Here is a 121,896-nt window from a genome sequence, read left to right as displayed (position 1 = left end):
AAATATGGATCTTTTATGACATTTTGAGGAGTGTCTCTGTGGTTTGCATGTTCCACATTTTATAATGTGTCATGCTGCGTGGGACTCACACTGGTCCGGTCTAGTCTTGAATCAGTCTCGCCCTGCCTTGGTCATGATTTGGTCTCGGTTTATGTGGTTTTGAATACAACACTGTCAAGAGGTAACTTTGGGATTTGGGGGCGCTGTTGACCACAAAACTCAATCAGTGTATCTTTGAAACACTACAAGCGGGTTGCACAAACAGCTACCGTATTGTTATAGGGAGTAAATATCAGGACTGCCTTCATGCTTCCAGTACTTCACTTTGTCTAAAGTAAAATAACTACACAAGAAAGTTCTTTTAGAAGGAAAACTGCCTTGAAGTCGTGCTGTGATGTGATGTTTCCTCAACCCACTATCTGATATTTAATGAACATAAAAAGTAATCCCACATGATAAACACGCTCCAGGAGACAGTTATCTTAGTACATATTTATTGGAAATGCAGTCAAAATAAAAATCCATTTTTTGAGAGAAGACATGTTTGACAGTTCATCTTTGTCATAGAGAAAGACACATATAAGTGACATAAGTTAGTTTAGCTTATACATGTGACATGCAATAAATAATAGCTCATTACAGTCTGACCTAACCTACATTTGCTTCCATTTGTACACAGCGGAACAGCGACGGTGTAAACTGATATCCTCTTTTGAAATGCACAAAGGCTAGTGTAGAGAGTGGACTATCAATTGGTAATACGAAAATAGAACCAGGTAGCATTTCATACTTGAAAAGTAAAAGGACAGACAGACAGCAAGCACAACTGTGTACTTCTTTTTTGTGCGTCAAGCCTCCTTGAAATGCAGAACTTCATCTAAGTGGCAGGCATTAATTCTTTCGCTTTGTTTTATTTCTTTTGTGACGGAAATAAACCTCTTCAACAAACCACAGGACAGGACTTTGTGCATGTGTGGCACAGACTGACAGGGCATGCAAGTTATCTCTGTGCAAATACTGAAAAAAGGAGCAATATTTTTACAAAACATCATAAGAAAGAGGAGCGACTGAAACAGGCCCCGAGAACAGATCTGAGTGTAAGACCGATGTCTGGCTGGAAAGCACTGTGGACGACTGGAAAAAGTAGCTGCATGGAAGTAGTAATGTGGACTGTTACGTTTGCTGCCTCAGCGTCTGTCTCCCGCTCTCAGTAAACCCAGTGACCCCGCGAATGAAACCTGCCACTTACATCCATTTAGTCCTCTGGATTGCAATGGATGATTTGAGGACACTTTTGGGGCCTCCGGCTTGCTATCACGCCTAATAAATGATCCACAATGATAAAATTACCACTCATTTTTTATTCAAAGGCAACAATGTCTTCATCGAACTCAGTAGGTAATGAATGTAGCTTTGTAAACATGTGGAAATTACCTAACATACACAACTATTTACATATACAAAATGAGTGGCAAGTCTACTTATGGTTATTCTGATCTCTCTCCATCTCTCTTTCTCATCATTCAAAAGCCCTTAAAGAAGCCTTCAGCCACCGTGGCTTCTTTAAAAGTCACCGTCAGAGAGTTGATAGTCACGTCTGTAGAAATCACCTTCCCGGGATGTTCTGCTGCAGCGAGAGCAGCCTGACTGCCTGGTGTCGTCGTGGTAACACTCTGATTGTCGTCACTCACCTCTTCCTCCTTCGTCGCCTCAGTAGTGGCACAGTCACCTGCCGCCTGAACGCTCACTATCACCGAGGTCGTGTTGTTGCTCTGACAAACGCTTCTCTCTAATGTGGGACACTCCGACCCTGACTCCAAGTCCTCCTCAACTCTGTCCCAATCTGAACCGTCGCCCACGGAAACCGCATCTTCCAGCACGGCCTCAGGCACAGAGGCATTGTCTTTTGATTGGTCGCACGCGATCGTTTGGTTCTGTCTCATTTCAATCCATGTTTGTGTGCCTACCGTTGTCAGGTCGGCGTCCACCTTCTCCTCCACCTCCATCTCTATGTCCTGCCGCTCCAGCAGGGGTGGGGAGCTGCACTCTGACTGACCTTAAAGAAATAAAAAGAGACATTTTGTTCATTTTCTGAGGTCAATGGTCATGACCAAGGTACTGAATTTGTACGTGATTAACTTGACAAACCAACCGTATAAACTGTCTTCACGTCTCTCCTCATTGGTGCTTTCAGACTCCTGCTTGTCTTCTTCGCTGGTGACGCCCCAGTCCTCCTCAACGGGCTCCTCCCTCTTCCTGAGCGGAAGGATGGTTTTGTGTGAGGGTCCCTCTGACCCCCGTTTCGACACCCTCTGCTTGCTCTTCCTCCTGGCGAGGCGACGGTACAGGCTGCCCCGCTCGCCCTGGTCCACATCTGTACTCATGGAGCGGGTGAGGGAGAGACGCAGTCGAGGTGGGGGCTTCTGCGAGATCTTGTTGGCACTGCGGAGGTCCATGGCAAAGAGGTTCTGGGGCAGAGCAAAGGTGACAAGTTAACACATGGATCATTACTGTGTTCGTTGGGAAATGTAGTCTTAAAATATACATCTTGTGATATTCTATATTTTTCTTATGGTCAACCAATCCCATGAAAAGACCAAAACCAATAATTAATTGATCCTACTAAGTACTGACTGTGTGTAAAAGCCTTATTATAGCCTAGTCCTCTGTGCCATAGAGCTCGACCTTGGTCCAAAAAGTCTATAGCCATGCTAGCGGCTCAGTGTGACTGTACTTAGGCACACCTGTCCTTTGAGCTAAATGTTAACATCAGCATGCTAATTGCTTTAAAAAACATGAATGAACCACACTGTTGCACTGGGTGACATGTTCCTTCATTAAGATGAACATGGGCACTGTAGTTTATTTTGAGTCATCCCACATATACCATCCCGCTACTGTAAAATACTAGCTCAGAAAATGTGTATTCATCCACCGCTAAAAATAGTCCACAGCAAGTTCACTATTTACTCCTGCTTTAATTTAATAACTTTTTGCTCAACTTCTCGCTCCAAAACACAACATGTATTTTAACTGCATTGCATTCTGGTTTATTGAGGCTATCATTAGTGCTGAACAGTGGCGGAAGACGTATTCATATATTTTACTTAAATAAAAGTAGCGATACTACAATTCAAAATCTTACTTAAAGTGAAAGTACAAAAGTATTGGCATCAAAATATACTTGAAGTACCAAAAGTGAAAGTACACATTGTGCAGAATGGCCCATTTCAGAATATGATTTATTATATGATCAGATTATCATTATTGATGGATTAACACTTTAATGTTGCAGCTGGTAAAGGTGGAGCTTATTTGAATTACTTTATATATTGTTGGATAGTTTAACCTATAATAATACATCATAATATAAATCTGTGAAGTAACTAGTAACTAAAGCTATCAAATACATGTATTGGAGTAAAAAGTACAATATGTGCCTCCAAGATGTAGTGGAGTAAGTATAAAGTAAGTATACCCGCAGCACGAGCCTCCTGGGTCTGAGACCTTTCCTTCGATAGGCCAGAGCTCTGATCTTCTCCTGACTGGGAGAGAGAGAGAGAGAGAGGCGGGAGAAGAGGACAGAGACAAAGTGATAAAGAGAAACAGACTGTGAGCGAGAGAACAAAAAAAGAAAACACAAATAAAAGTGCTTTGCAAGCATAAAGAGGAAGCTCTCCAAGATTACTCACTGCTCTTCGTAGGCCAGGACCAGGCGCGGATCCAAAATATTGTCCTCTGGTTCCCAAGTACTGTACCTGCCAACACAAATACACATTCAAATAAGTCTATCTATCTATCTATCTATCTATCTATCTATCTATCTATCTATCTATCTTCACAGGACACATTCAAATGAGTCTATCTATCCATCTATCTATCTATCTATCTTCACAGGACATGGTGTGCTCAGGTATCAAGAAGCATATTTTGAAAAGGCTACTGAGTTTATATTGAAGGGATGAGATCACAGGATGATGACTCAAGGCTTACTCACTTTGGGGACCATCCCTGCCATTTCAGTAGATACTCCACATTACCCTGAGGAGGAGAGACAGGAGAGAGAGAGAGAGGAGGGGCTTTTAGAGGAGACACATTCACACAACCTGTATATTAAATAATCTGGTCCAGCAGTGTGATGCAGAAAGAAACAAGCAGCTGTTCTGTTCTGTTCTGTGTGAGTGTGAGAGAGAATAAAAAGGATGACTGTCACTTTAAAGTGTGGAGAGAGAGAGAGAGAGAGAGAGAGGGAAAAGGGAGGAGGGTCATGGACATTCTTCTCCCTTTCAAATGGTGTTTTTCTGGTGGATGACGTCAATGACAGCGGGGCTGGGCGGCCTCCAAACAGCAGCTTTTCTCTCTCAGCATCGCGGTGACGTGACCGCACATGGCTTCACCAGCCGGTCTCAACAATACACGGGGCTCTATCTTGAACATCACACCGGTGGCTGTGATAGGTGGGGCCACACGGGGAACATGTAAACAACGTGGTGTTGCGCAACGTTCAACCTGCTAGTCTCATCATCAGTGAAAAATAACTCTATCACTCAGTGTGTGGAGTTTTTATTTTTGAGGACATAGTGTACAGTGTCACCATTTTTTTTTTTATATCACTCTAAACTTTATAACAGCATATTATCCCACTATTACATAAAGATGATGTCGCACTGCACTTATTCATTTGTTTACATCACAGAGTACACTGTGTGCACATGCTGCGTCAATATATTATTTTTTTTATTTGATAGCCTATAATCTGTTATGAATCCACATCTTCTCCACTGTAAAAAAAATCAATGGATCACCATTACGCAGCGTTTGGTGACATTACGCAGCAGTTTCACATCGATACTCAGCCGCTCGCTGGCGTAACTCAAATCAACTGCGCAGCTCCACACACACACACAAACACACGCACACAAACACAGCCCGTATGCCCGTTTTCAGGATACACACCCCCTTTTCCATCTTACTACAGCTGCGTAGGCTCCCTCAACAAACCACGCTTCAGTGCTGCAGCAGCATCTCCAGCGGCTGCACAGAACAGGAGCGTTCCAGAACGCAAACTCTGCAGCGATGTGAAACAATGTTTCAACTTTGTGCGCAGTTGATTAAAAAAAAGGAGAGAGATTAGTCTTTGAACGTGTCTTTTTACGCACACTGTAGGGAAAGTGCGTAGCCTAGTTTGTGTTGTGCATGAGGAACAGCGGAGGGTACACGCTGTTCGTTAGGATAGAAACAACACAGGGGATATAAGTCAAGTTATATAGAAGTCTTACCTTTCTCACTCTCTTCTTTGTTATTGACTCCACAGCGAACACTTGGTCTCCCACTGATGACAGCTCCATCTCTGAGCGCTGCTCCACACGCTCCCAAACAAACTGGTTCTGTTATTGTATTGAAATAAAAAATAGACTCCTTATAAAGAGGACTAGGGGGTAAAAATAAAATAAAAAATAAAAGTCCTCTTTAGTGTGGCTGTGGCCCCCCCCCGGTGTGGACACTGAGCTCTGAGCGCTGAGTCTCTGCGCTTCCTCCTCACTCCAAACTCCAGCTGCCTGCCTGCCTCACTTTTTAAAATCTGCGACACATCAACAACACGGCACAGGACAACGCGCTCCTTTAAGTCGAGCGCGCCGCCTTTCCATTGCGTAGGGCCGAGCCCCCAGTGTGCGTACCCGCGCCCGCGAGGACGCGCACGCAAATTGGAGCATAGTGCAGAGGAGGGACAGAGGAAGAGGAGGAGGAGGAGGAGGGGGGAGAGTCAAAGCGACAAGGTTATTATGAGAAAGGAAAGTTACTGGGGAGTAGAAACATGAGGGATTTCACTTACATTTCATCATTAAAAAAAATACCACTCATTTTTATTTCATGGCTGACCTTTCAAAACCTTACTTTTTTATGTTTTATGTATGTTTTATTTCATTCCTTGTAAAACTTTAATATATTCTTGCTACTTTAAAGAAATATTTTGGGGAATACGCGTAATTCTAATTAATGAGAGTTAGCCTAGATGAGAAGCTCGATACCATTCTCACATCTGTATGAAAAATCCAGGCTATTGGTGCCTTCAAATGAAACTTGTGAGCTATATTATATATATATATATATATAATTACGAAGAAAAACAATATACGACTAAAATTACAATATATTAACTTATTATGTACCCGAAAAATGAACTTTCATCAACTTCCATGGCCTCCGCCATTTCTGGCGTCAACAAACACGTCACAACTTGTGAACTCGGAACTTTCAGAAACTTTCCACTTGAAGGAAAATTTCCACACAACCCCATTTGTAGACATCATATTTCTTGGCTGGGAGCAGTTGCCACGCAACTAGTGGAGACTTCAGGAAGTTACCAGGAAATAGTCAGACATACAGCCTAGGCTGCGTCTGAAATTGCATACTATGCACTACATACTCCAATATGTGTACTACCGTTCAACATGCTTTTGAGTGAATAAACAGTAGTATTTTCAGACGCACGGAGCAGTAATTTACGTCGTCACTTGCTGAGGGTCTCCTTGTCTTTGGAGATGTGTAACCATGGTAACCCGTGCCAACCTCATGTGACCAAAACGACGGTTTGAAAGTCTGAATTCATTTAAAATATATTACGTCTAGCAAAGTGAAATCTTATACTTACAGTTAAAGTAAAGCGTTATTAACGTCTGTTATGGACGTTATCATTACTACCGCATTGCATTGTGGGATATTTATGCCACCATGGTGTTCAGTGTTGCATACTGTAATATCCGCGTACTATTGGTTTCATACTATGGTTTCGGATATACCAAAGAATAGTGAGCTTTAACGGTGCTGGTGGGTGGATTTTGTTTACCCATTTTCCGGTCTTTATGCTAAGATAAGCTTACCAGCTATAGCCTTAACTCTCCGCCACAAAGCAAATATGCTTATTTCCCAAAATGTAAAACTATTCCTTTCAGATATTAACAAACAGAACAACATGTCAATCCAATCATAGCTTCAAAATAGGACAACTAGGTTTGATATAAAGGCTTTCTGCTCTTTCACAGGTGAAATACAGTCAAACGAAGTTGTGCAGTTAAAACGACTGAACTCCAGCCTCAGCATGCAGCATGTGAGCGCGTGTATTTTTATGTAACAGTAGAAAAGGCAGGAAAGATCAGAATCTGCAATGGAAATGAAAGCCTTGCTTCACTCTGGTGGAGATGTTCACCCCTCCAGCCGCGTTTGATCCAAATATGGAACTAAACAGCTAAACACTGACTGGAAATCTTAATTTTACATCCTGAATGCTAAGCAACATCTCTGCAGAGCGGAGAGCTGAAAATAAGATTGAGCGCAACACAGATGAAAAAGATCTCAGTGATGATAATGACCGTTGATATGTTGCAGCCAACATTTATTACCATTAGAGAGGACTGATTCTTAAAATCTATGTGAAGTGGTTTGGTCACAGCCACTGGTCACACCCATCTGACTTCATACCTGAACGTGTACTCGTCCAGCCCCCCAGGTGGGGACAGCTCATAAAGGTAAAGTGACTGCTGTGGAAAAAAGGCCCAGAGCCAATTTCCTATTATCTTTCATTGAGGCTGGTGTAGATCAGTTTACAGTAGGACTCTCTGTAACTACACGCACACACACACACACACACACATAGTCCCTCCACACGGTCCATGGTCTCTCTGCACCTGGAACACTTGCATCACTTACGGACATTGGGTGTCATGGCAACAGTTTCTACGGCGACCGCGGGAAAAGCTGGATGATGATGATGAGACAGCAGGAAGAGTTGATGAACAGCTCAAGGCTAAAGAGTGATCCACCTATACTGACCCAACTTTGACCTCCTAATCCAGAGATAATGTAAACAACCCTACTAAAAAATTCCTATAATAATCCAACAATGTTCTTATATATATACATATATCATCTGTGGTATTACAGTAAATAGAGTAGATTCATTTTATAGTGATTATGGGCTTTAGAATAAAAAATATATACTGTATATCTTTAGGTGTCTATAACTGTCCTGGTGAGGTTTGATATAATTAGAGTGGCGACTAATCATTATTTTCATTATCAATTAATCTTCCAATTATTTTCTCAATTATTTGATAATCGTTTGGTATATAAAATATCAGAAAATAGTGAAAAATAGCCCCTCACATGTTCCAAAAGCCCAAGTTATCCTATTGAAATTGTTCTTGCAACAGTCAAAAACCCAAAGGCAATCAGTTTATTAAGCACTTATTACAGAAACCCAGAAATATTAACAAATGTTAACATGTGGGACGTTGCAATCAGCAATTTTCTTTAATCATTTTTGCTTAAAAAATACTTAAAAATGAATAACTGATCAAAATAGTTGCAGATTCATTTTCTGACAATTGTTTCAGCTTTTATTTAAATCATCATGTTTCATCTCTTATGATGTTGTAATATTCTTTAAATAAAAGCCTAGGACATTCAATAGTTTATTGACCTCACTAGTGTTTACTCCAGTGATTTAGTGTGTCACTTCCAGAAAGTAGTTGGATTTGTAGAGACAGATAAATTGATGTAGCAGAGACCAAGACGTTCTGGCTTTTAATCCCTAGAATGAGTCATTCTCCAAAAACTATAAATCCTTCATTTCCCATAATGCAACTGCAATTCATGAGATCCTCCCTGCCTTGTAAACACCCACGTCTTTTAAACTTCACATCTCCAGTTTGTAACACAGTTTCTGTTAAAAAAAACGTTTTGTCTCAATCAAACCGAGATAACCCTGATGACATCACTATGACACCATCAGGGTTACTTTGTCAGACTTTAGACAAGCTCCCTTCAGAGGCACAGAAGACATTATACAAATGTTGTTTTTTTTATATTCTTCATGACGAGTAAACTGAACTCGTTAAATATTATTGGTGGACTGCCCCTTTAAAGGGACTGTTTGTAACTTCTTACACTTATAAATCACCCGGGTCGGTGTCCCATGCGTGCACGCATATGCGCGCTCGCGTGTGGCTACGCTGTTCAGAATCAGACTCCATCACAAACTACACAGAAGCACCTAAACTGCAAAGTTATATCTAGTAAAGCTCATCTTACAAAACAGTGTTGGCCGCGGTCGGAGGACGCAGGGGAGACCGTAGCTTTGGTCTCCAGGGCCGGAGTCTCTGCTGATTTCTGCTCCTCTGCTCCTCTGCCTGCCTGCTTGCCATCACTCAGCTCGCTCCACTCTCATGTGCATGCACGCACAATACACACTGCAGAAGACTTCGTAGCTCTGAGAATATCTAGTGAATGTACAGTGGACGTTTGTGCAGAAATAACTGCTGCAGCTCCTCCAGACCAACAGAGGTTTCCCGTGTCTTGTGAAGTGACGAGGCTCCGCAGCGAGAAACGTTATCGTCTCCGACCGGGTGCCGGTGTCTCCCTCTGACCGTGCGTGGTCGAGAGGCTGAAGCAGGAAAAGCCAACATTAGGATCAGCATTGATTCATGGAGAGACCTTCGTCTGGTCAGCTAACATTACTGCCAAGCAGGTGAAATATAGAGTGATATTGTGGTTTTAGCTGACGTGTGTCGCCTCACTGTTTAGAGCGATGCTCGTTCATGTCTATTTAGAGCGAGCAAGCGCGACCCCGACGCTGACTTTCGTTGACTTAACGGCCACAGATGTCGCTGTGAACAAGCATTTCTGATTCTTACAAACAGTCCCTTTAAGTTGATGCTATAATGCTCCTTTAATATTCTTGCAAGAGTTTCGTGGTATTTACAGGAGTTTAGTGATTGAGTTATTGAGCACTGTGGTGTAATATCCTTACAGGGATTGAGTTTGCACGGTGATCCTGCATGATGTTATAGATCTTATAAGAGACTTGTGCTGATCTCATAGTGCTTTAAGGTGTTAGTAAGTAGCCTCCTCCTGCAGCGACCAGCGTTATGGTATCACTTTAAAAATGTAATAAGGGATGAAAACAGCGCTTTTTCCCGTAAGGAGGAGGATATCGCAGCAATTCAGAAAAAAAACCAACAGTGCTATCACATGACTTGTTATCTGCCCGGATACTACAGTGTGCAGAGTTGGGAGCTGAGGATGGAGCGGTAAAAACAACACGGCAGGACGGATCACAGCCTAGCTCTCCCACCCACATGTGATGACTCACGCATGACTCACCAAACGTGACGGTAAAATCACCGCCACTTCTCTGGAATAACAACAGAGAGAGAAAAAACACACAGTAGGGTCACTTACAGACCGACTCATACCGGGAATACATGCGTTTCTCATTTACTCCCCTTTTGTCCTGGGGGGTGTACTTCATCTGGATCGCCTGGTAGTACAGGGGGAAGCACTTCTGGGAACATAGATATATAAAAAAGAACATTCACATTTCACTGCAGTGAAACACGAAGCTGCACGACTCCAACTTTATCTGACAGAGAACATGAAGGATCACTAGATATCTTTTTATGCAACACACCTATTAACATTCAACATTTTGTATCAGTTACCACACAATGTGCATGTCTGCAGGTAAAACAGCCAGGACCAGTACTTTATAGTATTCTACTTAATACTCCACTACATGTCAGATGGAAGTATTGTACTTTATACTCCATTACATGTCAGAGGGAAGTGTTGTACTTTATACTCCACTACATGTCAGAGGGAATTACTTTATACTCCATTACATGTCAGAGGGAAGTATTGTACTTTATACTCCACTACATGTCAGAGGGAAGTATTGTACTTTATACTCCACTACATGTCAGAGGGAAGTGTTGTACTTTATACTCCACTACATGTCAGAGGGAATTACTTTATACTCCATTACATGTCAGAGGGAAGTATTGTACTTTATATTCCACTATTGTACTTAATACTCCACTACATGTCAGATGGAAGTATTGTACTTTATATTCCACTATTGTACTTAATACTCCACTACATGTCAGAGGAAAGTATTGTACTTTATATTCCACTATCAGAGGGAAGTATTGTACTTTATACTCCACTATTGTACTTAATACTCCACTACATGTCAGAGGGAAGTGTTGTACTTTATACTCCACTACATGTCAGAAGGAAGTACTTTATACTCCACTACATGTCAGAGGGAAGTACTTTATACTCCACTACATATCAGAGGGAAGTATTGTACTTTATACTCCATTACATGTCAGAGGGAAGTACTTTATACTCCACTACATATCAGAGGGAAGTATTGTGCTTTATACTCCACTACATGTCAGAGGGAATTACTTTATACTCCATTACATGTCAGAGGGAATTACTTTATACTCCACTACATGTCAGAGGGAAGTATTGTACTTTATACTCCAATACATGTCAGAGGGAAGTACTGTACTTTATACTCCAATACATGTCAGAGGGAAGTACTTTATACTCCACTACATGTCAGAGGAAAGTGTTGTACTTTATACTACACTACATGTCAGAAGAAAGTACTGTACTTTATACTCCAATACATGTCAGAGGGAAGTACTTTATATTCCACTACATGTCAGAGGGAAGTATTGTACTTTATACTCCACTACATGTCAGAGGGAAGTACTTTATATTCCACTACATGTCAGAAGGAAGTACTTTATACTCCATTACATGTCAGAGGGAAGTACTTTATACTCCACTACATGTCAGAGGGAAGTATTGTGCTTTATACTCCACTACATGTCAGAGGGAAGTACTTTATATTCCACTACATGTCAGAGGGAAGTATTGTACTTTATACTCCACTACATGTCAGAAAGAAGTATTGTACTTTATACTCCACTACATGTCAGAGGGAAGTACTTTATATTCCACTACATGTCAGAGGGAAGTATTGTACTTTATACTCCAATACATGTCAGAAGGAAGTACTTTATACTCCATTACATGTCAGAGGGAATTACTTTATACTCCATTACATGTCAGAGGGAAGTACTTTATACTCCACTACATGTCAGAGGAAAGTATTGTACTTTATACTCCACTACATGTCAGAGGGAAGTATTGTACTTTATACTCCACTACATGTCAGAGGGAAGTATTGTACTTTATACTCCAATACATGTCAGAGGAAAGTATTGTACTTTATACTCCAATACATGTCAGAAGGAAGTACTTTATATTCCACTACATGTCAGAGGGAAGTATTATACTTTATACTCCACTACATGTCAGAAGGAAGTATTGTGCTTTATATTCCACTACATGTCAGAGGAAAGTATTGTGCTTTATATTCCACTACATGTCAGAGAGAAGTATTGTACTTTATACTCCACTACATGTCAGAGGGAAGTATTGTACTTTATACTCCACTACATGTCAGAGGAAAGTATTGTACTTAATACTCCACTATCAGTTGGAAGTATTGTACTTTATACTCCACTACAGTTATTTGACAGCTGTAGTTACTGGTTACTTTACAGATTACAATTTTACATACAAAACATTTGATTATCATATAAAAAATATGTTATAAGTTTCCCATCAGTAGTTGAAATTGGCATCAATTTGACCAGCTAGTGCAGTAAAATGCTACTTAATAGCAATCATCCAATTACATAATGTACAATAATAATACAACTCTCACTGGGACAATTTTTCTGCATAACAAATACCACTAATCAGAGTTGTGGACTTGCGTCACATGACCTGCACCCAAGTCACAAATTTGGTGACATTAGACTTGACAAAATAAAAACACTTGCAACTCGTCTTGGACTTTAAAGCTGCAGTGGGTAGAAATGGAGCAAATATGATTCAAAAGAGTTATTTTTATAAAATGGTCACTATATCCTGATAGTAATGCATGACACAGGTAATCTGCAAAAAAATCATGTGCCTCTGTGTCCTCCGGTGCTCCTAATGGCATCTGCAAGATTTCACAGACCGGAGGAAAACAACCAATCAGAGCCGAGCTGGAGCCTTGTCGTCTCTGAGCAGCTGTCAATCACTCACAAACTCTAATCAAACGGTCAAACTAGGCAGCGCTGATCAAATATGAATCAATATTCTGCTACTGTAATGTACTGTAAAGTTTGTGACGCGGCAGCCATGTTGAGATCTGTTGAGGCAATACCAAGCATCACCCACCAGCCGGAGCACATCCTATAGGAACGCTCAATATTAATGCTCTCTGTGAAATGATCTGTGATCGTCCAAAGTCTCCCGTCACGGGCTAGATTTTTTTTAAAGCCTGAAAACAGAGCCATGAGGAGGAGCAGAAGTCTAGCTCTTGAACGCTTGAATTACAATATGCTGAAGGGTTATTATGGAATTTTTGCCCAATGATGCCAAAAACATTCTGCCTACTGCAGGTTTAATTACCCAGATCCACTTGACCATGAAGAACAAACATTTTGTTACTGAGCGCCGGTTGGAAAAAATGATACCAAGGATAATTTTGTCCGAGTACAAAAACTATGCTGCGGTCAACAAAAAAATTAATTGCAGTATGCAATACGTGCGTGTCTAAAATTACAGACAGAGACACATGGCATTACATTTGGTGAAGAGCGCATTATGACTTGTTTAGGACTCAAAGCTCAAAGTTTAGGACTTGAGACTTACTTGTGACCTGCTAAACAATGACGTGGTCCCTCCTCTGCTACTAATGCTTTTGTACTTTCTTTGAGTACAATTTTGAATGCTGGACTTTTACTTGTAATGAAGTATTTCTAGTGTGTTGTGGTATTACTACTTTCTACTGTGCAGTTTTTCTCATTCGCTTTGGCTCAATTCTCAAATGAGAATATTTTTTTCCAAAACAATAAGTTCAAATTTCTAAACAATTATAGTTTGTTGTCCACAACAGATTTTAATTTCTCATTCATTCAAGCAAATTGCACATGTTTTGGCACACATGTACAAGTACAATTGTCTACAATTTGCACGATAAACATTTGTGCATGGCTTGCAATCAGATCACAGCTGATGAGTTGATTCTCAGTGAAAATTGTCACAACTTATAAATATTCTTTCATCGTCAAAATCTGTCAGACATACAGATGTATATTCCATAATTTTTCATAAGATTGGATGGTCATTTTGAGGCAATTTTCTGTTCACTGTATACAACTTCACATGAAAGAACAAAGGTGAATTTTCTGTTTACTGTAAATAACACATTGCCACACAGTTGTACTGTATACATACAAATGTGCATATCGTGTTTCTGTGTACCACAGTATTGTTCAGTATTGACTTCTCACAGTAACTACTGACCTGTAGTTAAAATGTTAATATAAAAAGCTCATACACAATAACATTCAGTTAGAGCAGGGGTCTGCAACCTGCAGCTCCGGAGCCACATGTGGCTCTTTAGCTCCTCTCCAGTGGCTCCCTGTGGATTTTTAAAAATGGAATTGAATAACTGTTTTTTCTTTATATTTTTATTTTTATTTATCATTGTTGTAGGTCCATGGTACGACGGTACGACCGAATAATTAGGGCCACATAAAAATGAATTAAAAATAAATAAATCTGAGATTTCGAGAATAAAGTCGTGATATTACAAAAATAAAGTCATAGGTTTATGAGAAAAATGTCGTAATATTATAAAGTAGTAATTTTATGTTTTATTTTCTTTTTTTCTCGTTATGACTTTATTCTCGTAATATTACAACTTTTCTTTCTCGGAAAATTATGACTTTATTCTGGAAATCTCAGATTTGTTTCCCTCAATGTGGCCCTAATACTCCATCGTACATTTGCACTTTGTCCCTCACTGCATTAGACTTATATACTATATACTTAGACTATAAACTGTGTTACCTTCATCACAATGCTCAAATGTTCTGTGGCTCCAAACAGATTTATTTATTTATTTCTTTTGCCTAAAATGTCTCTTTTGATTGTAAAGGTTGCTGACCCCTGAGTTAGACAAAACTGACCTTCTGGTATAGTAGCCTACAGTAAGCAGTCAGTGTCAACAAACTCTGATTTGCATATAAGAAATATCACCAGGGTTGAGTGTCATGGTGAAAACACATGTCAACATTTTGACCAGTCCTACTCACACAGTATCTGATGGCACTGTCCAGCCTAGGAGCCAGATGGTGTATCAGGATAATTGATACTGACATGTGTAAGTAGGAACCAATGTTAGCCGGGTCAAGTGTTCCGCCCGGATGCATAAACAGTTTTTGACGGCTGAGGCTGCGTGTTGCTGCAGGCGTTACTTGTATATTGTTTGTTTATTGCTTTTGGAGTAAACGTGTAGTGGAGTTGAGGGATAAAGTTCATGTTAAAGCAAACAGAGAGTTGAAGCATAAAGTGTCAATCAGCGCATCACTCAGGTGAGTCCGGTGAGAAACCTCAGTGGCTCAAAGCTGATTGGCTTCACCTCTCCAGACAATCTACTGACACAATAACGAGGTTAAGAAGCATGAATGAAGTGTTCAGGGTGAGTTACTACCTTTTGCAAACATTTGATGGAGTTGTGATGTCCCATGAAACAGTTTAGAGAAACTTTGAAGTTCTACTGGAATTTTTTTTTTTTTTTTTAATGTTCAACACAATATATGAGAGAATATTTTCTAATCAATGTCAATATCATTGTCGCAAAGTTTTACATTCATAAATGCAAATTTGCAAGAGTTAAATGTTTTTACTTAAGTTACTATTATTTTATTAATATTAACCCCGGCATGTTTTGTGTTTTATGTAATTTTTTCATTTGTTTTATTTTAATAATTATGTATTGTTTACCTTTGTATTGATTTAATTGTTCTTTGTATTGTTTACAAATCTCTTTAGAGAAAGTTAAGACGGTTTCAAGAAATGAGCCAAAGCGACTGAGAAAAACTGTAAGGATCCAAGTACTTCTTCCTCCACTGGTCAGGAAAATAACTATGATTGTATAACCACTTTTTGTTCCATTTTGCACAAACTAAACAACTTAATTAATGATGTAATGTGGCGTAACAGTTCTGAAAATGTTAAGCAAAATACATACGGGATAAAGGTTTTATATTATATACTCTATGTTTATTATGTACAGATGCAAGAAAGACATTTTGATAGGTTGAAAACTAAAGATAAAACCCAAACCAGTGGAACCAAGACAGTATATATTCATAACATCAACCTCTGTCATGACTGTAGAGATATAAATAACCATGGGTCGATATTATACATTCATGTTTATTAGCATTCATCAATAATAAAATAGAAATCTTTCGTAATGACAATTCCTCAGACTACAGAGGGAGAGAACAGGTTTTTTTTGCACTTGTGATATTTAGAGTGTAAAAACATATGCAGTTTCTTCAAACAACGACCTTGAAGAATCAACAAATGTAAAACACCTGGCAACTGTTTAAGATACGTAGTGATGGTAACAGTGACGAAAAACAAAAGTAAACATATTAATACACACTATGGATCACACTCATAACTAGAGACCATCTTGGGATCACACCAGCCACGATGCTGAATAGCACTTCCTACCCCCCCTCCTACATCCAGCGCCCTTGCTCGGACCGCACCCGTCTTCGAACTCTGCCTCATTTTAATCTCAACTACACACCTGTTAAGTTTCTTGACTGCGTTGATGAAATCTGTCCACAGACAGAAATATAAACACCTGGCAAAGAACCCAAAGCCACTTCTGTGGTCGTTCCCGCTACAGTAGGTGTCTCCAGGACCACACTTTGCCGTGATGACACACACACAGACTCACAAGGTGAAAACCACACACACGCCGTCGCGGCTGGTAATTATGAAGAAACTGCGTGCAAATACGCTTTCTTTGAAATACACATTTATTGGTTAAAGACAGCAGTGCTTGTGTGACAGAATCACCCTCCTTAAAGTGATCTCAGTCAAGCCTGTCAGGATTGTGAATACAGATAAACACAATAGACGGGGCATTAATTTGATCTAAGGCCAGCTGAGCAAATCTCCCATTAACCTTTGAGCACTTTCAGGTTACTGCGGTTACAAACACCGACAAGTTTTGAAAGTGGTTCAACTCAGACAGACAGAGTTTAAAGCGTATAAACTGGGAAACACAGCTTCACATTTACTGTACCGACACAAGTGTGGTATCAATCGTCTCATCTAAATCTTAGCAAGAGAACAAATAAGCGTATTTCCTAAAATGTTGATACTAAAAGTTAACTGGACTCCAAAGTGACCCCTTACTTTCCTCCCGGGGACCAGAAAAAAGAGCCATCTTGAACGAGCACACTGCAGATCTGAGGAGACCTGAGACGTTAGAGCTGGATGAGAACAGAAAGAAAAGGTCCAGTTTCTGTTGACGCAAAATGTCTTTGACATTCCCCTATTTTATAACAGAGTTGCCATTGTGCTGCACAACTGTTGCCGGTAATTTCTGATCTCATTTGAGTCTTAGTCATTACATGACTTCAGTCTCGTGCCCAAACCTGTTTGTGCCCTCTTGGAAGTGTTTTCAAAATGTGACTTCACAGGAAGGTGTACAGGCTCTTGGTTCAATTCTCCCAGAAGATGAGGTCCACCCCCTGCGAAGAGGTACTTTTTGGAGTCGCTGCATATTTGAGAAATAAAACCTGACGTCACACTTTGAAGTCATACACTTCAGTAATGCCACATAGCGTCTTTAAGCAGCGATCACCGCTGGGGACAGGTGACTCGGGTGTGTCCCGGCTGGTGGCAGATGCCGCAGGTACGAGGTTTTCTAGCAGCTGGAGGTTTGTTAGCGTTGGCGTCTCCCGTGATCCTCCTTCCCTTCTTCCCTTCGTTTCCGCCACCATTAAATCCACCGCCAAACCCACCTGACACGGGGAACAGAGAGCAAACACAACATGAGATAGGAGGTAGGAGGTCACTGCATAAAGAGCAGAAGCTGTTTCTGTGTACGCCGGGACTGACAGCGCCGTGTCAGCCTGGTAAGTGGATGCCTCAAGGTCTCAGTGGGAGTGTTAGTGAGTCGTGACAGCTTTTTCTTTATCATTAAATAAAGATGTAGAGGATGAGGAGGATGCTCTCTCACTCTCTCTCTCTCTCTCTCTGTCTCTCTGTCTCTCTGGTGTTTGATCTGAGTGTACATCTTTTCTGCTTTGCTTCTGTTAGGATGTTTTAAATAAACGTGGTGTGTTTTTACAAAGCACACAGAAAAGCATTCGCTGACTCCAGGCTCATGGTGTAAATGATTTGACAGCCAGATTAATGCAGTCAGACATTTAACTGTGAGAAATCAAATGAAACACACTGCAGATGTCTGTAACGTATTGTATATATGTGAATGTATTAATGAAACAGAGTTTGCTTGTGATGCAAAGAGAAAGAGAAAGAGAAAGAGAAAGAGAAAGAGAAAGAGAAAGAGACAGAGAAAGTAGACGGTGAAGTGTAATGACTTGACGAGTACCACAGACCGAAACCAAAAAACATTTGAAGATGGATGTTCTAAAAGTCCCCTGTTGGTCAGCACAGCAGATGGTAACAATGCCGAAACTTTCATTTTTGTGCTTTTAAAAAGCAAAAATATTCCTTCATTGTAACAAAGGTGTTTTAGTTGTCTATTTTTAATACAGTCAGGATGAGTAGAACTTTTTGATTTGATCAAAATGTCATTAGTTTTGCAGGAACATAGTGATTAACCAAAGTAAGGGGTACTCCGATCAGGATTTTTGGGGATTTTTGTGATCGGCCGAAACGATAACAAGGTCTATTTGAAGCCGACAACATGTGCAACATATTCCACTCTCTCTCTTAGAGACATTCTCTCTCATCAGCACCTTTTATACGGAGATCCCCCAGTACTGCTGTAAAGACCCTCATCATATTTTAGATGTGTAACACAACAGCGTTGGCGTCTAGAGAGAGTGTGTGTGTGTGTGTGTGTGTGTGTAGTCCAGCCATGCCGGCTGCCCTTTTACACAGACGTTAATTCGGCTCTGTGACTACCTCAACTGACGGCTTAGAGGCCGTGTAAAATGCCCACCATTCCGTGTCCGTACCTTTTATACAGAACAGCGAGGCGGAATAACGGCGCAACAGTCCCGCCTTGAACAGGCAGTGTAAAAGGCTTTAGAGACACAAATTACAACTCCGGTGAATCCATTTTGGCGCCGCTAAGAGAAATTGTCTCGCGTGTTTTGCAACATCTGATCGGCTTTTCTGATCGGCCTTTATAGCGAGCACAGATCAACATATTTTGAACGAATATTGGCAGATAGCGACCCGATATTGAGATTTCGACCTGATGATGGCGCTAGATGAGAGTTGAGTTATTTTATTTCATCTCGAAGGGCGAATGAATGTCTGTAACAAACTTCATGGCAATCCTTCTGATAGATTTCTCTCTAATAGAGATGTTTCAGTCTGGACCAAAGTGGTGGACCGCCTGACTGACAGTACCATGTTTAGGCTCCACTGCTAGCATAGTTAAAAATGTCTCATGCAATGGATATTCATTTCAGGCCTCAGGTTAATAACGCAGTGTTAAAAGCAGTGTTAAAAGCAGTGTTAAAAGCAGTGTTACATTTTGATTAGTGTGTGTGTGTGTGTGTGTGTGTGTGAGCCATGCCTGGTGGAGGAGCGTTCTCATCGGCCCATTGGAAGAAGCCACACTGCTGCTCTCTTGGTTTCCCGCAGGTGTGGAACATCCGGCCCTTGTTTGGACCGTCCTTCTGCACCGTGAGCGTCACCGCCGTCTCGTTACAGTTACACATCGTCTGTCCCACGTGTCCTCCTGCGCCCCCTTCCTGTCCTCTGCCTCCTCCGGGGGTGTTCCTGAACCCCAGAGAGGGCCTCGGCGGCGCTTGCAGCGGAGGCCCTCGACCGTGTGGCTCCCCCTCCTGCTGACTTGGCTGATCCGCCCACAGGAAGAAGTTGCAGCTCCCGGCGTTGCACTTGTAGAACTGACGCCCTTGGTTGGGACCGTCTTTGCGCACGGTCAGGAGGAGTGCATCCTGACCACAGTTACACACAATGACATCATTGTTGGGATCACCACCGCCACCTGCTGGAGGTCGTGGCTGCGGGGTCCAGGAGGGGACGGGAGGAAGGGAAGGTCGAGGATTTGAACTTGGCGCTCTGGGTGGCTCTGGTCTGGGGTGTCTTGGAGCCGGTGGACGAAGATCCTCTCCTCTTCCTCCCCCACCTCCCCCACCTCCTCCACCTCCTCCCCCTGCTCGGAGGTACTTCAGGTCCAACACCTCTCTAAGCGTCTCGTCACATCCACCGATGCAGCCCGTGAATTCTAAAGGCATCATGGGAGGGAGGCTGCCCCTGCGGAACTTGAACTTTAACCTGAAGAACGTCGGACACACAGGAGATGAATGTTAAAGAAGTCAACCTCAGTATACACACATGGTGTGATGATGGGTCCAAATCCACCAGTTATTACAGGGCTGTAACTGTTTGTTTATAGAGTGCTGCAGGGATGATGTCTTTTAATATGGCCAACCAGGAAGTCAGCATCGTCCTGGTTCCCTCGACTAAAAGCCAATGAGATTTTTCCATTGGGTTTTGGATTATTGCAGAAAATAAGCTCTGTGGCAAACAAACGTTTGTGATACTTACACGTTTTGTTCTGTAAAATAATCTTCACAAATGAACACCATTTTTATGAATTTTGAAGAGTGAATGAAATCACCAGAAGTAAAAAGCTAACGTTAGGCTGTAAACAAATTACACCACAGTCTGTTAAGCGTGAGTTTACACAACGAGGCCGTAACGGCGGACGTGTCGGTGTGATGACGTTTAGTAGTCTCATTTAGCCACTGTTGTTAGCAACCGCCTTTTTTAAGACACGTAAAAGCTTCAAAATTCACAAGTATGATATTTACGGACGTATTTTATATCGTAGAACAAAATGTTAAAATCTCTTCAGCTTGTGTAAACCACAGACCTTATTTCAGGCATCTAATTAAAAACCCATTCAAAAAACCCATTGACTTCCAGACGAGGGAACCAGAAGTGCTAAAATGCGAACTCATTTCCAGGTTTTAGGACTCAATCCTGCAGCGCACTATAAACAAGACAGAGGAGAAATCAAGATTTTATATTCAAATAGACCCTGAATATTTTCAGGTAGAGCCAGTATACTTGCAACTACTATTACTAAAACACTGATACTGGCTTGTCATAGATATCTGATACTTTATCATACATATACTGGTATCAGGAAAAATAAGTACGGCACATAAATCAGAAAAAGGCACACACACCGTTTTTAAAATAGTAAGTAAACGTGGACTTTTAAATAAAGAGAGGTTTGGTGGTGGTCAAGTTTGAGTGAGAAAATAATTCATTAAATTTGAAAGATGAGGTTTTCAAATCAAATTTGAGTCATAGCGATGAAAAACGATCCACAGTTTATTCCTCACTGACTGCTGTCATGCTCTCTGTGTGAAGCATTTTGAAGTGAACGCATCTATCCGTCTATTAAAATAGAAATATATCATTACTCAACACACAGTACTAACTTAACACTGTGTGTGTACTGATTAAAAGCAGTTTCTCAAAAAAGGTGGTTGAAGGAACCTGCTTTTCAAAATGCGTGCATGTGCACAACAAAAGTTTGAATAATACAGCCAGTTGCTGTAGTTTATCGCTGCACACATCTGCTGTTAACGGTTATCCAACACGCTGAAACTGCAGGGAGAGATCTGATTAAAAAAACTGTGATATTGTCTTAGAGTAAGTGCTGTAGTTCAACTTTGAGCTCTGTACCAGATTGGTTGCTATGGAAACAGATGCTGGTGTGGAGCACTTTGGCTCGATGCTAGTGAGCGTGCCCTATATTTGTTCTGAGCTGAGGCACGTGCTCATGGGGTTAACGCCCACTTGCGTAAACAAGAATTTAGACAAGTTTCCTGCACTGCTGAAGCCACGGAGAGCTTCATCTGCGCGTGTTGTTGTTGTTTGCACAGCGAGGAGCGCCTACATACACTTCTTATTAATCTAAGAAATGGAAGTTGTGTGTTTGAGGAAAAATAAGATACTTGGTGTTGAAGTGACCACTGAAAATAGTATGTGTTTTCAATGTTTAATATGTGTGGGTCTGAATTGTGCTGAGAGGAATTTAACACACAGTATGTATAACAGAGTGGACAGTGAAACCAGCAGGGCAGCAACAACCATGCAATCTGAATTATTTATTCATCAGGTTAATATGACAACCAGGAGCTGTAGAAAGGAGCCTTTGTTGGGTTAATTAAGTGATGGTCAACTATGTAGGACTCTAAAATTGAAATGCCTTGGTTGTATAATTGAATTCCTCCTCTGCTTTAAAACTTCCTCAAAAGGCTCTGTTACTTCCTCAAAAGGCTCTGTAACTTCCTCAAAAGGCTCTGTAACAAACAGATTGTCGATTGTCTGCAAGGTTATTTGCTTAAAGGGGCACTTCAGCAATTTAGTGTTGCACTTCTATTATATTTATTTGCAATTCAATAGAGACCATCACTTCCAGTGACTATCACCTGTAGGTCACTTAAACCATTTTCCCCCAAAAATTAGCTCGTATATGCAGGTTTTTTAAAAAATGTGAAAACCCGCTAAAATTAGGTGGACTCCTTTCCTATTCCGAGTATGCCGGTGCCGTTGCACTGGCCTTTCTGTGTTTATGCTGTCTCATGTTTGATGTCACGGACGCGCCGGCCCAGACCGGAAGCAGGGTTAGTAAACAGTGAAAGTGCTACGGTGGTTACTTCTTTTTTTTTTTTTTTTTAAAGTTATTTTTTTTGGGGGCATTTTTCCATTTTTATGACAAGACAGTGGATAGAGTCTTGAAAGGGGGGAGAGAGAGAGTGGATGCGGAAAGGGCCACAGGCCGGATTCGAACCCGGGCCGCCGCGGTCAGGACCAAGCCTTAATACATGGACGCCCGCTCTACCAACTGAGCTAACCCAGGCGCCCACTTCTTTTTTTTTTTTTTTTTATATCTATTACTTATTCAGTTTCTCTTTCAAACTTTCAAACCAGAGTTGGTGATTGTTGGAACAGTGGAAAGACTCACGAAGACGATTTTGATGAGTTTCATTTTGTTTCTGTTGAGTTTGAATGAAGTCGATCAGCGAGGTAAAATGAAAGTCTGGTGGCTTTGAGGAAATCACATTAATCGTATGTTTTGTATGTTAATAAATTATAATAATTGTCCAAATAAAATTGATTTTATTTATTATATATTCACTTCAATGCGCGTCACATAGCATCGCACCAGAAAAGGGGACCAAAATGAGCGCGTCCACCGGGATGTCATGTTTCCATCACTGCCGATAAATAAAATCCCCGTGACTACTGCAGCGTTATTTGTCCTGGGAATGAATGCCAGTTGTAACTTTTCCCACTGAAGACAAAAAACAGATGTTAGTGGGCTTTTTGTCCAGAAAAGGGGAAAGGGGCTATAGGGTCTTCTGACCAGGGCTTCTTACTGGTTGTCGCTTTAGCTCGACTGAAAACAAAAGGTGACCGTGCTTTTTAAGTGGTGGCCCCGACACTGTGGAATGGTCCTCCTATAGGCATTGGATCTGCGTGTCTGATGATGCCTTTAAAAAACAGCTAAAGACCCACTTATTTGAACTCTTCTTTGTCTTGCCTTGTGCTGTCCAGTGTTTGTAATTTAGTGTGTTTTTAAGGTCTGTTGTTTATGATTTATTGCTTCTTTCTTTTACTGTTTTGATGGTCTTATTTTTAATAGTTTTTTATTCTTGTGAAGCACTTTGTGATCTTGTTCTATGCAAGGTGCTTTATTAAATAAACTTTACTTACTTACCATACAGATAAACATTGTTACATACAGATGAGCAATGGAACAGATGTCATACATATACTGTATGGCTTCTAGCTGAAGCTAATATGCCGCCCCCATCCCTGATTAGGCTTTTAAATCTAGATTAGAACAGCCAAACAAAGGGCCGTTTATTCAAACTTCCATCCAGCGTCACAGAAAATATTACACATCTGTTTTCACAGGTTGAGTGGTACTCCTGATGATGAGTAAATTGAACTTCATGTGTAAAATCTGTCGAGTATCCAAATTAATTCATCTGATTTGCAAAATATCTGAAGAAAACATAATATGCCAAGCAGTTAGGGTGATGAATCTGTATGAAAAATGTTAAATGTGAGCTATTGGCAGTCTAAACTCATCTTGATCATAAACTATTTAAAGGGGTTTGATGTCGAGCGAACAGCTCTGTGAAATTAAATTAAATTAAACACGGTCAGTATAAAATGAATACTTACATGTGAACAGGGCGCGGCTGACAGGTGTGACAAACGCTGTCATCTCTGCTCACCTCCAGCACCGTGTCGGGGAACCACACTGCCGTCTTACAGGCCGGGTAACCCGTGCAGGACAGGAACTTACTGCAGGAGGACAGGAAGAGAGGATAATGAGTTACTGTAATCTTGTTCTAGCCCATTTACAGCAAAGCAAACCATACTACTGTTAGATTGCTTTCCTACCTTCCAGGCAAACTTTTGTTTTTGATTTGACAATCCTAACTTGAAACTCACCTGTTTCCCTCCCTCTTCTTCTTCAGCACCATGTCCCGCCCGCAGTTAGGACACTTCCTGACCGGCAGCGGCATCTCCATGTCCTGCTGCTCTGCTTCAGCGATCTCCTGAGCTGCACCCAGATATGGCGACAGCGCTTCATCTAACCTGAGGCAACGACAGAAAATGACTTTTCACCTGGGTCACAACAACCAACAGCCTGCAATGACTACAGGACAGGTGTTAACCGATCCGTCATTGTAAAATACAACACGATTCTGCTCATTTGGGTGCAGGTGGTGCATCAGAAATACATAAATCTCCTCCAAAGGTAACTAACTTCTTTGCCTTCCTGACAGACTCGATGAAGACGGTCTTGTACTTCTGGATGTGGTTCTGCAGCACGCTCCGTTTGTCCTTCCTGCCCTCCGATACCAGCTTGAGGTCCGCCTCCAATTCAGCACGCAGGTTTGGTTTGGACATCTCATAACCCATAGAGTTGTAACCTAAACACACACACATTTTGATAAGTAACATATTTGAGTGACAAGGATTGTTGTTTATTGTGGTATGCAGTGTGTTTGTGTGTGCATACCTTCCACCAGTCCCATGCCGAGCTCTCCAGGCAGAAACCTCTGGTCAGCTGTCAAGCCCACGTACCTGCGACTCTTTATGGTCTCGATGTGATCTGCGTGGGTTGCATCGGTGCCTGTAGTATGTACACAGTTCATGCAGTACAGTTTACGTCAGACAATTCTATGTTGATTCAACAAAAGGGTCACGAAGTTGTTGCCAGGTTTGCTTTATGTAAGCTTTTATCTGTTTTAACTGAAAATGGTATGCAGACAATGTTGTAAATCAATGAGCAGGGGTGCTTTATTCTATCTTTTGTTGATTTATCAGGTATTTAACTCAATAAATGAGCCCAAAGCAGACCGTCCCATTTGATTTTCTCAGTTCAATTTTCCAGAATATTTAATTGAGAAGTTTTAGTAACAATTACTAAATCACAATTTATATTGATATTGTAAAAAAATATATATACTTTATTGACTATTGTGAATAGGGTTGTACTGAATAGTTCGAAGCTTCGTTCATAACGTTGACATTTAAATTATAAATCAACATTCAAATGCGGCACAGCTTTTTTTTTTTGCATGTCTGTTTATTTTGTTTAAACTGGTATTTCTGCACAGTTGCAGATAAAGATGAGGCTACTCTAATCAGTGTTCGCCCAATTTCACACAATCATTAATATCTGCTCTCGTGTTTCACCTAGTTTGGGGCTTAGCCTCTCCACACACGCGGAGGAGAGACGGATGTAGTGAAGATAACGTTGTTACAAACAGGTGTAACCGGTAACAGTATTAGACAATTTGTAGAATTAGATTCCATTGGTGTCTGCGTAGGATTGTTTCCGACTCGTGTGATCAAACATTTCCAATAACTCCAAGCGTTGTAAAGTCAAAATTTACAAATTCACAACATGTTTTTTTTTAATCTTTTTTATGTTGCTGTTTAGCCTTTCAAAAACATTTTCACTGCAGTCATAAACTTTTTGCTCTCCCACTTGTTGCACACAAAGGTAGGCATGCACTGATGAGTTATATTAATTAAAGAAAGTTGATTTAGTACTAAAAAAAAAACAACTAACTAATTTAATGTGATGAATCACTTTATTCAAACTGAGGACTTTATTCAAGGATTTGTTTTTTGCGTGACGATGACAGACATTCAAAGCTTCATTCAAAAACCTTTGAATGTAAAAAAAATGACATTCGGTACAGCCCTAGTTGTGGATATGAACAAATTAAAACCTTTTGTGGGATTCATCAATATTTTGTGAGTGGCTGGAAGTACACACATTAAAAAAAAAAAAAGTCTCATGTCTGTGTGTGTGTGTGTGTGTGTGTGTGTGTGTGTGTGTGTTTGCACTGTACCGATGCCATGCTTCTCCATCAGTGATATGAGGTCGGCTTCAGTGAGCAGCTGCGGAGGACTCGTCTGTCCGTCCACCATCTCGATAGCAGAGGGCTGGAACTGGGAGCCTTGCTCATACACTGGAATCACCTAGCACGTACAGAGAAAGGTTTACTGGAGCTATCACACACGACAGTCTCTATAAAAGTAAGGTATTTATATATATATATATATATATATTTTATATATAAGCAATGTAGCTTAGATTGAATTTTCTCTGAGTTTAGTAGTTTAGAACCCTTTAGATGAGACCGCCAATCATTTGACCTTTTATACAGTACAATCATTTCTATTAATTGTGCTCAGATAAACAAAAAACATTGGAATAGTGATTTCACACACTCGTAGTCTGTTATCAACACACACACACACACACACACACACACCATACCTTGGCGCTCCACCTGTCATACGGGTAAACGTCCAAGTAGTTCCTAGCAATGATCATGAGTCCCGAGGTGGAGAAAATCTCCTGGGCGATGACAATGTCCACCACAGTCTCCTGCCCCAAAGCATCTTGGGATACACAAGCCAGGAAGTGCCGGACAATGAACTCGTACACACGTCCTTCGTTGCCCTGAACACAGAAGAAACAGAAATGATCCGTGAAACCTTTGAGACAATTGTTTCCATCATATTGTTGAAAAAGTTGAGGGTAGGGATGATGCGATATGCTGGTATTGACGATAACCATGATATTTAAAAATTCAATAGTGATATCATGTTAATAGTACATATGATAATATTGTATAAATAATCCATCACCTCTTAAATCGCTTTATATATATAGTTATGATTACAGTTATGATTGGTCACAATCATTCAGATTAGGAGAGGAAAAAAAAAAGGTACATTTGTACAAACTGAGCTCCAGTTTTTTGCAGACTTACCTGCAGTGCATTGGAGAACTTGGTGGGGTGTATGGGGGGGTGGGCTTGGTCAGATTTCTTGCCCTGTCGTGGGTTGGGACCCCCGGGCTGGTCCATCACCCGCTGGGCGAACGTCCCCCAGACCGGGCTTTGTGTCTGCTGCTCCACCAGGGGGCCGAGAGGCAAGTTTTCGGGAAAAATGTTGGTCTCCGTACGCGGGTAGCTGATATACCTGAGCAGAATAAAAAAACAGACAATGCTGGTAAACTCATCTATTAAAACACCTGAGAGACACCTCCTCCCTGCCAGATGGTGTCTTTCCATGTACAAAAATAGGCATGACTTTGAGGAAGTTTAACAACCTGGTAAACAAAAAATGCATTTGACTGTTTCACTGACACCACAATGCCTCTAGTAAGGTGGCTTCACACATGCTTTCTGACTGAAACAAGTACAAATGAAATATGAAAACTACTATGGGATGATAAACTGATGACGTCATTCAGCATATGGTCGGACCAAGACAATACTTTGCATTATGCATGTACATTATCTAACATGCACTCACCCTTGGGTATAGAGCTTTTCTGCAATTTTCATGGTCTCTTTGGCGCTTATTCTTAGCTTCCGAGAAGCAAGTTTCTCCATTTCCTGTTGTTCAGATAAAGGTAGAGGGTTGTTCAGAGTGGGACAAAGCAGCGGAGGGTGTTTCCACACAAGGACACTACTGTACGTGCTGAAAGAACATACATTTTTTTTAATATAAACAGATGTGTTTTGAGAAGGCAGCGTATGTACAGTGTATGTGCATGGCTGTTTTACTTTACGTTCTTACCACAGTGTCCAAAGGCAGCGGTCTCCACTTGCTCTTGGGCTTGCTGGTTACTGAGGTGACTGTTGCTATGGGATCCTGGAAATGAGTGAAAGGATATTCTTGTGTGTACCTTTCTGCATGTGGCTTTTAGCCCTTTTCATTCAGACAGATCGACAACACTAATTTAACACTACACTACACTACACACAACACAACACTGCTTTGTGTCCTCCAGTTGCAGGAGGAGGAGAGGTTACACGTGTGGATGTACTTACACCAAAGAGTAGACACACACTTCCGCACCCACACAGTTGGTACAGTTCCACGGTGTCTTTCTAACTGGGCAACATCAGCTATCAGTGTGTTTTTGCTTTTATATTAATCAATCAACCACAATATGTGTGTTGCTTTGCTGGTGATATGTTTTAGCATGAATACATTTTGCACCTGTTACGCAGAAGCAAAATAGTTTTGTTGGGTGTTTTGCTTTTATTTAATAGCAACAGTTATTGCAATAGCGCAGGGTTTGACATGTAACAAAGGAACCTGGGGGGGATGTTGCAGGTATACAGTATGGTATATCTCCTACCCACTAGGCCACTGGACGCCCCCCGCCTCACACCCATTTTTGGGATGCAGGATCGGGATTTGGGATGACTGAGCATCTGACTGAGCTGGCCCAAGTTTATAAAAGATACACATACAAACAGGCACATACCTCCATGCAGATCTGGTAGAGCACCAGGCAAGCTGTGTGGTTGAAGAGACGGTTTCTTTTCCAACTGAACTCTACAGTGTCCTCCTCCACCTCGTGCAGCACTGAGACATAGAACAGAAGGGATGAAGAGGAGTGAGTATCACTTGAAAACCTGAACACTACCGATCTGTGTGTCTGTGCACGGATGAGTTTGTACCTTTGATTTTGTAGAAAGTCTCAGGTATGAAAGCTTGGATGGCTTTGAAGCGCTCCACCACAAAGCCCAGAGTGGGAAACTGACAGCTGCCGTATGAGATCAGCTGATTGGCCAGAGACTCTGGAAAGATCTTCTGCAGGCGAAGCGTCTGGAATCGAGTGAAGGACGCACCTGGAGAGAGGAAGGGATCATATGTGACATTTCTTCAGATAAACAGAGCCAGTAGTGTTGTAACCCATAATTGTGATTATGCAGTATGAACCATTATCTGTTGAGCCATCCCATAATGACAGAATCTACCTTACCTATTCGCAAGTCCAGCTCCTGACGGACATCGACAGCATCGCTGACATTAGCATCCGGCGCCAGTAGAGTCTCACAAGCTCTCCGGATGGAGTTGGGGGTGATCTCAGAAAACTTTGCCCGAAAGACTTGTATATTGGGTTTCACTTAAAAGCATACATAAAAGGAATACACACACACACAAACACACACAATCACACACACAGACACACACACACACACACCATTATCAGGAGCGATTTGCGGACAAACATACACAAAACCCACAGTTTTTCAACGGATTAATCAAGTGAGATATGACGTGTTTAGAGGGACTGGTGGGCGTATTTTGTTTGTTGTTTTTGGACAGAGCCAGGCTAGCTGCTTCCAGTCTTTGTGCTAAGCTAAGCTAAGCTAAACCTATTCTCGCTCCAGCTTCATATTTACCATACATGCATGAGTATGGTATCAATCTTCTCATCTAACTCTCTGCAATAAGCGTATTTTCCCAAAATGTCAACCTATTCCTTTGAAAAGGAGTTAAGAGGCGCGCTCACTTGCCGCCACAACGACAAAAACAACACACATATTAACATCATACCTGCTTTGCAGACATCTATGACTTCAAAGCCAATGTTTTCTCCTTCTCTGTCACAATCAGTCCAGATGATTAAGGCCTGGCACTGCCTCACCTCTTTCTCCAGTGTCCGCTAGCGAGACAGAGAGGGACGGAGAAAAGAAAGAGAAAGGAAAGAAAGACGATTAGATGAAGAGGGAGGGAATCTTTCATGTCTATTTCTAGTATCCATATTCATCATTATTTCCCCTGAATGGAAATTTTGGCCTCCTACTGCAGAAAGAGGAAAAGGCAAACAAAAGAAAGTACATCATCTGCTGCTGACTAGCACAACAAAATGGTACATCCTGGTTTTATAAATAAATATAGAGTAATTCTGCAACCGCACAAGTTATTGGAGCAAAAGGAAAACTGGTATTTGGTTGTGAAAACAAACAAACATAATGTGGCTACAGAAAGAGTGACAGATCCCATAGATCTATTTAAATACAAAGTAAAGATTTGTTTTTGTATATTTTTGTGACTCATGGGAGGACAGTGCAATACCTCAATCAATACAATATGTGCAATATAAAAAATAAATGCATGTGCAATATTTTTATAGTACCCAACTCTGCTTCTATATTTATCTCACTGCCTCTTATACAGTACACAGTATATGTTCTTAATATGCCTTTGCACAAAGTATTTCCCTTTATTATTGTCATATAACTTATTCTTTTTAATGGTGCTTCCCAGCAAAAAGTCTTTCACACGATTGTATTTTTATAACCGGCGGGACAATAAACATCTTGAACAGTATATAAGCATACCTTGATTTGTTTCATGTTATCTGGACAGTACTTCTCTACCTCAGCATCGAATAACAGCACAGGATTGCAACTGTGCCTTTGTAGAGAAAAGACACAAATACAATCAGTTGTTATGACACTGTGTGATGCTCAACATACTGAAAAAAAACAATCCAGTTTCAACTTACCATTTCTGGTACTGTGCTTTAAACTCCATACCCAGTAAATGGCCTGACACTGATGTCATTGAGACTGTCACATTCTGGAGCGGGATGGAGATATTAAAGAAACCAGAAAGATCAGAGACAATGTTAAAAACAACAGAACAGACAAACAACATGCATGTTCTAATTATTTCACTGTATTCACTCACCTGACCAAAGAGATGATATTCATACTCATAGATTTTATTAAACTTCGACATCCCCTCCCTCTGAAATGGAAAAGAAGACAATCAGAACTGGAACATTTATCATTTGTATTTATATACTGTGATTTTGGGAGATATGGGTACACTGCCAGGTTATGGAAGAGGTTTCTTAAAGGGACTGTTTGTAACTTCTTACACGTATAAATCACCCGGATCAGTGTCCCATGCGTGCTCGCATATGCGCGCCCGCGTGTGGCTACGCTGTTCAGACAAGACTCCAACACAAACTACACGGAAGCACCAAAACCGCAAAGTTATATCTAGTGAAGCCAGTCTTGCAAAACAGTTTTGGCCGCGGTCGGAGGACGCGGGGGAGACCGTAGCTTTGGTCTCCAGGGCCGGAGTCTCTGCTGTACTCTGCTCCTCTGCTCCTCTGCCTGCCTGCTTGCCTTCACTCAGCTCGCTCCACCTCACGTGCATGGCGGACACTACACACTGCAGAAGAGTAGGTAGCTCTGAGAATATCTAGTGAATGTACAGTGGATGTTTGTGCAGAAATAAATGCTGCAGCTCCTCCAGACCAACAGAGGTTTCCCGTGTCTTGTGAAGTGACGGGGCTCCGCAGAGAGAAACGTTATCGTCTCCGACTAAAACTCCGGTGTCTCCCCTGTTCCTTCTGACCACGGTCGGGAGGCTGAAGCAGGAAAAGCCAACACTACGATCAGCAGTGATTCATGGAGAGACCTTCGTCTGGTCAGCTAACATTACTGCCAAGCAGGTGAAATATAGAGTGAGATTGGGGTTTTAGCTGACGTGTGTCGCCTCACTGATTTGAGCGATGCTCGTTCATGTCTATTTAGAGCGAGACTTTAGTTGACTTAACGGCCACAGGTGTCGCTGTTAACAAGCATTTCTGATTCTTACAAACAGTCCCTTTAATATGGATGTTGACCTTTCAGATTATATTTATGTAATGATCAATTACCTTGATTTGTCAGGTTTGTTATTCACTGGATTCACACACATTCACATCACATCTGGTTTATATTCACCCATAAACTGCTTCTTTACTTATTTTCATGACAAAGTTGCTATCTCATAATAAGTATCAATAACTAACGTTATGTACATTTACATCAGCTGACTACTACTAGTCTGTGTTGGTGAGTAGAGACATGACTGACCCTCCTGGACCTGCCTCCGGACATGATCTCTGAGATGCCTTTGGCCGCATCGTTCTTCTCGGCCACGCAGAGGACCCGCTGGATCTGAGCCCGGTTCCGGTTCATGTCTGCCTGCTGCTGCTGCTGCGGTGTGTCCGGGAACAGGTCACTCTGCGCCGCACAGAAACAACTCCTCAGCTGGACCCCGAGCCGCTGTAGTCCCGATCGAAGAAGCGCAGATCTCCCGAGGAGGTTCACTACCAGCATGCCTGTCCGCTCCTCCAGACAGCCTCACTGCTGCTGGCGCTCCACCGGGTTAGCATGGTAGCTAACGGAGCTCGCTACAGCTAACGCCATGGTAACCGCTAGCCATGGTAACCGCTAACCAGAACTTCTACAAACAGCTACTAAAGTGGTTATCTGTTGACAATCTTCACCCCCAATGAATTAAATAGAGACAAAGTGAGATAAAATTAATTTCAGCACATTAAAAAGTGCTATTTAAAAACTCTGCGACCTCTGGACTGTTAGCTTTGTTTACAAATACCGCGCTCGCCTGTCAAATACTGCCGTAAACAAGGTCGTAACACTAACGTAACACTGTCGTAAAATCCAGCAACACCACCAAAACGTGTAAATAAAGCAGGTTTATAATAATAATAATAATAATAATAGTACAATAAGTGCATTCAAATTGACTATTGTTTACATGTCTAGGGTATTATTATAAATAATATTTTTATAAAAACAATTACAGTGTAAATATTAATGCCATATTACATCAATGTTAAACAGAAAATCCACCCTAAAACAGAATTTGCTATTTTGTTATTTCAACATCTGCAAGCCAAGACTGTAACTACCATGTGGAGGGTGCTGAGATTGTGTCCAGCGTATTTTTCATGAAAATGTTGGGTTTTTAAGAGCTTTTGTTTCTAAATTCTACATTTAAATACATAGCCTACACATTTCTTTGTAATGTTAGGCATTGTGTTTTTAGATCCTACATTTAAATTTGACAACTTTCTAGCCAAATAAATAAATAGATAGATAGATAGATAGATAGATAGATAGATAGTAACTTTATTGATCCCGAGGGAAATTCAAGTTTCCAGCATCACAGTTCTATAGTGCAAAACATGTTAGTAAAAAGGCAGTAAAAAAGTTAGTAGTGCAAAATACAAAGTAGAAAAAAATGTATACCAGATATAAAAATACAAGGAGATGAAGAAAACTGTTAAAACTGAATATAGTGCAGGGTAACTCCAGATTAAACAGATTAAACAGAATAAACAGTTCAGTATTACTCCACCAAAATATTATTCCTGACAGCATGAAGGAGTCCCAATGTTAAGAAATAAAACTGTCACGTTTCATTTTACAGGTCCACAATTTCCTAATAATTTTGTAGGAAATAATCTAACACTAAGTTGTTAAAATAAAAACAGAGACTAAGTATTAAGCTTTAGATTATTGAGTTTATAAACTGTTTTTTTTTTTTTTATTTCTAGAGGAATTTCAGGACACAAATCCATTTAAATAAAACTTGCAGAAAATACAACAGAACAGCTACTAAAATAAACAATATGTAAAAAAAAATCCAAATAATACAGAAGGCTGAGATGTTTGGGGAATGACTCAGTATTTCTAAAATCCTGGTTATGACCCTGATCAAACATTGAAAAATGTCATCCTGTTCAGGATTATTGGAGAGAGATTCATGATGCCTTACAAGATATTTTCAGATGGCATGTTCCCATGGAGTGCGAGGCACTTTATTTTTTGGATTTATGCCTCAAGAATGGTTGAAAAGAGACAAATATTTGTTAAATATATTGCTGGTAGCTGGTACGAAGGCTCTTACGAGGAAGTGGTTATCACAGGAGAGCCCAACTCTAAATGCATGGATGGACATTACAATGGATATTTACAAAATGGAGAGGATAACAGCATGTTAACCAAAAACTGGAATTATTTGTGTCACGCTGGGACATCTGGGTCAACTGTGTAACACCCCACATGCCAGATTTTATTTTTACAAATCTATGATTGTATGATAATGAGAAGATCACTCCCTATTTGTTCATACTGTAGTGTTTGTTTTTATGTGTATAACAAATCTTAAAAAATATGGCACTTTAGACAGACATTGTTGGGTTTTGTATGTATACAAGATCTTTAAATTATGTCATGTATGTTTGTTGCAGAGTGTCAATAAAAAGAAAAGGAAAAAAAAGAAAAATGTCATCCTCAACTGGGGCACTGTAGTACCTTCAGTCATCATAGACTAAATATGTAAAATGTGTGTTTTAGGGTGTAATTCCTCCAGATGGGGAGGCGGACTGGTCACCTGACGAGACTACAACCAGCTGGGTAAACATGGCGTCTGTCTCAGGATGTGGACATTACATGTAGCGCTGCTGGTGTGTTAACGGTGTCTGTGTCGCTCCACGGTCCAGAGCACAGAGAGGAGCTGCAGAGGACGCATGAAGACATGAAGGAGAGGAGGACAGAGGCGCCTCACTGATGCTGCTTCATGGTTTTTAATCTGTGCACAGCATGAATGGTCTGATGTCTGCACGCAGCCTCTGATAGGCGCAAGATAATTGCTTTTGTTAACAGAGACACTGAATGTATATCTGTCGAGGTGTCGGTTTTTATCTTATCTGACAAATATCAAGGCTCTTGTTCTGTGGACTCTCTCCTGCAGGGGTGCAGCTACATTTTGGGCCCACTCTGCTTTGGGATCCCCTTTAAAATGATATAATCATCTTATATTTGTGTGTGTGGACTCTCTCCATCTCTCCATCTCTCCATCAACCTTACTAACCTATGTGCAACAAGATGGTCAATCTGACAGCACTTTCTGTGGTTGCCCTGCACCGCTGTGCTCTGACAGCTGGTCTATGACTTGTGCTGCACTGTGTGTTGTGTATCTCATGCCTTGCTCAACAACACCACTATGATAGGCTCACCTGACGTGGTGGCTTTCACTAAAGAGGACGAGTATGGGCAGAACGCTCCCGACCCCTGGGCTCTCCCAGAGGAGTTCTCTGTCCCTCTCCATCCGCTGGCTGACTCCAACCCCTGGGCCAAAACCTCCTATGCCAAGTTCACCAAAGACTTCATCCTCATCTCTGAGTTCTCTGAGCAGGTGGGCCCTCAGCCGCTCCTCACCATCCCCGATGACCCCAAAATCTGCGGCACCTTCGATCTCAACTACTTCTCCCTTCGCATCATGTCGGTGGACTACCAGGCCTCCTTTGTGGGACATCCACCTGGCAGCGGCTACCCAAGGCTCAGCTTTGTGGAGGACTCCAGGGTGGTGCTGGGCGACTCGAAGGAGGGGGCGTTCGCCTACGTCCATCACCTTACTCTTTACGACCTGGAAGCGAGGGGTTTTGTGCGACCCTTCTGTATGGCGTACGTCTCGGCAGACGAGAGGAAAATCATGCTGCAGTTTCAGGAGCTGTCCCTCCGCTTCTCACAGGCCTCTGAGTGTCTGAAGGCCGGGAACAGGAGAGCGTTCGCCAAGGAACTCCAGAGGAAGCTCCGAGACCTGGAGTAAGAACTTTAATACAACCTTTATCTGATATCCTCTCAAATCTTTTGTTTAGTCATTTAGGTAAAGAGTGAACAGAATAATCTTTGGAAAAATGGTAGTGGCATGGCTGGATTAATCAGTTAGGGGGCCCTGGGCAAGACCCCTCACCCCCACCCCTACCTCACACCTACTGCCCTCTATGTATGAGGGGTGTAAGAAAATATTGATACACGAGTATCGCAATATTATGTTGTGAGATACTGTATCGATTCTCCAAAACACTATCGATTTTTTAATCAACCTCTTAAAAATCCAATGGCCCGCCATCAGACCTGACCGCTATTCAATCTTTTGGCTAGAGTGAAGTTAATGGCATCATATAAAACTAGAAAACCTAAGGAATCCATTGGTACCAGCCATGTCATACTAACTTATTGCGAAAGAGGCTAAATAATGCTTCAAAGTTACGCTACATTTTGGTAAGGAAAAACTGGCATGGCGATTTTCACAGGGGTCCCTTGACCTTTGACCTCAAAGTATGTGAATGAAAATGGGTTCTATGGGTACCAACGAGTCTCCCCTTTACAGACTTTATGATAATCACATGCAGTATGGGGCAAAAACCATGTAATTTTTTGCATGCAGTATCATTTGTTGTTTTTGCCTATTATAAAATTATGTATTTCTGGTATGTTCTTTATGCGATTACAGTTTTCCTAAAATTAAATTAAAAAAAATCACAATATATCGCCATGCTTACAGTATCGTAATATATCGCAATATATTGAATTGTTAGCCCTGTATCATGATACGTATTGTATAGCCAGATTCTTGCCAATGCACAGCCCTCTCTGTGTACTGTCCATGTACCTAGTTTGCTTTAAGTAGAGCGCTCACAGAAGACTGCACGTGGCTGGACACCAGTAATCAACCAGGGCTCCTATACTGGAATAATACCACCAGTCTTCATGGTTCTGTGTGTAAATTAGTTTGCAGTAATTTGATTAAACACGCTTTATCTAGCATTATGCATCATGTGATGTGAGCACATTATAAACTAAAGGGGAAATTCCGTCGGTATGTTTTTCTGATTATCAGAAAGCTTACAGACAAGGTTATCCACAAATTCAATACTTTTGGTCCAGAATACCTAAATATGCAGATTAGGTGAATTTCTTTTTTTTGGTCCTTAAACCTTAATTTAAAAAAAAAAAAAAGGCAAAAACTCTGGTTAATTAAACCACGTTTTAATACTCTCTCATATAGGTTAGCATGTGGGAAACATTTGTTAAAATTGAAAGGGGTGAGGTCAGAAAGTGATTGCTTTCTGACCTGAAATAATGAAGCTTTTGACACAGGCTCCTTCCACCAGACAGGCTTCCAAAATTGGCTAATAATGGTGCAGTCTCAGGAGCTCTCCGTCCTGCTCACAATGACAACATAACATGCTGACGATTAGCAGTTATAATGTTTACCATGTTCACCATTTAAGCTGATTGCAGCTGTGTGCACCACTATTGCGCAAGCAAAATTTCCCCTGGGGACAATAAAGTATATCTTATCTTATATCTTAAATGAAAAGTCCCCTGACTTTTCATTTAAGATAAGATAAGCCGAAGATATTAGAATTCATCCTAAGACATTTCGCGTGAAACCACAAATGTGATTTTATCACGGTGGCAGTGGAGGAGTCTTTAGGTCATTAAACATTAGGGTACATCCCCTGGGGACCATGGATATTTGTACCAAATTTCATAATAATCCATTAAATTGCTGTCAGGATATTTCTCTAAACGCCAGAAATGTCAACCTCCCGGTTACGCAAGAGGAATAGTCAGTAGGATTTGTCCCCAGAGGAAGCATTTTACGCTAATCCATCGTAAAGTTGTTGAGATATTTCAGTCTGGATCTAAGTGGTCAACCAACCAACCAACCAACCAACATTACCATCTGTAGTGTTTTCTAGCATGGCTAAAAACACAACTGGCTACTGAACCCCAACCCTAATTTTACAGTTCATGATGTTGGAGGTTTTCAATGTTTCTTGTGTAGTGGTTTCTCACTTTTCCCTTTCCCTGTATGAACACATGTGAACCAGTACCTGTGTTTTCTCCCCATCAGGTACACCCACTCTGTGCTGCAGAGGGAGGAGGGCCTGCAGAGAGAGGCGGGGCCTCAGTCCATGTACTCCGCTCATGCTGTGGAGAAGGCCAACGAGCTCGCAAATGTGGAAAAGAGCATCTACGAACACAGAGACCTGCTGAGACAGATCAGCACCTACCATCACCGTCCACGCCGAGATCCTCAAGCCATCACCTGCCAGAAGTGCGTCACCGAGTGCTTGAGCGAGTGTGAGCAGCTGTTAGAGAAATACGCCAAGCTCGCCAACCCGTTCAGTTACACTGACAAACGGAAGAAGGGGGTGGAAGGGCAGGTCGATGGGGAAGGATGTGGAGATGAAGCGGACGAGGAGGAAGATGAGGGCGTTAAACGCAGGCCGTCCTACACGCCGCAGCTGATCAAAGCGAAGTCTGCAAAGTGTTTCGACAAGCGCCTGAAGACCCTGCGAGAGCTGTGCGACAATACTTTCTACGAGGCCACCGTGGAGCTCCTGAAGGAGACGGAGAGGAGTTTCCGGGGGGACTTGTGTTACTTGCACACACGGCGCCTGGACAGGGCTCTGCGCAGGAAACAGAGAGTTACCAACTTCCTGTTCGAGGAGGACCTCGGTGATGAAGATGAGGATGAAAGGGGAACACTAAGACCATTCTGTGCTGTGAACCATGCTGTAGATAACTATACAGTCTTAAATCCACCTCCTATTGTGCTCGGACCAGAACCTCTAGAGCTAGATGCTCTGGAGCCTCCAGATCCTCTAGACCCAGCCTCTGGGACCAGCCATACCCAAGAGAGTGCGCTCGGGATTGTGGAGAGCCATCTGGAGTCCTCCCCCTCAGACCAGACTCTGGAGACCCAGGAGAGCTCGGAGGAGACCAAAGGAAGCTTTAGCAGCGATAAGAGCGGGATGGGTCTGGCAGAGAGGCAGCAGAATCTGGCAAGTATGAAGTCAGAAGCTCCTGATTTTGACTTGACCCCTGACCCTGACCCTGACCCTGACAATAACACTGACCTGGAGAGGGAGAGCAGCAGTGAAGAGATGGAGACCACGGCTGGGGACGATGACGGAGACGACACACCTGTGTCCTTGCTGGAGGTGGTGTCTGAGCTGGAGGATGTGACTGATAGGGCTTGTGAGATGGAGTCTGACTTGTTGGTTCCTTTGGACACGGCATGCTGTATGGCCCAAGAGGGTTTCCTTTATGAGGCTTCTGCCCCAGAGGCGGCACCACGTCTTGGCCAAAGCTCCCACCCGCAACCCTGTCAAACCCTTGTGGTCAACCAGGAGCCCCAGGCTCTACTTCCACTCCAGGACGACTACACGGTGGGTTCTCCATGCTCAGAAAGCCCCGCAGCTGGGCTGGAGCTGCCTATGGGGCTCCTCGCAGATGCAGTGTCCCGTACCTCAGCGGAGGATGGGTCTGACTGTACCATGAGCGCTTCTACAGGGTCTGATCGGGCGGCTTCACCTCTTGGCTACGGGGGGGTGGTGACCCTACGTCAGAGGAAGAAGGCCGGACAAGCAGCCTTGAGGTTTGTGCGACAGTACCCCTTCGCCATACAGGCTCTGTGGTGTCTGCTGAGTGGCAGGACCCTGGTGGTGCTCGGGACGGATGAGGGAAGAGTCCGCCGACTGGTTGCTGCTCTGGCCCTCTTTGTGCCTGGTCCTGGAAAGTGTGGAGAGAGGGTTCAAGCCTGGCTGTCCTGCCCTTTCACCCTGACTGACCTGCAGAGGTGGAAACTCGTCGGATTGCAAAGGTATTTCCAATTTGCATTTATATTTAAAGGAACAGTGTGTAGCATTTAAGGGGATCTCTTGGCAGAAATGGAATATATATTAAAAAGTATATTTTCTTTAGTGTATAATCACCTGAAAATAAGAAGCGTTGTGTTTTCGTTACCTTAGAATGAGCCGGGTCCTCTTCACCGAGTCTGCCATGTTGCACCTCAATGTTTCAACAGTAGCCCAGAACGGACAAACCAAACTCTTTCAACTTTTCCTGCTTGGGCCAGAGTCGTTGACGTAACTTGCTCCCGTCGCCACCGCTCTCTCTCTCTTGCTTCATCACTCAATTCCCCCCCCCCCCCCCCCACCCCAAACACACACACACACACACTCTACGCACTGACTCTGCTCCAAATGGCTCTAGAGAGGGCCATTTGTGTTTCCATGTTGGCCACACGGGAGAGGCTTCAGTTGGTTGCAACCCCTAGGTACCGCCAGATCCTACAAACTGGACTTTTAAAGCATTTCACTTTTTGGTGAGGTTGCAGATTGCAACCAACTAAAACTTCCCCCGTGTGCCAAGCGTGTAGGAAAACTACAGTGGCCAACGTGAAAATGCGAATGGCCCCATCTAGAGCCAATGACGACGTTTACATGCACACCAATATTCCGCTATTCCGAATATGACAATATTATGAATTTGATATGGGTCATTTAAACAGCATATACTGTTTGGATTTTCTGAATTAGGACTTAGAGAAATGGAGCATTTTTCTGATTAAGATACCAGCGTTTTTACGGCAGTTTGTGACACATGGCCTCTTGCCTGTTTATGGCCAACTCTGTGCATTGAACACAAACCAACTAGCCAACAGATTGCAGAGATGCATGCCCAAAAGAAAAGCCCACATTTCTGGTCGGAAGGAGAAACACACCTCATTTTAAACATCATGAAAGACTTGGATATCAACAGATTTGGATATGCGTAAATATCACAACGCCGACCTTTTTCAAGAAGGTGGTTGAAGGAATGAAAGAGGGAGGCTGTGTTCACACAGTCAAACAAGTCCACCACCGGTTACGTTAATCGGAGTATGCACGACTGCATGTAAACGGGAATATTAGGGAAATGTTAATTTTCATTAGGGCTACTGTAGAAACATGGCAGCGGACTCCATGAAGAGGACCCGCCCCTTATGTAGATATTAACGGCTCATTCTAAGGTAACAAAAACACACCGACTCCTAATTTCAGGTGATAATACACTAAAGAAAACCTACTTATTAATATTATATTCCATTTCTACCAATAGATCCCCCTAAATGTTACACACTGTTCCTTTAAGAGAGTGTGAAGTTTGATGTCGGCATATACCTTTTTGTAGTTGGTATTGCACCTTACTCTACTATTACTCATCTGGTCTGACTCAGTCCTTGATGACTCACACAAGCAACCATTCAACCATTAACCTCCAGCCTCACATCTTGTCCTTGAGGTTCTTTTTTCATTTCTACTCATCTTTCTTACGACAGCATGGGCCCCAAAGCATCACAATATTTTACATTTAGAGAGGAAGCCATAGCGTCATGAACTCATGTCTTTGTTGAGACAGTTAAAGGCGCTGAGAGATTCCGGAGGAGGGAGTCCGTGGGATCTGATCAGAGCACCTCTGGGTGTATTTATCACATTGGTACAGTAGATGCACTTAGCTGTGTCGTGACACCTTGTGGCATATCAAACTGGATTTTCTTCATCTTTACACTCCTACCTTATTAATATAGGGCATATGTGCAGACAAATCTGTGTATTAATACAATATATTAGTTATTTAGTTGTTGTACAATGACTACACAAATAGTCTAAGCCAAGCATTTCAATCGAAAAAAAGGACTCTGGTGCTCGGAAACACTACCGCTCTTGTCCACAGGGACCACCAAAATCAACACAAAATGAAAGTTCCTCGTAATAGCTATGACTAAATACAACGTAATGTGTCCGCGAAGATTGTGACATCGATTTCAATGTGACTTAAGTAGTAATGTTACCTTTGAACTGATGTAGCATAACTAAGTATAACAGGAGAGAGGAAAGTTGACCGAAGTTCTGCCTGGTTCAAAGCTTGCTCAGTTGTTATTGGAGCACAGAGCGAAAAGGGGCGGGACATAGGAAGGGTCAATTGCTAATTATACAGGGTCAATTGGACATGCAGATATGGCGGGAGCCATGGTATCGACCACCCACACGCCACCCACATTGAGCAGCTGTCAGTCATGACCTCTCACCCCCCTTTTTATAGCATGAAATAACTAATTAAAACCAAACTTATCAGAAAAATGAACACTTGAACATCAACGTGATACGAACTATCTAAAATGACAGAAACCATCTTTGGGAGAAATGTATTTAATGTGTACTTTAACCTCTTAGTTTGGTCCATGTCCCATCTGCTAGCACGAAGGGGGCGGGGTTTATGACCTATACTGCAGCCAGCCACCAGGGGGCGATCCAGATGTTTTGGCTTCACTTTTGGGGAGCTGTCATGTCGTCCATCTTTATATACAGTTCTATGGTGCTGAGCATGTTAATCCTCATTTAAAAAAATATGAATTCTAACACAGACATGGCGAATAACATCCATAAGGAATGATTATACTGTATATATGTGTTTGTATAAGCTGCCTTTACAAAGTAACGAATACCAGTATGTGTCTGTCTGTCCCCCACAGAGTAGCGTCCCCTGTGGGTTCCAGCATGCTCTACTCGCTGTCCCGCTACAGCCGCTACATCTCCATCCTGGATGCCGACCAGAAGACCTTGCGCTGTCCGCCGTATCGTGGCATACTCCTCGCCAACATAGCCGACCACCGCACCTACGTCCGCCGAGGCTCCACTTACTTCCTTCACTTGCAGAGCACGCTCTGTGAACTGGTGGCCAAGGCCTTCCTGTTCACCTTCACCCACCACCTCCACCTGCCGGTCAGCTCCACGGAGGGGCCCGAGGTGGTGGAGGGCAGACGCCTCTGCTTCCTGCAGGAGCAGCTGGGGCTGGGAGAGGAGGACAGCCAGATACTGCTCTACCTCAGCCAGCTCATCACTCAGCAGTACCTGCGGCCCGCCACCGGGGGCAGCGCAGCAGCAACTTGTTTTAATTTTAACTACACCACCAGCGTTTTATACAAAATCTGATGCTGGGACGAGGATTCCCACATACGTTTTAGCAAAAATCATCTTCGACCCTTTGGTTTTTAACGGAACAAAGGTTGATCTTAATAAGGTCTACGGCCATTTTAGTTTGAGGACAAACTGCACTGGTTATTATTGTTTTATTTGTGTAATCTCTCTTTGCCTTGCTGTCTTTTTCCTCTGGTCTTTCTCTTTCCTCTGTGTGCAGGAAAAAAGGAGACAGAGTGAGTTGTGAATGTCAGTGAGCGGTTCACTTTGCCTGTGTTCGGTCCAGAGCACGTTGACACTCCCAAACACACATGAAGGTCGGTTCCACTTATTGTCCTTTGAGTCATTTGTGTGTGTTACACTGCGCTGGCTTGTTTAAGGTCAGTCTCCACCGCACCTCACCACACACAAACACACACACACACACACACACACGCACACTCACACACGTACACGCTTAAGTCGATTTTAGGGGCGCATAGTTCAACATCCCCGTTAGAGGACGCCACATTCTGAATGGTTTAGAGAGATGCTGGCCAGTGGAATATATTACTGGGAGTGCCCAGATTATTAAAATCACTTGACATTTTAGTTTAAAGCATACAGAATTTTAACCTTTTAGATTGGGGACAAATCATTTTAATGTCACTTATGGGGTCTTCAGCTGTACACAAATACACCGTCTGTGTGTCGTAAGTGCTGGTCTGACCTCAGCCAGCTCGCTAACAGGTTAAACTATAAGCTCCATCTGTGTTAACACCCACCGATCACCGAGCAGTTTGTCAGCTATGATATCATCGCAGCTATATATAAACATGTTTTCCGACAAACTCCCATATGCTGACATTTTCTGCTTGTGGAGAACAGACGTCTCTCTGAATCTGTCCGTGAAACCTTATTAGCACCGCGCAGGCTTGTTACAGCTGGTTTTGTGACATGCCTCTCTTCTTTAAAACTACCACATAACTTCCAAAAGCCCAACTGTTTTTTTTTTTATATTTCTTTTGTGAATCAATTTTAACACACATTCCTATAGTTTTGTTCCAAATAGAGACACGATGATGGATTGTTGCTGAGTAGCTTTGACATTTCATGGAGTAAACATTCCCAGCTTTCAGGTTTGCGATGCATGAGGAAGCGTGTTTTGCTGTGTGAATTATAGATCCAGTGGGCCCCCACGTGATACTTGCATGCCCAGAAATAACGTCACCACAATACATACTCACCACAATACATACTCACCCGTGTACGGGCCAACGGCAGCCAAAAGCTGCCACTATTAAGTGCTGGCGAGCATTTTCATGGCTGTTACTCACACAGTCAGGAACATTTTTAAAAGCTACTTAACCCTAAATGTATTGAATTTCACTGTTGTCTTAAAGTTGTGTGAGGGTGTCGTGGTGTCAGCATGAGACTGTCTTGTGCCAGGGTGAATCACCGTGTTGATAATATTTCTGTTTCGTTGTATTCGGATGAACTGAGTCGGGAGAGGATGCTGAAGAGTTTGAGGGGATGTGGCTGAGACGGTGGTGTTGTGTTGGTAAAGATTTTATTATGGGGAACAAAATGATTTCCTGTGCCATGAAAAGCAAAACTCTAAGCTTGACACTTGAATTAGGACAGCTGCCTATTATTTATTTTCTTGTGAACAACCCTTGCTGAATGTGAAATATGAACAAAACTGTTCTGTATTTATTACTTGGATTATGACCATCATGCTGAGTACGCCCCGATTTTCTCTCTGGTGGATGCTGGAGGTACGAAATATTTTAGGTTCTGTCACATCGGCCAGTGGTACGACACTGAAGAAGCGTCTTTTGATAGTATTTTAGATTTTACTGTTCCTAATTCTGTGGCGTCAGTGATGGAGCTGTAAATCTGTATCTAGAACGGTAACTGTACTTGTGTGACTGCATGGTCAGAGTTTTAATGTGAAAGGTCAAACAATGTAGGATCATGGCTGCACTTTTTTTTTTTTATGGAATATTCTTTTAACTAATGGCAACCTCACATTTTTAATTCCACCTAACGTATTATTTCAGTTTGATATTTCTTTTTTTGCCTTGTCTTTTTATTTTTTATGAATAACGCATTTTACTGCAAAGATGTTACATTTTTTTTAGGTTTTGTCCCTCTAATGCAAAAAGGTGAATGTAACCTGAATAAGCCATACCACAGTGTGCTTAACATGTCGTCACTCAGTGTCCTTATGTTGCCATATCATGTCCACCACCTTTTGTGTCTCATCACGAGGGGGGTGTCGTGCTCACTTCGGCCCCGTGAGACGCCGTCGTCGCCAGTGATTTTAATAAAGCACGTTGTGAATGTCTTGACGCTTTTATGTAAATGTTGATGATATTCTTTTGTTCCATTAAATTATTTGAATCCATTTAATTTTTTTTGCGTGGATGCCTGGGTAACGCAGGAGTTATAGGTGATCATGGTGAATTTCAATGTGGGATACTGGAGGAAGATCCTACAGATCATCATTAAACGTCAAACACTCCCAACAGACTCGTGTCTGCGTGACTTGCTTTAGCGATGACGGATGTGTGAGCATTTGAGGTGTCGTGAATAATAAATGCTCATCTGTGAAATCAACTAATTGCCCTGCTGGAGCAGCAGGAGGAGAAGGTGGTGGAAGTAATATACAAGAGCAGGGTTGCAACAACAGTGCTCGCTTTTTACAATAGAGCCAATGTGTGGAACTCATAATGCAAACAGGTGGGCTTTTCCAACTTTAATGATAAAAACTGAAACTACCCGATTGTAATATAGATAGACCTCAGATGAGATGACAGCACTGAAGAGTATATGCAGTTCCCCATTAGAACAACTCGTCCTATGCTATTACAACCATATACTACTTGTTGTCTTGAGTAGCTACCGTGGTTTTGGTTGTTGGTTGTGGCAACATTGATAATGATAAATTATAAATACACTGAATAAGAATCTGCTTTGGGATGTGAGTTATATTGTCTTTATATGATACAGTCAAATTAGAATTACCGCCCTGCGGCTGTATGCCTCCGCTAACCAGTCAAGTTGCAGTTTACATCTACAGTATGTCTGTCCAAAATGTCATCACTTCATCATTTTATCCTGTTAAATTGTCATAGTTAACATATGAATTCTTGAGTTATGGCTAAAAACGTGTTTTGTGAGGTGACTGTGAGGTGACCTTTGACCACCAAATTCTAAGCAGTTCGTCCTCAAATCCGAGTGGATGTTTGTGCCAAATTTGAAGACATTTGCTCAAAGTGTTCCTGAGATAACACCTTCACAAGATTGGGATGGACGTAAGGTCACAGTAACCTTGACCTTTAACCCCCAAAATCCAATCAGTCCAAGTGGATGTTTGTGCAAAATTTTAAGAAATTCCTTCCTTGTTCTTGAGATATCGCGTTCATGGCCACGGCCACGGCCGTCACCAGCGCTGAGGCACAAAAACATAAAAACAGGGTCAACGAGAGCGACTTGTTTCTTAACCTAGAATAGTGAACCATAATATTTAAGAAAAGGAGACGATGAGAGTAACGATTGAATTTGGGAATATTGATCTTGTTTTCCTCTGAAATTCAATGGAATTGTGCTTTTTTTTTCATGTAGCCAAAGCTCAGACATACAAAGGCAAATATTTTAGTCAAAACATACCAATGTCATTATTTTAGCCTTTTCCCCAAACACCTAAATCTCATTTTATGATAAGGAACTGAGCATGCACAGAGGTCACCTTTCTGTATCAAAACAGATATACAGACACATAAATGAAAGATAGACATTTGACTTCATGCATAGTTAGAAACTACTCTTCAACCTTCTAGAGAGTTATGCTCTAGAACGGCTCGTCGGGATAATAATATGAGGGTGAACAAAATGCCAGCTAACCACGGTGCGGCCTAAATCTCACTGTATGATGTTTTTCTCACAATAAATCCCTTTACAATGGCAAAAATTAAGATAAAAAATAACATTTAAATGTCTGAGTTTGAATGCAACAGGCCAGCGCAAACAGAGTTTTATGTAACAACCTCGTAACTCTACAGTCCATAATGGTCTTTTTTTTTAATTCATTAGAACTCACACTTAACCTGCATCATAAAATAAAAAAAGTAAGAGCAAGTAAATCAGAATTGTTTTATTTAAAATTACACTACAAGAAAAATGATGAAGAAAAAGTTTTAAGGTTTAAAACAACATTTCCGAACAAAACTCACTTTCCCTCCCAGCCCTTTTCAAATGAAATGAAAAGCATTAGATTTTAAAATGACCTTCACAGTGGGTTTGACTAGCAGGAATGATAGGTCTGATCCAGAAACGGCTAACCTCAACTTCCTACTTTGAGCATTTGGAGTTGAGGGCTTTAGTTAGGTTTATAAAAAAAGAAAAAAAAAAAACACACAGAGAAAAACAGATGTATTTAATACAATATGGCCCCTCTCAGTGTATTCTCCTTTGCTCCCCTGTTTTCAAAAGTACCAAACACTGACCCCCCTATAACTGAGGATGATGGTGAAGATATCAGTGATTTGTTTCTGACTGAAATAAAGACAACGTTGCTTTGGGGTTATGATAATGCACAGATGGAAGCTGGGTGAGCCCTGTTGCCCAACGGAAAATAGACCGGATGTCCAAAAACTGCACTTAGCCAGAACATCCTCTGCATCCACAGTGGGTGCATTCAATGATCCTTCCCTGCAGAGAAGAAGAAACAAAAAAACAGCTGGATTCAGATCACAAAGACACACAGGGAAAGAACAGGCCATCTTATGAGCCATAATGTCACCATTTAGGAAGGTAACTGGATAACTGTCACTTTATTTAGGACAATTCCCATTTCTAAATCTTAAATCCTATTTCTTAAAATATTACTACAATAACTGGCACTCGCTGATGCTAGAGGTTTCTAACATTTAGAACCTGTTCAAATATTTGCAGTTGATTTTTATGTCTTGAAATGAAGGGATAATGCAAATTTAAATCATTCTGGTGAACATAGTATGCTCAACATAGTAACCATACATACTAAACATCAGCATTGTCATTGTGAACGTTAAGCGTGCTGATGGAAGTGTTTAGCTCATAGTTTTTTTTCCCTTGGGAGAGGGTTCCTCGTAGGTGTCGCACAAAGCATGTCAGTGATTAATGAACATCGACACAGTGACTAGTGAGCCCTGTGGCATCACTGTGGCATTACTTTATCACAAGTTTGTACTGTCTGCACTCATGTCGGTACAGACATCAGCAGGAATAATGTAAAACAGAGGGGGCAACCGTAGCCTTAACACATATTTAATACAATAAGCTCTCACTGGGATTGTTGATGATTAAAATAAACAACTTTAGTGAGAATCACAAAAATTCTGTCAGACTTACGACTTCCAGCTTGCTCTTGGGGACTCTGCAGATGCAGTTGGTTCCAAAGTTGGTGTCTCGGGTTTGGATGCAACGCAGGCAGCACAGGTTCTCGTAGCCCTGCTTCTTCCACTTGGCAATCAGGTTCTTGTCTGCATAGCCTTCTTTTATACAATACTCATACAGCTCTGTCAGGAGAACACACAGAAAGACAAACACTGGTTTGGCATCTAGTATGATTCGTATAAACTATGATTGGGTTTCAAATGTTTGGTCATGTGCAAATACAAAAATAATACAAAAAAAGAAAATTGCTTTTTGCAAGGGGCAAAAGTACTCAACAAACATCTTGAATAAAGTCTTAGGGATTCTTGAAATGTTCTCAAGCAATTGTTACTTATATATGTGGAAATGAGGAAGTCATAACAAACTTGTGCAAAGATCAAATTAATTCAAACATGTTTTCCTGAGATACCAAATATGTCATGCTGAAATTTAAGGAAGGATTATAAATGCTGAAGTAGACAGAAGAGGATAAGAAAAGAGGAAATGGGAAACATTAGATGTGAAGTAGTTGGTGGAGGGGAAACTCGGTCTGACCTCTGCTGATGGCTTTCCTTTTGTAGAAGAGGTCGTAGATGTATCGACTCCGCTGATGATGCAGCCTGAAAATTGGCCAAAGGGACTCCACCTTCCGCTTTCCCTCGTGAGGCTCTGTTTCAGCTGGGACACAGAGGAAAATCAGGAAAGTTAGCTTTGGTAAGCAGGAATTAATATCAGTGGTGCACCTGCTTGGTTAATTAAAACGCCTCTCTGGGCCAGGTGGGAATAGCACTAAATATGTAATGCATACTATAGAATATATACATCTGCTACTATAACAGCCTCCACTCCTATGAGAATACTTAGGTGTTGGATGTGGTTAAGGTCAGCGCTCTGTGCTTCTGCTTGGGGGCATTTTCCCCAGCCTTACCCAGCCTTCTACAAAAGGATTTCTTTAGTCAACTAAGATTTCTTTAGTCAATTAGTCGACTAATCGGTCGTTTTGGTCCTAGTCGACTAAGATTTCTTTAGTCGACTAAGATTTCTTTAGTCGACTAAGATTTCTTTAGTCGATTAAGATTTCTTTAGTCATTTAGTCGACTAATTGGTCGTTTTGGTCCTAGTCTACTAAGATTTCTTTAGTCAATTAGTCGACTAATTGGTCGTTTTGGTCCTAGTCAATTAAGATTTCTTTAGTCAACTACGATTTCTTTAGTCAATTAGTCGACTAATCGGTCGTTTTGGTCCTAGTCTACTAAGATTTCTTTAGTCGACTAAGATTTCTTTAGTCGACTAAGATTTCTCTGGTCAATTAGTCGACTAATTGGTCGTTTTGGTCCTAGTCTACTAAGATCTCTTTAGTTAACTAAGATCTCTTTAGTCAATTAGTCGACTAATCGGTCGTTTTGGTCCTAGTCTACTAAGATTTCTTTAGTCAACTAAGATTTCTTTAGTCAATTAGTTGACTAATTGGTCGTTTTGGTCCTAGTCGATTAAGATTTCTTTAGTCAATTAGTCGACTAATCGGTCGTTTTGGTCCTAGTCTACTAAGATTTCTTTAGTCAACTAAGATTTCTTTAGTCAATTAGTTGACTAATTGGTCGTTTTGGTCCTAGTCGATTAAGATTTCTTTAGTCAATTAGTCGACTAATCGGTCGTTTTGGTCCTAGTCGACTAAGATTTCTTTAGTCGATTAAGATTTCTTTAGTCATTTAGTCGACTAATTGGTCATTTTGGTCCTAGTCTACTAAGATTTCTTTAGTCAATTAGTCGACTAATCGGTCATTTTGGTCCTAGTCGACTAAGATTTCTTTAGTCGACTAAGATTTCTTTAGTCGATTAAGATTTCTTTAGTCATTTAGTCGACTAATTGGTCGTTTTGGTCCTAGTCTACTAAGATTTCTTTAGTCAATTAGTCGACTAATCGGTCGTTTTGGTCCTAGTCTACTAAGATTTCTTTAGTCAACTAAGATTTCTTTAGTCAATTAGTTGACTAATTGGTCGTTTTGGTCCTAGTCGATTAAGATTTCTTTAGTCAACTAAGATTTCTTTAGTCAATTAGTCGACTAATTGGTCGTTTTGGTCCTAGTCTACTAAGATTTCTTTAGTCAATTAGTCGACTAATTGGTCGTTTTGGTCCTAGTCTACTAAGATCTCTTTAGTCAACTAAGATCTCTTTAGTCAATTAGTCGACTAATTGGTCGTTTTGGTCCTAGTCTACTAAGATCTCTTTAGTCAACTAAGATCTCTTTAGTCAATTAGTCGACTAATTGGTCGTTTTGGTCCTAGTCTACTAAGATCTCTTTAGTCAACTAAGATCTCTTTAGTCAATTAGTCGACTAATCGGTCGTTTTGGTCCTAGTCTACTAAGATTTCTTTAGTCAACTAAGATTTCTTTAGTCAATTAGTTGACTAATTGGTCGTTTTGGTCCTAGTCGATTAAGATTTCTTTAGTCAACTAAGATTTCTTTAGTCAATTAGTCGACTAATTGGTCGTTTTGGTCCTAGTCGATTAAGATTTCTTTAGTCAACTAAGATCTCTTTAGTCAATTAGTCGACTAATCGGTCGTTTTGGTCCTAGTCTACTAAGATTTCTTTAGTCAATTAGTTGACTAATTGGTCGTTTTGGTCCTGGTCGATTAAGATTTCTTTAGTCAACTAAGATTTCTTTAGTCAATTAGTCGACTAATTGGTCGTTTTGGTCCTAGTCTACTAAGATTTCTTTAGTCAACTAAGATTTCTTTAGTCAATTAGTCGACTAATTGGTCGTTTTGGTCCTAGTCTACTAAGATTTCTTTAGTCAACTAAGATTTCTTTAGTCAATTAGTCGACTAATCGGTCGTTTTGGTCCTAGTCTACTAAGATTTCTTTAGTCAACTAAGATTTCTTTAGTCAATTAATCGACTAATTGGTCGTTTTGGTCCTAGTCTACTAAGATTTCTTTAGTCGACTAAGATTTCTTTAGTCTACTAAGATTTCTTTAGTCATTTAGTCGACTAAGATTTCTTTAGTCGACTAAGATTTCTTTAGTCAATTAGTCGACTAATTGGTCGTTTTGGTCTTGAATTTCCCTCGGGATCAATAAAGTTACTATCTATCAAACTGTTACCACAAAGTTGGAAGCAGACTTCTGTCTTAAGTACGACTGTATACATTAACATTAAGGTTTCCCTTAATTAGACGTCATATGATCACACATGTTGAGACATCTGGCCTGTCAGAAGACAGAATCAACAATAGTATCTCACTGAACTAACCGCTTGACCTGTAGCTGTTCTCTTGATTCTTTGATTGTTGACCCCACCCAGCGTTAATGAGTGGTAAAATAAAACAAAGATCCATCCACATTGAGAGAGAAGTGGAGGTGAAGGCTGATCTTCCCCCCACAGCCTGCGTGCTGTGCTGCAGCTCGACGGCCAGGTGTTTGTGAGGAGCATCTGAACAACATGAATAATCTTCTACCAGCTCACCTTCTCTCATCTTCTGATCCAGCTCGTCCAGAGTGGGCTCAATGAGCTCCCAGCCGTCTGGAGGAGGCTTCCGACTCCTCTTTACTTTCGGCATTTTGCTCTGTTTTATACAAAATACAGAACAAAAAGCTCTCCGTGTTTTCGTTTTGTATTGCGAACTCGTCTCAGGCGCTTCAATTTGACGTCACCAGGGGTCCATTTCTTCTTCTTCTTCTTCTCTCAGTTTCTGGCGGATCGCAACCAGCTTTAAGCTGCATACCGCCTCCTACTGGACAAGACTGTGTAGCATCATGTCAGCAAAATGTACAAACATGTACAGCAAAATGTACAAACAACATGGCTCATAGATCATTGCATTAAAGTAAAAGGACAAGGTGCATTCAGAACAAGAACAAATAAAATATGTAAATGAAAATAATAATAAATTAAATGAAGGGCTATAGGGCTGTACCTGTAATTCATATTCTTCTATTGTGTTAAGAAGTTTAAATGTTTTTCATGACTTTAAGGGCTTTTATGTAAAAAAGAAACTCAGAATGAAACACATTAAACCTATAGGTTTCACTTTCATATACTTGGATTTGTGCAAATAAAATTTTCCAAGAATGAGAATGTTCTTCACCAGAAAGTTATCTTTGTTATTGTCCATGACAAGTCCATAAACAACATGTCATTTTACACATTACTTCTACTCTTAAATTCTACCCACCAATCCTGTGTCTCTTAATAACATTAATAACATTAATAGAACATTAATAATATTATTAATAGTTGCCTTCCTGGTGCCTTCAACCCCCTCACCCTCTGTTCCCCATATCCCCATCAAATCCCAGTCCCGTCCCTCCTCTCTGACTTGGTCCTGTAGTCTTTGTCTTTCAGCCTCATACTTTTTACAATGAATTAGGATACGCTGCACATTTTCTTTAACACCACAATCCGCAAGTCTGAGTCTTGTTATGATGATTTCCTCCCTTCTGTTCCTTTCTTTATATTTCTTTGTTATGACCGACTTTTGTATTCTGAAATATCTCCTTCCTTTCTGGTCCTCCTCCCGTCTTTTCTGCCATATCTCCACTCCTTTCCTTTTAAAGGTCTCATATCGTGCTCATTTTCAGGTTCATGCTTGTATTTTGGGATTCTACAAGAACATGTTTACATGCTTTAATGTTCAAAAAAGACATTATTTTCCCCATACTGTCTGTCTGAATATACATGTATTTACACTCCGTTTTTAATGCTCCGTTTTAATGCATTTCAACGGAATTGCGTTGCTAGGAAACAGCTTGGGTCCATGTTTACATCCTGTCAGCTGATGTCATTCACATACACTGCAACAGGAAATAACCTGGGACACATTTAGAATGTTTACATTTAAAACTGTGAAATGGTCTAAATATTGTATATTTGTGACATCACAAATGGACAGAAATCCTAACGGCTTGTTTCAAACGCACAGTTTCTGAATACAGGCTGTGTATTTATCTGTGGACTGAGCGTTTTGATACTTTCAGAGTATATACATCACTTAAACCTGCTTTATAATAAAATAGACATGAAAATCTCCCTTTTTACAATATGGGACCTTTAATCACCGCTTTGCCTTCTCCTTTCCCAAGTAGAACTGGTACTGTTATTTCCTTTTGCAGTGAACTTTTTGCTCGTTTATCTGCAAACTCATTCCCTTTCACCCCCTCGTGTGCTGGAACCCAACAGAATAATACATCTATACCTCTCTATGCAGTCTTAGCAAGCTATAGTACAGTTATTATTATATATATTAGTTCTATTTCTCCTTCTCCTCCCTCAAGTGACGTCACCATGTCAAAATACACATACTCCATTTATCAGCATTTCTTCTATCTTCTCTTAAACTAACTATTTACGTTTATAGAAACATTTATTTAGATCAGTTAACACATGTTTTGCTTAAATAAAAAGCAAAGCAGGTATCTTTCTGTCGTTCCTGGCATATTGCATCACTTTAGCACACAAGCATATTGCCTTAAGGTAAACAACATGGTTTAGGTTGTTGAATTTAATCATTTACGCCATTTAGTCAAACAACTGTGCATTATATCGACACATCTACATCATTTAGTTTATAGCAGCAAATAAGTTTACTAAATGCTTGAAAAAAAAGCCTTGTATTGAAGATTTGTCGACAGGCAGATCCTTGGACGACTCAGGGTATTTGATACTCATCCCTGCAGCCAGCTGTCAGCTCGTACTGCTGTTTTGACACTTATGTTTTCTGTCACTGTTTAGTTGTTAGAGAGTTTTTTAATAAAGGATTCGTTTGTCAAAATGCCCAAAGGAGGTAAGAATCATCTTAAAACCTGCTGCATTGTGTTGACATCAGTTTTTGTACATTTGTGAACCTGCTGTTAGCTTGGATGTATTAAAAGATCTGTCTGTTAGCTGCCCAACAACCGGCAGAGCTCCAGGCCACATGCTGCTCTTATTTACATATCTGTGTGTTGTTCATTAAACATTAAACAAGCACTGACAGCATGTTTATAAGCCGCACTGCTTCTGTTCACACCTGCCTGGCTGCTGTTCTTCACCCCTAGAATATTATATATAATATATATCTATATAATATATAGATATATATCTATATAATATACATCTATATATAATATATCTATATATAATTATATTATATTATATTATATTATATGTATTGTATTATATTATATATAATATATAAATATTATATATATATATATATTATATATATATACTGTATAATTATATTATATATATATATATATATATATATATATAGAATACCCCACTGTGTATGCAAATCTGTGTGTGATGTCATTTTTCATCATGGCTGCAGGTAGGAAAGGTGGCCACAAGGGTCGGGTGCGGCAGTACACCAGCCCTGATGAGATAGACGCCCAGATGAAGGCAGAGAAGGAAAGGAAAAAGGTTAGTGGAGTCAATCATTGTACATCCAAAGACTGTTTGATTCATGTTCCACTCTGCAGTGGTGGAAAATACAACTAATTACATTTACTCAAGTACTGTACTTAGAGCAGCAGGGGGCAGAATTGGAGCAAATATGATTAAAAAAAAGTTATTTTTATAAAACAGTCACTATATCCTGACAGTAGTGCATGAGACAGGTAATCTGAAAAAAATCATGTGCCTCTGTGACCTCCAGTGCTCATAATGGCATCTGCAAGATTTCACAGACTGGAGGAAAACAACCAATCAGGGACGAGCTGGAGCCTGTCGTCTCTGAGCAGCTGTCAATCACTCGCAAACTCCAATCAAGCAGTCAAACTAGGCAGCGCTGATCAAATATGAATCAATATTCTGTTACTGTAATAACTATTTCTCTCCTCAAATGTTTTCAGAAACATCTTGTAGTGTACTGTTTAGCTGTAAAATGAGAAAGTTTGTGACCCGGCTGCCATGTTGAGATCAGTTGAGGAAATATGGATCCTACACTTCCCAAAATGCAAATCAATAGCATCTTTACATTGGAAAGAGTAAACTATGTAACTGATCTTGATGTTTAACATTCCCGGAGTGCCCTCCAAGACTCTCATTAACTCTCCACCAGTCAGAAGAGAGGACCTGATAGGTGAAAGAAGCTGACGTGGTGTTTGAATGGAGTAAAAACCTGCATACATAGGTGGTATTCCCTGTTGTAACTTCATGTGTTTGACCTGATGCCTTGGTTTGATAACAGTCTCCTGTGTGTTGTGTGTTATAGCAAGAGCAGGAAGCAGAAGCGGCAGGGGGCGCAGCTCAGAATGACACGGCGGAGGAGAAGCCACCGGCATCAGGATCAGAAGACAGCGACGACGAAAACTCAGATGTACCACCACACTGTTTCTGTCATTCGCTTGCTCTGTTACCAAACACACATTCATAAAGTATAATAATTTGTTATTAGTAATTTATGTGCACCTGTGAAGCACCTTGTAACTTTTTTTCAGCATGCATTATCATTGTTTGATAATATATTCAAAGCATTCACTTCAATCTGTATGAGCTGTTGTGATGTGTTTTGCAGAGGAGGAGAGCGGGTGTGGAGGGCTTGATAGAGATTGAGAACCCCAACAGAGCGGCTCAGAAGTCCAAGAAGGTGACGCAGATTGAGCTGGACGAGCCCAAGCAGTTATCAAGGAGAGAGAGGTGTGTGTTTGGTGTCACATCATATCAGTGCTAAATGGGAACTTCTTTTTAAACATATAGTATTTATTGAAAACATCTTAACGATAGAAGTTGCATGCCATAACAGTTGGAGCAGTGTGGAGCGTTGATGACCAGCTCTTCTTTCTTGTACATTATGTGCTTGAAACGTGAAAGTGTTATGTGTTTAAATAAGCATATTATTTGCATATTTTGAAAGAGGTGTGACGGTGCTGCACAAGAGAATGACGGCACAGCGTCACATCCTACGGAAAGCCCTGCATGTACAACAATGCAACACTAAAAGGCTGATGGGTTGGTTTTGTTTATGTTTTATGTCTATAAATTCCCAGTTCCCCATGTTTGATAACGACTTTCCTTATCACACTTTGCCTCTCCTTGTCACACGCACACACACTCTGGCACAGAGAGGAGATCGAGAAGCAGAAAGCGAAGGAGCGCTACATGAAGATGCACTTGGCAGGGAAGACAGACCAGGCCAAAGCCGACCTCGCTCGCCTCGCCATTATCAAGAAACAGAGAGAAGATGCGGCAAAAAAGAAAGAAGCAGAGAAAAAAGGTACGCAAAACATTTAATAATGTAACTTTTATTATACAGTGATGATTGTATAATACAGAGTATAAATATTGACGGCCCTAAGCCAGGGAAACACTACACAATGTATTACCTAATGTGGACATGAAAGCTTGTCCTTATCTTGAAGAAACTGCAGTATTCTTCACAAAATAGAGCACGTCAGCATGGACTGTTGACATGTTATCTTTAGGTATGTGGGGGTTTGGCGTTCTCTTGTCTTCAAAATGAGGCTCAGAGCAGCAGGAGGAGGTAAAATGACATCACATGTACTTTATTTATCATTCCCACGACACTGGTTGCGTGCCTGTCTACAAACAAATGCTTCAAAAGTTAGTCCTTAATATATAAATTATATAGTCTATATGAAATAGCTACATGGTAAAGCCTTTTATAAATATTTAAACTAATTATGATAAATAATAAATAGAATAAATATTTCCAGCTATACACTGATGTCACATGCCTGATAAACACAAATACAGAGTAATCAGATTACAACAATAGTTTGATTTAACCACACTGGCATGAGCTCCCATAAGCAGAATTATTGGGTGTAGGCACGCAGGAGTGGAACAAGGAATCTGATTGAATGAATGAATGAATGAATGAAGAAAATCCTGCACACTGCCGTTGGGAAAGCACTACTTCCAGTTTATTTTAACCAACATTTGGGTTGCAAGTGGACCATTACACATTATTCTACACCATTATAATGTTCTGAACTGTATGCACTATTGTGTTCTGGAGTCCAGTTTGTTAATTTTGTAGTTTGTCGTAGTTTGTTGCAATCTTCAAATGATAGTCCCTCAAAATATTTCACATCAGATTTTCTAAGAAATTTCAGTTAGTATGTGCTTTTTTTTCCTATCAATTTAGATGACGTAATTGTGTATCACAATATCTCAATATAGGATTTAATCACGATATGATTCCATTGAAAGATGATAAGTTGTCATATTGAATTATCGCCTAGCCCCCCAAAAAAGCCACGAGAAGCCTGCCTTTGTTTACTTCTGTCTGAGATCGAAACCCCACATTTAAAAAAAATTACTAAAGATTTCATGTGTGTGAAAACGGAAAACTTTGACAGGCATAGTAACAGTAACTAAGGGGGGGAGCGAGGCTTAGTTAACAGCCAGTTCAGAATATAGTTTTCCTTTCTACACGGAGAGTCAAATATACTGCCTCTGTATACCCGTCCATGCAGTGCGTCAAGCTGATTGTGTCTGTCTTTTATTTTCTGCTTACAGCAAAAGATGCAGCGGCAACAGCGGCGAGAGGAATAAACTCCCTCTCAATGAAATGATGCCGGGGCGTTTTTACATGTTCACGGACTGGCACAATATATATCTGACTATTTTTAAAAGAAGAGCTATGATGTCTACATTACATTGCATATGACCATTTTGGAAAATGGTTGTGGAGACACCAGTGGATAGGAGGATATTTATATTTTGGCATGGAATAATGGCCTCGTTGATCCCTCCAGGAAGTAAAGCTGCACTTGAGAATACACCGGTCTTCACATACACTTGGAATGAACCCCTACTAAAAATATGATCTTGTACATGACATTAATAATGGTTTACTTGTCATTGTACAATTCTGACTTTGCTAACTGAGCTTTGCCACTATGTTTTTTGGGGGATCTTACATTGTATATAACTGACTCATGAAAATATTTCAGATTAATATGATGGAACCAGTACAATGTGTACATTTCTTTATTTCCCTGTGAGAAAACAACTGGTTTAGAGCAGGTTCTACCAGCCTCAGGTACAAGAGTCCACGTTGCATCCACTGATGTCAAAATGAGATGAGTCAATAAAGCAGATGTTTATTTTGGAATAGTAGAAGTTGAATGTGGCAGTGCAGAGGAAGCTTTGCAGCATACCTGATCAGTTAAATGAATAAATAAATAAAAATAAATTGTGGGTTAATCTGGCCCTAAAGAATTTAGGAACACTGAAGGTAAAGATGTTTAAATGAAGATGATGATGAACTTATCAAGTGTTAGATAGGAATATAGGGTAGAATTTAGTCTCTGGGCCAGTGTGTATAAAGTCTCAGAGGAACGTTTCGGTCTTAAGTGAATCAAAATTCTAAGAATTATGTAATTTTGCTCTATTTTTTTATGAAAAATAGGCATGTCCCACCCACACTCCCTATTCAACGTGAAAAAGTTCATGACTTAGATGGATTCAACGTTAATACAATCAAATGTTTACGTTAATCTGATTTTTCCACATGTCACATATGTGACATAAAATTTTTCCAAAGTTCACATAAACCACATCTATATCAATTATGAAATGTGCAATATGTATCGGCCCAGCTGTGAAATTTGTTTGTTTATTTATTTTGCACAATTTAAGACTATACAACATAACAAAAAAATAAATTAATAATATAAAGTGCAGGAAGAGCCAAAAAAACACTGGGCATATCTGAAGCCTCCACCTAGAGACAAGATTAATATAAAGAAATAATATGACTACATAATAGTGATAACAAACAATTAGGACAATTTATATATAATAACAACAATAACAATAATATATCAAAAAAAGACAAGTGTGTGTGTTCCATGGAAGTGTATGGTTAGTGTTTGTTATAGATATTGATTTAAATATCTATAAAGACTTCTGGATAATCGTAACCAAACAACATTGTGAACGGGAAAAAACTAAAAACATAAAAACAGATACATGGACAAAATGGGGAAAAGCAAATACAAGAATTCTGGTGGGTTGAATAATATGAATAATAAAACAAATGACAAATAAAAACAAATCTAAATATATAAACTTGCCATCATATAAAATTGAATAGGACCTCCAGAGATTAATCTCACTTATAAATGTTTACCTTTTTACTACTTACTTAATATACATCCTTATTTATATTTTTAAATAATTTTATGAATATTAATAATGTATTATCAGTATGACTGAGAGAAAAATATAACATGTAGGACTTTCAGCTTTATTACCACAGCTTTATCCTACTTTATAACACACTTTATTTTGATAATGTTACACATGGTGTTAGCTGTAATTCCAGTGTTGACCAGAGGGGGCGCTAATACACCTAATATGCTGAGTAAACATCCACCAGAAGAAGAAGGTGTGCGCTGATTGGTGTAAAGTTTGGCGGACTTTATCCTCAGTATAAAATCAGTTCATTGTTCAGCCCCTGTGTTCGCTGTTCAGTCCTGTATTGGAGGAGACAGCAGCGGGAGTACATCCACTCTACTGGTGAGTTAACCCACTAGTTAATGTTTAACAGGTGAACACAATAGAAAGGGTTATTTTGGCAGGCAGTAACTTTTCCAAGAAGATTAACTCAGGTTAGAGATACATTTTTAGTGAGTTTAATCAAACTTTTCCTCCATTTACTGCCACGTTTCTGTGTCAGTCGAGCAGAGCAGATACATAACGGTATCTAAAGTCTCTTTAATATGTAGCTGTTGAGCAGCATTTGACCTGCAGTGACTTTCACCTCCTGTCGTCAGGACAACCAGCCTCAGATAAAGACTTAACTGTAAACACAAGGGGAAACTTCATAGAGTAGTAAAGGTGTTATCTGAGTTACCTAATAACCTGTGTTAAGGACAGTGTCTGCAGGTCATTTGTTTATCAGTCTGTGTGGTTCAAAGTTTAACTGGTGAGTTACTTAGTATCACTGCTGCATGTCCTCCTTTGTCTGAGGCTTAGCACTGTGATAATGGATCTGTATGCCAGCAGCACTCACTGTATACTCATTCATCTACAGACATCTGCACTATTTTCTATTCAACTTTTTGTTTATTATATTTTTTATATATATATATATATATATATATATATATATTATAATATTTTTTATTATATTCATTATATTTTTATTATATAATTTTTTTTATAATACTTATTATATTTTTGACACGTTAAACGAGGAAACAAATGATCACTGATTGGATACTAGCTTTATCTATCTGCCTATCCATCTGTTTTTGCGAGACCTTGGGTTGAATGGCCAATTTCTGCCATAAATCTGTATCACTTTCTGCGATAAAGCAAAGCAGCACCAATCCTCTCAGCTATCAGCTTCATATAAGGGCCATTTATTAATGTGAAAATGGTACATGTGGCACTTTTTTTTTTTTTTTTAATTATATTTTTATTGACACTTTGCAACATACATGACATAATTTACAGATCCTGTATACATACACCAGCCAACCATGTCTGTTTTAAAGTGCCGTATTTTAAGATTTGTTATACACATAAAAACAAACATTGAAAACAACAGTATGAACAAATAGGGAGTGTTCTTTTCATTATCATACAATCGTATATTTGTAAAATTTAAATCTGGTCTGTGGGGTGTCACATAGTTGTCCCAACGTGACACAAATAATTCCAGTTCATGGTTAACATATGCTGTTAGCCTCTCCATTTTGTAAATGTCCATTGTGATGTCCATCCATGTATTCAGAGTTGTCTATTCAACTTTTCAATAAAACAAGATTTTATCTCACTTGGACATTGTTTTTATGTCTTTATGATTCATATCTCTAAATGAAGAATTATCTTCCCCTTTAGATTTCCACTTGATTTGACCAGAGAAACCGAGAAACCATGTCTTTAACAAATGGCCACAATGTGAACAAGGAAACATGGGATTCACACAACAAGATGATGCTGGAGCCTCTGTCCGTCAACGACTCGGAGGTTTGTGCTCACTGGATTTTAACAATAGAAGGTCTTATTTACGCCCATGTTGTGGTGATTCAGTGGGATCAGCAGTACTAATGACCCTCTCAAGAAATGCTTACATTTTTTAGTTATTCTTTGGATGGGGTTGGTGTAAACATTATAATTTTTCACAGCTGCAACTAACAATTATTTTCATGATTGTTTAGTCCAATTATTATACATTTTGTTCACTAAAGAACTTGTATGACAAATTGTTATTGTCTCCTGAACATGGCTGGAAATTAACACTTTACCAAAGTGTCCCGCAACTGTCCTGAAGTCTACTTTCAACTGTCCCAGACTTGACAACCAATGTCCCAAATTGAAGTTATTTTTTTGCGTTCTACATAATAAATACAGTTTTATTGTAAACTATGAAAGTTTACTCTCATCACCTCATTGACCCACTCTGGTCTTCCATGGAATTTCTGCTAGTTGTTCCCTGCACTTATACCTGAAAAAACATTGAAATCACAACTCAACGTATCAATAATCTTTCCGTTTTATTCTAAATTGTGAAGCTGTTTGTAAAGTCTGCTTAAATATGAGCCCTATAAAATAATAATCTATCATCCTGCCGACGTTTAATAATGATGACTGAGATATCACCGCGATTATAGTTTACATGCCGCCACCACATAAAAGACTTTAGGTTTAGGCAACAAAACTACTCGGTTAAGTTTAGGAAAGAAAAAGTCATGGTTTGGGTTCAAATAAGTATGTTTGTTAAGTAACTTAACTTTTGTAGTCAACATAATTTAAAATAAGTCAACATTGACTTTTGGTTTCACACGTACACGAATACACTGGTCTCCTGGGTGACCCGTCCGTCTATCCACCACCCAACATACATCCTATGCGGACTTTGATTAAAGCGTATTTCTGTTGAACCTGGGAATTTGTGTGTCCACCATGTCAAAAAGGACCCTAGTTGACTTTCCACTGACATTGTTTCCGCGGTGCTGACACATAATATTAACACTGCGTGCCACCACCAGGTAATGTGCTGTTAAGAGGTCGTGGTCATTTCAGGTATTTCCGTGAGATCAGGCTGGTCTAAACTGTGTACCAGCAGGATGTTTGCTGAGCAAACTTTGAAAGTTTACAGGTCAGACCCAGTGCTGCCGCTGTGAACCCTGGAGCTAGGCAGGAAGTTTGCTGATATGAGCAAACTGAATCTAACCTGTGTAACAGCAGCAACAGAAAGTTTACTCGGCAAACATTTAATGTTTGCTTTTCTAAAATGTTCCTGTTTCATCAACGTCATAACTTTACAGTCCATTCCAATTAATCTGTTGTTTAAACAATTAGTTGTTTGGGCTATAAAATGTCAGAAAATTGTGAAAATGTCGATCAGTGTTTCCCAAAGTCAAAATTGTGATCATGATTAATATTGGATTAATTGTGCAGCCCTAGCTTGAACAATACAATGTTTGTTTGTGTTTTAGGTGTTCTCCATTATAAAAAAAGAGAAACACAGGCAGACGTACGGTCTGGAGCTGATAGCGTCGGAGAACTTTGCCAGCAGAGCCGTTCTAGAGGCTCTGGGTTCCTGCATGAACAACAAATACTCAGAGGGATATCCCGGTCAGAGGTACCACAATTAATCAAATAATTAAAAAATGTATAAGTGGTGTATTCTGCTTTCTCCTACCTATCTAATAAGTAATAATCATTATGATCCATGTGTTCAGGTACTATGGTGGTACGGAGCATGTTGATGAGCTGGAGAGACTCTGTCAGAAGAGAGCACTAGTGACCTATGGTCTGGACTCAGACAAATGGGGCGTCAACGTGCAGCCATACTCAGGTATCAAATAGTGATTAAACCTATAAAACTATTTTAATGTTTTGTGTAGAGCCTGATTAATGTGATCAGTATTTAGACATTCAAACTCCTCCTCTGTACTCCTTGCTTTTTGTCATATTTTTGTTTATGCTTCCTTGTCAGGTTCCCCTGCTAACTTTGCAATCTACACGGCCGTTGTGGAGCCCCATGGCAGGATCATGGGGCTGGACCTTCCTGATGGAGGTCACCTGACACACGGCTTCATGACTGAGAAGAAGAAAATTTCAGCAACGTCCATCTTCTTTGAGTCCATGCCGTATAAGGTACAAAACAATTACATGTATTTGTCAACACAGGGTTAAATTTTGCAACTATTTTAGATTTAGTCTTAAAACAAAATGCTTATTACTTTAAGTCACATTTTAGTAATTTTCAACCTTCATAGTTTGTCTAGTTTTAGTTGATGAAAACTCAAAACGTTTTTGTCCAGTTTTAGTCACCAAAAAGTCATTTGATTTTAATCAAAATGTTTCCTCTTTTAATTTTGTCATTTTATTTTATTATTTAATCTTAGTCCTGTTTAGTCATCAGATTATATTGAACATTTCTGTAATTGTAGTCAATCTTATTTCACATAAAACTTTATCTCAATATCTGATGAAAAACAGGTTAAATGATTAAGAATGCAGCTTTGCAGTTAATTTGAGTCCTTCTGACTGCTCATTAGTGATGCGCGGTTCAGTCGCGCATCACTAAAAGAGAGATTCTGGTAAAGTTTTTATGTTTTTAAACTACATTTTAGTCTCCCCTTTTTTCGTCAACGATATCGCATGTTTGATATCGTCACCGATAGTGTTTAATGACGTCGGTGCCGTCTCGTCATCGTCTCGTCTTAGTCATGGACAAAAAGGTCGTTGATGAACATATTTCATCATAATTTTCGTTAACTAAATTAACACTGACACACACTCATCCAGGAAGTCTTAAAGAGTTGGGTACAAATTTCTCAAAGATGTGAACAATAACTGTACACTATGTTATATAGCATATACTGTAATAATTGTGAGATAAATAAGAATTTAGGCACAATGCTCCTATTGTGGAGGTAGTAGTAGTAACGGCATAGATTGAGAATATGTACAGTTAAATCATGACTGTGAGCCTCACCAAATCCTTTATCTATGATAAGTGTTTGAGTATGAATCAAACCAGGCGTTTTGTCTTAATTTCTTTATTCTAGCTTAAAATGTGCCTTTCTGAAACACATGTTAAGTTTGGAGTAGTTACTTCTTGTTTATGGAGTCCTGGACCAAGTTGAACAAGATTAGTCCTCATTAGTGCAAGTATGTGCACATGGCATTGGCCTGCAGCTCCTCGTGAGAGCTGGAAATGAGAACAAAAGGCTCATAATTTGACACAATTGGGGAGTAAAAACAGTGGAAACAAAAAAAAATGTATCAAATTTGAAACAAAAAACCTCGTAGTAATCCAATCCATGTCTCCTGTAGGCAACTTTACTTTATCAGGCATCTTTACTTTATCATTTCACCTGTCACCAGTTCAGTGTGAACATTATATCTGATGTGTTGAAATACAATGTAATCCAGACAACGTTACGTTTCTTAAAAATGTAGATTTGGCTAATTTAGATGGTGTTGCATATGAATATAATAATAGGGACAAAAGGTTGGAATATCACTTGGAGAAATGGCAATTAATGAACCTTACTGGTCATGCTTTATTACTGTATTATAATTGGATTCCAGATTAGCCTTCCCACGATATTGAGCAAGTTGATGATTACGATTTTTATTTGACACTATGCATCCAAAATCTGTTGTTGGAGCATAAATGGGGGAAGGCGGGGGGGGGGGATATGTGTATAGAATCAATAAAATCAGATGTTAGTTCAAAGCACAGTGTGTAAAAAATGAATAAAGATGTTTTTACTCAAAGTGTTTTCAGGTTGTTTCAGTCTAATGGGCTTACAATCCTAAAGTACAATCCGTTTTAAATATCGCTGTGTTCTTATGTTCATTATATCAGCTGTTTTGGTGAATTAATATGACATGGTCTTCTGTTTTTAGGTGAATCAAGAAACTGGCTACATTGACTATGACAGACTGCAAGAAAACGCTCGGCTGTTCCACCCCAGACTCATCATTGCAGGTACTTGTTTTACTTTCACACATTTAAAACAAATCAGTGAAATGAAGAGGAGTAAATATCCAAAGAACCTGAAAACAATCACATTCACCTCTGTGTCTTTTTCCTCTCCAGGAACGAGCTGCTATTCCCGCAACCTAGAGTACGGCCGCCTGAAGCAGATCGCTAATGAGAATGGTGCATATTTGATGGGAGACATGGCTCACATCAGTGGATTGGTGGCTGCCGGAGTGGTGCCCTCACCCTTTGACTACTGTGACATTGTTTCCACGACAACACACAAGACGCTGCGTGGCTGCCGCGCTGGACTCATCTTCTACAGGAAAGGTAGAAATGGAACATGATGCTTCTGCCAAAACAAACCATTTGCTTTGTTTGTTGTCATCAATGCTCTTTTTTTTCTATATTTGTACTCTGTGGTTTCTCTACCTTTTTTTTTTAATTTTTCTTCCCTCTGTCTCTCTATTTCCCTCCTCCAGGCGTGCGGAGTGTCGATGCCAAGGGGAAGGAGACTCTGTACAACTTGGAGTCTTTGATCAATCAGGCTGTGTTTCCAGGGCTGCAGGGAGGACCACACAACCACGCTATTGCAGGTACACCTCATCCTTTTTCTCCCTTTTGATTTTGTCTTCTCAGTTTCATCTTGATTGCCATTCAAGTATGTCAGCATCTATCTCATTTAGGTCATGTTTTTCACTGGCAGGTGTTGCTGTAGCTCTCAAACAAGCCATGACGCCGGAGTTCAAGGCCTACCAGCTACAGGTTCTTGCTAACTGCAAAGCTCTATCCAGTGCCCTTATTGACCACGGCTACAAGATTGTCACTGGTAAGTGCCACGGTGCCACTCTACAAACACACATTGACATGAAACGCATCTAGAATATCAGTTGCTGTTGTAGAGAAGCAAATTGCATTTACCACAAAGAAAACGATGACAAGAACTGATTAAACTTATCTTTTCATTTCCTCCCGTTAATTTGAGGCATTTTGAGTATAATTGTCAGTGAATAATGTAAATTGAGTTAGTATGGCATCTTGAATGCATTTGTTAAATCTGTCTGTGCTGTTCAGACAAAAATCACACTCTGATCTATTTGATATTTCTCGAGTGGTCTACGAGGTCCAACTGATCGTATTTACACTCATAATCAAAGGATAATTTTCCTCATAATCATGCACCATGTTTTTCATAATTGCAAGATGACGATCTCAGATAGTTTTCTTCTAATTACAATATGCAAAGTCATAAAAATAATTAGAAAACGTTTTCCTATCTTCAGTGACTATACAGTACACTTCTTTAGGGTTGAAAATGCCAATGTCACATTAACTTAAACATCCATATATCCCCAAAAAAAGGGTGATGACATACCATGCTTGATGTCTGTGTTTTATTTTACTGATGGTATATGGAAAGGTGGCTGCAATAGCAGATTTCCGATAGCAGTTAATAGCTTCATAGTCTTATGTAGTTCTAATATTCTTTTTCTCTTCCTGTGTAGGCGGTTCCGACAACCATCTGATTCTGCTGGACTTGCGCAACAAAGGAAGTGATGGAGGACGAGCTGAGAAAGTTTTGGAAGCCTGTGCTATTGCTTGTAATAAGAACACCTGTCCAGGTAGTGTGTGTGTGTGTGTGTGTGTGTGTGTGTGTGTGTGTGTGTGTGTGTGTGTGTGTGTGTGTGTGTGTGTGTGTGTGTGTGTGTGTGTGTGTGTGTGTGTGTGTGTGTGTGTGTGTGTGTGTGTGTGTGTGTGTGTGTGTGTGTGTGTGTGTGTGTGTGTGTGTGTGTGTGTGTGTGTGTGTGTGTGTGTGTGTGTGTGTGTGTGTGTGTGTGTGTGTGTGTGTGTGTGTGTGTGTGTGTGTGTGTGTGTGTGTGTGTGTGTGTGTGTGTGTGTGTGTGTGTGTGTGTGTGTGTGTGTGTGTGTGTGTGTGTGTGTGTGTGTGTGTGTGTGTGTGTGTGTGTGTGTGTGTGTGTGTGTGTGTGTGTGTGTGTGTGTGTGTGTGTGTGTGTGTGTGTGTGTTTTAGCACTGATATGATATTATACATGCAGTTTTGTTTGCACCTAGTGTGAGTAATCTTGAGGCAAAAGTAGTCTATCCTTTTTCTCTGTGAATGTAGGTTTGGATGTAGCCCTTTTCCCTACAGAGTGCCATTCTTAACATTTTTACATACATGTGTTTGTGTAGGGGATAAGAGTGCTCTGCGCCCGAGTGGTCTGAGGCTCGGCTCTCCAGCTCTGACCTCCAGAGGCATGATGGAGGAGGACTTCAAGAAGGTTGCCGAGTTCATTCACAGAGGTAATCTTTTAAAGGCCTTGTATTAATGAATTAATACATTTTTTTAAAATGTATTTCCGATTTATGACTAGAAGAACTTTAATCTTCAGGATCTGAGCTTTCAGATGATTTACACCACTTCTATGTGACATCTACTGTTGACCTGCTATCTGCCCCCTGACCCCCCTAAAAAAGATGTGAAAAATGCATCAATGGTAAAGAGGGGTGGAGTGGAAGAGGTTAAAAAAAAGAAGCTAAAATTGACAAGATATTGTCTGAGAAATATGTTTGAACTGAGGTGACCAGACCACTGAGGGGGTGTCAAGGTATTAGATTATTGGTGTTTAAATCATACTCCACTATAAAATCTATCCTTTGAGTATCAAACACTCCCTTATGTGCAGCTGACCGAAGTTAACACCATGTATGGAGCTGCCAAAACTAAACAAATACAAACACACCAAACCTGTTTTACAAATGCTCTATGATTCACTAACAAACAGTGTGGTTTGCAAATATAAAACATCTTAAACAAACTAAGGCATTTCGTTTTGCAAATACAAAACATACCACTCAAACAAATACACAACATATTTGTAATGCTTCAGAAACAAATATGTCTTACAGGTACACAAATTATATCCTACAAGTACAAAAACATATATCCTACAAAAAGCAGAAGCTACCGCCAAGTTACATGTCAACAAACACTATAATGCGGGCTGCAGAATAAAGTAGTGCTTTCAGAGTTTATTTTCTTAGCGACCCTGTCTTTGAACGGTCTGAATGAGACAGCAGAGGAGCGACAGGTGATCAGAGACGGGAGAGGACGGGAGATGGAGAGACAGACAGCTGCAGCTGGACTCAGTGCCTGTCGGAGGGCTCTTTCAGTGTCACTAGTCAGCGCTGCAGTAACGATACTGATCTCCGATTCAGCGTCACTTTCTGAAATGCACGGTTTTGTCCTTGGTTTGTAACTTGTAAAACAAATTTTACATCCAGGAACAATACAATTGTGTCCCTCCTTTTGTTTTCTTCTGCCCTGTGGCTCCTCAGTCTCCACCTTTTACTGTCTCTACCATTGTATTGTATTTGTACCTTTATATTGCCCAATAGTGCCACCTGCTGTTGTGGAGGGCAAACTACTCTGAATAATGTGTTGTCCTTATTTCATGGGCTGTTTAGGGATTTATACATTATTATTATTATTATATACTTATATATACTCTTTATATAAAAAAGAAAAAAAATAAGCATTCCAATAGTGATTTGGAGGTCAAATACCATGGCAACGGTCGAAGCTCCGAAGCATTTGGGTCAGCCCTACCAGTAAGACATATTTGATTATGAAGTAGCAATATGATGTGTATGGGGCACCCTGGTCAAGCAAATTATCATTTTTACATTTTCTTTTTGTACGGATTGAACTAACGAGATATAAAGGGTTAATTAAGAAGAAGTGCTGCTAGCCAGATTTGATACTAGCCATTCCATTGCTTTTAAACTGTCTAATATTAAAGTTGGTTTTACATAAAAACATAAGAGGAGAAGTCAACTACAACTTAAGTAAAAAAAAAAAAAAAAAGTCCAGTCACAAAGCTTAAATTTCTATGGTACCTACTGCTAAAGATTTCCCTTGAAGAAATTATGTCATATTGTACAGTTTTGATCAGTTCACCGTGACATGCTGGTGTTTTGTTCTGATGAAGTGATGTGAGTTTGTTACAGTTCTGATTCAAGCCTCTGATTAGCTTCTTCTCCGTAGCTCAGGCAACTGAGGCTGTCGTAACATGTAGAGCCATCCACTCAAACAAAATATGGTTACACATAAATGAAATTGCAATCTGAAAGCCCTCCCTGCTCTCCTTCCTCCCGCAGGTATTGCGCTGACCTTGGAGCTGCAGAGAAGCCTGGATCCCAAAGCCACTCTGAAGGAGTTCCTTCAGGCGCTGGCCCAGGGGGAGAAGTTCCAGCAGCGGGTATCAGAAATCAGGGGAGAGGTGGAGGGTTTCGCTGGTCAGTTCCCCATGCCTGGCCTACCTGAGCTGTAAAGGGCAGCAGTTCAGACATTAATCACACTGGACTGATGATTATAACAAATGTTATAATGCCAAATTTTGGTGGTGTGTTGTGTGTATATTATTTAAGTGTACACCTCTTAATTCTGTCACTGCTCAAATCAAGACACTTCCTCATTACCTCACAACAGTTCAGTTTTAGCAGATTGTTTTTAGCAGATTTGTTTTAATAGAAAGATTTGCAGACTTCATTGTTGTCAAATTATCCAGTGTTGCTATGAGCCTATGCGGTTTTAAATGGGTGTTGTTTTACAATGTAGCCTTGGTCTCGGTTGTTCCGATCACAGTTCAGCTTTAATCTTGTCCGAAATCATTTCTTTTGTATTGAAATTACAAAGTTTTCTTACAGACTGTACTGCAGATTGAATCACAAAGCATGACTACTACTTTCATACATGAGTATTCTATATCATTATACTGTATACATATACAGTATAATAAATGAAAAAAAACACAATTGTTGCAATTAAAGACTCCATAATGAATGAAACGACAGCTATTGTGTATGAGCTTTCAATTTAACTGCAAACTGGTGCAGACTCCTTTTAAACCAAAACCTCTGCAAACATCATACCTCATATTATTTGGTGAAATTAACAATGTCAGCAGGATCACTGTCTGAAATGCATTCCTCTGTAAATTTGCACCCTGAGGTGTTAAATGAGGAAGACTGAATGTTATATTAAAAGAGACACATTATTTATCCCCACTCTGAATCTTCTGGACCTGATATCAATTCAAATCAGATAGTGCGGTAGGTAAAACAATAGCATATGTGCATGCTGTCATATTGAAAATATATATCAGATAACCGTATTCTCGATGTAATGGGATCAGTAATTTGTTATCTTGAGAAAACAATCTGTTTTCCAAAGGAGTATTTGACATAAATTCCATAGATGGCTGGATAAAATCAAATTATTGCAGCCACAGATGTTCTCTGCTTCTGCACAACTCCAATGAAATCGTGTTGCTATAAGAATAAATATGATGAAAAATCATTGCATAATGATTAGTTGAGTTTTCATTATTTCTTAAATTATTTCATGTATTATTGGTTTATTTGTAAATGTAAGTATGTTTTTATTTTTACAACACAACATTGTGTTGAACAGCCAAAGTACTGTATATACACAACTTTCATCCCAAGGTAAAAATAAAACTATTTAATCCAAGCATATAGTGGGTATATAGAGTGGATATGTAATGTGAAATGGGCATACAAGATTATGGCATGAATGTATTACCTTTTTTTTATTAAGTTAATTTATAATTCAAGAGCACAAATCACTAAATTGTGTGCACTAATTATTAAATGGAGTACACAATGTTTTTTTCCCTCCATGACACCTCCCAGGCTCCATACATTTCTTCTTCTATGTAACAAATTATTTCTGGCAGCATGCAGAAGGTGGCATTTAGGAAATAAAAAATGTCTATAATATTAACAGTTAATTAAGTATGAAAAAAAAACAGCAAACAGATCAAATATCTCAAAATACATATTTTGAGGAATATGAAAAGTCTAAATAATTAATAAAAAATATTATTATATTGGTTTATTTATTTTGGCTTTAGTCTGTTTGTTCTGAGGGTGTTTGGGTGAACTTATTAAATTTTTTTCTTACTTGTTTTTCTTTTACAATATTATTTTCTCCTCAAAATCCCATTGATAAATTAATAAATCAGTAGAAAGGCCACCATAATTTTTTTTTTTATTGAACAAATTCAAATTTACAAACAACATGGCTCATAGATCATTGTATTGCAGTAAAAGGACAAGGTGCATACAGAACAAGAACAAATAAAATATGTAAAATTATACATGAAAATAATAATAAATTAAATTAAGGGCTGTACCTGTTATTCATATTCTTCTATTATACTAAGAAGTTTCAATGCATTTTTGTTTTTCATGACTTTAAGGGCTTTTATGTAAGAAAGAAACTCAGAATGGTATTTTTAACATGGTCATGGAGCATATATACTGTATGTTTGTATTCTTGATTCCTATGCTGAGGGTAGTTTAGTTTATTTATTGACTACACTGAAGGCATTTTATATTTTAATAATGTATTTATTTATTTATTGTGTTGAGTTGAATGTGTTACTTATTTTGTACTGTAATTACCTTGTGCCTTTTCTAACTTTTCTTTTCTTTTCTTTTCTTTTCTTAAAGCTGACTCGGTGTAAACTGCTCAAAATTCCAATACACTTATAGGTGACAATGGCAAATAAAACTCTTGAATCTTGAATTGGAGTAAAAGGACAAGGTGCATACAGAACAAAAACAAATAATATATGTACAATTATACATGAAAATAATAATAAATTAAATTAAGGGCTATAGGGCTGTATACCTGTAATTCATATTCTTCTATTATACTAAGAAGTTTCAATGCATTTTTTAGTTTTCCATGACTTTAAGGGCTTTTATGTCAGAAAGACTCAGAATGAAACACATTAAACCTGCGTGAGCGCTCTGTGATCGTTTAGTCTGGTCTCACTCCGTCAGAGGTCAGAGGTCAGTCTGCGCGCCTTCCTTCCATCCCTCCACTGTTGAGATCAACTAGTTGAGAACAAGGAGCTGTTTCCTGACTAACTAAACCTCATACAACGACTAATGCTCCGGTGTTTTCTCTAAAACAGTCCCGTAAAGCTACACAGAAGAGCAGCTCGTGTTGTGGTTTCTCCTCGGGAGTGTTGTTAGCTCCTCGGTTAGCCTCAGCTAGCCTCGTTAGCATCTTCAGAAAGCACTAGCTAGCTACCAGAAGCTGACATCTCTTTGACTGCAGACATGCAGGACATGCTGGCTAACGTGGACCACCTGAAGTTTGACCTGGAGCTGGCTGTGCAGCAGCAGCTCGGAGCTCAGCCTCTGCCTTTCCCCGGCATGGACAGTGAGTAGCTCTGTGTGCTAGCTGGTTAGCTAACGGCAGGTTGACTCTGACTGACACCTGGCTGCTGGATGCTGCTCATGCTGGCTTTGTGTTTCACCTCTATCTTTATTAAGGCTGTATAATAATATATGTGTGTGTGTGTGTGTCTCTGCAGAATCTGGGTCTGCTGTGTGTGAGTACTTCATGAGAGCAGCTTGTCAGAAAGGTAACAACACAACAAACACAACACCAGCACCTTTAGTGTTTCAGCTCCATAAAGGTTGGGGACTCACACAAGAGATGGATTTAAACAATAACAGTCAGCACTGGAAGCACAGGAGGCAGAGTTTCTAAAGTCAAGCTTCTAAAACACTACATTACCCACAATGCAGCCAGAGCCTTTTAGAAGTAAGGTAACTGCTCATGTTCAAATATAAATACAATATATACACTAAATAAAGCTCACAGTGGGGCTGGGGGAGGATTTGACAGAGGAATCGTATCGTGTTAGTATGAACACATTGTTTTTCAAAAAACACCTCAAACCCCACCTGTTCATCACCTGTGATCTCAGCTGACTCTTCCTACACATCACTCTCTTAATTACTTAGCTATAGTTTCTCCTCTGTGTTATTATTAGTATGATTTTGTGTGCCCCCTTTGTAAAGCGTCCTTGGGTTTCTGAAAGAAGCTATATGAGTCCAATTTATTATTATTATTATTATTAGTTATTAATGAAAATACTATTAATAGGTAAAGTGATTGATAACAGATATGATAAAATATTAAGAATAATACCAATAAAAAACACAGGAACAAATAATATGAGTAGCAAAGATAAAAACTTAAGTGCTGACAAGGTTTGATTACCCCAATATAAAAGCCAGATTAAAAAAATATGTCTTTAATTATTTATTTTTAAAATACCTGGGGAGTTTGCTGTTCTAAAATCCAATGGAAGGGCATTCCACAGTTTAAAGCCATAACAAAAGAAAGCAGCATCACCGACGTTAAATCATGCTCATCGGCTATCTCTTCTTTTACCATTTCTCCACTTTTTAAAACTGACCCACGGAAAAAAAAAAACTGCTGAAAATGTTCATTTCTTGTGTCAACCAAGGTAGGGCTGCACAATTAATAGAAATTTTATCAAAATCGCAATATGGCCTACTGCAATTTTCAAATCGCAGGAGACGTTGTATTTGTGAAAGGCAAATGTGTGGAAAAAATACCATTTAAAATGAAATATTGTCATGCTGCAGAGATGTCCTGGCCTACACATCATATTCTACAGACTTTAAAAAACATCTTTGTTTGGTACAGATCCCTGCAAAAATCACACCATAAACATTTTCATATGTTTTTCAATGAAAAATAAAAAAATAAAAATGATCATTCCCTCTAATATGGCAAATCATATCGCAATATCAGTCAAAATAATCACAATTAGACATTTTTTCAAAATCATGCATGCAGCCTTAAACCAAGGTATAGTAAACAATGGCTGTTCTCGTAAACCTAGGTGACCAATATAATGCATTTCCTGTAGCTGTTGCTTCACAATAATATCCTCTGTGTGATTTGTTAGTGCCACACTATTTGTGAAAAGGATTAGCAATCAGCAAGACGCTGGCTGCCCAGTGGGTTTGAAGTAGAAAAGTCTGTGTTATATCTTCATTTGTTTCCTCTCCCAGGCGGGATGTGTCCGTTTCGTCACATCAGTGGAGAGAAGACGGTGGTGTGTAAGCACTGGCTCAGAGGACTGTGTAAGAAAGGAGACCAGTGCGAGTTTCTCCACGAATACGACATGACCAAGATGCCTGAGTGCTACTTCTACTCCAAGTTTGGTTTGTTGACATTTGATGTTTCATAAAATCACACAGATGAGCTCGATGACTGTATTTGCATTGTGACTGTTGATCAGTTGTTAAAATACCTAGAGTGTATCTGTCCCTGTTTAATTAATTTGCGTGTCGACTCTCGGCAGGTGAGTGTAGCAACAAGGAATGTCCATTCCTGCACATTGACCCAGAGTCCAAGATCAAAGACTGTCCCTGGTATGACCGAGGCTTCTGCAAACACGGTATGTCCTGCTCACATAAACGTTCCAGCAGTACTGATATTAACATACTGTTTATACTCATAGTCTTCCCCTCTTCATCAGCAGCAAAACAAAAGCAAAACTTACTCTCTGTTGTGGTTTGTGTTTATCATCTTCCATCTTCCTGTCTCAGGTCCTGACTGCAGACACAGACACACAAGAAGGGTCATCTGTATGAATTACCTGGTGGGCTTCTGTCCAGAGGGAAAATCCTGTAAATTTATGCAGTACGTTTTCCTTTTTTATTTGATTCCTACATAATAGAAATGTGTTTGAATTGCAAGTAAAACGAAAGACACCACTTATGACTTGTTTTAGCATTTGGTTTTGTAACTTGGGATAGTTCTTATATCAGCTAGTAAAATGTTCTTTTGACAAAAGATTGAGTTAGCAATAAAATAAAAAAAATAATTGGAGGCTTTACTTTACAGTTATGTGGATTTTAACAGTGAAATGTTCTTCTACAGCCCTCGTTTTGAATTGCCTATGGGAGCTTCTGAACAGCCTCCTCTACCAATGCAAATACAGAGCCAGTCAAAGGTAAGAGGATACATGCACACACACCCACATGCTGAAGCCTCTACCTCAGCGCTCTGCTCCACGTTATTTACCTGCTACTTTGTTGTACAACAGCCAAGCAAATAACGTTTTCTCTTTGTTTCCTGCTGCAGCCTGTGCCTACCATCGGTCGCTCGTCGCTCTCTCTAATCCAGCTCACCAACTCCAGTCCAGGCATGCGGCCGCAGAACCATATGCCGATGGCTCCTCCTCATCCTCAGCAAAACAACATGACTGGCAACAGAGGGCCTCGGCCACTGGATCAGGTCACCTGCTACAAGGTGAGTCATCTGAACATCTGTCTGCTAATATGCCCTTTTGTGTTCAAAATCACCACCAAGACACCAGTCTCTCTCACTGTAGTCGTAAATAAAGCTGTAAAACCTTAAAGCAGGCCTATTCAATTGGGGGCCCATGGTCCAAATCCGGCCCCTTTGATCATTCATAAATATGGAAAAATATTTAACCCTCTGAGACTGGCCGACATTGCTGTTTTTAAGAGGCTGTAGCGGGCTTGGCTAGAATGGATAAGATATTGATATCATGTGAAACTAGAACACGCAACGAATCTATTGGTACCAACCATGTCATGTTAGCTTGTCAGGAAGGAGGTTAAATAATGCTCCAAAGTTAGGCTAAATTAAGGAAAACTGGCTTCAAAAAGAAAAAGTGGTGGGTTCTATGGGTACCCATGAGTATCCCCTTTAAAGACATACCCACTTTATGATAATCACATGCAATTTTGGGCAAAAATAATGCCGTTTTTTTGCATGCAGTATAAATGTGTTTAGTTAATTAACTGCTGACCTACTATCTCCCCCTAAAGAACCCCTGTCACCCCTAATAAAAAGACAAAAACGTGTTCCAATAAGAGAGTACATTCCCGTTCATCAACGTTACCACTCATGCTATTGACGCTATTACAGACCGTTAAAAGTAATATCATTGTGTTTTTCTTTAAATAACCTGCTAACATTTTAAGTTTATGGGTGTTTGCATTGTTAGATTATCAGAAGATCATTTTAGTAGATGGCTAATTAGCCCATTCATTAGTTCTGTCTTGTTAAGCACAGAAATACTTATTTTGTTAAAAAAGTTTGAACCTAGGCTGTTTGAGCAGAGGGAATTTCAACTGAATAAAAAAAATGTTAAATGCAACATTGTGTTTATTAATACAATAACCTACTAATATTAAAAAGGTGTATTGTTTTTACATTTAAATTCCTAGCTTTGCTAAACACAAAAATGTAAATGGCCCTTCTAAAAATGAATTGAATGATGCCTTAGAGCAATAGTTTGACATTTTGGGATATGGTATTCGCTTTTTTGTCGAGAGTTAGATGAGAAGATCGATACCACTCTCAGGTCTGTTAAGTAAATATGAAGCTACTGCCAGCAGCAATTTTAATACTTTACTTTGTTATTTTCACACATGCCGCATTTCGGTTTCCAACTTTAACAACTCATTTTGTAGAAGGTTTGTAATCCTTACAGATAGTCAAAACAAAGAAAAAGATGTTAATGAAAATTAAATTTTCTTTACCTTTCACTTGATCCGGTCTTTTTGTTATTGTGTCCAAGTCCCGCTCAAGGAGAAGTCTAGTTGTGAAATCTGACTATCCGTATACTCTGGCTCAAATAAGTACAGACGGCCATGGAATTCAAAGACCTCATCCACGTTGCCAAAAGCCATGACATTGAAAATCTTTTAGATAACACTAAGCTACGCTTTCTGTACTCCAACACAACAAACTCTGCCTGGAGGTATTCCACTATTCCACCGATATCTTCCAGCAACACGTCACCTTGCCAGATTTCAGAACGAGACTTCTCCTTGAGCGAGGCTCTTTCCGTAATGTCAGACACTTAGAATAACAATCACAGCCTGTCGTGGTGAAAACAAGCACTTTTTCGTAAATGACGATGCCAGCTTGCACCATATTGCAGCCTGTGAGCAGCTTCTGTCTGCAGCGCTCTCCCTCAATACTGGACCAATTTCAGAAATTGTAGTCCCTATTAGTGACTAACACATACAGTATAGACATAGAAAAATAGGGTCCAGGAAAAATATCCAAGTTATCCTTTTAGTAAGCCAAGAAATAGTCGACAACCTAACCCCATGTAAAACAGCAAATTAATCAAACATGTTAATTATTGATTTTTAGAGGTTCTAGTAGGCAGATTTAGTTACCTTTGGACACAGCCAGGCAAGCAGGTTCCCTGTTTCTAGACTTTGTGCTAGGTTATGTGGTTGCTGGCTCCAGCTACATATTTACAGACATGAGTGGCATTGATCTTCTCATCTAACAATCTGCAAGAAAGCAAATAAGAGTATTTGCTCATATCATCGGGGAGAATCTTTTTTTACCAGCTTTCTTTTGCTTTCAATAAGGAGCCATTAATATCTTCCTTCTTTTGTCCTCCGTGCGTCTGCAGTGTGGTGAGAAGGGCCACTATGCCAACAAATGCACTAAAGGCCATCTTGCCTTCCTGAGTGGACAGTAACCTCCAGCCTCGAGGTCACTGCGGTGCTGTAGCTCAGTCTCTCCTGATGTGAGCAGAGGAGACCAGAGGAGACCAGAGGAAGCCCCCTTTGCTCCGCAGGCTGAAGTTGAACTTAAAGACTTTGACTGCCGCTGTTGTGTGTGTGAACTCATACGGACACAGGCAGTAGGAAAAAGATTAAGAAAGATAAACATAGCTATCTCTATTTTTTTGTGGATACATGAAATAACAAGAAAAAACAGAAGAGGTCACGATCTGCGTGGCTGTGGTTGAATGACTCGACTTGTGTGTGTTAGTCTTTGGAGTTTTTCTACAACATTTGTACTGTGAAGCACACTGAATATTTAAATAGACATCACATCTGGGGTCCAACAGAGGTGCAGTGCTGCAACATGTTGCTGCTTCTTTACAGGATATCATGTGCGTTTCTCCTTGGGTCATGTGACTGCATCAGTGACACCAGACCAGTTTTTCTATTCTGCTACTTCTAGTGAATCTGACTCAAATGCATTAAAAAAAACAAAACGTGATAAATGCCAGTAGGAATGTAAATTAATGCAGTTTGTACTCAAACTACTGTTATTAATCAGAGCCCAAATCCATTCTGCAATGTTTTGTATTGTACTCCCAACACCAACTAAAATCTTCTGGCTTGTGACAAACAAAATCACACAAGTCAAATTTTAGACTTTCTAACCATAACCACACACGGTTTCTTGCAAACATTTAAAATCCTGGAAATAATTATTTACCAGTTGTGTGTGTGTGGAGGCCCTGTGTTGTTAATTTTACATGTGGGGGGTACAGCAGTTTGGCTCAGCTAAAAAAAAGTTATCTCAAAGGATGAATTTGATTGTTGTGTTGCCAGCCTGAACATATTCTCACCATGTGTACAGTGTGTACAAATAAATGTTCTTGTTACAGATTTACCGGTTATACTTTCATGCATTCATGTAACTACAACAGTGAGGTTGCCGACACAGCTGACATTTAGATGCAGCTAAATAACTGGAAACTAAAAATCACACACACAAACATGATATCCAATAATAAATCTTAGTATTGTTTATTGGTCACAACAGTCACATATTCAACACAGAGCTGAGAGTAGAAAGAGCAGGGGGAGCAAAGAGGTTCAAGTTCAACCCCTGATGGCTGCTGAGGGAGCTTTAGTGGTACTTCCTCCAGCGATCATGTTCTGGAAGAGAAGAAGGACAAAAAGCAAGTTTAAATGAAATGTCTTATTTTTCACACTGGAGTTAAAAAATCAAACATTGGAGAAGTGACATTTACTCTTAGAAAACATACTTTATAGTAAAAGGTATAACATCCTAAACCAGAAGTAAGGAGTGTGTGTATTTCTTACTGAGGTGGTCGTATTCCCACATGTAGCTCAATGCCACGTAGCCAACCAGCAGCATAGCTACACCACCGATGCCTCCCTTCTTCACGTTAATGTACTTGTTGTAGTATCTGTCGTGGCCTGGAAGACAAAAAACAAACCATAAACCACAGCTTAAGACAGTATGACGACATACACAGTGTCATCAAATTATAAAGATGTGAGTTAGCTAATTAAACCGGTGAGTAATCTTCACGGCGTGAATAGAAATGCTATATGCACTGACTGTATGTGAACATGGTGAAAGAGGAAATACATTTCCAGCCCTTCGTCAACTACGGGTGAGTTTTTCATTAAGTATTTTGACCGATATTGCGATTGGGATATGATTTACAACATTAGAGGGAATGATCATTTTTACATCCTTATTCACATTTTCATTGAAAAATGTATTTAAAGTTCCTAGAAAAGTGTTTCCTCTTAAGAGCTTTTCACAAAGCTGCTGAGAGCAACTCTTACTGAGAACTCCTGAGCTTAGAGAAGGGGGATTGACCCCGTTGCTTTGGATGAAATCATGTTTTATGAATGACGCTAGATGCTAGATACTAGACAGATTTCATTCAAGATATTTTAAATATCAGAAAGTCTTAGTGACAAAAGAGTCCTCTGGACGCCCTTTAACTTCTCCCGGATGTACAAGCTAGTTTTGGAGCTAAAATGCTTTGTGAATTCCTCTTAGACCAAAAACATAGGAGTCCTAAGATTAGGAGTTTCTCCTAACTCACGCTAGTTGAGAACTACGTTCAGCCTCAGGGTGTTTTGTGAATATGGCCCCTGATCTGCACTTAAAAAAACAAGATGCTGAACCGACAACCTTTCAGAACAGTTGTCAAGTGACAGCAGGGAACATTGTGTCGCGCATGCTGATAAGAACGAAAACAAAACATCCTTTATGTTCCCTGAATATTTAGCATTAAAAAAAGATTAATGTAATTGTAGTTAAAATTTGTGTAAGAAGACTTTATGGTGTGATTTCTGGTCAACTGTGCTGCTGAAACACAGATTTAGTCATTTTTCGAACCTAAGATTTTAAAACGTGACATTTAAGGAGCTACAAACTTCCCAGAATTCCTTAACTGCTGTCAGGTTTGCTTTCCCGTTGCACCTTGATAATTTGGAAAAGGAGGAATGTTTAGGTTTCTGTATCGCCATGTTCCTTATATAATACTTCCTTCTGTTGCTGTTTTATTAAAAAATGGTTTCTGGTATTCAGAAAAACCTCTAACAACGCCTGCATTTCACAAGTCTGCACTCCTTTTTAGTGATAGTTGCTCCCTGGTAACGTTTTTTCAGGTCCACAAAATTTTTTTGTCAGAACAGGTGTTCCTCACCCCTGCGGACGGCTGAGAGGAGGCCATTGGGAGTGAAGTCTCGGCCTCCCATCCAGGTTCCCAGCTCACCCAGTTTCACGTCCATCAGTCGCTTCTCAATCACGGGAACTGGTCACAAGTGGAGACAGCAAAGACAGTTTGATTACATGTTGTCCATAATAATGAGCAACACATGCTGTGGCTCTGGCAGTGTGCTCTGGTTGCAGCAGGGAGCAATTCAACACTTCATCCAGAGGTCATAACAATATGATTAAAAAGTAAATCTGCCAGAGATGAAATGACAGAAAATTAATCTGCAACAATTTTGACAATCACTTAAATCAACCAAAAAATGACAAACATCTCCTCCTTCCAACTTTTCAAATTTGAGGCTTTTATTTGTCTCATGTGTTATTGAATATATTTGAGTTTTGCTCTGACAAAACAGGCAATGTGAAGATGTCACCTTGGACTTGTGATGGACTTTTTTCTGACATTTTATAGACAAAACTGTTATTAGTTTTGTCTATAACATTAGTAGGATTTAGGCCTAACCATTAGTGGTAACCCTAAATTCTGCAAACTTCAACTTCATCCTCTGAAAAGTCGATAAAGCAAAAGTACTCAGTTTACAAATACACAAAGTAAGCTGCAAATGTATACTGAAATACACCAACTTAAATCTGCTTCATTACTTTCTATCTCTATAGCTAACTTTAGACATTTACCAGGTGTGTAGCTATATTATAGCTATGAACCACTATGAACCAAGTATTCTTGGCCCACAGTTGAAAGACTGTTTGTCTGTAAGGTGAATGTATTTAAAGATGAAACCAACCAAAGAGGAGAGCAGACTTTGAGGTGACATGTCTGCAGGCTAGTGTGCAAGCTAGCCAGCAGAAACCGTTACATAACCTAAACATGCAAAGACAACTTAACTATGATTAATGGTGACATCTAAAGCTCCTGATCACCCAGCAGGACAGTTTAATGTCCAACAGAGACTCTTTTAACTGTTAAACCATCAATGACACAGAAAGTCCTTGAGGTGACTTAAAGGATCACTGCGGCCTTCAGCCAGATTAAACACCTTACAACGACTCATTAACAGTCAGTCTGACAGTAAAACACACACAGTCTGTGGAAACTAAACAATATACCAACAGCAGAGCACATAGTAGAGACAATGTGAGATATTTAATCAGAGGACACGCTATAGTACCTGGTCTGTCCGCCATCTTGCCTGGTGCGAAGGACTAGCAGTGAGGGATCATGGGAGTAAAGCGAGAATGGTGCATTATGGGAGAATATGTAGTTTTTAACTATATCCACTAGAGGGAAGCAGAATACATCACAATACAAGTCTACAAGAGCCAAAAGCACACATGACCAAAAGGCACGATCACACATTTAAGAACAACAACAAACTCCTGGTGAATGTATTTAAAGATCCCCTTAAGACATGTTTTAAGACATAAGTACACCTGCTAAAACTAATATAGTCCTGCAATAAATCCTACCTTCATAAAGGTTGTTGAAACCGTTTTAGGGTGACGTTTTTTATATACATTTATGTATATATGTATATATCTATATCTATCTATATCTATCTATATATATGTATATATAGATCTATACATATATATATATATATATATATATCTACATACATATAGATATATATATAGGAGTCACCACACACATATCTATTTATACATATATATATTTATCTATATATATATATATATAGATAAATATATAGGCTAATAGGCTTATAGGCTTTAACAACTAACGATTAATATATTTTGTTATATATAGGCTAATAAAAGACTGATTGACTGGAATAAATATGGAATGACAATAATAATAATATGTTTTGTAACAGATTGTTGTTGTTTAACAACTAACGATTAATATATTTTGTTATATATAGGCTAATAGAAGACTGATTGACCAGAATAAATATGGAATGACAATAATAATAATATGTTTTGTAACAGATTGTTGTTGTTTAACAACTAACGATTAATATATTTTGTTGTATATAGGCTAATAAAAGACTGATTGACTGGAATAAATATGGAATGACAATAATAATAATATGTATTGTAACATGTATTGTTGTTGTTTATCAACTAAATGATTAATATATTTTGTTATATATATATATATATATATATATGCAAAAGGGTGCTGGAATAAATATGGAATGATTACTGTAACAGACTGTTTTAAATGGAGTGGACAAAATGATAGAAACACCTGTGTTTTTCACCATTTTAACAACTAAACGATTAATTAACAATCAGAGTAATTGATACAGAAACTAATCGTTAATTGCGGCCCTTGTCACAACTTATAGACATATGTGATGATGGGATGAAAGTAGACATTACTTAATATTGTGGCTGCCATGGTGAAATGTACTGACCCTGTGCCCATAGAGGAAGAATGCTGTTAAGAGTGGGACCTGTTACAGCTCGATATTCAGATTTCACAATGAGACTTCTCCTGGAGCGGGACTTGGACACAATAACAGACAGACCGGATCAAGTGAAAGGTAAGAAAAACATTTTATTTCTCTTTGGGCTCCTTTCCATATTGTTGTCAGATACTTATAACAATTTGAGCCTGTCACTGGCAAAAACAAGCACTTTTAGTGAACGTAACGTTACACTGACGCTGCTCACTTGCCCTCGCTGCTCAATACTGGACCAATTTCAAAAATAGTTGTCCCATTAGTCACTTTGACACAAAAACATGGGAAAATAGGTCGAAAAATACCGAAGTTAACCTTTAAATCAGAGTAAGTTTTACATTTATGCATTAACATATGTTCACAATATGATTTGAGAAGACTTTGACCTAGCTTCCTACAGGTATCAAAACAGGTAAACATATCTAAACATATAATATTCTGATTCCTCGGATTTTTGTATAAACTCATGTTCAACCTTTCTCTCTCCGTTAAAAAGCACGTCAGCTCTCATGCAGTTTGAAACAGTGACCTGAAGGGTTTACCACACTGGTGTCTCCTGACACTCTATCAGAGGAATCATTTTTTTCAAGAGAAAGAAGCCGATCAATGAGCAGCACAACAGCCAACAGCACTAGTACACATAATGTACCTGAAGATATAGTGAAGATCTTATGGAGACTAGTGTTTGTGTGTGTGTGTGTGTGTGTGTGTGTGTGTGTGGTAGAGGTGGAGCTGTGGTAGTTCAGGTCCCCTCTCAACATGCCCACCGATCAATACACCCCTCTCTAGCCTTATCTCATCTCTCTCTCTTACTCACACACACACACACACACACACACACACACACACACACACACACACAGAGTGAATGAGGGTGTGTGGTGATGGTTTTGGCTTTCATCCAAGACTGAGCAGCAACCTCTTTCTGTTATCTGACTGATTTCCCTGCTTCACTCTAATGACTTTCATTAGGCCTAGATGGAGGACTCATATAGATGTCCAACATCCCCCCTGTTTTTTCCCTCTTTATCCTTTTCACTGCTTCTCTCTCTAACTCAGACACACACACACACACACACACACACATATGTATATACATCCATGTTAGGAACATTAAAAACCAGATGTATCCACCTACCTTCAACGTAGGTGGATACATGAATAACTTGTGTGTGTGTTGAACATGGATGAATTTTTACAGGGATTTGGTCTTAAATGTTGATGATTCAGCTCTCGTTACTGCACGTTGACCCAAATGTTTCTCCTCTCTTTCCTCCAATCAGAGCCTCCAACACACCCAGTTGTCATTAAAAGCAGCCAAGTTTTTGCTTTCTATTGGAGAAGGTTTCTTTTGTCAATGAAATAACAAAGAGGGACATGATAATATTACACGCACACACACTCACACAGGCACAACCTGCACATAGACAACATGCTTCTGTGATGCTGGCAGGAATTTTGGCCCCAGAGAGTCTCTAACATATGCTCTGTGGCTGAATATGAGTGCAATAATAAAAAATAAAGCGTTATGAAGACGCACCTTCACTCTTCTCTTTTACTAGTTGGCTATACATGTAGGTGAACCTGAAATGACAGCTACTTTATTGAAAAATGATGACCACAAATTCTCTTGGATAATGTCACCTTAAATAGAAAAAGTCTTTACTACAGTATTTAAAAGATGGATAATTTTATGTAGGGAGCAATGACTTTAAAACTGAATATAATTCAAAGAAAAGACTTTCAGTCTCCAGCTAATGAACTGAGTTGACATTTGGTTTTGCTGGTCATTAGTCGTCCATCTTTGCTTGTCACGCCGTCCAATATACACTTTCCTATTTGCTCTGCTTTAGTTCCTGAGGGAAATAGCTGTCTCTTTAGCTGCTAAATGTTCTGCTACGTTCACCAGCTAGTTGCTGACTTAAATTGTTGCTTAGCACGTAGTGCACAATCTTTTTTTTAGCTTTTCTGCTGGAAACAGCAGCTTGTTGTGGCCCAAAACTACACTAGGAGAGTGGTGAGACAGAACCAAAACAGTACAACGATACTAATTCAGATGTAGCTAATGAATACAAAAGTGGCCCAAATAATCACAAGCCGTGCATAACCATTTTTACAGGCGCAATTGAATAGAAAGGTGCCTAGTTGGGCAGAAAACATCCCGTCTGGTAATGCTCCTCTCCTCTCCTCTCCTCTCTTCTCCTCCTGAAGGTCACACACTTGGTTGAACCAACATCTTACGTCTGTCTTGATTTACACACAGCGCGGGCCTCTAATCCAATCTCACTCTGTGCCGCTGGGAAGCCAGCACTCGCCCCCAGAGGTGGCAGATTCCCAAATGCACTCATCGAACACCCACACACACACACACACATGCACATCACAGATGCAAACATACAGAGACGCAAACGCACAATGACAGACTGACACATGTGCAAATGTGCAGAAATAGACACAAGCACGCACACATTTCTCATTTGGGCTGTAAAGGTTACCGACAACGCTGTAACATAATCTTATTTAGAGAGTAAAGCCATAGGCAGAAATGACCCTGTGGTCCCGGTTCACCTGCATGTTCATTAGGTTTGTTTGTTTGTTACAGCGCTGCCTGCCTAGGGCATCACTGCACTTCAGAGGAGTGTGTACCAGCTACACACACACACACACACACACACACACACACACACACACAGACAAAAGCACTAGGGGACGGATGATTTTATTCCACCTCAAGAGGCAGGTGCCCTCGAGGTCTGCCACAGAGACAGCTCTTTGAAGCTGATGGAGGGAGATGGAGGGAGGGAGAAAGGGAGGGAGTCTGTGCGAGGGTGAAGAATAGACAGACACAGAGAGAGGAGACAGGGATGAAAGAGGATGAGGGCAGAAAAGAGATGAAGACTGTAAGTACAAAAGGGGGAAACTGGCAGCAGGAAGAGAATGATGGAGGGATATGAAGGATAAAGCAGAGAAACAAGGAGAGGACTGGGCCCATGTCTCTGCACACGGCTCTTTAATACACATGACCTTTAAACAGCCACTCTCCCAGTCACTCCCTATTCATCCATCCTTCATGCTCCACATCCTCTCTCATTTCATTTTTTAGACTTCCCCTTGTGTTTCCTTTAAAATCGCCACTCCATCTGTCCTTGCCAGCGATTACTCTTCTCCCCATCTGTAACTGTCTCGCACTTCCTGTTTCCTCTCTTCCCTCTCTCCCACATCGATTTCTCTCCTCTATGTTCCTGCTCCTTTGCCCTTTCTGCTTTTTCTCTTAACTCGCTCCTCCTCCTTCTCCTCTCAGTGACCTGCATTTTACTTTTTCCTCTTCTCTGTCCTGGTCGAGAGCTCACAGATGAAAAGACGGGCAAAAAGCAGACAAACACAGAGACAGGTAGGCGAGGAGGAGGGGTGGGTTGTGGGTAATGGTAATATAGACCCTCCTATTACTACAATAATCTCATTAGAGATATGGAGATCACTAGGGGAAATGCTAAAAGGAGGCTGGCCTGATGAGGATCCCAGAGGATCCCAGAGGAAACCTGTGTGTGTGTGTGCGTGTGAGACAGACATAGATGAATAAAGAGAGCAGGAAAGAGGATACTACATGTGCAGAAACGCTCCACAGGGACCGTTTCATTCCTTCCAGTGATAATGGCTTTAGCCACTAAATCAAAATTTCCCATTCCCATTCACTCACACACTTAAATTTAATGAGCGCTAATGGCACGTTGACTAATCGGAGCTACGCTTCTGCTGAATACGAAACGGCACAGTGCAAAACAGACATGCTGTACACCTCAAATCTTGCTTGAATCCGGTAGTGGAATAAGTGGCGTAATTATTTGTAGAGCGTTTGTAGAAAAGATAAAGGTGGTGCTTATCCTCACTTAACCTTGACTAAGTGTACATCATTTGAAAGCCCAAAGCCTCATAATTTTATCTGTGTAAACCATTTTACTGTTTTGTCAAACTTTGTTGAGAACAAGCTGTGATGCTGAACATTGACCTTCTTTCAACTTTTAAACCAATAGTTCGACATTTATTTCTTATTTGCTCTCTATCCGAGATTTAGATGAGAGGACTGATTAAAGGTGCTCTATACATTATCCAGAGCATTAATATAGCAGCAAACAACTATTTGCTATGTAAAGATATAGAGGAGTAATGTCTACCTGAGCAGAGAATGAAGTCACTCTCCCTCTGTGTGTGTTGTAATTTGAGTTTCTCCTTGCTTTGTTGACATAGCCGTGCTGGCCGCGGGTGCCTTTTATTGCATGTTCGTGCATGTGAGCTTGCCCCTCTGACTAGTTCACAGCCGCCGCGCTGCACTGCACTCATACGGTGGTTACAGCTGATAACACCGTCCCAAACAACGCCGGCATTGCAGAAGCATAGCACCAACTCTCCAGTTCCCCCTCCAGGTTAACACTGTTAGCTCTATCAGCATTATTATGTTTTCACCGGCGTTGGTTTGTGGGGAAACAGCTAGCTTAGCTCCGTCCACCCAGCTGTGAATGCAACACTAACATATAATAACCATTTTAAGTTGATAGGACAAATGTGTTAGCAAACACATTTACATTGTGTTTCTAACCACCTGGCAAATGTAAGTCCAATATATTTTTAGCTCAGTTTTTGGTCTCAACCAACTCCTGAGAAAAATGTCAGTCTTTTTATTTGCTAAATGCTGACTTCAACGAACAGACTTCATCACTTATACTTGATTGAATGATGAAAGAACATAGAACGAAACATGCACACATGCACACATGCGATTAAGAAACCTGTTATCATGTACAGTGCCCTTTTTGCCTAGGGTTAAAAGAAAAGCAGATACCCCTTGTTTTCAAAGTGACTTTATTTTTGTTAAAACTACTTTAATTGTATTAGATCTCAGTAAGCATCAACACCATAGATTATACCAGTTTGTTTGATAACTTGTGAAGCTGTGTTTGTCTCGGAAAACCTGCTTTCTACTCGTTGCCATAATGGAAAGTGTCAGTCGATCTGACCCACTCGTTCTCTCCCTGAGCAGAAGAGGCCTGCAGCATCTTTGGTCCAACGTTGTCCTCCATTTCTCCTCCACTTTGCCCTGTTATTTCCTGAACCTAATATAAATCTTCCTTGTTATTGCAATGAAGCAGTTATATGTCTCTATAAAAGGGAACTCTACAAGCCAATAGATAAAGAGCTGGATGGAGCAGATTTTTTATATAAAGCCAGCAAGCTTTACTGTAAATCTCACAAATTAGGAGAGTGTGTAGATTGGTTGTTTTTTTTCAGATGGAAAATATTTCCAAAATCCTATTTTTAAATAACCTTTTAAAAGCTCATACCTTGATTGAATTGGAACCTATTTCCATCCTCTGTTTTTATCAGTTTTCATACTTTTTTAGCCACAGTAGCCACACTGTCTTTCAACTATTGGATGGATTGCCGTGGTCCCCAGGCGATGAGTCCTAATGACTTTGGTGATCCCTGACTTTTCCTCTCGTGCCAACCTTAGGTTGACATTTGTGGTTTTGAGTGAAATGCTTTGACAGCATGCCATGTAATTTGGTGCAGACATTCATGTCCACCTAAGGATCAATTGAAATTTCTTTGGTGATCCCTTAACTCTCCTCTAGCGTCATCATCAGGTCAAAATTTCAGTTTGTCCGTGCTTCGGTTTATGACAGTGGACAACCTCGGTGTCTGAGAAGTGAAGCCAATGCTGAAGTGCCTTAAACTTGCATTATTTCTAATAGCCAGCAGGGGGCGACTCCTCTGGTTGCAAAAAGAAGTCTGATTGTATAGAAGTCGATGAGAAAATGACCCTTGATTTATTAACTCAGTAAATATTGTAAACATGAGTTTATTGTCTCAATTGCTAGTTTCTAGTCTTCATTAATACAACATGATGTTCAGTTAGTATATTTTGGTCCCATTTAGAGTCATATAGACCATAAAGCAGGGTATGCTTTAGGGCGTTGCCGCCTTGTGATTGGCAGGTCGCTACCACGACTATGTCTGGTCGGCGAGTTGTCCGTGTTTTTGTCTAACAACTTTAACCCTTTCACAGTTTGTTTTCAGTTCATGAACGTTAATATTAACATTTTGGTACTTAGCTCCACCCTCTCGTGTCACTTCTGGTTGCAAAGAACCAAGATGGCGACGGCCAAAATGCCGAACTCGAGGCTTCAAAATGGCAGTCCACAAACCAATGGGTGACGTCACGATAACTACATCCACTACTTATATACAGTCTATGTTTATGACCAAATACTTGGTCAAAAAACTAATGACAGTTCCATCAGCCTCAGTTGTACTTTGTGTTTAGTGCTAATTAGCAAATGCTAGCGCGTTAACATGCTAAACTAAGATGTTGAACATGGTAAACATTATACCTGCTAAACATCAGCATGTTAGCATTGTCATTGTGAGCATGTTGTCATGCTAGCATTCAGCTCAAAGCACTGCTGTGCAGTACAGCCTCACAGAGCCTCTAGCATGGCTGTGGAATCTTCAAGTTTACTTCCTATAAAACTCTGTAGTGTTTTCTGTAGTCAAGCAGTTTTACTTGTTTCCTAAAATGAACTGGGTGACAGTGTTGTCTGCTTGGCAGGGGAAGGTGAAGTTGACCTGGCCTTAAGCCTCTGCAGCTGATTAGACACAGATTGGTCCTGTTGCTTTACTGTGAAATACTGCAGCTGAGGACCGAGAAAAATACAATTACAGCACACACACGCTGAAACACACACAGAGGACACAAATGCACGTAGACACACACACAAGCAGGGCTGTGTAATTGAAATGGTAAAGGGGCTGGTTGTAACATGGCAACCCTTAATAAACAACGGCTGTAAGATGGAGACGATGATAATGAGAGACGCAGAGCGAGAGAGAGAGAGGAGCAATTGAATTCTAGCTCTCCGAGAGTCTCTGAGCTTTGGTTACATGGCGTTGAGTTTCAGAGCAGGGATTTGTTAAAGATGGCAAGTGTGTGAGTGTAAAGCGTGTTTAACAAAGGTCTAAAAGCTTGAACTGACTGAGAGAGAAAGCACACACATGCACACAAACAAAAACACACACTGACACACACGCAGAGAGACCGACCTCTCCAGAGAACACGGATCAGATTTGAAAGAGAAACAGCAGAACAGAACTGAACTATGAATAGCATAATCTCAGCCAAAAAAGAAGATTTCTCTCCTTCATCTGCCGCTTTCTCTATCTATCTATCTATCTATCTATCTATCTATCTATCTATCTATCTATCTATCTACCTATCTACCACTGAGAGTGGTATCAATCTTCGTACGTAAGAAACGTTTAAAGGTTCTATCTACGATATTCAGAGCATTGATGTAGCAGCAAACAAGTATTTGCTATGTAAAGATATAGAGGAGTAATGTCTACCTGAGCAGAGAATGAAGTCACTTTCCCTCTGTGTGTGTTGTAATCAGAGCTTCTCTGTGGTTTGTTTACATCGCCGAGCCAGCCGCACATGCCTTTTAGTGCATGTTAGTGCATATGAGCTTGCCCCCCTGGCTAGATCATGGCCGCCGCTCTGCACTGCTCTCATACAGCAGTTAAAGTGGATAAAGCCGGCCTGACCAACAGCATTGTTGCAGAAGCGTAGCACCCACCCTCCGGTTTCCCCCAGATTACCACTGTTAAGTTTGCCATTGTTTTCACTGTTATGATACATGTCCACAGGGGCGTTTTTTATCACGAGGGATCGCCTCGCTTCCCAGCATTGGACGCTTGATGGGCTGCCACTAGACACAAAGCATTAAGCACCTTATTGGATGAAAGCTTTTCCTTGTGGGCTGCTGCTCCTAGCTTTCAAACCGGAACCAACATTGTGGCTCATTTGGAAACTTTCTTCTCTTATATCACGAAAGTAGTTCACCGAAATGTGTTTCTGAAAACATTTTATGCAAGAAATAAGCCATGCAGTTGATAAATCTGTCTTTATTTTAGATCGACAACGCTTAGTTTAAAAGTTTCTCGGGAGTTTCCAGAAGAGGCGAGTCGCTCATGGGCGCCCCTGATTTGCATAAAGTAGCCTAGACCTCAACTTTATGCAAATGAGGAGCGGCCAACGTGACGCCACATCTCTCGAATCGCGCTGCCACGTTACCAGAATGCATTGCACAGCTGCTTACATAGACAATGAATGGGAAGCGAGGAAAGGACGGATGCTGTGGACATGTACCATCAGCGCTGTTAGCTGCTAGCTGCCGGCTCAGGGTCCTGTCTAGAAGGTAACCCGCAAATTGTGAAAACTTGCAAAAACGTGCAAAAACTCTTGCGAGACTCACTGCTCGACGACCTATCCTAACCATAACCATTCAAGGTCTATGTGTAACCTTAACCATCTCGCAAGAGTTTCCCAAATCATGGGTTATCTTCTAGACACAACCCCGGCTCAGCTTTCGCCATGTTGAGAGACGTGTGGATGCAATTGATATTCTCTGAATTTTGTATTAAGCACCTTTAAGTTCAGGGTTAGTTAAAGATTTGGTATGACGGATTAAGTGTTGTAGCCACAAGATGCCCCTTATAAGATAACATGACCTGTATGTATGTATGTATGTGTGTGTGTTTGTGTGTCACATAGACAGAGAAAAAGACAGAGCGAGGCGTTGTGCTACTCCTGTGTCGTCATGTTATTCCAGCCCAGAACAGATCACAGCCAAACATAACAATAGTGTGGATTTACAGCAAGGGCTTTCCAAGTGCTCGAGGCGCTTTCCAGTTTACACGGCTACTTAGAGCGGGAGCGGGTGTGTGCAAGAGTGTGTGCGTATACTCTGTTTGAGTGTGTTTGCATTTTTAGGCACGTCCTGGGAGACAAAAAGATACTGAGATAATTTGTGCATGCAGAGCAGTGAGAGATTATGTGCCTGTGTGTATCTGTGCAGCCTGCAGAAATAGTAAGAACACTACCGTGTGTGTGTGTGTGTGTGTGTGTGTGTGTGTGTGTCTGAACACATCATTAAAGCTCACTAATTCACACATTGTACTGTATATAGTGTCTTTAATCTTTAAACAACCAATATATAATATGTTAATTAGTGAGCTTTTGATGTTCTGGTAGGTGGATTTTGTTACCTTTAGACAGAACCAGCCTGGCTTTTTCCCCATTTTCAGTCTTTGTGCTAAACTAAGCTAACTGGCTGTAGCATTATATTTAACGGAGGGACATGAGTGTGGTATTTATCTTCTTATCTCACTCTCTGCAAGAAAGCAAATAAGCGAAATTTCCCAAAATTTTGAAATATTCCTTATGCACTATGGAATAGAGTGCTCCAGGGATGACGTCTTTTTGTAGGCCAATCAGGAAGTTAGCATCGCTTTGGTTACCTCGACAAAAAGCCAATGAGATTTTTCTATTGGGTTTTGGATTATTGCAGAAAATAAGCTCTGTGGCAAACAAACGTTTATGATACTCAGCAAGATAATCTCCACAAATGAACACCACTTTTATGATTTTTGAGGCGTAAATGCAATCGCAAGAAGTAAAAAGCTAACGTTAGGCTATAAATGAACTACAGCACGGTCACATCAGTGCGAGTATACACAACGAGGCTGTGAAGGCTTTATTGGTGTATTTTATGTCGTAGAATAAAACGTTAAAACCTCTTAAGCTTGTGATAACCACAGACCTTATTTCAGGCATCTAACTAAAAACCCATTAAAAAAAACATTGACTTTGAGACGAAGGAATCAAAAGTGCTTAAAATGCTAACTCATTTCCAGGTTTTAGGACTCATTCCTGTAGCACTCAATAGTATGGCTAGATTCCTAATCAGGTCACAGATTCTGATGGGTCACAGAATTGTGTGTAACACTGGCAAGCAGTGACTCAATCCTGACCTCTCTCTCCAGTCCACAGTGCTTCACTGCATGTCAGATGAAATATATCTATTTTCTCTCTCCTCTCTCTCTTTGTCACATCTCAGTAGAGTCTCAATAGTGAAGATAGACTCTCTCTGACTCTTTCCCCCCCCGATGTACCTGTTCCCGCCTCCTCTATACGCCTCTTTGCTTTCATTTCCCTCCAATTCCACTCAGCTACATCGCACACCGTCAGAGTACACTCTGCTCTCTCGCTAGAAAAACCCTGCAGTCTGTTACAGCTTTCTCTGCTTGCTCTTGTGTGAACTCTCTTCTTTCTTTCTCCTCCCCTGGAATCCCTTTCTCCCTCTCTTCCCTCGCTCTCTCCATCTCTATGAACAACTCATTTCTCTGTGCTCCTCTTTCCTCAGAAACTGCAGCTTTTCTACTCTCTCTTTCTTAACTTTCTATCTGTCTTCATCCTTTCTGTCCCTGTATCTTCATCTCCACCTCTTCTTTCTTCTTCTTCCCCCTCTTCCCTTTCTCCATCTGGGCTCATCCCTCGATCCCTCCGTCTCTGCATTTACACCTGTCTCTTTCATTTCATCCCTCTTCTTCTTCACCTGCCTGCCTCGCACATCATTACCTCCTTCTTTTCTTCCTCCTGCCGGTGCCTATTTCTCTCCCTCTCTCCTGTCTTCCTCTAACCGTGTGATAGGATTAAGGCCCCATCTGTCTCTCTCTCTCTTTCATTTTTTTGTCGTTTTTTTGGTGGCTTTGCTCTCATTTTCTTGTCGTCATTTCTCTAATTTGCCTATTTCCCCGCCTCTCTCTGTCTTTCTTTATCTCTTTTCTCCAGAGGTGAGCGGAGGTGGCGACAGGCGGTAGTACTATCAGTATGCAGAGTCATGGTGCTGTGGCTCTGCCGTCATTGATTGAACTAGCAGCTAAATATAGACACTGTCGAGGCTCAGCATCTTTACCAGGCTGGAAGGAGGGGATGGATGAGCGGATGGAGGGATAGACACACGTACACACACACACACACACACACACACACACACACACACACACACACAACTGTGAGCTAGTGTTAGAGAGTAAATAGTGGATATACATGTAATAAATCCGTATAAAATGAATGCATACACACAGCAAACACACATAAAAAGGTTAAAATGAAGTGCTTTCTCTCTCTCACACACACACACACACACACATTCACAGACTTATCGACACTTCAGTCAGTACAGTCCCGCAGGCTGTTGGTTGTACAGAAAAATAATTCCATTTAAGTGAAGGAGGCGTAACATGGTCTGACCTTTTCACACATTCATAACAGAGAGCTGTGGAGAAAAATATTTATAGGACACACACACACACACACACACACACTCACACACACACACACACACACACACACACACACACCAAAAACTCAGCAGTAACTCATTCTTTCTGGACAGATTGCTGTGGGCCAAAACAACATGACGAACAATTACTATTAGCATAAATCCAGAGCTGCAAGGCTTCCCACAAGCTGAGCAAGGAGGAAGAAAAAAGCCACAGACACACAAAGAGAGAGAGAGGCAGGCATTCAGCCAAATGGAGAGCTAGACAGGCAGACAGAAATCTGGCAACTTCATTATAACAAAGGCAGACAGGTAAAGTGAGAGTCAGACAGGTAAACAAACAGCCAGCTAAAGAGATAAGCAGGCAGACAACCAGAAAACAACGCCCTCGTGATCCAGAGGATTTTAAGCAGATTAAATTCATCTCAAGAACGTGTTTCTGGACCGGCATCAAAACGCTCGCTGTGCCACACGATATGTTTGTGTGTCTCATAAAGAACAGTTTGCTTGATGAATCACAGATTAGTGTTGTTTCATTGTCCGGACACAGCGCTGTTTCAAATGCAGTTGGCATTTCCCAGTATTTCTTTGGCTTTCATTGCTGCAGTTTTGTATCTTTTTGTCACTGTTACTGTGAATTGTGTTTTTATTTCCTTGGATGGCAATGTGGAACTGAAAAGAATTGGGAAATTAACTATCATTTCTGTGTTAATATTTACTTATCGTGAGTATTTAGGCCTGATTTTGACCAAAGGTTAACAGTCGGCACAGCAGCACTCTATTTAAAGGTTCCCTGTGGAGTTTTTCCACCTCTAGTATCACCGCTATGGAGCTGTTTTTCTATGAGCTTCTGTTTCTCCCACCTTTGTTTATCTTGTCAGTCCTGCCAATGGTTTCACACAATTCATCTGATCTACAGGTGCCGGATAACACACCAAGATATACTGCAATGCAAACAGAAGAAGAAGACTGCAAGTGAGTAAACATGGATGGAAACAATGCTGGATTTAAAATATTTTTAAAAATCAACTTTGCAGATGTTTTGTGAGGAAGGAAATGCATTCGACCCATTTGTTAGAGCTCAAGGATACACAAGATGTGTTTTCGTGAGTAACAATGTATGTGAACATTTTCCACACGGCAGCTTTAAATCATCCACATATGATTTTTTTGTTTGTTTTGTTTTTACAGAAAATGCAGTGGGTAAATGTTTTAATTTCTCTCTCTCTCGCTCTCTCTCTCTCTCTCTCTCTCTCAACCACCAGCCAGCCCAACTTACCTTTAAATCAAAATTTAAACTATTTCAAATGTATATTAAGACTAAATGTTTATGTTACTTTGAGTTAAGTGCTAAAGTCAGCATGTGCTGATGTCTAGCAGGTATATTTATTGTGTTCACCATCTTAGTTTAGCATGTTAGCATGCAGGTAGTTATTTAGTCATTAACCAAAGTATTTTTTAAACTTTTACCCGATGATGGCACTAGATGAAAAGTCAGGGCATCACCAAAGTATTTACAATTTATTCTGAGGAGGACATGAATCCATCTAGTAGTTGTAATATTTCAGTCTGGAACAAAGAGCCGTGCCGCTAGCAAGGCTAAAAACAGGCAGACAGCAACTTGTTGAGCCACAACAGGTGAAATATGTGCTTTACTGTAGGCCTACGGCTTCTACAGTAAAGCACAAGTTAATAATGTAAATGTACTGCTGTAATTCTTTTTTGTTCTAAATCTGTTGTCAAACCTAGAGACAAAAAACAGCGATCGTATTGAGTTCTCAGGAGCATCGAGGTCCAGAACAATCTTGTGTCTATACTGTCTTTCCAAAGCTGTGATGGCTTTGAACAGAATGAGGTTACTTGTTGGAATACAGCTTTGTCTTTTGCTTTATTGTACTCTTTGAAATACTTTTCTTTTGTGTATGTGTAGCATACCCCTGTTGCATAGTAAGGTACATTCTGTATAATATATACTTTTTTTTTTTTTACATGTTGTTAATATTTCTACATGTGTTTTGGGCCGATACAGTTTCTGTTTCATTTGTGTCTTCTCCCATGATGATAGACATCACTGGATTAATTTTCCCTTGTAGGCATACAACACGTGCCAGGAGGATGTTGATGAAATCAAAAATAGAAATCCAGCATATCAAAGGGAATTCTCTCTGTACATAATCTTCAAATGATCAGCATGATATTTTTTCTAAATGCCATAATTCACCACAGAACAGATTCAGTATTCAGGTGGGATAAACCTTTTACATGATGCACTACATCATTTGATACAGTTGATGTTTGATGCGCTCTGTGATGTTAAGCCAGAAGTTAGGTGAACTGAATTTTTTGCATTAGTCAAAACAGTATCTTTCATCTGACAGCATGCAAAGACAGAGACTCTAAACAAATTGCATTCAAACTCACAACCTCACATCCTGCAATGCAGCTGCAGCAGCAGATCCTGGGTCTGTTGTATTGCACACCTGAAAAGACAGCTATACCATTTAGCTAATTCCCATCTCGCTCTGCTCCGCTATGGCAACAGTGGGGGTGTGCAATATGACGGAGCCCCTGCCAATGATAAAGCATTAGCATATTGAACTGAACTGATAAAACTGTCAATCACACAGAGGCGTCCAGTGCCAGTATTGTCTGTGTGTGGCTGTGTGAATGTGACTTTCCCTCTATTGTTCTTTTTATTCTTTCATAGCCACTGTTTTTCTTATCTATATGCTTTGACAACACACATATTTCACATGCCAATAAAGCCAGATCAAATTGGAAAAAAAGACAAAGAGAAAATCTTGAATGAAAAAATCACAACTTTATAATGTTCCTGCAGGATCTCCTCGGATTTATGCGCTCAACTGAAAATTCAGCAAATTTAAAGCGATCTTATCCTATTTAATTTGTATTTTTTATATCTTCTATCATCACTATAATGTTCATAATTGGCTTATTGCTGTGAATATGCCTTTTAAATATACTGAGAGGATTTGTATCTGTTTATGTGGTATATATGGTGAATTATACTGTAGCTGCTGATCACAAGTTATAATAGCCTATATTAGGGATGGGCAATATGGCCAAAATCTCGATCTAGGTAATGTCATACCTCGATAACGATACGTATCACAATATAGCATGTTTTCTGGTAATAGTCTATACGAAATAATAATGAAGCCTATTTTTGTGTACCCGTGTGAATTAAATCCTTGACAAATGTAAATACAGACTATTTCATCTCTATCTCATTTAATAAAGAACTCAAAACAGTTTCAAGTGACAAATAACCCAATATTACACAGATGCAACATATTGCACTGTCCCAATTTAACCTATTGTACTGTCCCTATTTAACATATTGCACTGTCCTTATTTAAAATATTGCACTGTCCCTATTTAACATATTGCACTGTCCCTATTTAACATATTGCACTGTCCCTATTTAACATATTACACTGTCCCTATTTAACATATTGCACTGTCCTTATTTAAAATATTGCACTGTCCCTATTTAACATATTACACTGTCCCTATTTAACATATTGCACTGTCCTTATTTAAAATATTGCACTGTCCCTATTTAACATATTGCACTGTCCCTATTTAACATATTGCACTGTCCTTATTTAAAATATTGCACTGTCCCTATTTAACATATTGCACTGTCCCTATTTAACATATTGCACTGTCCCTATTTAACATATTGCACTGTCCCTATTTAACATATTGCACTGTCCCTATTTAACATATTACACTGTCCCTATTTAACATATTGCACTGTCCTTATTTAAAATATTGCACTGTCCCTATTTAACATATTACACTGTCCCTATTTAACATATTGCACTGTCCTTATTTAAAATATTGCACTGTCCCTATTTAATATATTGCACTGTCCCTATTTAACATATTGCACTGTCCCTATTTAACATATTGCACTGTCCCTATTTAACATATTGCACTGTCCTTATTTAAAATATTACACTGTCCCTATTTAATATATTGCACTGTCCCTATTTAACATATTGCACTGTCCCTATTTAACATATTGCACTGTCCCTATTTAACATATTGCACTGTCCTTATTTAAAATATTGCACTGTCCCTATTTAACATATTGCACTTTCCCAATTTAACATATTGCACTGTCCTTAAGTTAGTACTTGTTATTGTAATTGTGGATCATGATATCTCGATATATGATTTCATCACGATATGATTGAAAGACAGTAAGTTATCATATTGAATTATCGCCCAGCCCTAGTTATTATTAAAAAGTCATTCCAGCATTTAGTCTTTTTCCTCCCTTGACATTTTTTTTTTTTAATCCCAGTTTAATAGCATGCTACATTTTATGATGTGTACAGAAACACTTAATAATTTAAAGCACGCCTGAAACGGTATGCAAAGTGTTTTTTTTCTGAAGGGATAAAAAAGTTATTAAACATGCATTTTTGATGGTTTCCTCCTCCACTCTTAACAGTGCGTTTGAAAAGACTGATTGCAAAAGATGAAGAGCCAGAGGCAACAACCCCCTCCTCCTCCTCCTCCTCTTCCTCTCTCTCTCTCTCCTCCCCCCTCCTCTCATCCATCCATCTACGCTTCCTCTCCTCTGCTGCTGCTGGATGGTGCGTTAGGAGCGCATGTAGGCAGGACAGCACCGGGGGCTTCCCTTGTGTCTGATGGAGACGGGCTGAGGAGGGACCAGGTCCAGGTCCGGCTGAGACCACCTCGAGGATCCCGCAGGAAGGACTCCGCTCCTGCTGCTGGAAGCGCCGGAGGGGGAGAGAGGAGACACCAGAGGTAAAGGGGCCATTAATAACCTGTTGTTGGTGTGTTTTTGTGTTTCATTCTGAGGAAGAGAAGCCACCGCAGACAAAAACACAAGGATGGATGGAAAAAGCCACATTTAAACCTTTGTTGGACTTGATTGGGACCGTTTTTAATGATGATTTAGAAAAATTAGAATAACTGAGAGAGCATCTCTGTGTCCTCACAGACGTCGTGCTTTTTTTTTGTTGTTGTTGCATTTAATCAATCATAATTGTAATTTTGCTCACGCGCCTGTATAGTAGCTATAACAAGCAGAACACGTGCAGCTTAATTGATTTGGAGTTAAACGCATTTAACACAAAGATGTATTTCCTCGGGTATATATTGTGTGCTTTAAGTGTAAGATCAGGTGATTTTTCATCACTGTTGATGTTCATTTTTATCATTATATAAGTAAACAATAGAAACTGCAGCGTGATATTAGACTGCAATTCAATTATGGTCGCAGGCTGGAGCCTTTTAATTTAAAGGAGGAGGGCTGAGGGCGCCGCCTCAAGTCTGGAAACTGAAACTGCAACATGGCTCTGTGTGTATGTGAAGTGAATTGGCATCAGATTTAAAGCTTCAGTAGGCAGAACTTTTTTGGCATCATTGGGCAAAAATTGCATAACAACCTTTCAGCATATTGTAATTCAGGTGTTCTGAGAGAAAACTAGACTTCTGCACCTCCTCATGGCTCTGTTTTCAGGCTTTAGAACATCTAGCCTGTGACGGGAGATTTTGGCCAATCACAGGTCATTTCAGAGAGAGAGCGTTCCTATTGGCTGTGCTCCGGCTGGTGGGCGGTGCTTGGTATTTCCTTAAATGGTCTCAACATGGCTGCCGTGTCACAAACTTTCTCATTTTTATAGCTAAACAGTACACTACAAGATGATTCTGAAAACATCTGAGGAGAGAAATATGCATTATAGTAACAGAATACTGATTCATATTTGATCAGCGCTGCATTGTTTGACCGTTTGTTCAGAGTTCTTGAGTGATTGACAGCTGCTAAGAGACGGCAAGGCTCCAGCTCAGCTCTGATTGGTTGTTTTTCTCCTGTCTCATGCACTACTGTCAGGATATAGTGACCGTTTAATAAAAATAACTTTTTTTTAATCATATTTGCTCCAATTCTACCCACTGCTGCTTTAAAACAACCACACAAGCTTTTCTCAATAGTGATGGTATCCAGGAGAGGCAGTCTCTATTTAATCACACATCTCCCTGTTTCTCTGCATCTCTACCGGAGGCCAGGATGAGCCCAAATTACAGAGATGATAACCTTCTTACATCATCTGATCCTGCAGCCGGGGTTTTAAAATAGGATCTCACCCTGAAAACAAAGCAGGTCCATGAGTGATGCTGCTTCATTTAGTAGGCCAGGAGTGAAGCCTAAATCGCAGGGCATCAGAGGTGAGCAGGCCGGCAGGCAGCGAGGCCGCCCGCAGGGTTGATGTGTGGTGACAGAGCTGGATTGTGTGTTTTGTGTGACCACACGGGTCTGCATATAGATGAGCTTTTGTGCCTTTTAGTGTGTGTGTGTGTTTGCATACGGAACAATGTCGACACCCATTTATATTGATCCAGCTGGGAACAATAACAGTTCCCTGTTGACCCAAATGAATGAAAGCAGCTTATTGAGTGATGTTTCAGCTGCTGGTCTCTGTGTTACACTTTCAGTCATGTTTAATAGAGCTGAATGTTTTGTCAATTAATTGACAAGCTCAGGAAATTTATCAGAAACTATTTTGCTATTTGATTAATCGATGAGGTATTTCTCATTACTGTAAACAGAATATCTTTGGGGTTTTGGACCGTTGATTGAACAAAACAAGCAATGTAAAGACGTCAACTTGGACTGTAGGATAATGGGCATCTTGCAGTATTTCCTGATGTTTTATAGATCAGACGATTAATCAGTTAATCAAGAAAATAACCGTCAGATTAAATGATAATGAAAGTGATCACTAGTTGCAGCTGTACTGCATGATAATACATGTAAAGTACAACAGCAGCCCTTTACACTTGTAAGCAGTATTTTGTTTTTTATTGGTTACTTCACTTTGGATTTCCCAGAATTCATTAGCTAATTAAGAAGCCGTTATGTCAGCTGATTTATTTAAAATTATATTGTTGTGGCTTCTTATCCTGTTAAACTACACTTCTTATTCAGACAGATAACTTGATTGACTTAAACTGATTGGTTTATTGAAGAATCAATCAACAAAATGTCAGAAAATGGAGAAAAAGGCCCGTCACAATTTCCCCCAAGCCCAAACTGATGTCTTGACGGTGCTTGTTTTGTCCGAATTACAGTCAAAAACCCAAAGATATTCAATAAAACAGAGAAAAACAGCAATTCCTCACATTTGAGAAGCTTGAACCAGTAAAGGTTTGGCATTTTTATTTAATTGATCATCAAAATTGTGGTTAATATGATTAATTTCCTGTCAGTCTCTTCTCTTTTAGATTGGTTGCAGTGCCTGTTTGTTGAATGCAGAGCTGCATTTCTGCTCACCTTGTCTGTCACCCAGTCATGCATCCTTTGTCACTCTGTCGGTCTCATTTAATATGCCTCTCACACATTCACAGACACACAGCAAACTATGTTTCTTTGGAGTGTCTAACCTTGACTCTTGTCACTTTCAGCAAGGCACTGACAGATTTCCTTTTTTTATCTCTGCCTCGTCTTTCACATTTTAATTCAGTTTCTGCTTCTGTCTCCTGTTGTGTCTCCCTGCAGATCCTCCATCACCTGAAGGTCTCCTGCCTCTCTCCAGGGTGTGTCTCTGGGATTGTGTTTAACATGCACACTCCCAAGAGTGTGTAGCTTGTAAAGTCAAGAGGAGTGTTTAGTGTGTGTGTGTGTGTGTGTGTGTGTGTGTGTGTGCGTGTATACTTGTAGTGCAGAGATGGGCTCGGTGGGAGCAGAGCGCCGCAGGCCCACACCGGTCCAAATGCCCGAGGAGAGGGATGTGTGGAGGGATGGAGGAAGAGCTGGATGGAGGGAGGGAGGTAGGGAGGGCTGGAGGGAGGGAAGAGAGAGCGGCGTGGTGCAGAGCTACAGCTTCGACTCGTACCAGCTGGAGGAGGAGGAGATCAGTAAAGACGCCCCGGAGCGAGGAGTGCTGGCGCTGTCCGAGCCCGGTGAGGGAGTTTCTCTTCTGTCTATCTGTGTGTGTGTGTGTCTGGTTTTATAAATAGACAAGGAACAAGGAAAGAGGGAAGGAAAGAGATCAATATATCAACAACAACAATTTATCAAAGTGAAAAAAAAACACACTACAAACTTCTATTCCAAAACACCAGGAAAAGCAAAGTGTTTATAGATGAATAGACAGGTATTACATTTTTAAATAATGTCCTATATGTGTATATACAGAAGGTGGTATATATAATATCCATATTTACTGCCAGGTTCCCCCAGTGATTCCAGAGATTTAATGTGAAATGGATGGTGGTTTTATAGGCTACACAACTTGCGTTGTTATATGCAAATAACAACCTTTTTGGAGGGTAATGAGGGAACGACAGTAGAGTCTGATGGCACACTCCCATTTTTAAAAGAAAGCCCTGCATTGCATGTTTTTGTAGAATATTTCACCTTTATTTCCTGAGAAACAAGAAAGGAAGAGAGGAAGGACGGGGAGATAGATTTATCAGATCAATACATGAATACATAAGTTCTTCACTCCAGTGCAGTAATCTTATCTTAGTGTTAACCAGTCTTGTTTCATTTTTATTATTATGTGCTATATATTCTATTAAAGTCAAACTAAAATTAAAATAATTTTAATAAGAGGAATATTAGTATAGCTTATATATCTTTGGTGTTTGCTCTGACTTGTGTATTTATTTGGTGAAAATTGTCATCACCAAAGAGAAGAGCTGCCGATGACTCAGCAGGCGTTGAAGTTAAATGAGCGAAAATTAACATCTAAGCTTCCATATTCCAGGTGGAAGCTATTTAGCCTAGCTAGATTCACCTTTATGAGTGGACAGGGTCAGGCGGCCAATGAACATATAACACCATACATAATCAATGCTATGTGTGCTTGCTGAAATAGGATGAAAAAACTCTTGTAGTTGACAGTGCGTCTCCTAGCAACGCCCACGCTTAAATGTCAGTCAACCGCTGCCACATGTGTTGCATGTGTTTGCAGATGATGGTTGAGGCTGAGAGAATAATAACAGTGACACAGAGAGAGAAAATGTGAAAATAAAACAGGATGCTGGCCTGTTAAAAGAAAACTGCTGTGTTGCCTGGTTACTCAGGTTGCATAAAGGGCACGTTAATCAGATCACAAGTGACCAAGGACCCACAGCGGAGGCCCTAGATAAGAAACCCCTCTCTCTTCTCAGTCTCATCCTTTGCCTCTGTCTCTCTTTCTCCTGCAGCTGTCAGTCTCCATATCTCAGTGTACCGCAACAAAATAGAAGAGTCTGCCTTTTCCCTTAAAGAAAAAAAGAGAGACACAGGTTTGGAAAGGCAGACTCAAAGACTGAATTAACCCGAGCCTATCATTACAGTCCTGCACCTATTCTACCGTCTGTGGTTCTACTAAGGGACTGTCGGAAAATTATTTGGGAGTGAGAGGGGGTCAGAGAAGGGGGAGGGTGGTGTAATTTTTCTATTGGCTGAAAGAGTAGTCTGACTTTTTTGGGAGAGCAGGAGAGGGTCTTTTTTCAGTCTAAATTAATATTTTATTTCAGCCTTCCTTTGCATTATAGTTAATAGTTACATAAATAGCAATCTTGGAACCCATCAGTTATCAGTCTGATGACAGGCCGAGGCCGAGCCAAGACTTCCTTTTCCGTGCGCTGCTCATTGTTTACAGTTCGATTAGCACCTTGAGATGCGAGAATGGAGTTGGAGTTAAGAGACGACGTGTACGACCCGATTGTTTCACAAGTTTACAAGCTAATTTCAAACCAATAAAAAGCTGAATCATCGTCAGACGATAACCGGTGGGTTCCCAGATTGAATGTCGGCCAATGATTTCCGCCTCTTTTGCTCTCCGCACAGAATGTTTTACCTTAGGGGTGTAAGAAAATTTCAATACACATGAGATACTGTATCGATTCTCAAAAACACTGTCAAATTTTAATTAATGGTTTACATACAAAGATTCGTGGCAGACAGTGGTTCATTTTGTGTTCTTTAGCCATTTGAATCTTCCTCTCCAAAGTAACAAACTGAGACAGGAAGTGGCATAATGGTGGAGTGTTCTTTATACAATGACAGTTTTCCTAAAGTTAGATTTTTAAAAAAGTGCAATATATCGCTGCCCCTCACCACCCAAACAATTTTTATACAGTCCATAAATCTGAATGTTAGAAAGGGAAAATCCACCATAAAAGATTCCCATATTGTCAGTTTCTGCACTGAAATGTCAGTCACACAGTGAGGGCGGTGCTGCGGTGTCTTCATTGGATTTTCTGTTAATGAGGTTTGAGTTTCTGCAGGCGGTGATCTTTTCTTCTGTCTGTGCAGCCATGGCGATGTTCTCTGCTCGCTGCTCTAACTGCACAATTAATGCAATGGGTTTCATTTTACCCCAGAAACGGCAAATCCAACAGAACAGCAGCAATGTAGAAGCTTCCAGGAGCTGTATAATGTGTGTGCATTTCCATTTCATATATGGTTATTGAAATAGGCATTTATTTATAAGAAAATAATGTGGATCACTGAGGAGATGAATAGGAAAATCATTTATCAGTCCCAGATACCATAATAACAAATTACATAAAACATTAAGAAGCGAAATAAATAGTCTCAAATTTGTGTCTTTCCCCTTTAGTCGGCTGTAAAATATAAAAGCTGAAAAATGGTTCGGAGCAGTTAATAGTAGGCTCACAGGATTATGAAAGGATTATGAACAGTTATATAAAGAACTGGCACATCACACTTTTAACCATGAAATAGAATCCGCTGCAAAACACAAAAGTCCAGTTTTAACTGAAACTACTCTGGCAGCTCGTCCATAATCAGCAATTCCTCTGATCAATCTCTCACCAATACAACAGGAACGAGGTCCTCTAGTGCATTAGCTGCGCCATCAGTGGAGCGGAGGCGTTACTGTTGCTGCTACAGCTTCATCCATCCTGATTAGCTTTAATGAAGATGGAGTGCGTTGGCTTCAGACCTAATTCAGATGTCATTTTTATCCCTGCTGCTTGAGTGGGATTTTAGTTCTCTAACCCTTGACTCCTTCCTTTCCGCTCAGACTTTGAGGAGCCGATCCCTGACGACCGTTACCATGGCATCTACTTTGCAATGCTATTGGCTGGCGTGGGCTTCCTGCTTCCCTACAACAGTTTCATCACTGATGTGGACTACCTGCACCACAAGTTTGAAGGTATAAATATGCATGAATTAACCCATGCATGTTCTTAGATAACTACACCTTTAGACGCATATACTCCTGTAGAGTACACGTTCAAATCCAACTCCCAGGAGTCATGCACTTGTTTGTGTGTGTGTGTTTCAGGGACGTCCATCGTGTTCGACATGAGTCTGACTTACATCCTGGTGGCTCTGTTGGCCGTCATCCTCAACAACTTCCTGGTGGAGAGACTCAGCTTGCACACCAGAATCACTGTGGGTAAGTCGAGCAGGAACCCGCTCACAGACAAAGCTTTAATTGTGAAAAACTTCTCATTATAGGAACTTCTGCTGTTGGTCATTTATTAATGACCCTCTGGGAACCTCAAAGCTTATCAGAGCAGAATACACAGAGCAAAAATGGGGGAGACAGTATAAAGAGAAAGAGAAAAATACATTCTGCCATAATATTCCTGTGGGTTTTATTCATAAAATGTTTCAAACAAACTTTGCCCAAGACTGTGAACTCACAAGGGGCTGTCTTTCGAGAGCGCTGGTATATATTTTTTTCCTTTTCACTTCTTTAAAATCTTGCATCATCTTCAGTTTTGCTTTTGGCGTTCAAAACATTTTTAAAGCGAACTCACTGTGGGTAAAGCATTCAGATACAAGCGTGCACATTCAGGCAGATTTTGCATCAGGTTTGTTAAAGACTGCGCCTGATACTGGAGAGAAATTATTCATTAAAAAGCTGGATTTTAATGCTACTACACATCTTTGCAAATACTAAAACTGTTCAGCCTACTCCATATGAAAAAAATGTTCTTTAAAAATGTATGCCCCCCGTAGGAGAATTTTGAAATCATTACATATACGGTGCATGCAAGAGCAAGGTTTCACCACCGTACCATCTGCAGCTTGAAATAGCTTTGCTTGCATTCTTGAGGAAATGTCTTTTGAAGTGTGTTGTCTGCTGCAGAACTTGTCTCTGGAGGTAATAAACTCAGGATCGGACTTCAGATGGAAGTGATACCGCTCGCACGTCGGCCCTGTCAAATATGTGTTCAGTCATGCGATCGCGACGTGGCCTGGTTCAGTGGCGTCTCCTCACTTGTCCGTCTGTCTGTCTGTCTCTTTCTCTGCAGGTTACATCTTAGCTCTCGGGCCGCTGGTCTTTGTCAGTGTGTTTGACGTGTGGCTGGCCAAGTTCACCACCAGGCAGGCTTATATCGTCAACCTCGTGTCAGTGGGAGTGGTGGCCTTCGGATGTACAGGTACTACTAATAATGATGCTTTTCTATCTATCCATCTATATGGTATATATGCAGTACAGGGTGTTCCTTAAAGCTGCACTAATCAATATTTCTATATCAACAATGAGTCAGATGAATATGTGTAATGTAAAAAAAAGTTGTTTGTAGAGACAAAACAAAAGAGAATTATCACCTGACTCTGCAGTTCCTCACAGCTCTACACAGCATTTTAGCGATTCTCATTATTTTTTCCCAGACTGCAACTTTACTGTTTTGGTTGACTCTCATCGACTTGATTTTAGCTCCAGCATGCAACTTTTTTTCAGCTAAAAACTCTACCCGCCCAGCACCAAACAGCTGACAGATAAAGTTAGTGTCTAGCTGGTGAACATGGTGGAGCATTTAGCAGCTACAGAGACACATATTTCCTTCAGGAGTAAGTAGAGACCAAACCAGAGGTAAAGGGAGAGTGAATACTGGACTTAAATTTGTCAGTTGGCACAACTCCAAATTAATGTTAATTAGCAACTGTTTGCTAACACAACCCAAGATGCCTTTACATGATAAGACATTTGCTGTTCATTCACCGCGAGGTAGGACGCTGAGCCTTACAGAGGCAGCAGGTAAAATATGTCCCCAAAAAGAGCGCAGTGTGCCGTTTGCTGTTCTTATTGGTTGCGCTTTGAAAGGTCAGTGGCAACCAGGTCAAAGTTGAAATTTGACAGTGCTCGGTGCCAAGGGCAAAAGGCCACGCCAAGGGTAGCGCTTCCACCTAGTTGCTTCCAGCACTCTCCCATAGAAAACAATGGCACAGCTAGCGCAGAGTAATATTACTGCTGATCATGTGTGGGTGGCTTTACACTAAAAATACAGTGATAATAGGTCAATGTTGTGTTCACAGCTTGTTGTGCTGCCCTTAAGTGGTTAAAAAAATGAAGCAATGGAAAAATGGCGCTGCTCCATTAATCTGCTGAGGCTGAGGGTAAAATATACAGAATAAACTGGTAAAGTTGAATTTCATAGCACCATCATATTCATGATTTATGGAAAGATCCCTGCAGTGAATATGAATAATATTAGGCTGCTACTGTATCATAGATGGAGGTATAGATTATAGAGACACATTTATGTATAATACAGCCTCAGATGTTGCCATACAGTATAACTCAAACCTCTCTGACACAGTCACGATAAAAAATCGCAAGCTTCCAATATTTATTTTGGGGCTGATACTCTGTTCACCGCCTGTATATATACATAAGGAGATTAATGCAAAACTGTGGTGCTTGTGGTGCTCAGTCAGAGCTGTCAAATGAACAGCAAGCAACAGTCGAGGCTTCAGTCCTCAGCTGCTGCTAATGACTTAGCTCGACGTCCCTCGTGGTTAATGTTGGGTGTGATCACACACACAGCCTTTCAGCCAACAGTGGAAACAGTTTAATTAGCGGAGGTCCGGAGGTCAGAGTGGCTTCTCCCGAGTGGTGTGTGGACGTTCAGGAAGTGGTGCCTCTAAATAAATTGTGTTGTTACAGTGCTGACTGTTTGTACTGATAAACACTTCCTCATCCCTCCCCAGTGCAGCAGTCCAGTTTCTATGGTTACATGGGGATGCTGCCCAAGAGGTACACGCAGGGGGTGATGACTGGAGAGAGTAAGTACGCTCACACAGACAACAAATTGTGCACACACATCCCTATCACATCACTCACCCTCTTCCTTTTCCTCTTCTCGTGGTACTTCCTGTTCCTCCCAGGTACAGCAGGTGTGATCATCTCCCTGTCGCGCATCTTCACCAAGCTGCTGATCCCCGACGAGAGGAGGAACACGCTCATCTTCTTCCTCATCTCCATCAGCATGGAGATGCTCTGCTTCCTGCTTCACCTGCTGGTGCGCCGCTCCCAATTCGTCCGCTACTACACCAACAACGCCCAGGGCAAAGGTCCAGTCAAAGGTCACGACCCCCGTGACAATGGGACCGGATACAGAGTTCACCATGATGTCACCGCAGAGGAAGTAAGATTTGTAAGTTTGTGGACAGTTTATTGGCGAAGAGATTCTCTCGTTAAAGCTTCTTCTACATGTTTCATTCATTAAATCCTTTGTAAATGTTGCAACAACAAACTGCTTCCAAACTAAGACAGGGAGGTAATGTCAGGCCTCTAAACGGTGGTGTCATGCAACTCCCATTTCCTTGTTGATTTCTGTGAGGAGTGTGTGTGTGTCTCCTCTTCAGTCTGAGTGTGCACACAGGGATTGAGGGCTGTGTGGGTTTTAAAATGCAGTATCATTTATTTAAGCTGTGCAGGGCTGCTTTTGGGCTGCCACTCACAAAGAGAAATATTGAGAGAGAAAGGGATTTTGGGAGGGGTTATTAGGGATGAGAGTGGTGATGCGGGGAAAAAAATAGATGAAGAAAGATGGAGTTTTAGAGAGAAAGGGAGAGGTTGAGGCCGCCTGCGAACAGAGAGGAAATGACAGTCACGACACCGAGAGAAAAAAGGGTGGGGAGAAAACTGTTGAGGCAAAGAGGTGAGACAGAGGGGTGAAACACAACTAGAAAGAAGTGACTGAAAAATGACAGGAGAAGAGGTAAATCCACTTAGTATTCATGCTTGAAGCAGTACTTTGTAGCCTGAAGACATGGAGCTAATATTCTTCATCACGCCCTGTGTGTGTGTTCAGAGCCTTCAAAGGAAGACACATCACCTCAGGCTGTCATCTTTTCATGTGTGCGTGTTTGTGTTTGTACGCCATTACGCACAAGACAAGTGTGTGAGGGACGCCCCCTCTGTGTTTGACAGTAATGTATGTGTGTGTGTGTGTGTGTGTCGTTTTCTGCATCTGGGGGCTGATTCAGGCAGCTCTTTGTTCTGGTTGCCGGGGGAAACCGAGCGCTCTATGCTAAGGGATAATCAAGAAGAGTGGTGCCTTCTGGCCCGCAAGTCCCTCTAATCAACTAATGGATTGGTGTGTGTGTGTGCCTGTGGCTGTGTGTGTGTGTGTGTGTGTGTGTATGCGTGTCTGTGTGTCTGTGTGTGTGTCTGTTTCTGTGTGTCTGTGTGTGTGCGTGTCTGTGTGTGTCTGTGTGTCTGTGTGTGTGTGTCTGTTGCTGTGTGTCTGTGTGTGTGTGTGTGCGTGTCTGTGTGTGTCTGCGTGTCTGTGTGTGTGTGTGTGTGTGTGCGTGTCTGTGTGTGTCTGTGTGATGTACCTATGAAAAAGTGTGTGTTTGGAAAGAAGCATGAGTAGAAGGATGTGCTTACATGTTTAGGTGAAGAGGAAATGTGTGTTTGTAGACGTGTGTGTGTGTGTGTGTGTGTGTGTGTGTGTGTGTGTGTGTGTGTGTGTGTGTGTGTGTGTGTGTATGTGTGCGTGTGTGCGTGCTTGTGTGTGGCTCCTGGGCTTATTTGCTGTCTAATCTGCAGCCTCTCCAACATCATTACGTCAACCTGCAGCCACTCACAGTGATCGTCTCTGATAGCCGCTGCCATAAAAAGCTGATGTCATGCAGCCGGGAAGCCATTCTTAATGAAAAATAGAAAGATAAAGTTCACTTAACCACTTGGAGAGAATATGTTTATTTACTGTGTGATAGCTACCCCTAGTGTTTTCTTAATGAACTGTTAATATCCTTGAAAAAGCCTTGAAATAGTTCTCAGGAAATGAGGAACAAAATGAGGACGTTTCCCTGTGAAATTAGATAATTGTTAATTTAATAGTTTGTATGTTTTCTATTGGAAGGTTGATGTAATGTAGATGACTGGCCTCAAAGGTTTTTCTACCTGTCATGTGTTTGTTTTATTAAAACTGTCTGTGTGTCTATCTCTTCAGGGAAATGGTGGGACAGCGCCGACACCTTCAGAGGAAGTCGTCGAGGACTTTGAGGGTGGGACGTATGTGCGATTCGACGCCCCGAAGGCCAAGATAAGGAGGAGCTGGCCTGGTGTCCGTGGTACTCTCTCTTTTTTAATCCCGTGTACTCACTGCTCAATTACCCTCTGACTCCAACAGATGGATTTGAAATTTAAATGCATCCCCTGGTGGTTCATGGGAAGAGGAGCGTGTTCTTAGTGAATTAACCTGCTCAAGTGAGAGCTTTTGAATATCACCCTGTGTGTGTATGTGTCTTCTCTAACCAGACATGATCGTGCATCGTTACGTGGTGTCCCGCGTGATCTGGGCCTACATGCTGTCTATAGCAGTGACCTACAGCATCACTCTGTGTCTGTTCCCCGGGCTGGAGTCAGAGATACGAAACCACACCTTAGGAGAGTGGCTCCCCATCCTCATCATGGCCACCTTCAACATGTCGGACTTTGTAGGCAAGGTGAGGCACACATTTTTTAAAGAGAACCTATTATGCTTTTGTGCTTTTCCCCTTTCCTTTGGTGTGTTGTATAGTTTTTGTGCATGTAAAAGGTATGCAATGTTACAAAGCCCAAAGTCCACACCAAAGGGAGTCACTCTCCCCCACAGAAACACTGATCCTGAACTGCTTGAAACGCCTTGATTGAAGTCCCGCCTTTTCTTCCATAACGTGGTGATGCCACCAAATAATAATACCTGCCTAGCGGCTAATTTGGCATGCCCTCAAACAAAGCTGGTTAGTGCCGTTGATCAATCACAACAGAGTGGGTCAGCTGACCAATCAGAGCAGACTGGGCTTGGGGGGGGAAGAGAGCGTTTCAGTCAGAGGGTGAAAAGAGGTGCTGCAGCACAGCCGGTATGAGAAAAATAAAGTGTTTTTTGAACATTAAAGCATGTAAACATGTTCTAGTAAAAAAAAAAACAAATACGAGTATGCACCTGAATATGATTTTCTTTTTTTTTTTTTTTTGGCATTTCAAGCCTTTATTGAAAGGAGAGTGGACAGTCTAGAAAAGGGGAGAGAGACGGGGTGACATGCGGAAATAGCCGCAGGTCAGAATTTAACCTGGGCCGCTTCGTTTAGGACTCAGCCTTGTTATATGAGCACCCGCTCTACCAACTGAGCTATCGGGGCGCCCATGATTTGCATTTTTGGAAAAATTCTGTTTCATTCCAATCATATTTGAATTCGCCTCATAATTTATTCAAATTGGGAAATAGAGTTTAGACGTTTTTTTCATATATCTGTGTTTTGTGGGCTATAGTGTCGGACACACAACTGGCTGTAAGAGAGAGACAGAGAGGCTGGATTTTTCTTAGACATTTAATAACTGTAGAACATCCTGTGCTGGGTTTTCCAGTCCTGTGTTGCAGAACAGAGCTCAGTTTTATTATTAACTTCATTTACTTTTCAAAGACAATGCCAAAGGAGTTATAATCAATATGTTTATATTAACAATAGATCACAAGGAAACTGATTAGATTAATAATGATGAAATATTGCTGACAACTTCAGGTGGAGTTAATTGAAATGTCAATAATTCCAATCGCAGCAGTTCTTCTCATTAGCAGCAGACAATTTAATGAGTAAAGAGTTCAGGGGAGCCCTTGAGTCCCTCAAATTGTGAGTAAGCACTGATTTGGTGATTTGAAGGTCAAAACCAGCTTAAATTTGGTTGTAAAGTGAAGGTTTATAGATGTCCAGGTTACATACTGTATAAGCATTATCTGATATCATAGTATACTATTACATCTGAATATTCTATGATATATCACACTATACTCTAGTATAGTGTGATATATCATAGAATGTTCTAACATTACACTATTCTATGACATACCATAGTAAACAATGACATTAGCTTCTCTGTGACTTATCATACTATACAGCGAAATGTCAGGCTATACTACTGTATGACATGTACTATACTATACAGTAAAATCAAATACAAAGAAATCATACTAGATTTGATTAATGATGATAAAATATTGCTGACAACATCAGGTGGAGTTAAGTGACGCTTCAATAATTACAATTGCAGCAGCACTTCTTATAAGCACCAGCTAGTTTATTGAGTAAAGAGTAGAGTTCAGGAGTTTCAGTAGGAGGGCATGGTTTGTAGTCAATGAATCAAGCTGAAACTGTAAAATAGAATTTGAAAAGTCTATGCCACAGACTTTTCAAATTCAATTTTTCTATATTCATAGACTCTATGGGACATCTATGGGACATGTCCCAGTGCCCCCACCCTCCCCCAGGGGAAATATGCCAAAATGGGATACCAGCATTCATAATTTCTTACTGTAACCTCATCATTTACGTTCTAAAATTCACATAGCTCTTGGCAATCCCTATCATTTCACACCTCCTGAGATTCTGGGATTTAATTGTAGGCCTTAATTCAGGCTCCTCAGCACTACAGAAGCAGGAAAGAGACAAAGTCACACTGTGACACTGGAGCTGACCTTGTGAAATTGTTAAAGGAGTTGCTCCAATTATTAAACCTGAGAGTGAGAATGGAAAAAAAAGTTGGGTTTATTTTGGGATAATTGCACATAGCTCAAAGGCTTTATCTGAATATTCAGAAATGAAACCTTATCTGGTGTCCTTAAGTCATAATTTTGACTTTGAAAGGAAGAAAGTTGGTTGAGTGAAAGTTGTTCTGATTGTACGCTTTGACTTTGTCCTCACAGCAAATTTAGCATTTTGTTGAAATGAGGGAGAAAAAGATAAGAGGGAGGGAGAAATTAAATAGAGAATGGGAAAAGAAAATTAAGGTAGCTTAGAGGTAAAAAGAAAAAAGTCATGATAAGAAAGAGCAAAAAACTGACTTATTTATTGTGCTCTCTGGAAAGTGCCATAAGCAGCTAGTAGACCAATGGCTCAGAGAGTTGCTGCAGAACATGGACTAATATTCACCTTTCATTTTTAACTTTAATTTAAGACTTGTGCTTATTTCACAATATTTCTGGCGACAAAGCAGAATTGAACCCCCAGCATCATTGAGACACACCCATTCTCTTTCCTCAGATCTTGGCAGCGCTGCCGTACGAGTGGTCCGGAGGCCGCCTGCTCTTCTTCTCCTGCCTGAGGGTGGTCTTCATCCCTCTGTTTGTCATGTGCGTGTACCCGGCCGACCGGCCCACCCTGTCCCATCCCGCCTGGCCCTGTCTCTTCTCCCTCCTCATGGGAGTCACCAACGGCTACTTCGGGTCTGTTCCGATGATCCAGGCTGCGGGCAAAGTGCCGCCTGAACAGAGGGAGCTAGCAGGTGAGTTATTCACCTCAATGGGTAAATAATTGTATGTGGAGATAGATAGTTTGTAAAAGTTGCCGTAGTGATGTTCATTTTTTTGGTCTTTTTTCAGCTCTAAAAATAACACATCAAACTCTAAATGGATTAGCTGATCGACAGAAAATAAATAAATAAATCATTCAAGTAATCAATCAAGCAAAAATAGCAAGCTTTCAGTGGTTCCAGCTTCTCAAATGTGATTTGATGCTTCCTTCTGCTGTGTATCATTGCAAACTGAGTATCCTTGTGCTTTGGACTGTTGGACGGACAAAAGAGACCATTTGAAGATATACTCTACTGTCGGTACAGGAGAAAAGCCTACCAGCACCTCTAAAGTTCACTAATCAACACTATAGTGTAAAAACGACATGTTGTTGTTTTTCTATTTCTTGGACGAACACAGCTTTTTTATGGAGAAATAAAAGTCACTGCTCCCGGCCAAGAATAGTTTGGAACAAAATCTCCTAGTAAAACCACATCATATAGTTTATACACTTCAGTTTTTGTACAGATTAAACAAACAAGATATGGCCTAATGTATTAATTAGTGAGCTGTAGAAGTGCTGGTAGGTAGATTGTTTCATTTAAACAGGGCAGGCTAACTGTTTCCCTCTGTTTCCAGTCTTTATGCTAAGCTAAGCTAATTGGCTGCTGGCTGTAGCTTCATATACATATACATATACATATACAGATATGAGAGTAATATTAATCTTCTCATCGAACTCTCGACAAGAAAGCAAATTATCGTATTTCCCAAAATGACGAGTTTCAAATGAATGACCCCATATCATGATAGGTAAGCTTAAAAAGATCTAGCTTACTACTGGAACAAACTGCAAAACATACTGCAGTTAGTGTGTACTGAAGTAGCATGTTAACCCACTGAACTATGATGGTGAACATGGTAAACATTATAGAGAGAGAGAGAGAGGCAAAGTACCTCCCCTTCCAGTGGACCACCATGGGACCTTATATCGGAAAAAACATGAACGGTAGTCAACGGTGAGAGACAAATATTTTTTTGATCCCATTTGAATTGCGTCATAAATCACCCATATGGTGTTTGTCAATTAAAAACATAATTTTGCAAGTCAAGGAAGTCGCAGTTTGTCGTAAAACTGATGAAATATTAGACCGTGAGAATACTTAATTAGAAAGACGACACACCCAAAAGTCATGCAAGTGATTACTAAATGATATTACGACAAACCTACGACAAACTGCAACGTTCTTAACTTGCAAAATAACTTTTAAATTGACAAACATCATATGTGTGATTCATGCCGCAATTTAAACGGGATCAAAAACGTAGCTGTCTCTTGCCGTTGAACGTGGCTGTAGACTTTTAGTCTTGTTATTTACTGTCTTATCTTATCTCTTACATGTCGCTCACTGTCCCAGGGGCATCTTTTGTTTAAAAATACCGTTCAGTCTGGATAAGCTATCAGCTCCACATTCACTCTCTGCTCTCTGTGTCTCTCCAGGGAACACCATGACAGTCTCCTATATGACAGGCTTGATGGTCGGCTCCGTCGTGGCGTATGCAGCTTACAGCTTCGCTGCTTCAGGATCAGGAACACGCTTCTCCACACTCAGCATACACCCGCCTGCCAACGCTACTGGGTATTGAATGTCCACACACACACACAATAAAACACATACACAGATGTAAACACATATACATGTACATACACATGCAGCCATTTACACACACAAGATCCTGGCCAGAAGAAGCAGCGCAGACTGGTGGACTCGAGTTCAGCTGCACAGGACGAAAAGACTGATCTGTAAAGAACTCTTTAAAGGTTCATGTTTATACTCTGAGAGATTGGTTCTCCTTTGTCCAGATCATGCTTCGATTTTGCTCACTGGATAAAAAAAGTGGAATAAGATACAAAAAATGGAGGAAATTATGTTAAACAGCAAAAACGTAGCAGATTTCTCCACTCTCTCATTCTCCGGCCTCGTGGTCCACTGACCTTCAAATGTCACGGCTCTGCTGTGATGAACTTTTCCCTGGAGGTGAGAAACAGGAGCTGTGCATCTGTCAGAGGGCCAACAGAAGCCCTTTGAGTGTCGCACAGTGAAATAATTGTCTGCATGTATGTGTGAACAGACCAGCTGACATTTGTACAGTGTAAAGTCAAGTGGTTGTTCGCCACAGGGAACGAACGGCTCGCAGTTTTCGGAAACCTTCTGTCACGGGTCACATAGTTTACATTTCACAATGTTGATATTCAGAGTAGAGAGATGATGTCAGAGTGGATTTTTCTGGACCAGTTGTTTCAGCTGATTCCTTTTTATAATCTCTGACAACCTCTGACCACCATTTAAAAACTACTACAAGAGCAACTTAAAGGAACAGTGTGTAACATTCGGGGGATCTATTAGCAGAAATGGAATATAATATTCATAACTATGTTTTCATTAGTGTATAATCACCTGAAACTAGGAACCGTTGTGTTTTCCTCAGCTTAGAATGAGCCCTTCATATCTACATAGAGAGCAGGTCCTCTTCACAGAGTCCGCCATGTTGCTCCACCCATAATGGACAAACCAAACACTGGCTCTAGAGAGCCTTTTAGCATTTTTACGTTACTTGAAGGCCACCATGTGAGCCACAGAGTGCAAAACCGTGGTACTGCCAGCTGCCGTCTGACTTCCGTTGCTCCTAAAGTTGTGTTATTATGGTAAGGATGGCCTCTGAGTGACTTGAATGGCATTGCCACAGTTTTACACTCGGTGGCTCACATTACCGCAGTCTTGAAAAAGGAGGAGTGAGTAGAGGGGTACTCAGTTGGTTGTAATCTGCAGCCACACCACTAGATGCCGCCAAATCCTACATACTGTACCTTTAAACAGAGCCCCATGTAATTCACAGTGAAACAGAAGCTCCTGTAATGTGAAATATTTGTAAGTATAATGGAATTATGAGACAGATTTAAATGATTGGAAATGCAAAGAATTTTTTTGCAGACTGAAATCTGCCTCGAGTTCAAGAGTCATCAAAAATATTTTAATGTTTTACAGGATGAACAAAGAGAGGGAATGTGACATGAAACACTCCAAAAAGATTTTTTGACTGTATTTATCATAGAATAACTGAACAGTTAACAATGCAACACAGAATTTGAACATAAAAAATGTGTTTTTTTATTTTACTGTGCCTTAAAAGGAATTACAGTTTCCCATTAATGACATATGTTTATCACACAAAATACTTTTTTAGTTATTGCAATTTAAAAAATCCATCCTTTTTGTAGACAGTAGACGTGTAAACTGGACTTTATCTTGATTGGCTTCCATCAACAAACCTATACTGAGATATTTACTGTCCATCTGGTTTGTCTCCATTCAGTTTATTGAGTGTGAATTAGAAAAGTGTCAGTTGTATTTATTTTCTATTATGAAGAACATTATTCTCGTCAGCCTTATATCGTAAACCTAAAAAGAGAAATGAATAATGTTAAACCTTTTGTGGAGTATGATTATGTGCATTAGCAGCTGCTGCTCTCTGTTCTTTTTATTTACAACAATGCTAAAAGAAGACGAGAATAAGCAGATTTCTGTCTGTTCAGTGAGTTTCACATCATTTCTTGCACCCTCTGATGGATGGAAAGAGAACAAAATTTGGGTACGAGTTTACCAGATGAGGTAGCGTGATGATCGCTGTGTCCTGCAGTTTTGTTTTTAGAAAATTGATTGTGTTCCCTCTGTGTCCCTCTGAACAGTGTCTGTGTGTGACATAACATCCATGTAATGATGTGGGATATTATGGGGAGACAAATACGTGCCAAAAAGTCTGCCCGTTTCTGATCAGTGTTAGTAGCTGAGAAAAGAGTGAATGTAATAAACAGTTTAACAGGATGAAAGCTGTAAATATATATAGAATGAAATGCACTCAAGGCAGTGAAGAGCTCTTATTTTATTCATTCACTAGAAAATATCAGATTCATATTTTTTGTAGCTTTATTTAGTAGAACCAATCCGGAGAGCACCTGTTTCCTTTATTTTTTCAGCCCCCCCCCAGCTTCTTGGGTCCTCCACATTTCCTGGTGGATTTAATTATTTTTTCAGCGATAAGAGGATCGCTGCAGAGTTCACACTTTATACATTATGGAAAAAAACAGGCCTCAGTGTAGAAAGCCATGAAGTGCACTACATTATGTAGGTGACGGCTTGAATGGAGCCTAATGTCAGCGCTGTTTGAAGAATGGCAAGGTGCCATTTGGGAGCTAACCTCATTACTGTATGTATGTCCCGCTGCGCTGACGTTGCCACATTGCCTGAGGCCCTCTCTCCTCTCAGTGAGCTGCTGGGTTTGAAGGTGTTTTTAGTTATTTTTGGTCAGATGTGTCATTAAAGGACATGAAAAGTCTCTTTCCTTCTCTGTCTCTCTCTCTCTAGCTCTGGTAGAAACCTCGGGGACATTTGAGAGAAGGGAGACCCCACTTTTCAAAGAATTGCACGTATTTCTTTCAACCCCTTCAAGCTAATTTAAAGTACATTTTGGGAAATTCACTTTCTTGCGGAGAGTTAGATGAGAAGATTGATACCAATCTCATGTCAGTACAGTAAATATGAAGCTACAGCTTGCAACTGGTTAGCTTAGCTTAGCATAAAGACTGGAAACAGGGGGAAACAGCTAGCGTGGCTCCATCCAAAGGTTACAAACTCCACCTACCAGCACCTTTAAATTAACATGATGTATCTTGTTCGTTTAATCTGTTAATAAAAACAAAATGTAAAAATGACAATTCAACATTTTACTCTTGCTGCCTTCAGTGAATAATACAGGGCATAACCCCCCTGTTGTTTTTACACTTTAGTGATAAGAAAGTGAATAAGCGTATTTCCCAAAATGTCAAACTATTCACCACAGTGGTAGATTATTTTACTAGCTATTTCCTCATGGCAGTTTTTTTTAATATAAAATAATGAGTAAATGAGTAAGATATTCTAAATAAGTTATTTTATAATGAAACAAGTGTAATTTTTGAAAATCGGCATAGTGATCTACCATGGCAATGTTGAATCAGACCATAGAACTGGACCATAATGACACTTTGATCTGTTTAAAACTGACACTTTCAAATCTTATTAATGAGCTACTGTAAGAAAAGACCGTATGCACACTTTGGATTTTTTTTTTTTGATGAATCATTTATCATTTCATAACATATTTTTGGCATTAGCTGACACTTTTATCCAGAGTGACTTATGATGAGTTTAACAGTAGAATAAGCTTCACCAGAATGAGATCACCAAAAGTTACAGACAGCCGACCATAGGGAGTGCTCTGACAAAATCACTGTGACATGAAAGAAGAGAAGGAATATTTGAATAGCAATTAGAGTGAACTATAGAGCAGAGAGGAAAGATACTCATGATGTAAGATGGAAAGCAACTCTGGAGTTTTTGAAGGTTATTCCAGTGCTGGGGAAAGACATTCAATCTCCAGCTGCATGCAGACACAATGCCCTGTTTTTAAAAAACTGGGGAAAAACCTTTGAATTCTGCATTTTATCTCATGCTCAAGGTCTGATATTTGTCAGCCTGCCTTGTGACTTCCTGTTTTCTGGTTTTTCAAATGAGTCATTTTCCTCCTAACTAACAACAAAGAATTTCTTTAGAAACCACGTCATGCAGACTATTTTAGACTGAACGCTCATGTGACTGCACACTGTGAAACATCAGGATGGTGTTAAAAGATTGCATACAGACACTACGCTGTATATGTGTATATATCTACTCTAACATAAGATATTTTGCAGCTGATTTTTATGAAAAAGAATAGTGATCCAAACGGAGTATTAGGTGCAGCTAAATTCTGTCTTTTTTTGGGGTGTTTAATTTAGATTTTTCCAAAATATGTGCATGCACCTAAATGATTCAACAACCGAACAGACCTGCCTGGTTTCAGGAGTGGGAGGACAACTATCTTTAGCTTGAAATATCAGTATGAATTCTAAAGGTTTACCGGGATTGGATCAAAATGTGGCCATTCAGCTCTTGATGTTTAATTCCTGACGCTATTTATACTTAACAAATTATACTCAAAAATATGACTAATATCATCCTCCAGAGCTTGCTCATTTGTCAGAGTAGGTGCAAAATTCCCCAATCGTGTGAACTGAAATTATGTGTTATTGTAAATATGTCATATGACTTCGGTCTGTTTGTGCCCAGCGTTGTCCCATCGTCAGAGCTCAATAAAGCTAAGTTGTTTACATCTGTGTCTGCTGTGTTGTTGCTATTTCTGCTGCTATGGATTTACATAAAAGGAGAAAAGACTCTTTTTCCCCTACATTTTACGATTTAGATCAGAGCTCCTTTGTGTCAAAACAGGAAGATGCCACATTTAGTCAATCGGATTTTTCTTATTTAAACAGCTCTGAGCAGAACAGATCTGCACCACAAAACCTTGCATCTTGCAAAATACTTTTCCTTGGAGCTTTTACAAATACAGCCATTATTATAAACATTTGATAATCTTATTGCGGAGTTATCTAGAAGCCCAACAGACAAGAAATGCAACAGGGTTTCTCATCCTCTGTGCCATAACAGCAAGCGTGTGCCCTGCTGAAGTGTCCCTGAGCAACAATCTGAATGCCTTTGCTGTGGAGGGGGTAAGAGAAATGTGACTTCATCCTGCAGGGATCAATAAGTGAAATGAAATCTGTATTAACTGCTTCTCACCAGCAGAGAGAGCTGCAGCTCAGAGCACAACACCAAGGACTGAACAGTGTGAGGACTTCAAGTCCAAATGGATACTGTAGAGCATTTGTCAAGTCAAGTCAATTTCATTTGTATAGCCCAATATCACAAATCACAAATTTGTCTCAGGGGAAAAACTTATCCAAAAAATCCCTTTAACAAGGAAAAAAATGGAAGAAACCTCAGGAAAAGCAACAGAGAAGGGATCCCTCTTCCAGGACGGATAGATGTGCAATAGATGTTGTGTGTAGAGATATCTATCACGGATCAGAGGTTGTGTCTTTATTTAGCTTCACATTTGTGTCACAGAGCCCAAGAAAATGGGTGAAAAAAGTACCCATAAAGGGAAATTTTTATCTTGTGTTCATAGTGTTATAGAGGTCAAAGTGTGTCTCTGTGTGTGCATGCATGAACCATATCTGGGTGTTTGTGTGTATTTGCACTTGTGTGTGTGTGTTGGGGCTAATTTTGGATGTGGCTGCAGGGAAAGAAAGTCTCTGGTGTGTGACAGAGTAACTGATCATTAGTCATTCTGCTCCACATAGAGAGGAAGAGAGGAGGAAGGTGTAGGGAGTGGAAGGGTAAAAGAGTTCTGGTAGTCTGCTCTGCACTCTGTGTCTAAGTTTTAATGATGCTGAGTTTTAAAGGTCAATATATGCTCTTCAAATGGATGGTGATGTCTCGGTATGAGGAAACAAATGATCACTGATTGGATACCAGCTTTATCTATCTACCTAGCCATCTGTTTTTGCAAGACACTTGCGTTGAATGGCCGATTTGTGCCATAAATCTGTATCACTTTCTGCGATAAAGCAAAGCAGCACCAATCTTCTCAGCTATCATCTTCATATAAGGGCCATTTATTAATGTGAAAATGGTACATGTGGCACTTTCTTTTTTTTTATTATTATATTTGTATTGACACTTTGCAACAATACATAACATAATTTACAGATTCTGTATACATACACCACCCAACCATGTCTGTCTCAAGTGCTGTATTTTAAGATTTGTAATACACATAAAAACAAACATTGAAAACAACAGTATGAACAAATAGGGAGTGATCTTTTCATTATCATACAATCATAAGATTTGTAAAAAATAAAATCTGGCCTGTGGGCTGTTACATAGTTGACCCAGTTGTCCCAGCGTGACACAAATAATTCCGGTTTATGGTTAACATATGCTGTTATCCTCTCCATTTTGTAAATGTCCATTGTACTGTCCATCCATGCATTTAGAGTTGGGCTCTCCTGTGATAACCACTTCCTCGTAAGAGCCTTTTTTTTACCAGCTACCAGCAATATATTTAATAAATGTCCAAAAAATAAAGTCTTATACTCTCCATGGGAATATGACATCTGAAAATATCTTGTAAGGCATCATGAATCTCTCTCCAATAATCTTAAATGACAGGACAATCCCAAAAAACATGGTAATGATGTGCATTCAGATTTCCACAATTTCTCCAGCAAGCTGGGGAGTTACCACCATAGTGGGATTTCCGAGAGGGTGTAATAAATAACAATAAGTTAATAATAAGATAATAATGCACACAGTGCACTTTCATAGACTAAGCTACTGGAGTTACCCTGCACTATACTCATTTTTAACAGTCTTTTCTGCACTATATTCACTTTTTTAATAGTCCTGTATCACAGCTGTTACCCTGCACTATATTCAGTTTTAACAGTCTTCTTCATCTCCTTGTATTTTTATATCTGGTATATTTTTTGTACTTTGTACTTTGCACTACTAACTTTTTTACTGCCTTTTTTACTAACATGTTTTGCACTATGG

At 40.2% G+C, this 121,896-nt stretch overlaps 9 protein-coding genes across 17 annotated transcripts; 5 read left to right on the top strand and 4 right to left on the bottom strand.

Annotated features, from left to right (window-relative positions):
• Nucleotides 1-479: 479 nt before the first annotated feature.
• On the bottom strand, nt 480-5,625 carry cbx7a (chromobox homolog 7a). Of its 2 annotated transcripts, XM_037792580.1 has the most exons (7): nt 5,280-5,623; nt 3,998-4,041; nt 3,693-3,758; nt 3,479-3,545; nt 2,153-2,468; nt 1,968-2,056; nt 480-1,883 (listed from the first exon to the last, which is right to left on the bottom strand). In XM_037792580.1, exons 1-7 carry the CDS (start codon nt 5,346-5,348, stop codon nt 1,524-1,526), a joined length of 1,011 nt encoding a protein of 336 aa, XP_037648508.1. In that variant the 5' UTR covers nt 5,349-5,623; the 3' UTR covers nt 480-1,523. The 2 variants fall into 2 exon arrangements, with proteins under 2 accessions (XP_037648508.1, XP_037648507.1); XM_037792579.1 differs by having other exon boundaries at nt 480-2,056; nt 5,280-5,625.
• An 11,112-nt stretch (nt 5,626-16,737) lies between these two features.
• On the bottom strand, nt 16,738-32,765 carry top3a (DNA topoisomerase III alpha). Its single transcript, XM_037792750.1, has 19 exons — nt 32,205-32,765; nt 31,024-31,083; nt 30,839-30,912; nt 30,672-30,747; nt 29,884-29,992; nt 29,306-29,449; nt 29,001-29,171; nt 28,805-28,905; nt 28,108-28,182; nt 27,841-27,923; nt 27,294-27,504; nt 26,795-26,980; nt 26,364-26,493; nt 25,019-25,132; nt 24,764-24,929; nt 24,445-24,591; nt 24,172-24,294; nt 19,508-20,232; nt 16,738-17,753 (listed from the first exon to the last, which is right to left on the bottom strand). Exons 1-19 carry the CDS (start codon nt 32,448-32,450, stop codon nt 17,590-17,592), a joined length of 3,105 nt encoding a protein of 1,034 aa, XP_037648678.1. The 5' UTR covers nt 32,451-32,765; the 3' UTR covers nt 16,738-17,589.
• Nucleotides 32,766-34,518: 1,753 nt separating this feature from the next.
• Nucleotides 34,519-45,320, top strand: smcr8a (Smith-Magenis syndrome chromosome region, candidate 8a). The gene is made up of 3 exons (XM_037792901.1): nt 34,519-35,747; nt 37,849-39,603; nt 42,298-45,320. Exons 1-3 carry the CDS (start codon nt 35,146-35,148, stop codon nt 42,755-42,757), a joined length of 2,817 nt encoding a protein of 938 aa, XP_037648829.1. The 5' UTR covers nt 34,519-35,145; the 3' UTR covers nt 42,758-45,320.
• A 1,545-nt stretch (nt 45,321-46,865) lies between these two features.
• bud31 (BUD31 homolog) lies at nt 46,866-51,841 on the bottom strand. The gene is made up of 4 exons (XM_037793384.1): nt 51,610-51,841; nt 48,698-48,820; nt 48,119-48,285; nt 46,866-47,437 (listed from the first exon to the last, which is right to left on the bottom strand). The coding sequence occupies exons 1-4, from the start codon at nt 51,701-51,703 to the stop codon at nt 47,387-47,389; spliced, it is 435 nt and encodes a 144-aa protein (XP_037649312.1). The 5' UTR covers nt 51,704-51,841; the 3' UTR covers nt 46,866-47,386.
• Nucleotides 51,842-53,777: 1,936 nt separating this feature from the next.
• Nucleotides 53,778-58,288, top strand: pdap1b (pdgfa associated protein 1b). 3 transcript variants are annotated; one of them, XR_005210051.1, is made up of 7 exons: nt 53,778-53,926; nt 54,455-54,546; nt 55,340-55,444; nt 55,643-55,764; nt 55,982-56,076; nt 56,190-56,341; nt 57,610-57,621. XR_005210051.1 is itself a non-coding variant. In XM_037793291.1 (6 exons), exons 1-6 carry the CDS (start codon nt 53,914-53,916, stop codon nt 57,663-57,665), a joined length of 540 nt encoding a protein of 179 aa, XP_037649219.1. In that variant the 5' UTR covers nt 53,779-53,913; the 3' UTR covers nt 57,666-58,288. The 3 variants fall into 3 exon arrangements, 2 of the variants coding, with proteins under 2 accessions (XP_037649219.1, XP_037649218.1); XM_037793291.1 differs by lacking the exon at nt 55,982-56,076 and having other exon boundaries at nt 53,779-53,926; nt 57,610-58,288; XM_037793290.1 differs by lacking the exons at nt 53,778-53,926; nt 55,982-56,076 and having other exon boundaries at nt 54,449-54,546; nt 55,340-55,502; nt 56,190-56,340; nt 57,608-58,288.
• A 1,161-nt stretch (nt 58,289-59,449) lies between these two features.
• On the top strand, nt 59,450-70,410 carry shmt1 (serine hydroxymethyltransferase 1 (soluble)). Of its 2 annotated transcripts, XM_037793194.1 has the most exons (12): nt 59,450-59,616; nt 60,946-61,074; nt 62,547-62,692; nt 62,793-62,908; nt 63,050-63,210; nt 64,975-65,056; nt 65,168-65,380; nt 65,533-65,646; nt 65,757-65,879; nt 66,556-66,672; nt 67,242-67,352; nt 69,210-69,382. In XM_037793194.1, exons 2-12 carry the CDS (start codon nt 60,982-60,984, stop codon nt 69,380-69,382), a joined length of 1,449 nt encoding a protein of 482 aa, XP_037649122.1. In that variant the 5' UTR covers nt 59,450-59,616; nt 60,946-60,981. The 2 variants fall into 2 exon arrangements, with proteins under 2 accessions (XP_037649122.1, XP_037649123.1); XM_037793195.1 differs by lacking the exon at nt 59,450-59,616 and having other exon boundaries at nt 60,982-61,074; nt 69,210-70,410.
• Nucleotides 70,411-71,900: 1,490 nt separating this feature from the next.
• On the top strand, nt 71,901-78,378 carry cpsf4 (cleavage and polyadenylation specific factor 4). Of its 2 annotated transcripts, XM_037792753.1 has the most exons (8): nt 71,901-72,309; nt 72,464-72,514; nt 73,983-74,135; nt 74,276-74,371; nt 74,523-74,616; nt 74,857-74,929; nt 75,061-75,228; nt 77,384-78,378. In XM_037792753.1, the coding sequence occupies exons 1-8, from the start codon at nt 72,207-72,209 to the stop codon at nt 77,450-77,452; spliced, it is 807 nt and encodes a 268-aa protein (XP_037648681.1). In that variant the 5' UTR covers nt 71,901-72,206; the 3' UTR covers nt 77,453-78,378. The 2 variants fall into 2 exon arrangements, with proteins under 2 accessions (XP_037648681.1, XP_037648682.1); XM_037792754.1 differs by lacking the exons at nt 71,901-72,309; nt 72,464-72,514 and adding an exon at nt 73,034-73,408.
• A 116-nt stretch (nt 78,379-78,494) lies between these two features.
• atp5mf (ATP synthase membrane subunit f) lies at nt 78,495-81,516 on the bottom strand. Its single transcript, XM_037792755.1, has 4 exons — nt 81,387-81,516; nt 80,186-80,293; nt 78,819-78,935; nt 78,495-78,650 (listed from the first exon to the last, which is right to left on the bottom strand). Exons 1-4 carry the CDS (start codon nt 81,400-81,402, stop codon nt 78,622-78,624), a joined length of 270 nt encoding a protein of 89 aa, XP_037648683.1. The 5' UTR covers nt 81,403-81,516; the 3' UTR covers nt 78,495-78,621.
• Nucleotides 81,517-85,891: 4,375 nt separating this feature from the next.
• Nucleotides 85,892-115,853, top strand: slc29a4 (solute carrier family 29 member 4). Of its 4 annotated transcripts, XM_037791078.1 has the most exons (14): nt 85,893-86,034; nt 94,740-94,795; nt 98,307-98,626; nt 101,382-101,419; nt 101,544-101,785; nt 104,866-104,997; nt 105,130-105,243; nt 106,109-106,237; nt 107,793-107,867; nt 107,970-108,238; nt 110,045-110,165; nt 110,353-110,540; nt 113,112-113,352; nt 114,861-115,853. In XM_037791078.1, exons 5-14 carry the CDS (start codon nt 101,551-101,553, stop codon nt 115,004-115,006), a joined length of 1,650 nt encoding a protein of 549 aa, XP_037647006.1. In that variant the 5' UTR covers nt 85,893-86,034; nt 94,740-94,795; nt 98,307-98,626; nt 101,382-101,419; nt 101,544-101,550; the 3' UTR covers nt 115,007-115,853. The 4 variants fall into 4 exon arrangements, with proteins under 4 accessions (XP_037647007.1, XP_037647006.1, XP_037647004.1 ...); XM_037791079.1 differs by having other exon boundaries at nt 85,892-86,034; nt 101,382-101,785; nt 107,970-108,229; XM_037791076.1 differs by having other exon boundaries at nt 85,894-86,034; nt 98,461-98,626; nt 101,382-101,785.
• The last annotated feature ends 6,043 nt before the right edge of the window (nt 115,854-121,896 follow it).

Source organism: Sebastes umbrosus, chromosome 14 (assembly GCF_015220745.1).
Source record: "Sebastes umbrosus isolate fSebUmb1 chromosome 14, fSebUmb1.pri, whole genome shotgun sequence".
Classification (NCBI taxonomy): Eukaryota; Metazoa; Chordata; class Actinopteri; order Perciformes; family Sebastidae; genus Sebastes; species Sebastes umbrosus.
This window is presented reverse-complemented; position numbering and strand designations above follow the sequence as displayed.

Coding starts and splice junctions, on each gene's coding strand:
- cpsf4 (XM_037792753.1), top strand. CDS start 72,207: ATGCAGGACATGCTGGCTAACGTGGACCACCTGAAGTTTGACCTGGAG. Junction 72,515..73,982: donor GAGAGCAGCTTGTCAGAAAG/GTAACAACACAA, acceptor TTCCTCTCCCAG/GCGGGATGTGTCCGTTTCGT. Junction 74,136..74,275: donor CTACTTCTACTCCAAGTTTG/GTTTGTTGACAT, acceptor GACTCTCGGCAG/GTGAGTGTAGCAACAAGGAA.
- bud31 (XM_037793384.1), bottom strand. CDS start 51,703: ATGCCGAAAGTAAAGAGGAGTCGGAAGCCTCCTCCAGACGGCTGGGAG. Junction 48,821..51,609: donor GGATCAGAAGATGAGAGAAG/GTGAGCTGGTAG, acceptor TCTGTGTCCCAG/CTGAAACAGAGCCTCACGAG. Junction 47,438..48,118: donor CCAAGAGCAAGCTGGAAGTC/GTAAGTCTGACA, acceptor TCTTCTCTGCAG/GGAAGGATCATTGAATGCAC.
- pdap1b (XM_037793290.1), top strand. CDS start 55,380: ATGACACGGCGGAGGAGAAGCCACCGGCATCAGGATCAGAAGACAGCG. Junction 55,765..56,189: donor CAGTTATCAAGGAGAGAGAG/GTGTGTGTTTGG, acceptor ACTCTGGCACAG/AGAGGAGATCGAGAAGCAGA. Junction 56,341..57,607: donor AGAAAGAAGCAGAGAAAAAA/GGTACGCAAAAC, acceptor TTTTCTGCTTAC/AGCAAAAGATGCAGCGGCAA.
- slc29a4 (XM_037791078.1), top strand. CDS start 101,551: ATGGGCTCGGTGGGAGCAGAGCGCCGCAGGCCCACACCGGTCCAAATG. Junction 104,998..105,129: donor CCTGCACCACAAGTTTGAAG/GTATAAATATGC, acceptor TGTGTGTTTCAG/GGACGTCCATCGTGTTCGAC. Junction 105,244..106,108: donor GCACACCAGAATCACTGTGG/GTAAGTCGAGCA, acceptor CTTTCTCTGCAG/GTTACATCTTAGCTCTCGGG.
- atp5mf (XM_037792755.1), bottom strand. Junction 78,936..80,185: donor CCTCTCAGCCGTCCGCAGGG/GTGAGGAACACC, acceptor TTTGTCTTCCAG/GCCACGACAGATACTACAAC. Junction 78,651..78,818: donor GTGGGAATACGACCACCTCA/GTAAGAAATACA, acceptor CTTCTCTTCCAG/AACATGATCGCTGGAGGAAG.
- shmt1 (XM_037793195.1), top strand. CDS start 60,982: ATGTCTTTAACAAATGGCCACAATGTGAACAAGGAAACATGGGATTCA. Junction 62,693..62,792: donor GAGGGATATCCCGGTCAGAG/GTACCACAATTA, acceptor CCATGTGTTCAG/GTACTATGGTGGTACGGAGC. Junction 65,057..65,167: donor CCCCAGACTCATCATTGCAG/GTACTTGTTTTA, acceptor TTTCCTCTCCAG/GAACGAGCTGCTATTCCCGC.
- cbx7a (XM_037792579.1), bottom strand. CDS start 5,348: ATGGAGCTGTCATCAGTGGGAGACCAAGTGTTCGCTGTGGAGTCAATA. Junction 4,042..5,279: donor CAAAGAAGAGAGTGAGAAAG/GTAAGACTTCTA, acceptor TCTCCTCCTCAG/GGTAATGTGGAGTATCTACT. Junction 2,057..2,152: donor ACGTGAAGACAGTTTATACG/GTTGGTTTGTCA, acceptor TATTTCTTTAAG/GTCAGTCAGAGTGCAGCTCC.
- smcr8a (XM_037792901.1), top strand. CDS start 35,146: ATGATAGGCTCACCTGACGTGGTGGCTTTCACTAAAGAGGACGAGTAT. Junction 35,748..37,848: donor AGGAAGCTCCGAGACCTGGA/GTAAGAACTTTA, acceptor TCTCCCCATCAG/GTACACCCACTCTGTGCTGC. Junction 39,604..42,297: donor AAACTCGTCGGATTGCAAAG/GTATTTCCAATT, acceptor TGTCCCCCACAG/AGTAGCGTCCCCTGTGGGTT.
- top3a (XM_037792750.1), bottom strand. CDS start 32,450: ATGCTGGTAGTGAACCTCCTCGGGAGATCTGCGCTTCTTCGATCGGGA. Junction 29,172..29,305: donor GGAGCTGGACTTGCGAATAG/GTAAGGTAGATT, acceptor TCCTCTCTCCAG/GTGCGTCCTTCACTCGATTC. Junction 27,924..28,107: donor CGCTGCCTTTGGACACTGTG/GTAAGAACGTAA, acceptor TCTGAACAACAG/GAAATGGAGAAACTTGCTTC.